General features: G+C 41.7%; 1 protein-coding gene across 1 annotated transcript; it reads right to left on the minus strand.

The window, feature by feature from the left end:
• Positions 1-5,681: 5,681 nt before the first annotated feature.
• LOC126425157 (1,5-anhydro-D-fructose reductase-like) lies at positions 5,682-87,964 on the minus strand. The gene is made up of 7 exons (XM_050088107.1): positions 87,859-87,964; positions 72,854-73,021; positions 67,897-68,085; positions 58,234-58,493; positions 46,292-46,451; positions 17,705-17,799; positions 5,682-5,856 (listed from the first exon to the last, which is right to left on the minus strand). The coding sequence occupies exons 1-7, from the start codon at positions 87,931-87,933 to the stop codon at positions 5,814-5,816; spliced, it is 990 nt and encodes a 329-aa protein (XP_049944064.1). The 5' UTR covers positions 87,934-87,964; the 3' UTR covers positions 5,682-5,813.
• Between the last annotated feature and the right edge of the window lie 56,215 nt (positions 87,965-144,179).

A 144,179-nucleotide genomic window follows, 5' to 3' on the forward strand; every position in this document is an offset into this window, starting at 1 on the left:
AGTTGTTCATCACTACGGACGCCAGTGACATCGAAGTGGGGGCAGTACTACAGCAACGCAAGGCAGACACGGTTTCCTCTCTTCATTTCTTCTCTAAAAACTCTCAACAGCTCAGAACAAATACTCCGCGTTCGATAGAGAGCTCCTTGCAGTCTATGAGGCCGTTAAACACTTCTGCCCCGATGTGGAGGGTTGCTCGTACTTCATCCTCACAAATCACAATCTACTCGCTGACACATTCTGCAACCTCCCCGAAGACCCACCCCCTCAGCGTTTCCATCACTTTGATCTGGTCTCCCAATTCACAACTGACGTTCACTACATCAAAGGCACGGACAACATCGCCGCAGATTTTTTTTCACAGATCAGTGCTATTTCATGCATCACTGACTGATCCAACCTGGCTGCCCTACAAGCCTACAACAAGGAATCTCAAGCTGTCCTCATGGACCCTCAAACATCCCTTGTGTTTACTAAAGCTAAATTCCCCAGCGTTGTGGATGAGGTGTGGTGTGACTCTTCTACCAGTACCTTACGCTAAAGTGCGCGTCATTTATGTTGGCGGCCGAGCTTAGGTTCGTTCTGCGCATCTGACGTCACAAAACACAGTCAGCCAATGAACAGAGAACGACGTTGCCACATCTCAACTGCAGTGCAGAGCATGGACGAGTCTCTTCAGTTTTAGAAACATTCAGTCATAAATAGAACAAAAGCAATGTCTTGATAGCAGACATTCTTTTATAGAAAGTTTGGAAAAAGCATTCTTTATACCAATTGCTTCATATTCTATTAATTAATTAAACCAAACAAGCAATAAGACTCCTAATTCAGACGATAGCAAGGAAAGGTGTTTGTATCACTCTCACAAACCGCTTTTTCGCAATAAAGAACAGCGGTAATTGTTTATTTCCTATTGTACTTCGATGAAGCGTGAGTAATTCATAGTCATACCAACAGTGTCTGTCAGTATTTTGCGTGACTTGTTATAGTGCTCATGGTGTTCCATAGTCAGATGAGGTGCCTTAACGTAACGGTTAAGGTGGTGGGCTGCAACATGAAAGGTTATGGGTTCAAACCTCATGCGGTGCTTAATATTTTCATTATTTAAAAACAATATCAAAGTGCCTTACTTCACGAATTATATTCGTTTGGATGCAATTTTTTGAAATTTCTAGTGCTTTGTCTCTTCATTAACCCTTTCGCTGCTGCAGACAGGTGCTCCCCGCATTCCGCGCTGTGCGTGATTTTGTCATCACTGCACTGCTCGCCTGTGCAGACACATGGTGTTCCCACTGCTTTGACACACTTATCATTCGATTTCACAAAAACTATTTGGCCCAAAAATTTGATTTTTACACGTCTTCTTGACTGATACCTTCCCCCCATAAATGACTTAATTTTGTTTCGATGTTCAATGCAGTTATTATGCAGCATTAAATGTAGTAAACCATTGCACGAAATTTTGAAGAGTTTGCAGATGTAGAAGTCCATAGCGTATACTTTCCGTATGGTCGATTTTAGTTGCCACAATGTTGAAATTGAAATGTGGACAAGAGACAAGATACCTAAATTTCATATAAAATTTACTGTATAACAATATCTCATTTAATTTAAGTACGACAAAGGTGTCGTATGTAATATTGAGAAATATTCCATCTTTCGCGACTGTAATAAAAGTATTATTTACACTGGACGCATTTGGCTTTATTTTAAAGCACTTCAATCAAGGAAAGGTATGGCACATACACAATGGTACTCATGTTCTCTTTCTTGTTTTTGTTCCACAGCCACAGTTTTACCAACGGTACTGAAATATATTCCTCTTCTGCAACTGTAATAAGAGACTTATTTAGACCAGACACGTTTCTCTCTTTTGAAGCATCTTCAGTGGACAGTATTTTCTCTCCTCCATTGCCAAGTCACCTTTCGCAGTTTTGTGCTGCGGTAACACAATATTCAACGTTTGTGTTGGCAGATCAGTGTTTTAGCAAATAAATGATGTTTGTGTGTGCCACACACAAAAATTATATTTGACATAGCTCAGAGCACTTCACTGATAGACGGTATATTCAAGTCCTAATGTTTTTGTAAGTCCACAGTTTTGTTTAATGTATTTTGTCTACTTCCTTTTGATTGATTGAAGTGCTTTAAAATAAAGCCAAATGTGCTCAGTGTAAATAAAACTTTTGTTACAGTCGCGAAAGATGGAATATTTCTCAATATTACATACGACACCTATGTGGTACTTAAATGAGCTATTGTTATACAGTAAATTTTATATGAAATTTAGGTATCTTGTCCACATTTCATTCTCAACATTGTGGCAACTAAAATCGACCATAAGCAAAGTATACTCTATGGACTTTTACCTCTGCAAACTCTTCAAAATTTCGTGCAATGCTTTACTATATTTAGTGCTGCATAATAACTGTGTTGAACATCGAAATAAAATTAAGTCATTTATGGGGGAAGGTATCAGTAAAGAAGATGTTTAAAAATCTAATTTTTGGGCCAAATAGTTTTTGTGGAATTGATTGATAAGAGTGTCAAAGCAGTCGGAACATGATGTGTCTGCACAGGCGAGCAGTGCAGTGACAAAATTGCGCACAGCGCGGAATGCAGGGAGCACGTCTTTGTAGCAGCAAAAGGGTTAATGCGGCCGTGGTGGCTTTACTTCATGAACTGTGCGCTCCCCCCTACACATAAGCTTGCGAACTATGCTATACTATGGCACTGCTTCTATTGGCGCGTGCGTCGTGTGCAACTGGCAACGCAGCAATCTCCCGCGTCTGGGCGGGCATGCGCGAGCCGCCAAGATAAAAGAATTGAACTATAGTTGCTCCCGGCAGGCCTTCAACGCACTGCATAACCTCGCTCACTCTGGCGTCTGCACCACTACATGGCTCATCGCCAAACGTTTCAATTGGAACAGTATAAAACGGGACTGCCAGACCTCGGCACGCAGCTGCATCCCCTGCCAATGCAACAAAATTGGCCGCCACACTACCCCACCACTGGGCAAGTTCGAAATCCCTCCAGGACAATTTTGTCATGTACATATCAACCTTATCGGTCCTCTTCCACCGTCGGAGGGCCACAGATACATTCTATCCACAACTGGCCGCACGTCCCACTGGGTAGAGACAGTCCCCTTACCTGCCGAGACCATGGCCAAGGGTTTCATCTCCTAATGGATTGCTAGGTTTGGTCGTCCAACCACCATCACCACCAACCAGGGTCAGCAGTTTAAGTCTTTCTTGTTCACCATTTTATGTAACGTCTGTGGCATAAAGAAAATTCACACCACAGCCTACCACCCACAAAGCAACAGGTTAGTGGAACAGTGGCACCACACTCTAAAAACGGCACTCAGGTGCCATCACTGCCTCTGGTCCGAAGCACTTCCACGGGTACTGCTCAGCCTGCATTCGACTTTCAAGCCCGACTTACAGAGATCTATCTCACAATTTGTTTTCAGGGAGAACCCCATCATACTAGGGGAACTCGTTCAGCCTCAAGCACCTGAAGACTCCCTCCCCCCCCCCCCCCTTCCCCACCCCCTCCCCAGATTTCATAAGTCACATGCGCACCCACTTCAAACATGCCTGACTGCACCCACCTATCAGGCACTCCCCACCAGACACTTACGTGCCAGCCACTCTCAACATTTGCTCCCATGTAACGCTGAGAGACGATTCGGTCCAACAATCTCTGCAACCAACTTATCTTGGCCCCTTTAAAGTCCTCTGGTGGGGCAATACAACTTTCAACATCATCGCCAAAGACAGTCTGCAAACTGTTTTGTTACACCGACTCAAACCAGCATTCATGGCCCCAATGTCCCTCTGCTGGCTCAGTCTGATTCTCCTAATGACTCTCCCACCAGTCTCTCTGCCGCCGTGGAGACCGACACTGTTTCTCCTCGGGCCACCACACTGTTTTGTTCACCCGACACTTCGCTGTCGCCTTTCACTGGTTTCTCAAACACCCCACCCTCCACCCCATGAGCTGGTTTCACCCTCTCCCATAGTCACCCTGCTCTGTAACGTGCCCCCACACCGCGTGGACGACTTTTCAATCGTCACTCTCGATGACCGAGTTCTCATTCTGTTCACATACACCACAGCCCCGCCACCCAATGACCAGTTAAACGCCAGTGTTGTGCATAGCCTCACCCTCCCTCGTGAGTGCGTCCTGCCAGATGACCGATTAGCATCCGGGCTTGCCACACCTACACCCCGCCATCCGCCATTCAACCCGCCTGCTCTCGGGCTGGCTGCCGCATTGTCTGTCCTCGCTGGCTCAACGTCTTCGAGATGGACATGCCTCCCATCGCTCCGCCTCCGCATCCCGCCCCGGTCGGGATGGAGGTCCCGGTCATGCATCTACCAGCTTGTATGACCACCAACAGTGTCGATGCCCGCATGGTCTTCCCTCAAGACTCGCATGCACTACTCTGTACTACAAGGGGGGGGGGGGGGGTGTCTGTGTTGCATCAATGGGTCATATCGACCATAGACAACATTAATCTTTGGGACTCAGGTCGCTCATCCAAGCTGCTGCATTAATTCAGTCTATTCGTATACCCTATATTGTGTGCACATGTATGATAATTGTCAAAATATATGTATGTGCAGATATTAGTGGGGACAGTTTATTCCGCATAGTGCTATTCATATCCTGTTTCCCATCGGTCTCTTACCTAACAGTGGCAGCTGCATCCATGTGACAAACAAGCAGGTGTCACCTATATTACTAAACAAATAAAGCGGTCACCCATTCACAGTTGCAGGTTGTCATGCGCAACAAGAGGTTGATTTTCAGTATTGTTATTGACTGAATGTAAAACTTTAAAATGCTGTCACAATCTACTCATTAACAGATACAGTCTTACACAGAACGTTTAACACAATATGTCAAATATGAGAGTTAGGAACTGTGTATATGTCTCGAGGTAGCATAACTCACAGACTGGAAATTACCCACACTATATTCATCCAGTATTTGAGAACAAGTGTAATTACCAACTTTCAACAAACTCTGCACATAGTTTCAAACTAATTTATTTCAGATATGTTTTTGTTTTCTAGTGACCTTGATGTCACATTATTTGTATTAGTCTTCTTTCACTGTAGTTTATCTATAACACAAATTGCAACAATTCCTAGAATTGAATGCATTGTCAAGATGTTTTATATGTGACTGTGATCATATCAGCAGTAATAGGGGAACTGGTGAGTTATTGTGGAGAGCAGTGGATGTAACAAGTTGCAGTTTGCCTACCGTGAATAAATGAAGAAAATTAAAAGGATATGCTTCCTGATCATTATATAAATGATCAAGAAGTAAAAATCTACCTCAACTTTGTAACTGGATTCACAGACAAAATACAGTCCTGTAAAATGAGATGCATATTTCTTAAACACTCTGTAATGTGATATTCTCAGTTGTAATTTTAGTACTTTGTCATAATTTTGCAGACTATCACTTGTTTTATGCTGAAAACTACAACTAATTGTGTAATATAGCAATTTTTTGTATGTACCTGCATTTTGATAGACGTGTTCCTAGATGAAACTGCTGCTTGAGGCTGAAGTTGACAAGGTGAGGTTCTGAGGAAATTCAGGAATAGGACTATTCACTACTGTTTCTTTATTGATACAAAAACAGTGTCAGTTCTTTTTCTTGTTACAACTACTGCAATTAGTTGTCCACAGCCATTTTCCTTCTTGCATGCTTCTCCTCAGGCAAGTCTAAAGTCTTCAGAAGAGAGATGTCCTTGCACGTGTGTCCGTCATCCTCTTCTCTCAGAACTAGTAGCGCTCACTGTACGGGTATTCTGGATGGTTTTCCATTCTGTAATTTGAAATCAAAGAACATAAAACACAACAAACTATATGAAATGTTTTTATTGATGAAGAGGAGGTAGGACATCCTGAGTAATCAGTGCACATCTCTACTCGGGAAGTGTCATCTTGTAAAGCTTGGGAAGGTTGTATAGTTCTCTGACCGTATCAACAGGAATGTTGTGCACTTCACTTTTGAGATGGCCACAGACAAAAAATAATCCAGAGGCCTGAGGACAGGTGGTGTTGGAGGGCAACCTTCAGGTCTCATTTCATAAGAGGATTGGATACAAAGCAGTGGTAAGATTGCTGCAATATCAAACCAGCAAGTCAGCGAGCTGAAATCTGTGTTGGCACAATAAGGGCCTGTGAAACAAGTTTGTACAGTGTGCAGAGACACTACACTGTCAATTTACTTAGTGTGTAGATCACTGAATGTCATAGCAATAGTGCAACTACCCTAACATCATGTTTACAAAGATAGAGCAACATTCTCAGTTCAAGACTGAACTGAACAAGGTCAGAGTACACAAGAATGTTTCCAGAGACCTCATGAAGTTGCAATGATGCAGCATTACCATACAGCACAATCGTACAATGGGTTAAAGTGTTCAGATTAGGCACAGATGCTGTGAAGGATCACATGCGCACAGAATGATCCCGCATGCAGGACAATACAGTTCAACTCCTCACTTCCTTGTTGGACACTGATCACCATTGGACTGTGCACGAGTTGACAGCAGAAGTCAGATATGCCAAAAACTGTGCTCCATGTTCTGCACAACATCCTGGGATACTACAAAATTTCAGCACATCCGATACCCCACAATATGTCCGAGGAGCTGTGAAGGTGATGTTCATTGTAGTATACGACACTGACAGGGTAATACTGCATCACGCTTTACCACCAAGGGTGACAGTAGATGCTGCTTACTACTGTACATTCCTGCAACACCACCTCAGTCCAATGCTCAGGGGAAAGAGACAGCATTTCGTGTAACGGCACCTCATCATTCAACATGACAATGCGGGATGCCACATCACTGCTGCCATCCAGGACCTCTTGTGCCACTGGTGATGGGAGAGACTGGAACATCCACAGCATTCACCCAGCGCGAGTCCCTGTGATTACAATTTCTTTGCCAAAGTGAAAGAACCACTGCGATGACATTATCTGTGCCACAGGGGGGGTCAATATGGGACATCAACAGAAACAGATGCACAGATGGTATATGATGCCTTCTGGACATAAATAATGGAGGTGATTATATTTAAGGTGTGCAACTATAAGTACTTCTTTCAGTAAAGTCATTTCAATGAAAAATAATGGTTCTCATTACTTTTTATCTAGCCCTTTTAAATGCATCTCAGATAATATTGGGGCTTCAGATGCAGTCTTACATGAGTAGCAACATGTGCAGTTGCCACATGAAGCATTTACCACATCCTTCAATAATGGGCAGTGGAGTGATGTGGTTTCTACTAACACAAACTTTCACACATGTTGGTTCTTGCTATTATGACACACTGTGTATATGGCAGGTTATTCCGACATGTATACGAGATGTGTGAGAAAAGTAATGAGACTGACAACAGTGTGAGTGATCTGGCAATGCTGTTGTTCAGTTGCGTAGACCACTGGGTTCATCCCTTTCAGATGTTCAGTCCAAGTTTCAGCACCATACAGTCACCAGGTGATTTTTGAGAGCACCATCAGTGAAGTTGTGTTTTTGTTGTGTGTTACGAAAATGTAGCAGTGGAATTTAGAACAGATATGCCATCAACTTTGCGTTAAACTTGGGAAATCCACAACTCAGACATTTGAAAAATTGAAACAGGCCTACGGGAAACATTCTTTATCATGATTAAAAGTTTTTCATGGCACAAACCATTTTTGTACGCTGAACTCACATTGACGATGAACCTCACTCACTCAGGGAGGCCTTCAGCTTAAAAACTCAACAAAAAGGTTGAACGTGTATGTGCTCATGTGAGACTGTGTCTCCAGGACAAACTGTCAACCAAGTGTTTTACAAAGATGTCATTGAAAGTCTCAGGAAAAGAGTGACTCACACAAGACCGAGCACTGCAGACAAGTGGATGCTGTATCATGATAATCCCCCATGTCATTCAGCCACTTCTATCACAGAATTTTTTTACCTCAAAAGGCATTCCTGTTTTTCCACAGACCCCCATTTCATCTGATCTGAATCCTCATGACTTTTTTCTTCTCTGGAAATTCAAAAATGTCATAAAAGGACATTATTTTGAGACTCTGGAGAACATTCGAAAAAATGTGACCAAAATGTGGCCCTGCTAGCTGATGCCTTTCAGTGCTGCTGACGAGACTGGGAATGAAAATTCCACCAGTGTACAGCTGCCGAAGGGAACTACTTTGAAGGGGACAATGTTGTTGTTAAAAGAAATTTAAAATATTGGTAGATAAAAAATCGGTCTCATTACTTTTCTCACACACCTCTTAGTCTACACTTAGGGGCATCTTCCTCTATACTCATAATCGGTACGATTTTTTTTCACATTCCCATGACCAGTCACACGTTGTACCATGAGTTTAATCTGTCCCCTGTTCAAATCCAGATTATACAAGCACGGCTTTGACATCATTAGCTGGCCACATTTTTGTTTTTGGATCATGGTCCAGTATGCTAAGTGATGTATCCTGATCCAGCCACATAGTTTTGATTTTACCATTCAAGTAGTGATGGTTAGACCAGGTTCCAGTCCAATAAATGGAGTACTGTGCCTGTCTGGTCATTATATCAGCTTGTTCATTGTCACTGATTCTTAAGTGACCATTTACTCACAGCAGGTTTACCCTGTTGCTTTTCTCTTGTCTCACAAGAGCTTCATAGCATTCTGTAATGATCTTTGATCTTCTTTTCAGTGGTTGACGGAGATTTCAGAGTTGCTTCACTGCCCAAATAATGTAGATGCTATGATTCTTGTAGCACCTACACAAATACTCCTCCATTCACATTCTGATGGTGAATATTTCTGCCTGGTATACTGTGGCCAGAAAGACTGCTCTCTCTGGTCTAGGATGTAGCCTGTATACTCCAGCCCCAAAACCTTTGTCTGTTTACAACCTATCAGTAAACCACACAGTCTTCTGTATGGTGTAATGGTTTCTTCTTCCACTGCTCCCTTCTTTCAATTGTTATACTGAAAGGTTTACTGAAGCAGCTGGAATTTATTGTATGGGCAACTGGAATTTCCCTGATCATTACTACAATTACCACACTCACTACACTGGAATTAGATTCTATACATTTCTAAGTGTCTCCAGTTATTGCCAGTTTTTAACCCGTATGCCCCTGCTGCCACCGTAATCCAAAGGTGTAATGGGAGCAAGTCCGGCACGGTGTCCATCCCAGCACTGGGTGCACTGCAGATTCTGCCTGTTACAGCTAAGCAGGCCAGTCTCTGCACTTGGCCAAATTCCCTATCAGCCACAACCTGTTCTAATTTATTCCATCGTACTGTAGCCCCATAAATTATCATTGGTCTTATTACAGTGGTGTATATCCAGTACATACTCCTGAGGTTTAGATCGCAGTGTTTACCACAGGCCCTTCTGGTGCTCTTAAGAGTACCTTTTACCTTGCAACATATTTCTTTATGTGAGGGGCAATTGACAGTTTAGCATCCAGGGTTATCCCCAGATAATCCACTACTCTGTCTACTGCTATGGTTTCATTGAGGATCTGAGATTCCTGTATGTATGTTTATGCTCTGTCATAAATGGTACTACAACAGTTTTCTTGGGACTGACATTTAGATCTTGTTTTGTGTACCAGTTGTCCACAATGTGTGCACAGCATGCCACTGTTCTAAGGGTACTAGCAAATCTTTATAGTGTTACTATGACTAAGACATTTGTGTATCCTTGCCAAAAGTAGCCTCTAGTATTTAACTCTTCGATTAGTTCATTCACCACTAGGTTCTATAGTAGGGGGGACAGAACCCCTTCTTGCAGATATTCCTTGGTGGTACGGCAGCCATTCTCTCATTCATCATTGTGGCTTCTACCTTTCTCCTCCTAAGAAAGATGTGTCAGGTTGCAGACAGGCAAAGTTAAAACGCACTTACATATGGCTTTCGGCCACAGCCTTCATCAGTAAAAGAGTGACATACACCATTCACACATATAAGAAGCGCACCTCGTGCATACACTCCAGCATCCTGGGCCATGATACTGGAAGTGGTGGTCTTGTGTGCATGAGAAGTGCTTACTTGTGTGTGGGAATGGTGTCTGTCTCTCTTGTACTGATGAAGGCTGTGGCTGAAAGCTATATGCAATGTCTTTTAATTGTGCCTGTCTGCAACTTGGCATGTCTCCTTTGTGGTAATTAGCAATCTGCCTTTTCCTACACTGTTGATATTCCTATCTGAGTTTACATTGTTTGTTTTCTCCTACTTAGCATGATCTTAATCCATTTGCCATGTTCATCTGTGATCTATCCATGGATTCAAAGCTTGTATCACTAAAAGACCCCTTGATATCCAGGAAGAAGCAGAGGGGCACTTCCTGAAAGTGTAGAGCTTTCTTCACATTCCATTCCCAACAAGCTGATGAAATGTTGTTTCATGTTGTTGCGTGGTCATTATGCATGGTTGGTTTACATGCAGAGGAACCTCAGTTAACCTCTTCATACCTAACCAGTTTTCCTAGTGTCTTTAGAAGAAAAGAAAACAGACTGGTTGGTCTCGTATCCTTATCCTTGGAATGAGCAGATCTCCCTGAATCTGGAAAGAGAACAACCTTCACTCTCGTCCAAGCATTAGGAATGGTTCCTGAAACTATGCTCACCCTAAACAGTCAACATAGGAATTCAATTAAACCCTCTCCTGCTTGTAGCAATGCAGCTGGAAGGATTCCACCTGGGAGTGGCAACTTGAATCATTTATAAGTTTCCAAGGCCCGCTGGATTTTTTTTTTAAAATGACACATTCTCTGGCAGATTCCCAGTTTTCCCTTTGATTATCTGAACACCAGTGTCTCTCAGAGACTAACTCCTGTTCTGAGAGATCTTCCAGAGTGCAAGAGGAAAGGTGGGTCTCGAGGATCACGTCCAGTGTCTCACTTGCCATCCTCGTGTGCTCACCATCCTCCTTCATTAGAGTAGCTCCTGGATTAGTCAGTGTTCCAGTGAGGATTTTAAGAAGCCTAGCACAAGCAGCTGTACCTTCTACTTCCTCAGAGAATAGTTGCCAGGAAGATAGCTTTTCTCGCTTGAAAGAAAGGTTTTATTTGGTGGGGGCCTTCCAATATTTTACCCATTGTCTTTTTTTCTTCCAAGGTTAAACAGTCTTCTTAACTACTCCCTTTACAATTCTCTATTGTTGTTCCACTACAATAAATTTCTGTTTCTGCACTTCATGGTAACTGAAGAGTTTTCTCAACATGAGACTGCAATGGCAGATTTCACTGCACATGCCGTTCCTCAGTCTCTGTCTGAGCAGGCCTCAGAAGGTCATATGGCATCGACTGACCACTGTGTCAACCTCAGTTGATAGGCATCACTATATGTGGCTATGGAAGGGCATGTGGTCAGCACACCACTCTCTTGGCCATTCTTGGATTCGTGGCAGCAATTTCCTCAATCTACTGGGTTTCTTATTGAAGTTTTGACTTTAGATAAGCATGAATTAAAGTTCTTCCTATATGAGTCACAGCCCATTTTCCTAGGATTCCAATAGACTGATCTGTTTAACAATCATTTCAACTTCGAACTTAATTTACATGTGGTCTAGGGATGCCACCTTTCAAGAAACCCTGGACTGGACAACTTCTCGATCATACAGAGTGAAGGAAATAATAATAGTTTACTACAAATATTTTAAGTAATATAATCAGTTTGTTGTACCTATAATTTCTAAAGGTATAACATTTAGTTTTAATATTGTGTTAACACAAAAAAAAGAAAGTGTTCTCTGTTTCACGCTTACTTGTAATGTATGGATTTGCCATTTAACATGAAATGAATTTTTAAATGAACATTTACAGGCAATACAATGAGTTTGATTCAAAGTTAAGATAAAAAAAGAGAGATACAAAATCTTGAAGAAAATGTCCAACCGTAACATGATCACTGTTTTGTGTTCATGAATGCATATTTTATGTTACTCTTTACTGCTTTCAGTAGACCTTCCTGTCCCTTCTCTCTTTCAGAAAATTCATGAGTCACCACAACTTTCATAAAAGTTCACTTTTATTTTAAGTTCCCTTTTCACTAAGGCCATGGGCATTTGATTTCTTTCTTCTGACCTCTGGTTCACTGTCTTACTGAAGATTCTTTCAGAAAATGAGTCACTGGTAGGAATTGTAAATATGAATGATGCAAGCCTAAGTAATTGCAAATGGCTGATGTCAACTGCGGTCTCTTGCTTACAGAAATGTGCCAAAATCTGGTATTCTGCTTTACTTTTATCAAGTCTAGCATATCTATACTGGAAATCACAGAACTCATTGTGTACTGATTTACATACACATTGAGATTCAAATTGTTGTAACCTTTAAAACTGCCATTGCAGAGGAAAATCTTCTTGTTATTTAAAAAAAAGCAACAACATCAACTTGCAAGCAGACTAAACACGATGTTCTCAGAAAAGTCGTAGTTTTAACATAAGTTTTCGATGTACTGTGACAAGCAAGATTGTGCACCACTATCAAAATTCAATCTCTGTTATTTTGGTATTTCCTCCACGATTTCATGAACTTTTTTTCTAAGAATTTATTCTGTTTCCTGCTCTCTAGCTTGCACTTAAGTTCCCTTATTATACCGTCCAACTCAATGAAAGTAACTGAGTTGTTTTACAGTTTTCTACCAGCAGTTTCAAACAAGGGTGAATTATGCTGCAGAAAACAAAGATGGAATTCAGAAATTGAATTTACAGTTTCTTCAGTGTCATATTCCCCATTTGATGTCACAAACTGCCAAATAAATCTCAAAGAATTCTTCTTGCCCTTTGAAATAAAATATGACTTGATGGTAGACTGGAAGCATACAAGTCTGTCAACTGCAGGAAGTAGTGACAGCAACCTCGTATGGACATTTTGTAATATTTCCTTAAACTCTATATCCACACAATCTCTGAAAATTCCCTTAGTGACTGAACATTTGATGCAGAGGAACCAAATTCACTGTAGATTTTGAGAACTAAACCCTGTACATCATAATGATATATGTTAAGGCCATGTTTTACAGTAGTATTTATGACATAGCAGTTGTAATTAGCTATCAAAATGGATGGATTTCTGTTTTTCAGTAAGACAAGAAGCAATTTTTTTTTTAAGTATTCATAAAAATTTAGCAATTTCTGACATATCTTGTGGTTAACATCAAAATAATGAATTGCACAAGGAAAGGTTTTGTATTTCCTTAGCCTGAAATATTTGAAGACACAGAAAAGTAGGCTTTATGAAAATCGCCTATGACTACATCTTGAATGTATGGGCCACATACATTTTCTGAGATAGCAATTCCCTTAGTTCTTCCACATGAAATTTTAGATGGAATATTACTGTTTGGAAACAAGGAATGATACAATTTAATTTGATATTCCAATGATACTTCTAGCTAAGATCATGCTTTACACTGTGGTAACCAGGTGCAACTTCAGAATGTGTTACACCATCTTCTTCACACATATGTTTCTTCCGAAGAAAGTTGTGACTGTTGTATTTTTATGATTCTTCTGTTGTGCCAGGATGAGTTTTGTGTTTTCTGATGACTATCTTATCTTCATTCAAATTTTATCTGAAACATGGAGCGGCAAATGAAACACTTTATTGTGAAGTCATCTGTTTTCATCAACCACATGGAAATATCTTTGTTTTCTAACCAGTCTTTGTTCAAAACCATATGTCTTTTAACTTTCTTCTGTAGAACACATGAAGCTGATGAACTGTTTGCATCCTTAGTGAAAGGATGAAATACCTTTTTCTAATGCCATTCCTTCCTAATTGTAATATTTTCAAATTGGATGTAAAATGTGGTGGCTACTTAACTACCAATAATCCCTGATTACACATTTAAGTGTGTGTTTTCAATCATGTATAGCGATTTTTTCTCTTCATCGGCATTATTCAGGTGTGTCATGAGTCCCTTTAACTGTGAACCTGGACAGTACTTTAAATTACAGGACAATGCTGCTGAACACTGGATGGGTAGCAATGCTACTGTGGTCAGATAAGGATGTCTCCATTTACATGTACCTTTGTTTGACGTAAGTACCCATCAGAATAGACCCAAAAGCTATGTCAATTGTTTCTTCCCTTCTTCTGTTTCTAAAGATTCTCAAATTATTCTCTAGTGGAAATTTGAGTAAGTGCTCATCTGTTGGTGTCACTGCTTTCCCACAAAAGGTTGCCGGTACTTGCATCACAACCAAACAACAGTCATTCATTCTGCTGTTAGCAGCTGTCTGCCGGTCTCCTCACTTCCAGGGAAGGAGGAGTATTGTCCTTGTAAGGAAGGAAAGCTGAGGACAATATGATTACACAAATGCTTTTTTCTTCACATTGTTTCATCCTGACAGTCACCAAATCCGTGGAGCAAAGTTTGCCATTGGTATGAATGAAATTCCATTTTTGACATAAACACATGTTCTAGGGTTACTTAAGATTTCTAGCATAAATCAACTTACCTCTAGTTTCTCTGGGACTTTAAATGTCACCTTTATATAGTAGGGTTCCTTGATTAGGGCCATGTCCGCCTCTTATCTTCCCAGAAGATGACTCTGGGTGACAGCTGCCCCTGTACTGTGTTGCTGACAGCAACCTGTGAGAGCCCTAAGTACAATTTCAGATCCTGTTCTCACATTGTCACCAGGGATTATTTGCTGACTTCCACCACAAGCGTTGGCCATCCAATATAACCTTTCAGATGATTACCCTGAGTCCTTGTCGAGATCTTATGATTCTATAGCAGTACTTTCTCAAACAGAGTGCTAGGAGGAGTATCCTTAAGAAGGTTTGCTACCCAAATTGATACCTTTGCGGTCCTGAAGAGCTCAGCTGCTGTCTTTACCAGAAACTCGTACCCTCTGCCACGGGGATGTCTTAGGCATGATCTTAGGCATGGCTGATCCATTGTTTCCATCCTCTCACCGTCCAAGAAAAGAGCACCTTTGTCCAAATAGACTGACCAGAATTTGGGTCCTGGACTTGTGTCGCCACCAACTGTCCCAGAGAGATCCATCTGTAAAAGCTCCATCTGCTGTGAGTTGCTGTGAGTTGATGCTGACAATCAAATGTCCCTGATGGATTACCACCCTCCTGAAAACGAGACTGCATTATTATAGGAGTGTTCCCTTGCTTTTTGCCTTGACTTTTTCTGGATCCATTTATCCTGAGAAATGAGAGTATCAGACTACTCCCTTGTTCACTTGTTCCCCATCTTATGATTACCTCCTTCACTCTGAGGAAGTCTTTTTTAGGAACTCCTAGTTTCAAGACCTTTTAATTCCCTCCATTTATGTTTAGGATGCCATTCTTTACCTTCCTTTCCTGTTTGTCCTTTGAGAAGTTTCCTCCATTGAGCCCCAAACAAGGATTTGAGTAGACCTGGTCCAAATTCTCAGTGACCGTTTCCTCTTCTTGGAATGGTCTGTTGCCCAATCCATTTGCGGACATTTGCAGAAACAGCTTCCATAGGTCTGGATGTATGAGGTCTCATCTTTAGTTAATTTTGTTTCATGTTATCCATTACCATCCTATGAGAATTGGGGATTTATTTATTCAACACCGCAGAATCCCACACAGTGCAAGGCTAATTACACAGAGTGGTCACCTGTTATCCTTGAGGTTCCATTAATGATACATCTTCCCATATGCCACACACTCTCAGTAAGGATTGCATCACATCTTGGGTTCGTTATCTAGGTAAAAGGGGAATGCTGTGGAAGCAGATATAGGAGTGACTGAAGGGAGGGGCATTGTGGGACTCTCTCATCTAGTTCATCTCCTGAGGCTCATGTACCATGGGAAACCATGGCAATAGTTGTGATAGCCAAGTATAAACCTCAGCTTCTTACAAACACACAAGCCTCTCTGCATCTACAGACAGTGCTTCTACTAGGTGATGTCTCCCAGAGAGGGAGTGATGGATAGTGTGAGTCATTTCTCCATCTAGTATTATATTTGAGAATGTCTTTGTTATGTTCTGCTTGTGATTGCCTGTTGAGAACAGACTTCACAGGGGAGTATATGTACTGTGATACTATTGCCAGTATGCTAAACTGTTTGTATACTTCAGGCAGAAGTAATAACCTGTTCAGAATTTAATTTAACTAATAACCAAAATTTTAAGTGTCATTTCATAGAACCAGGTATATTGCTGGTGGCCCACGTCTTCTCAGCACACTATTTTGATGTCATAACTCAGTGTCTTCATCATGTGTTTCCTGAGATTGATTGCTTTGCTGGCCAGGTCCCATATTTATAGCTGGGTGGTGCCTGAATTCACTATGCTGTCTATGCCCAATGTGACTGTTTCTTGTGGTTGTGTCCATCTCGAGGCGTTTCCCATTCTGTCTGCAATGTGAACACAGAATGTCTTAAATTGGTGAAAGCACCAGAATAGTGAACCTAAGATGGAAGGAACACCAAGGCCACTAAATCAGCAATAGGACAATGCCTGGAACTTTAACGCACCATGTCTGTACAAGATATTACATTACACAAAATATTGCATGACACAAATGTTTAAGTTTGTTTCTTTTTTGCCCCCCCCCCCTCCCCCCTTTAATTTATATCTAAAAATTCAGCCAATGAGTAGGAGTTGTCATCTAGAAATTCTTTTAATTTATTTTTAAATGTTAGTTGGCTATCTGTCAGGCTTTTGATGCTGTTTGGTAGGTGACCAAAGACTTCTGTGGCAGCATAATTTACCACTTTCTGTGCCAAAGTCAGATTTAACCCTGCATAGTGAAGATCATCGTTTCTCCTGGTGTTATAGCTATGCACACTGCTATTACTTTTGAACAGTGAATCTACTGAAATCAGGATGGTGGAGAACCTAATGAACTGGGAAGCTGGATATCAGCTCAGTATGGCACAGAATCCAGCTTTGGAACTACTACAGAAACACAGAAAAAGTTACCTGGTCCGGTAATGAACCTCGGATGACTGGGGGCTTAATTAACAGTATTAGATGTCATAAAGAGCACCAGGTGGAAACTATCTCCTTGAGGGACAGCCATAGCGGTCAAGGAAAAGATATGAAACAACTTCAATGACCTAAAACCTCATGCACTGCACAACTTGGGAGCACACATAATATGGAACACTTGACAGCAGCTACCACCACACAAAATTACTGTGGTGTGTTCAGACATAATATGCAACTCCAGCAGCAGCCTGACGATGCAGGAATCACATCTCGCAGGCGTGCCATGAGAGAAAGCTGCTGTGGTCACAAACAGCACAAGAAATGTCTACAGCTCCAGGTTAGTGCTAGAATGTGCCTGCTGGGTGCGGACCTAATACAGAACGCCACTGGATGGCTGCCACCATGGAGGACAACCACAACAGGTGCGGTCAGAATATGGAACATCTTGAGAAGGATACCACTGAAAGAAACAGGTGCAGCGAGTCTGGACGGCACGGTAAACACCAAGCACGGGCACAAATGGGACCCAGCCACCAAAACAATCAGTCTCAGGAAACGCTGATGATGACATCAAGGTATGACATCAAAATATCATGTTGGGAAGATGCAGGCCACCAGCAGTACACCTATATTATGACAATGAATCAGTGGGAAAGTTTAACAAATTAAAATTTTAAGTTTCTGAAAATAGTGTGATTTGTATAAACTGAACTTAGGACTTACCCAGGAATGTAGCCTCGGACTTGTCGCCCTGCCGGTCCCTTATCCAGGCGCTCCAGCATGTCCATGTCTTCTGGGGACAGCTCAAAGTCGAACACCTGCAAGTTACAGAACACGTTCATCCAACACGTTAAGTATGATTCAGCATAACAGCTATGCAGTTTTAAGGGAATACTGTACTCGGGTACTCTCAGAACCCAGAGCACCTACATGGATGACAGCTCAATTCTCATACACTGATGAGCCAAAACATTATGATCACCTATTTAAAAGCCCATGCTATCACTGTTCAGGAAGACATCAAGCACAAGGGATTACAACTGGTCCCTAATAATGTTCACACAGTCCACAGCTGTCACGATGCCTTCGATTACTAATGTGAGTCCCGCAGAAGCTCAGGTGAATGTCCCCGATAACACAGTAGTGCTCCCACGGGCCCGTGTCTGTGGCGCACGGCGCACTGCATGTTTCGAGCAGCTTTTCACATGGACATGACCATCGAACTGGTTTAACAATAAATGGGACTCATCTGACTGGGCAACATGATTTCATTAATCTGAGGGCCAATTTTGATGATCCCGTGCCCACTGAAATCATAAATGATGATGTTGGCTCAACATGGGGAACACGTAGGGGTTCTCTGCAGAACACCGTGTTCAACACTGTGCACTGAGCAGTGTGCTCAGAAACACTTGTCTGCACCAGCACTGTACTCTCTCATCAGATCTGCCACAGACTGCTGCCTGTCTTGATTTACAGTGGACAATCCTCTGAGCTCTATGTTCTTATCACCTACTCGTGGTTTCAGCATTGTCCAACCACTTCCCACAGATACTCATGACAGTAGTGTGCAGACAGCTGACTGTCTGGGCTGTTTCTGAGAGGTTTACTCTCAGGCACTGGGCCACAACAATCTGGCTTTCATCAAACACTTAATTTGGTGGATTTATGCATTTGCACCACTTACCCCCCATCCTTAGAATGATTCCCCATTTGGCTGTGCTCCAATTCTTATCTTACTGTATCACATACACTCAGCATGACCAGGTGGCAGTGGTCATAACGTTTTGGCTCATCAGTGTACGATGCATGACGACAACCTAGCATCTGAAGTGGGTGTCGCTGCTGCAGTCTTCAGTCTGGACACTGGTTTGATGCAGGTGTCTCTGCATTAACAACTGCAGCCTATACTGACTTGAGCATGCTTATTGTAATGATTCCTCAGTCTCCCTCTACAATTCTGACTTACCGCACTTCCCTCACAAAGTTGACGAGACTCAGGATGTGTCCTGTCAACTGATCACTTCTTTTAATCAAGTTGTGTCACAAATATCTTTCTGCTCATTTTCTTCAGAACGTCCTCATTAGATGTTCGATGCACACATCTAATCTTCAGCCTTCTACTGTAGTGTCACATTTCAAAAGCTTCTGTTCTCTTCTTGTTTCAACTGCTTATCATCCACATACCACTTCTGTATAAAGCTACTTGAGACAAATCTCTTTGCAAGAGACTTCCTCACCTTTAACCCTCGAGTGGGCGCACTGTTTTTCACAACATGGTGAGCACGCAGTGTACTTTGCACAAGTGTAAAGAATAGCAGTCTTTTATGTTACCTAGGTACCGTTGGTGGGGAGGCTTGCGTGCCTCAATGATACAGATAGCCGTACCGTAGGTGCAACCACAACGGAGGGGTATCTGTTGAGAGGCTAGAGAAATGTGTGGTTCCTGAAGAGGGCAGCAGCCTTTTCAGTAGTTGCAGGGGCAACAGTCTGGATGATTGACTGATCTGGCCTTGTAACACTAACCAAAATGGCCTTGCTGTTCTGGTACTGCGAACGGCTGAAAGCAAGGGGAAACTACAGCCATAATTTTTCCCGAGGGCATGCAGCTTTACTGTATGATTAAATGATGATGGCGTCCTCTTGGGTCAAATATTCTGGAGGTAAAATAGTCCCCCATTCTGATCTCCGGGCGGGGACTACTCAAGAGGACGCCGTTATCAGGAAAAAGAAAACTGGCGTTCTACGGATCGGAGCGTGGGATGTCAGATCCCTTAACCTGGCAGGTAGATTAGAAAATTTAAAAAGGGGAAATGGTTAGGTTAAATTTAGATATAGTGGGAATTAGTGAAATTCAGTGGCAGGAGGAACAAGACTTCTGCTCAGGTGAATACAGGGTTATAAATACAAAATCAAATAGGGGTAATGCAGGAGTAGGTTTAATAATGAATAAAAAAATAGGTGTACAGGTAAGCTACTACAAACAGCATAGTGAACGCATTATTGTGGCCAAGATAGACACGAAGCCCACACCTACTACAGTAGTACAAGTTTATATGCCAACTAGTTCTGCAGATGACGAAGAAATTGATGAAATGTATGATGAGATAAAAGAAATTATTCAGGTAGTGAAGGGAGACGAAGTATGAAATAGTGAAGGCAGCAGAGGATCAAATAGGTAAAAAGATGAGGGCTAGTAGAAACCCTTGGGTAACAGAAGTAATATTGAATTTAATTGATGAAAGGAGAAAATATAAAAACGCACTAAATGAAGCAGGCAAAAAGGAATCCAAACGTCTTAAAAATGAGATCGACAGGAAGTGCAAAATGGCTAAGCAGCGATGGCTAGAGGACAAATGTCAGGATGTAGAGGCTTATCTCACTAGGGGTAAGATAGATACTGCCTACAGGAAAATTAAAAAGACCTTTGGAGAAAAGAGAATCACTTGTATGAATATTAAGAGCTCAGATGGAAACCCAGTTCTAAGTAAAGAAGGGAAAGCAGAAAGGTGGAAGCAGTATATAGAGGGCCTATACAAGGGCAATGTACTTGAGGACAATATTGTGGAAATGGAAGAGGATGTAGAGGAAGATGAAATGGGAGATATGATACTGCGTGAAGAGTTTGACAGAGCACTGAAAGACCTGAGTCGAAACAAGGCCCTTGGAGTAGACCATTCCACTAGAACTACTGACAACCTCGAGAGAGCCAGTCCTGACAAAACTCTACCATCTGGTGAGCAAGATGCATGAGACAGGCGAAATACCCTTAGACTTCAAGAAGAATAAAATAATCCCAATCCCAAAGAAAGCAGGTGTTGAGAGATGTGAAAATTACCAAACTATCAGTTTAATAAGTCACAGCTGCAAAATACTAACACGAATTCTTTACAGATGAATGGAAAAACTGATAGAAGTCGACCTCGGGGAAGATCAGTTTGGATTCTGTAGGAATGTTGGAACACGTGAGGCAATACTGACCCTATGACTTATCTTAGAAGAAAGATTAAGGAAAGGCAAACCTATGTTTCTAGCATTTGTAGACTTAGAGAAAGCATTTGACAATGCTGATTGGAATACTCTCTTTCAAATTCTGAAGGTGGCAGGGATAAAATACAGAGAGCGAAAGGCTATTTACAATTTGTGCAGAAAGCAGATAGCAGTTACAAGAGTCGAGGGGTATGAAAGGGAAGCAGTGGTTGGGAAGGGAGTGAGACAGGGTTGTAGCCTATCCCCAATGTTATTCAATCTGTATATTGAGCAAGCAATAAAGGAAACAAAAGAAAAGTTCAGAGTAGGTATTAAAATCCATGGAGAAGAAATAAAAACTTTAAGGTTCACCGATGACATTGTAATTCTGTCAGAGACAGCAAAGGACTTGGAAGAGCAGTTGAACGGAATGGACAGTGTCTTGAAAGGAGGGTATAAGATGAACATCAACAAAAGCAAAACGAGGATAATGGAATGTAGTCAAATTAAGTCGGGTGATGCTGAGGGAATTAGATTAGGAAATGAGACACTTAAAGTAGTAAAGGAGTTTTGTTATTTGGGGAGCAAAATAACTGATGATGGTCGAAGTAGAGAGGATATAAAATGTAGACTGGCAATGGCAAGGAAAGCGTTTCTTAAGAGGAGAAATTTGTTAACATCAAGTACAGATTTAAGTGTCAGGATCTCGTTTCTGAAAGTATTTGTATGGAGTGTCGCCATGTATGTAAGTGAAACATGGACGATAAATGTGGTGCTACAGAAGAATGCTGAAGATTGGATGGGTAGATCACGTAACTAACGAGGAGGTATCGAATAGGATTGGGGAGAAGTTTGTGGCTCAACTTGACTAGAAGATGGGATCGGTTGGTATGACATGTTCTGAGGCATCAAGGGATCACAAATTTAGTATTGGAGGGCAGCGTGGAGGGTAAAAATCATAGAGGGAGGCCAAGAGATGAATAAACTAAACAGATTCAGAAGGATGTAGGTTGCAGTAGGTACTGGGAGATAAAGAAGCTTGCACAGGATAGAGTCGCATGGAGAGCTGCATCAAACCAGTCTCAGGACTGAAGACCACAACAACAACAATAGGTACAAATATGAGCAAAATAACAGTTTAATCTTTGTTTAACTAAACTATAATAAAATAAACTATCACTACTTTACTCTGTTGCCACATACAAGTGTCACCCCATAGTAATGACCCACTTGAAGAATTAAATTGCGCCGGCTGGTGTGGCCGTGCGGTTCTAGGCGCTTCAGTCTGGAACTGCGTGACTGCTCCAGTCACAGGTTCGAATCCTGCCTCAGGCATGGATGTGTGTGATGTCCTTAGGTTAGTTAGGTTTAAGTAGTTCGAAGTTCTAGGGTACTGATGACCACAGATGTTAAGTCCCATAGTGCTCAGAGCCATTTGAACCAATTAAATTGCACAGTTGCATCAGATCCCTGCCAACTGCTTATTTGATTACTAATTATCTCACAGATAACTGCCTCATTGTGGGACTACGCTGCTAGTTCAGAATCTGGGCCATTTTCTTGTACAGATCATAAATTATTTCTCACCAGGCTCACTGTTTATTTTATATAACTGCTGCTCACTTGGAAGTATGACAACAGAACTTATCACTACATTAGCTGAAGCAATGAAGAAGAAATAGGTTTGGACTCTCAATTATAGATCAATGGAATGACACAAGACAATGTTATTTGTTATTGGTGCACTTCATACATTGGCATGTTCGCTCCAGGGTTAAACTTATATTTTCTGTTAATAAATTCATCCTCATTTTCTTTTTATCATCAGTCCATATTTTATGCTCTCTCTTCTGTATCCACGTTAGTTATTTTTCTGCCCTAATAGCAAAACTCATCAACTGCTTTTACTATCTCATTTCCTAACCTAATTCCTTCAGCATTATACAATTATACTGTATTCTGTTACCCATGTTTTACTTTTGTTCATGTTTGTCTTGCAACCTGTTTCAACACACTATCTATTGTGTTCAACTGCTTTTCCTAGTCCTTTACTCTCTAACAAAATTTCAAAAAAACTTAAAGTTTTTATTTCTTCTCCCTGGAAAATGTGAAGGGGAAGGTAACACGCCAGATAAAACAAATGGATCCAGAACTTCCAGCAGTGAAAAGTTGGGTTTTTAAATTCCATAAAATTCGTGCCTGACCAGTTGAGATCAAATAAATTGATCAAACAATGAAAACTTCAGGTTTGGATATAAGATCGTTTGTCAGGGGTTTGATTGCTTACCATCGTTCCCTAAAATGAGAGATATTCTACACAAGATCCCACCTACCACTCCTTAAGTGGATTCTACTGCCCATCCAACCTCCACAGCATTCGACCAACAGTTTAATCTTCAGCATTCTTCTGAGACACCATATTTCAGTAGCATCTGTTCTCTTTTCATCTGAACTGTTTATCATCCATGGTTCAATTCTGTATGAGACTGCGCTCAAGACAAATACTTACAGAAAAGACTTCATAACACTTAGCACAAGTACGTATAAAATTCATCATTATTTTGATAATTGAGAAAAAAGAAGGTTCTTGCAATTTTGTTGCTTCCTGTTCCATAATGTTAGCGACATATTTCAGAAAAAAAAAAAAAAAAAACATGCTATATATCACTAAACACAAGTCTCCGAGTGTTGTCTTTCCAGATTAAGTTGGCAGATATCTAAAAGTCTTTTAGTTATTTCCACGGCAAGTTGACCGTAATTCAGTTCTTTCTCTCACCAATTAGGTGATGCCACTTTACATTTTCATTGTCTCTTTGTTTTTTGTTTTATGTTTTCTGGTTACTTATTGTTTGTTTTGCATGTTATTACTCTCATACATCATTCAGTGTTAGATCGTTGAAAATAAGCAAAGCAATTACTTGTTTGTTTGGGTGTTTGTTTGTGTGTGTGTGTGTGTGTGTGTGTGTGTGTGTGTGTGTGTGTGTGTGTGTGTGTTTGTCTAACATTGTTTATTTTTAAGTAACTAACAGGAAGATAATACATAGAACAAAAAATATTTTGTATTCGGCTCTTTATATATATCCTCATTCAGTTTCTATATGGTTCAATGCTTCTGGTTTAAGACACTAATTACATGCACAAACAAAGCAATCGAAATGAAGTAACACCCAATATGTATGCAACATACCTAACACACAAGTATGGTTTACATAAGTCAAACCTCCATGAAAGAACACTACACTGAACGTCAACGTTACACCCGCCTTTTGCAGCCAAGCGAGTCCGCTATTGCTGAACATTGTATTTCCACTGGACATTCAATGGAGAATGAGAAAACAACGATTTTGTCTACAGCAACACCTTTCTGGGACTCCATTATTAAAGAATCCATACAAATACACCTAGTGGAAAATCTGTTGAACCATGACAGCGACTACCAGCTGGACAGTGCACGGAATCCTATCATCTCCACAATTTGCTCAAATTGAAGAGGACAGAGTGTGCTGATGGCTGTTGCAAACAGCAACCCAGAGGGCGACTGCGTTCTGCTATTCCACCTGCGAGGGCGTTGCCAGCGGGCAGTGTGGTCCATCTGTCAAGTTTTTGACACACACACAGAATAGTTACAGCACGCTATATATTGCGGAATGGAGGACGTTTTCCTCAGTCTGTGACAGCTCACCTGAGGATGACTGGCAGGTGCCCAAACGAAATATCATACGAGGTATTGAATGACGACTTGCTGCAAGCCTGAAATTTGATTAAACTATTAAATATTACCAATTTCAACTGGAGACCAGAGAATTTACCATCTTTAATGACCATAAGACTGTCACATATAGCTTCTGACAAAATAACATGTATTGCTCACTTCAGTAACACAACCAATTAGTCTGCATTTCTCAGTTCAGCACAGATATAAAACACATTCCTGGAATAGACAGTGTAGTGGCCGACTGCCTCTCCCACATCGGCAGCATCACTTGTTCAACAGATTTCACAGAATTCATGGTGGCACAACTATCAGACCACAGACTGCACAACCTGCTCAAAGACTCCGAGTCATCACTTAGACTTCAGATAGTAAAGATTCCCAGCACCAACGGCAAGCTGTATTCCGACGTGTACAGTGGCAAACCTGCCTTTTCCTACCCAAGGCATTCAGGAGGTGTGCTTTCAATAATAGACATTACCTGTGCCATCCAGGAATTTGTGTGGAACACAATTAGTTGCCAGTCATATTGTGTGGACAGGAGTGTAGAAAGACTGCCAAGACTGGTCAAGGATATGTATTAAATGCCAACGTGCAAAGCCACCAGAAACGTGGGCAACTTTCCAAACACAACAGCTTGAATTGCATGCATTCATATCCATGTGGTCAGCCCTTTCGTCCATTGAATGGCCAATGGTATTTATTAACAATGATTGATGTGGCTTCCAGACAGTGGGTGAAGTGTCACCCATTAGCCGGAAGCCACATCAATAGACAACATCTCAGCAGAGACTTTAGCTTCTGCCTTTGTTTCTAGTTGGGAGTCATGCTTTGGTTGCCCTTCACATGTCACGACTGATCATGGATGCCACTTTGAGTCTGATCTATTTGCACAACTTACTAAATCCAGTGGCACTGTGCATCACAGAATAACGAGCTATCACCTCGCAAGCAATGAGATGATAGAATGCTGGCACAATTCACTGAAAGTAAACCTGATGTGGCACAACGCAAGCTGGACAATAGAGCTTCCAGTGGTTTTGCTCAGTCTGAGAAACATTTAAAAGCCAGATTTGAAACCTTGAGCTGCCAAACTGGTGTGCGGTCAGTCGTTGCACTTCCCAAGGAACCCACAATCCCAGCAGCTACCCAACTTGACAGACACCGATTTTTATTTGCCAGTTGAGAGAACGCAACTCCCCATCTGATCCCAGCAACTGTCCAGACATGGCAAGGGTCCTACATTGTTGTTGTGGTCTTCAGTCCTGAGACTGGTTTGATGCAGCTCTCCATGCTACTCTGTCCTGTGCAAGCTTCTTCATCTCCCAGTACCTACTGCAACCTACATCCTTCTGAATATGCTTAGTGTATTCATCTCTTGGTCTCCCTCTACGATTTTTATCATCCACGCTGCCCTCCAATACTAAACTTGTGATCCCTTGATGCCTCAGAACATGTCCTACCAACCGATCCTGTCTTCTAGTCAAGTTGTGCCACAAACTCCTCTGCTCCCCAATTCTGTTCAATACCTCCTCATTAGTTATCTGATGTACCCATCTAATCTTCAGCATTCTTCTGTAGCACCAAATTTCGAAAGCTTCTATTCTCTTCTTGTCCAAACTATTTATTGTCCATGTTTCACTTCCCTACATTGCTACACTCCATACAAATACTTTCATAAACGACTTCCTGACACTTAAATCTATACTCGATGTTAACAAATTTCTCTACTTCAGAAACACTTTCATTGCCATTGCCAGTCTACATTTTATATCCTCTCTACTTCAACCACCATACATTATTTTGCTCCCCAAATAGCAAAACTCCTTTACTACTTTAAGTGTCTCATTTCCTAATCTAATTCCCTCAGCATCACCCGACTTAATGCGATTACATTCCATTATCCTCGTTTTCCTTTTGTTGATGTTCATTTTATATCCTTCTTTCAAGACACTGTCCATTCTGTTCAACTGCTCTTCCAAGTCCTTTGCTGTCTCTGACATAATTACAATGTCATCAGCAAACCTCAAAGTTTTTATTTCTTCTCCATGGATTTTAATACCTATTCTGAATTTTTCTTTTGTTTCCTTTACTGCTTGTTCAATATACAGATTGAATAACATCGGGGAAAGGCTACAACCCTGTCTCACTCCCTTCCCAACCACTGCTTCCCTTTCATGCCCCTCAACTCTTATAGCTGCCATCTGGTTCCTGTACAAATTGTAAATAGCCATTTGTTCCCTGTATTTTACCCCTGCCACCTTCAGAATTTGAAAGAGAGTATCCCAATCAACATTGTCAAAAGCTTTCTCTAAGTCTACAAATGCTAGAAATGTAGGTTTGCCTTTCCTTAATCTATTTTCTAAGATAAGTTGTAGGGTCAGTTTTGCCTCACGTGTTCCAACATTTCAATGGAATCTAAGCTGATCTTCTCCGAGGTAGGCTTCTACCAGCTTTTCCATTTGTCTGTAAAGAATTCATGTTAGTATTTTGCAGCCATGGCTTATTAAACTGATAGTTCAGTAATGTTCACATCTGTCAACCACTGCTTTCTTTGGGATTGGAATTATATTCTTCTTGAAGTCTGCGGGTATTTCATCTATCTCATACATCTTGCTCACCAGGTGGTAGAGTTTTGTCAGGGCTGACTCTCTCAAGGCTATCAGTAGTTCTAATGGAATGTTGTCTACTCCAGGGGCCTTGTTTCAACTCAGGTCTTTCAGTGCTCTGTCAAACTCTTCATGCAGTATCATATCTCCCATTTCATTCTCATCTACATTCTCTTCCATTTCCATAATATTGTCCTCAAGAACAACTGTTGATAATATGTTCTTAAGCTTCCATAACACCTTCCTTTATTACTTTAATACAGCATTTGCTTTTGAAACAAAAACTTCAAGCAATCAAAATAGAAAGTCGTGGGTAACAAAAGGAATCAAAATTTCTAGTGAGAGAAACAGATTTCTCCAAGATTGTTCCAAAAAATACATAGTCACTGAAGAATTTTCTGACTATTGTAAAGCCTACAAAAAACTTATCTTAGAGTGATTAGACAGGCAAAACTTTTATGGAATGACAATTTCATAAGAAAGTCTTCAAACAAAATGAAAGCTATGTGGAAAGTTATTAAAAAAGAAACTTGTAGTTCAAACACCTAAAAAGGAAAACATTTCTCTAACTCTTAATGACTCTAAGGTCACAGATCCATACACAGTTGTAAACAAGTTCAATGAATATTTCACCTCACTAGCAGAAGATCTCATTCAGGCAAACTTCAAGGCATCGTTCTTCAATTCCACCAATACGTCAAACAGCACTAATGCTACAATGTTTGTTTATGAAACAAACCCTGATGAAATTATGAACATAATAAAATTGTTACGCAATAAAATCTCTAGTGGCTATGATGAAGTACCTGACCTCATATGAAAGGTGTGTGCTCCCCATATAGTAAAGCCATTATCAACCATCTACAACCAATCATTAAAAACTGGCATTTTTCCAGATGCTCTCAAAATAGCTAAAGTCTCACCATTACTAAAGAAAGTTTCCCCTGATTTAGTATCCAATTATAGACTATTATCCATATTAAGCATCTTTTCAAAAATCCTGGAAAAACTTTTTTATGACAGGCTTATAAATTTCATAAAAAACCACAACATGGTTTTAGTAAATCTTTATCCACCCACACAGCAATTTTTGAACTGTTGGACCACATACTGAAATCAATTGACCAACATAATATAGCTGCAGGTATCTTCTTAGATCTCTCTAAAGCCTTTGACATACTAGATCATAAAATACTGCTTGCTAAATTGGAAAGAAGAGGAATAAGAGGTGTGGCTCACAACTGGCTATGCTCTTACCTACAAAACCGCAGACAGAAGGTATCACTTCAATATGATATTAATGTACAGAATAAAATAAATAACACAGTTTTCCTCTCGGAGGAAAGAACAATAAGATATGGTGTTCCCCAGGGTTCTGTTCTAGGGCCATTACTTTTCCTCATTTACATAGATGATCTTGTTGAATGTATGAGCCCACAAAAAACTATCCTGTTTGCTGATGATACAAGCATAGTGTTGACTGGATCTAGCCCTGAATCCCTTCAGACAATATCTGATAACTCTATGAAAAAACTTTCTGAGTGGTTTAACAAAAATGGCCTAATTGTTAATAGTGGGAAAACTGTATGTATCAACTTCCATCTAATTCCCACATCCAGTCAAAAAACTATCTAAGTAAAGTTAAATAATGACAAAATTGAAAATATAAATGCAACAATATTTTTGGGTCTTTGGGTCCAACCAAATTTAAAATGGGACACACATATAAACAACTTATCAAAGAAACTCTCATCATTGTGCTATGGACTAAGAATACTAAAATCTACTACAAGTAAATCCACACTAATGCAAGCATACCATGCACAGTTCCACTCACTGCTCCGCTATGGAATCATCTTTTGGGGAAATTCAACTCACAGCACAAATATATTTAAACTACAAAAAAGAGCACTGAGGATAATCCATGGCGTAAAAAGGCTGGAATCCTGTAAACGTCAATTTATAAAACTTAATGTTCTAAGCATCCCATCCCTATTCATTCAAGAAACAATCCTATTCACCAGGGATTACCTCTCAAGAACAGGCAAATTAATCCAAAACAATGATATACACGCTCATTATACCAGAGGGCAATCTAATATCCATCAAATTTTTTCAAGGACATCATCATACCAAAAATATATAAGTCATCTGGGTGTCGTATTACACAATAAAATTCCAGAACAAATAAAAACTTCCCCAGATCCAATATTTAAAAATAAACTAAAGGCATTTCTGACAAAGCACTGTTTCTATTCAGTACAAGAATTCCTGGAAATGAAAAATTATAAATTTCCTTTGTAAAATACTGTGATTAGAGTAAAACATTCTGTAGGCAAAATAATAACCTAATTTCTACTATACACAACTATGTTTCAGTTTCACTTCCCAAAAATTTTTCAGCTCGCTTTTTGAATGTACAAGTACACATTCTATTACTATTAAAACTTAATTGTCTGTGAAATCTCAATGTTAATTTCATGTTTAATGTAGTTTTTAAATGACATTGTCCTTCTGTTGTGTTTCCAGTTGACATTTTCACTATTCTGTAATCTCAGTGATTATTTGTGTAAATTTAAAGTAGCACTACATTGCCTACATGTTTCTTAGTTCCCCATGTAAATTGTTTGTATTCTCTGTATGTGAAGTTACTATATTCATCAATGAACAATTTTGTGTACATTTTTTAAATGATATTTGTTAAGAAAAATGACTTGTCCTATATCATGTGTACTTTGTACAATATGTGATCCACAGGATAAATAAATAAATACAAATACAAATACAAATCACCCTTGTATAGACCCTCTATATACTCCTTCCACCTTTCTGCTTTCCTTTCTTTGCTTAGAACTGGGTTTCCATCTGAGCACTTGATATTCATACAAGTGGTTCTCTTTTCTCCAAAGGTCTCTTTAATTTTCCTGTAGGTAATATCTGTCTTACCCCTAGTGATATACGCCTCTACATCCTTATATTTGTCCTCCAGCCATCCCTGCTTAGCCATTTTGCACTTACTGTCGATCTAATTTTGAGACGTTTGTATTCCTTTTTGCCTGCTTCATTTACTGCATTTTTGAATTGTCTACTTTCATCAATTAAATTCAGTATCTCTTCTGTTACCCAAGGATTTCTATTAGCCCCCATCTTTTTACCTACTTGATCCTCTGCTGCCTTCACTTTTTCATCTCTCAAAGCTACCCATTCTTCTTTTACTGTATTTCTTTCCCCCATTCTTGTCAATCATTCCCTAATGCTCACCCTGAAACTCTGTACAACCTCTGGTTTAGTCAGTTGATCCAGGCCCCATCTCCTTAAATTCCCACCTTTTTGCAGTTTCTTCAGTTTTAATCTACAGTTCATAACCAATAGATTGTGGTCAGAGTCCACATCTGCCCCTGGAAATGTCTTACAATTTAAAACCTGGTTCCTAAATCTCTGTCTCAACATTATATAATCTATCTGATACCTTCTAGTATCTCCAGGATTCTTCCATGTATACAACCTTCTTTTATTATTCTTGAACCAAGTGTTAGCTATGATTAAGTTATGCTCTGTGCAAAATTCTACCAGGCGGCTTACTCTTTCATTTCTTAGCCCCATTCCATATTCATCTACTACATTTCCTTCTCTTCCTTTTCCTACTATCGATTTACAGTCACCCATGACAATTAAATTTTCATCTCCCTTCACTATCTGAATAATTTCTTTTATCTCATCATACATTTCATCAATCTCTTCGTCATCTGTGGAGCTAGTTGGCATATAAACTTGTACTACTGTAGTAGGTGTGGGCTTCATATCTATCTTGGTCACAATAATGCGTTCACTATGCTGTTTGTAGTAGTTTACCCACATACCTATTTTTTTTATTCATTATTAAACCTACTCCTCCATTACCCCTATTTGATTTTGTATTTATAACCCTGTATTCACCTGACCAAAAGTCTTGTTCCTTCTGCCATCAAACTTTGCTAATTCCCACTATATCTAACTTTAACCTTTCCATTTCCCTTTTTAAATTTTCTAACCTACCTGCCCAATTAAGGGATCTGACATTCCATGCTCCAACCTGTAGAATGCCAGTTTTCTTTCTCCTGATAACAACGTCCTCCTGAGTAGTCCCCAGCCAGAGATCCGAATGGGTTCCTACATATAGACACATAATGCTATGCTGTGACAGCATCAAATCCCTGTTACAACCACCTTACTCAGGATCACATAAAGTGGTGTGATGAGGAGACTGCATGCTCAATATTATCATTAATGGCAAAATCACTACTGTCACATTAGAATGTGTGAAACCTGCATATCTCTTTCAAAAAGAAATTCCACTGTGGACAACACAGCATAACCCTGACCCAGTTCCACCTGCTTCGTTACTGCCAGTTCTGACAACCGTTGATACCAAGAAGCCCTGCAGATGCAAAACACTACCAGTCTGATGACTCCAATTCCCTGTATGTTTATTGGGTGGCTCTCTGCTTTCCCAGTGGGGGCTTGTCTAGCAGACAGAAGTGACATTACAGTGCAGTGTAAATTGTGCGGTTTTTGTGCGAAATTTTTGTAACACTGTCAAAGTGCCTCTGCATCAGCCACCAGAGGTCCTGTATTCTATGACCTTTTTGCACTTACTCTTAGAATAGTTCTTATTCTGTTGTTCATTAGTTACAGAATTGTATTTGACTGTTACATGTTCTAGTTGTTGGATCGATTCTATTTCCTTAAAAAACACCTCAATCTAACTTTCAGCATTACCCTACTCTCTGTGCATTTGAAGAAACTATTACTGATTCTGACATGAAGAGCCTCTTTTGCTATGGCAGCAGCTAGTAGTAGGCATGCAGTAATTTGTTTGGATGGTGATAGGTACGAGGGTATTCTGACAAGTTATTGCTGTGTCTACTAATTAAGACCATGGGCGGTGCTGAGGATGGAGGTGTCAACTTTGCTTCATCCAGTTGCCAGCAGAGTACAATCCGCAAATAACCGGATGACAACGGACAGAAGCCTACCCATAAGATAGCACAGAGCTATTCCCCACTCGGTTATAGATCATCATCCTGGGCTGACCTAGACAGGGAACGTCATTTAGTGAACTCTTAAAAGTGAACAGACAGTTAATGTAAATTGCATTTACTATGTACTGTGAAGTTTACCTATGATTATATGCACTTAGCCATTGAAGGCCTTTTATTTGTGTTATATTACAAGCAGCGTTGCATACTTAATCATTCAACAAATTGCACAGATAAATAAACCTTTTTAACTCATTTGTGTGACTTTGTTACTAATTTGTTAGAGTGTTGTAGAACCTTCATTCTCCCATACTATTACCTGACCCTGGGGCATAGCTATGTAATAGTGGCAGGGAGAAATGTCTTTGTGGTGTATTGCACCAGATGTTGTTTCACAAACTCACAAACTTGGCTTACCATAACAGTGGCAACTCAGCCTCCACAGCAGGAGCAACAAGGCATTTACAAAAGTTCTTAGGCTTTCTTCCCATTCCATTCACGTATGGAGCACAGGAAGTGTTTATTTGAATGCCTCTGTGTGTGTGCAGCAATTATTCTCATCTCACATTCTCTATGTGAGCGATACATAGTGGGTTGTAGTATATTCCAAAAATCATCATTTAATTATGGTCTCAGGAACTTTGTTAGTAAATTTTCTCAGGACAATTCATGTCTCTCTTCGAGAGTATGCCAGTTAAGTTTCTTCAGTGTCTCTGTGCCACTCTCCCACAGATCAAACAAACCTGTGACCATCCGTGCTGCCCTTCTCTGTATACGTTCAGTATCCACTGTTAGACCTATCTAGTACAGGTCCCACATATTTGAGCAATATTCCAGAAACAGTTGCACAACTGAATTTTAAGCAATCTCCTTTGTAGATTAATTGCACATCCCTAAAAATGAAATGAGCGTACAGCATTGTGGTCCGGGAGTCCCCCAGTCAGGAAAGTTTGGCTGCTGAGAACGAGTGCTTATTGCATTCGACGTCACATTGGGCGATTTGCGCGCCAGAGATGGGGATGAAATGATGATGAGGACAACACAACATCCAGTCCCTGAGCAGAGAAAATCTCCTGCCCCAGCCGAGAATCAAACCCGGGTCCCTTGGCGTGGCATTCTATAGGCACAACAAAAAGACTCACAAATAATAGCCCCTCAGCTGCCTGCGACTGCAGATATGTGTGTGTGAGTTACGTTTGTGTGAGTGCATATGTGTGTGGTTCCCATCTAATTCTGATGGAGGCCTTACTGGCCGAAAGCTATTATCTGTGACAGTCTTTTTGTTGTGCCTATCTGCGACTCAGTATCTCCGCTATATGGTGAGTAGCAACTTTCCTTTTCACAATATTGTTACATTCCATCCTGGATTTTCCATTGTTTGAAATTTATCACCTGCTTCACCCACGAATGAGCCTATGTGATAATTCAGTTTCATATCCCTACAAAATGTTATGCCCAAGTATTTGTGAGAGTTGGCCGATTCCAACAGTGATTCATTGATTTTATAGCCACGGAATACTGTATTTTTCACTTTGTCAAGTGCACAATTTTACATTTTTGAACGTTTAAAGCAAGTTGCCAATTTGTGCACCACTTTGAAGTCTTATCAAGATCTGATTGAATATTTATGCAACTTCTTTCTGGCAGAACTTCATTATAGATAAATGCATCATCTGTGAAAAGCTTACTTTTACTATCAATATTGCCTGCAAGATCAGTTAAAAAAAAAAAACCGACATGAATGGCATGGTCCCAACACACTTCCCTGAGGCACTCCAGAAATTACTTTTACATCTGACAATGACTCTCCATCCATGATAACATACTGTGTCCTTCTAATCAAAAAGTCCTCAATCTAATCACAAATTTCATTTGTTACCCCATATGATCATACTTTTGACAATAGGTGTATGTGTGGTACTGAGTGAAATACTTTATGGAAATCAAGAAATACAGAATCTATCTGATACCCTTGTCCAAAGCTTTCAGTATGTAATGTGAGAAAAGTGCAAGTTGAGTTTCACATGTTCAATGTTTTCAATAACCATGCTGGATGGAATTGAGGAGGTCGTTGTGTTCAAGATACCTCATTATGTTTGAAATCAGAATATGTTCTAAGATCCCACAATAAATCAGTGTCAAGAATATTGGACAGTAGTTTTGTGGATCACTTGCATTACCATTACTGTAGATTGATGTAACCTATGCCTTTTTCCAAGAACCGGGCACGATACATTATACTGGTCTTTGACGGAAAAAATCGTTTAAAATTTTCTTAGTGATTCTTATGGTATTTTTTGTGCTGATTTCAGATAAAATAGTGAAAAAATTCCATCATCTTATTTTTATCCACAAATCACATATTTAATTTTTACTTTCAAGGTGTTTTTAACAAATGTAGACACTATAACCTTTTGGTTTGCTCTTGCTGTGTGCAAGGTTTTAATCTGAAAAATAAAAAGGAGATTCTGTATCTGAACATTCCTTCAGCTATGTACCCTGTTCCTCATGGGCTTCATTTACCTGTACCTTGTCCTCTAGCTAAATTTGAAAACATTTTGGACGATGCTGGCCAGTTGTCTCAAAGCAGTGATAACAATGGTGTTGATAGTAGTTATGAGCCCTGCAACAATGAGCCAAAACTCTTCACACAGTCAGAACTAAATGATCTGGTTAGAGACTTAGGCCTTCCAAAGGATTCAGCCAAGATTTCAGAGTCTGGGTTGAAAAAAAAAGGGTTGTTGGCTCCTGAATCATCCTTTTCTTGGTACAGGAGTAGAGAAAAAGAGTTTGTGCCTTTTTTCTGTTGAGTGGGTGACCTCGTTTTGAACTAATGCTCTTGGGTTGATAGAGACATTCAATACCAAATATGAACCCAATGAATGGAGACTTTTTATTGATTCCTCCAAAAGAAGCCTGAAAGCTGTTCTGCACAATGGCAACCAATACGCATTTGTACCAGTAGGATATTCAGTTCGTTTGAAATAATTTTATGAGAATCTTGACCTGGTCCTTAACAAGCTTAAGTACTCTGGTCATAAATGGACCATTTGTGGGGATGTGAAAATGACCTCTATGCTACTAGGCCAATAGAGTGGCTACACAAAGTTCCCCTGCTTTCTCTGTGAATGGGATAGCCATGACTGTAAACAAAATTTTGTTAAAACAGAACAGCCAGTAAGTAAAATTTTGGTTCCTTGAGTTAAGAAAATTGAGAAGGTGAATTTCATGGATCCTAAAAAGGTTTTACTTTTGCCACTCAAATCATGTTGGGACAGACAAAACAATTTGTCAAAGCATTGCCTAAAGAAGGAGAGTGTTTTAGATATCTTTGGGAGCAGCCCGATATAAGAAAACTTATGAAGAATGAAAACTTTGAGTTGAAAATGGAAAACTGAGAAAGGAAATCATGAAAGTTTTTTAAACAAATGGTAACCAGTTTTCTACAAAATAAAAAAGACCCAAACTATAAGAATATTGTAGCCAATCTGTTGACTAACTACAAACTGTTGGGCTGCAACATAAGCATTGAAGTTCATTTCCTTCATTTTCATCTCGACTATTTTCCAGCTGTCTGTGAAGAACAAGGAGAACATTCCATCAAGATACAAAAGAAATGGAACGAAGATATTAGGGACATTGGGATGTGAATATGGTGGGTGAATATTGTTGAATGTTAAAAAGAGAAAATCCTCAACTCCACTTCAGGAAAAGTATACAAAGAAATTTGGAAGGAAAAGGGAAACGTTACTACAAAGATTTGCAATAGTGACGTAATAAAGCCTTATCAACTTTTCTTACTCTATGTTTAATATTAACCTATGTTTAATAACATTACACATGAATAATACTGATATAAAAATGGCCTTTTTTAGGATTTTTCCTAAAAACATTACCTCTTTTTGTGGACAAACCTTACGTGATAGAAAAAAAACCAATGGCATTTCTGAAATCAGCACCAAAAACTACACAGAAATCAGTAACCAAAACTAAAACAATTTTCAAATTTTTATTATTATTATAATTTTTTGCAGACCTGTGTTATAGTTAGAAGAGAGACTAACTCAGCTGCAAATTCAGTATAGAATCAGACAGGGATTCCACAGGGCCCTGGAGTATTGTTTGATTTTACCAATTTCAGCTGATTCTCAACACCACTGACACTAATACTTATTCCGTTCATCTTTTCAATGGTACAAGGATTAAATTGGGCCAATTCTCCTGGGTTTTCCTTTGTAAAGGAGCATTTGAAAATGGGATCAAGCATTTCAGCTACTGCTTTGCTACCCTTAGTTTCAGTTCCTCTCTCATTCACTAGGGGCTGGACGCTAACTTCGGTGCCACTAACAGTTTTTACAAATGACCAGTGTTTCTTTGGGTTTTGTGAAAGATCACGTGACAATATTCTGCTACGGTAGTCATTGAAGGCATCACGCATTGCTTGCTTGACAGACAAATGGGTTTCATTTAGCAACTCTCTATCACAGCCCTACACTTTGTTTTACATCTGTTATGCTGTAATCTCTGCTTCTTTAGAAGTTTCTGTACAGTGACTATGAATTATTCTGTTGAGTACATCTCTCTCCAGTGCATGGTCAACTGTTCTCTTACCCTGAGCCAGAATTCCTCTGCATATTCCCGACCCGTGCTGAAAGTTTCAAGTTCCTCATTGCGATAAACTATTACTGATTTTTTATCTAGTTTACCAAACATTTATAACTTTCTGCTTGTTTTATTTGGCCTTCATGCTTTGGTATTCATTTTTGCCACAACCACGTCTTGGTCACTAATACCAGTTTCGATGTGGACATCCTCAAAGAGGTCAGGCTTTTTGTTGCCATTAGGTGCAATATATTTCCAATATGAGTGGGGTTCCTAACTATCTGTTCTAGGTAGTTTTCAGGGAAAACATCTAGTACAGTTTCACAGGGTGTCTTATCGCACCCGTGACTAACACAATTGTAATTTTCCCAATTAATTGTTGAGTAATTAAAGTCTCCATCAGTGATTACAGCATGATTGGTGAACTTATGTACAAGTGAACCAAGGTTTTCTCTAAAGTTTTTGGTTCCTTCAGAGATGAGTACAGGGGGCGATAAGAAGGATCCAATTATTATTATACAACCACCCCTGATACTGAGTCTTGTATAAACAATCTCACGTGCAGCTTCAGTTTCTACCTTGGTGGATTTCAGTTTCTTGTCTACTGTGACAAATACTCTCCCTCCATTCCCTATTTGCCCATCCTTTCAATATACAGTCATATTTTCCCCAAAAATATGACTTCTATCAATTTCAGGTTTCACCCAGCTTTCTGTACCTAGGATTATATGAGATTCACTGCTTTTCAGGAGTGCTTCAAACTCTGACACTCTTTTGCAAATGCTACAGCAGTTTACTGTTAGGATTTTAATACTCTCACCTGCAAGAGGCAGCTCTTTCGATCTTACACTGACACCTCAGGGTTTCCTACAGCTATCATCATCTGAACTTGATGGATAGTCACCTAATCTAATAAACCATTGTGTGCACCCCAAACAGTCAGCTACCTGAGTAGCAGCCTCTGATGTGCAGTGCACACCAGGTGCATATAGGGGAACCCTACAGTTCTCAATCTTACAGCGTAAGGTCACGAAATTGCAGCCTAGCTTGTCACAGAACTTTCAATATCTCTGGTTCAGTCCTTCTACTCGACTCAGAAACAAAGGGCCACGAACAGTTCTGGGGACAATGCTGCAAATTGTGAGCTCGGTTGAAGCTCCATATACGAGGCTGGTCTTCTCGACCTACTCTGCCTGTAGCTGGAATGCCCAAGAATGACATCATAGCCCTGATAACAGGCATCATTTGTTGCAATGTGCACCATAATGTGCAGTTGGTTGCACCCTGTTCACTCAATGGCTGCTGGAATAGCCTCTTCAAAATGTTGAATGAGGCCTTCAAGCATACACACTGAGTGCACCCGGTGTCCTTTCCTGTCCCTTGCTGCCATTTCCCTAAGAGGTACCGTCATTGGCCATACATTTGCTGATGATAAATAGACCACTACCCTTTTGTGCTTGCGCCCTCCTGACAACAGACAAAAGAGGTTTCCCCAAATGGGTGAAGTGAGTATCACTGGCCCAGTTTCAGTTTCTTGTAGGTTAGGGGGATTGGTACAACACCCTGAGTCTTCTCTGGTCCCCGTCCACACTGTACAGGACACCTAGATCTACCATTGACACGCCACTCACAGTCAAGTGACGAGTAACGACAGGTCCTGCACTTTTCCACTGGACAGGATAGTACTTGAGGTACAGTTATTGCAGGTACACGACTCTGAGAAGCTCTTCCAACACACCAATTCACAGCAGCTGCCAATCATTTGACAGTAGTGAAAGCAATTTCCAGCTGCTTACGAACATCAAGCAGCTCACCCCATGTTCGAGAACAACATTCACAGTAGGGCTCCATTTTGGCTGGTGCAATTTATTATAAAGCAGTGAACAAATAACTTTCAATTTAGCCCACTGATTATCTTATAATCACTTGAGCTAAGAAATTGCTAATTTCCTATAATAATTGAAGCAAATGCACAAAACAAGATTTCTGTTAATGCAACACAGAAACCTGTGGTAAAAACTACTAGTTTCCTAAAACATTTTGAGGTTAATTACAGTTGTTAGCAAACTTGAAAACAGCACTAAATGTGGATACTATATAGGGCTACCCTTTTTTAAGGGAAAACTAGATGTAACACAATATGTTAGCTAGAAAACTGCTACAGTAACTAAACCACAAACGCTGGTTTGCTACAAATCACTTGTAGATTCTGCAATGGACAATTGTAGCTTCTGAACATTTTCAAAAACACATGTTTATTTGCATTCATACACAGTGAAGTTGACAGTTGATGTGTTCTTTGGCATACTGTAACCACAAATGCTGATTTGCTACAAAATAAACTATGCATCCAAAACACTTGCACCAGTAACTTACGAAAATTTAATTTTGTGAGTGCTCAAAAATTCTGGAAATAACCTATTCCTCAAATAATTGTACAATGAAATTAGAAAACAATTGTTTTGAATGAGGATAGGCCTACTGTTCCCAAAAATTTTAGAAGATTAAGTTTAATCCTATAATTAATGATAACGGCACTCACAAATGTTCAAAATTTCACAATATATCACAATATAAATGGATATTTAAACAGTCAGAGGAAGATTAAGCAGAAATGACATGAAATATTTGAATCTAAAACTTTAAATTGGAACATGATCTTGTACATGACCTCTCACACAAAATTCCTATATCAGCTTTTATATATAAATATATGTGTGGATTTCAAGGATTTTTCACTTAGCTCATTCTGTGCACACTTCTACATTGGCGTGCTGAAGAAGAACACTGCAGTGTGAGTGTATTTCGATCAAATTTGCTAAAAATGTGCAGCACCAACAAAGCACACCTTCTGCCTGTTGCAGCTAATAATTCATTTTTGGAGACAATATTGTTTCTATCAGCATGAGATTGCATTCTTTCATAAAGCAGCATCTGTGGGGCAGTGGTATGTGGACTATAACATTCCTGAAATAGACTGGCATGCCTAGAGCCCCAACCTGAATCCAGAGGAACACTTATGCAATGAGTTAGAGCATTGACTTCACTTCAGACTCTGCGCCCAAGATCATTTACCTTTTCTGGTCTCAGTTCTTGAGGAGGAATGGCCTGCCATTTCTCCACAGACATTCAGAGACTCACTGAAAGTGTCCACAGTTCATAATGTTGAAGAGTGAACACATTCCACATTAATGTCCAGTAATAGGTATCCAGATACTTCGGATCAAATAGTTTTAGTTCCCATGGACATCAGCATACATTCTCTGCAAGCCACAGTGAGGTGCATGGAAATGGGTACTTTCTATTGTACCAGTCATCACGGCTTCTTCCCATTCCATTTATCTATGCAGCATGGATAGAATCACTGTTTAAGCATCTTGGTGCACATTGTAATTAGTATGGTATTGTCTTCGACATCCATATGGGAGCATTATGTAGAGAGTTGTAGCATGTATCAGGAATCATCATTTAAAGTTGGTTCTTGAAACTTTTTAAGTACATATTCTTGGGATGACTTTGTCTATTTTCAAGTGTTTTACAGGTTAGTTTTTTCTGCATTTTGACGCTGATATCAGAAGATTCAAACAAATATATGACTATTCGTGCTGCTTTGGTCTGTATCTGTTCAACACATGCAGCTAGTCCTATCTGGTATGGGTCCCTCACACTTGAGCAATATTCTAGAATGGGTCGCACGAGTGATTTGTAGACAGTCTCCTTAGCAGACCAATTTTCCTCAGTATTGCACCCATTTTGACGCTGATATCAGAAGATTCAAACAAATATGTGACTATTCGTGCTGCTTTGGTCTGTATCTGTTCAACACATGCAGCTAGTCCTATCTGGTATGGGTCCCTCACACTTGAGCAATATTCTAGAATGTGTCGCACGAGTGATTTGTAGACAGTCTCCTTAGCAGACCAATTTTCCTCAGTATTGCACCAATGAATCAAAGTCTGCCACCTGCTTTACCTACGACTGAACCTATGTGATCATTCCATTTCATATCCCTACATGTTACACCCAGATATTTGTATGTGTTGACAAATTACTGTTGTGACTCACTGAAATTGTAGGCATCTCTACATTTTGTGAAGTGGATGATTTTACATTTATGGGCATTAAAGCAAGAAGTCAGTCTTCGCACCACTTAGAAATCTTATAAAAAGATCTGATTGGACATTCATACAGCTTTTTTTCAGTTAGGGGAACAGCAGTTAGTACATGCTGGCAAGAAGTAGTGGCACTTGGTATTTCTTGGATTTGCCGTCAGACAGAGAATGTGTGCAGTGTTTGGAATAAAGCACAACACATCACTCTTCTATTTGGATGAACTTAAATGATGTAATTGTCGAGTCTGTGCCATAAATAAATTTTATTTGTTTTCCAGTGTTGAAGCTGGGGAATAGTGTAATTTTCAACACTGATTATTACTGGTGAAGGCAAAAAGTAATATTATCATTCTAGTATTAATAATTAATGAGTCTAATGAAGATTTATTGTAATAATGAAATCCTGTTCATTCAAGTTGATGTCTGCTTCTGCCATATCAAATTCAGGTGCTATGGGCCACAAAAGCAAATCTATTCTGTGTGTTTAGGGAATGATACCAAATTTGAAGAAGAAGATTGCAGTGTGGATGCAGGGGACTGGGGTGATACTGCAATGAAGCAAATAGTTTCGAGTGTTTTGGAAGACAAAATGACTGAAAGCTGCTGTTGATCAGATAGTTTTTAAGGTTCTTACAAGTATAATGCAAAGGAGATTAAAATCAATTGCAGGAAATCGGCAGGCATCTATGACGCCTCAGATGGAGCTTTGGCCAACATTGTTTTTCGACAATTTCACATTTAAAACAGTTATTTTAACTTTTAACATTGAAAATTAGACAATTACTGTTGAATTAGCTTCAACAGTGTGAAAGAACCAAAATATTATCGTCCACAGTAAAATCTTTGTTTCAGTTGTACATGTTTTTCTTTTTTGCTATAGTGTACTTTTCATATTTAAACAGATTACAATTCTTGGTTAGCCACAAAAAAACTTTTTTTAAAAAAATCTATAGAAATTTTCAGATAAAGGTTTTAGCAGTTACACCTAATTCCAAAATGACACCAATTTTAGCTTGAGTGGCCCATAATGGCTGTTGTTCACCTAATACTTCATTGTAAATAATTTTATCATCTTTAAAAGTCTAAGATTACTGTAAATATTGTCTGTCAGGTCATTAATATACAACATCATTAATATACAACATAAGCAACAATGGTCCCAACAGACTTCTAGTTGCACACCCGAAATTACTTCTACATCTGTCAATGATTCTCCATCTGAGATAACATGCTGCATCCTCTCTACCACAAAATTTTCAGTTCAGGTTGATCACTCACCTATTGTTTTGCACAAAGACTCACCTACAAAAGACATCATTCTGTAACAGTGGCACATTAACTCATATTGTAGCTTCTGTTATGGTACTGTACTCCCAGCAAATGATTTGGAGTCCAGATAACTCATTTTCCTCACTGTACGTGTTCTGCCAGAACTCAAATCAGTCACTAAAGTAATCATCAACTTTTATGAGCAGTGGTCCTCTTCCTGATTCTGACAAACAATGCCTTTTTACCACTTAAAAAGGTTGCCCACTAGTAAACACAAAGAAAATGCACTCATGACAAAAACATTAGAACTAGATGAGATCAAGTTCTCTTGATTGATCATAGGTACTGTCTATTGGAATAACCTTTAACTGACATCATGTCAACATCAACCAGCATGTAAATTGTCATTTCTGTTAACAAAAGGCGACAGAATTCTGTGGAGAGACATGTTAGCTGATGGATGCAGTACTTCTTGACTTCCAAAATGCATTTTACTCATTTAGTACTATATAATGAATGTGTATCAATGAAAATAAGACCACATAATGTATCAAACAAAGTTTGTCACAGGACTGGGAATTTCTTGAAAGGAAGGGTGCAATGTGTTACTATGACTAAAAAATCATTGGCATATACGGAAGTAATTTCACATGTGCCACAGAGAAGTGTGTTGGGACTCTTGCTGCTAAAATTATATATGAAAGACCAGGTATACAATATTAATAGTTTATCATTTATATAAAAAACAGCTACCAGCCACATGTATGGTTTAAAAAGGTTTATTATCTTCAGACCATGACTGGTTTCGGATTTTTTCATTACAAATCCATCTTCAGATGGCAGGTTACAAGCATTCTTAGTTGGACCTAGTTTTGTTTATGTTATTCGCTTGCTGCAGAGCTGTGTAGTTCTGCCTGATGAAATATTTGTGCGTTTATGTTTTCGAACACAAGCTTAATACACTTTTCAATATGCACTATGTGAGTGCTATTCCAGTCAATGGACGTAACTTTCAACCTCATCATCTTAGTTTCACACGCAGTACACACGAATAACATTTACAAAACGTGGCCCAGCTCCACATTACAAACGAAAACAATTAATAGTATTTTAAGATTTTCTGCCGAGAATGCAGTCATCTTTAATGAAATACTGTCTGAAAAAAAGCATCACAAATATCCACTCAGTCTCTGGTAAGATCTCAAACTGGTGTAAATATCACTGACTTGTTTAAAATGTACAGAAATGAAATTTAAAATTGTCTGCTCTACAAAATGTAAAGGTGTTGTATCCTATGACGACAACATCAGTAAATCACAACTGGAAACAGTCAATTCAAACAAATACCTGGGAGTAGGAGTTTGTAGGAATACAAAATGGAATGATCACATAGGCTGTCATAGGTAAAGCCAGTGCCAGACATCAGTTCACTGACAGGATGCTGGAAATATGCAGTCAGTGAACAAAGATGATTGCTTACAAAACACTCATGCCTCCCATCTTAGAATATTGCTTAACTGTGCAGAACACATATCAGAGAAGTCTAAAAGAGAATATCCAACATGTACAACAAAGGAAAGTACAAATTCCTACAGGTTTGTATGAGTCACAGAAATGCTGAAACACCTGTATTGGAAGACTGTCCAGGTTAGTCACCCACTACTGCACGAAACCTACTTATCAAGATATGAGAGACAGTTTTAAGTGAAAGATCTAGAGATATTCTTCAATGCCACCGTATCGCTACATTAGGGATTCTGAAGACAATGATACAGCACAAACAGATGTATTTACAGGTTCATTCTCACAGTGTTCTGTATGTGAAAGGGAAAGAAACCATAATATGCAGTAACATGCTAAGTATTCTCTTCCATGTACTTCACAGTGATTTGCAGAGTGAGAATGCAGATGCATTGAAGTCACTAAGAATGAGCAGGCAATGGATGTTTGTATCCATCATAACCACTTAAAGAACTAAATGATATATGACATCACAGTTGTTCATTCTACAGCAGTGGCATTATTTCCAGACACTCTGTAGAGATTCATTGAATATTGCATTCAAGAGTTTATTTTACTTGAAATATACATCATAATTTACTACAAATTTTCAGGAGGCATTCCATAATACCTGCTGTTTGAAAATTGCAGTTAAAATACAACAATTTAATCAAATTTAATTAAAAATCAAACAAAATACTCACACCTCAACAATTTCAGAGTGTTACAAATTATTTGGTACAACAGTTGTTGCAATTTGACCACAATCACATTGAGGTCAGGACTGTTGCTGGCCCAAGTCAGCACGCTAATGTGATGCTCAGTGAACCACGCAGTTTTGATTCTGGCTCTGTGACATGGCACACCGTATTGCTGGAAGATGCACTGATCGTTGTCACCACGAAACAATTCACTGAGAGAGGGCAAGCAAATTCAACACTAATACTTCTTCTCCGTTCTTTTTGGCATTAAGGTTGCCCCATAACACTTGCAGATGCCCAGTGTCAAGCCTTACCATGCTGCCCCCACCATTACACTGGTGCTATGCTTCACAGTCGCAGTGGTGGAATCAGGAAAAAAGTCTTCGTCTGCGTCTGGTCGAGGGCAAACAAACTCAGTTCCATCACTTCCAAGGATGCTGATCTCAGTCTTGTTACTCCAAATGAATCTAGCCCAAGTCTTCCTGCATCCATTATCCATGTGCTTGTATCAATTGCATGCATTTATGCTTCTGCATTTTCTTATGGTAAGGCTTCCTTCTTGGTGTTCTAACTGGCAAACACTGTTCACAAAGTTTTTGTCTAACTGTTCGATCAGAGTCTTCAACCTCTGAAGTCTTCAAGATGGCATTTATGTATGTCTTTGCAGAAAAAGATGGCAGATTCTATGACAGTCTCAATCAGTGAGTATTATTTTCAGCTACATCTTGGAGCAGTTTTGCTTGACCGAGATTCCCCATACTGCTCGCAGACTGTCCTCAGATCTGACTTGGTAGCACCTCCACCCAATCCTTGCACTGTTTCTTCGTAAGTATAACTTTCTTCATGGTGTGTTATTGCCCTAATTATTTTACTTGGCAAGCAATAAGCATGTTTCGGTAGAAGAGACATCGTTTCCAATAATGTCTTTTGTGTCAACTCAGCTCATTTTAAAGAAATATTGGTCTTCAATAATAATAATATATTGCTGAGTACTGTATAAAGGAATAATAATATCCATTCACTGGTTGATTTGTCAGAACAGAACAAATAACAAACTTCCAGACTGAGAGTTTCACTCTTCAACGGAGTGTGCACTGATATGAAACTTCCTGGCAGATTGAAACTCTGTGTGCAGACCAAGACTCTAACTCGGAGTTTGAGTCTCAGTCCGGCACAAAGTTTTAATCTGCCAGGAAGTTTCCTATCAGCGCACACCCCACTGCAGAGTGAAAATCTCATTCTGGAAACATTGCCCAGGCTGTGGCTAAGCCATGTCTTCACAATATCCTTTCTTCCAGGAGTGCTAGATCTGCAAGGTTCGCAGAAGAGCTTCTGTGAAGGTTGGAAGGTAGGAGACAAGGTACTGGTAGAACTGAAGCTGTGAGGACAGGTTGCGAGTCATGCTTGGGTAGTTCAGTCAGTAGAGCACTTGCCCATGGAAGGAAAAGGTCCCGAGTTCGAGTCTCGGTGCGGAACACAGTTTTAATCTGCCAGGAAGTTTAATAACAAACTTACTTGGCAGCTGTACAAACATGTAAAATAATGAAGTTTTTAAATCATTGTCACTTAAGCCTCTTCATTTATTATCAATAAAAATAACATATCATTTTCTAAATATGATGAATATGTAGTATGCATATGGTAAACAAAAAGCAGAAGCATAATCCATTGATTTAGTGCACTACAATTTACATAAATCTTGTAATGTTAAAATGAATGAACATTTCAATAGTGCCCAGAATTAATGTCACAATTATATGAGCAAGCTGCTGAAATTGTATCCAACAGCTCACACAAAGACGTTGTCAACATACTTACATCAAAGTTCTGATGGAGACGGTCCGGATTAGTGCTCTTAGGTATGGCCGCCACACCGAGTTGTATGATGTAGCGCAACAGCACCTGAGCATTTGTCTTCCCATACTTCTGTGCGATTTGTGAAACCACTGGGTTAGTTAGCTGGTCTCGCTTTGGCTGTCTGAAATTGAAAGAAAAAGTCTGATTGCATGTGGCAAAGAGATGTGAAGTCACAGGGTATTGTTACACAGAATACTAATCACCTGACCACACCCAAGTAGTTATTCAACAACAAGATACGTGCTCATCAAGCCACTGTGCAGAGCACAGCAGACCACAGTTTGATTTGATTTAGTTCAGAGTAGCTGTATTACACTGGTTTTCCCATAGATCTGCAGTGTAGAGATCCTATAGGGTATGGGCTATGTATGTAATACAATAATACTGTAATAAAATACATCCATACACACTATAATAATCTAGGTATGTATGAATGTGCCACATCTCCTCCTAAACCACTGAGCCGATTTCAACCAGACTTGATACACATATCGCTTACTGTCAGGCATCAATCGCTGTTGGGATAAGAACCACCTACCTATCATAGTTCAGGAAATATGAAGTCATAAATAATGAGATGTGTGAAATCTACTGCATCATGCATGATGTTCAAATTTATTATTTCTGTGAAATTAAAATCTTCTGGGTTATTAGGCCTCATCACATTTCTTCAGACAATCAATGTTGTAACTCCATTGCTGGTATCTTCTGTAGAATATTTGGGTGACCACAGTAGATTGGACATTGTCAGAGATCAGTGTTGCCATCTCTTATAAAGCATAGTTTTTCCACACTTGTGCTGGAGAAGTGGGGTATTGGTTAAAAATCTTTGGCTCCCAATGGAGGGCCATCATCCTTGGATAGTAAGAGAAGATTTCCTCGTTTCATTTTCTGAAGGTGCAGGTCAAAGAAGTAAGACACAATGTGTCAAGAATTCTCTGGAAATCTAAACCACTCAAAACCAACCTATCGGTGCAGAAAAGGAAAGCTCTTAATGAACTCTAAGAGTAACGAAAGCATTATTGTGATAAAATCAAATATGAGGAGACCTACAGTTGTTATGAAGGTGTGGAATACTGCAAGAAGATGGAACAGCTATTAGCTGATCCTACATACCACAAGTTGAAAAATGATGAGATGAACAGAACCATTTGGAAACTGAAAAATCTGATATCAGACCCCAGAATGTGTAGCTCTATTACAAAGAATCTCATGCCTTGAATACCTGTCTCACCCATAATATATGGATAACTCAAGTTACACAAAATTGGGTTGGGTTGTTTTGGGGGAGGAGACCAGACAGCGAGGTCATCAGTCTCATCAGATTAGGGAAGGAAGTTGGACGTGCCCTTTCAAAGGAACCATCCCAGCATTTGCCTGGAGCTATTTAGGGAAAGCACAGAAAACCTAAATCAGGATGGCCAGACATGGGATTGAACTATCATTCTCCCGAATGCGAGTCCAGTGTGCTAGCCACTGTGCCACCTCGCTTGGTTACACAAAGAATCATCTCCTTTGAGACCTATAATGAATTGGATTAATTCACCAACTTACTTTTTAGCAAATTATTTGTCTTGAAAACTGATACATCTAGTTGTAAAAACAAATATTTTCATCAAATATTTGAGACAAGTTTTAGAACTTACACCCAGGATAACAGCAAGTAGGTGACTGGAAATTGATAGTAAGAAAAGGAAGAGAAGGAAACATACAGGTGAATATGGACTGGGGTTAAGAAATGAAAGAGGAAGCCACCTGGTGGAATTTTGCGCAGAGCACACCTTAATCATAGCTAACACTTGGTTCAAGAATCATAAAAGATGGTTGTATACATGGAAGAAGCCTGGAGATACTGACAGGTTTCAGATAGATTATATAATGGTAAGACAGAGATTTAGGAACCAGGTTTTAAATCTTAAGACATTTCCAGGGGCAGATGTGGACTCTGACCACAATCTATTGGTTATGAACTGCAGATTAAAACTGAAGAAACTGCAAAAAGGTGGGAACTTAAGGAGATGGGACCTCAATAAATTGACTAAACCAGAGGTTGTACAGAGTTTCAGGGAGAGCATAAGGGAACAATTGACAAGAATGGGAGAAAGAAATACAGTAGAAGAAGAATGGGTAGCTTTGAGGGATGAAGTAGTGAAGGCAGCAGAGGATCAAGTAGGTAAAAAGATGAGGACTAGTAGAAATCCTTGGGTGACAGAAGCAATATTGAATTTAATTGATGAAAGGAGAAAATATAAAAATGCAGTAAATGAAGCAGGCAAAAAGGAATAAAAATGTCTCAAAAATGAGATCGACAGGAAGTGCAAAATGGCTAAGCAGGCATGGCTAGAGGACAAATGTAAGGATGTAGAGGCTTATCTCACTAGCGGTAAGATAGATACTGCCTACAGGAAAATTAAAGAGACCTTTGGAGATAAGAGAACGACTTGTATGAATATCAAGAGCTCAGATGGAAACCCAGTTCTAAGCAGAGAAGGTAAAGCAGAAAGGTGGGAGGAGTATATAGAGGGTCTATACAAGGGCGATGTACTTGAGGGCAATGTTATAGAAATGGAAGAGGATGTAGATGAAGATGAAATGGGAGACATCATACTGCGTGAAGATATTGATAGAGCACTGAAAGACCTAAGTCGAAACAAGGCCCCGGGAGTAGACAACATTCCATTAGAACTACTGACAGCCTTAGGAGAGCCAGTCCTGACAAAATTCTACCATCTGGTGAGCAAGATGTATGAGACAAGTGAAATACCCTCAGACTTCAAGAAGAATATAATAATTCCAATCCCAAAGAAAGCAGGCGTTGACGGATGTGAAAATTACCGAACTATCAGTTTAATGTCACGGCTGCAAATTACTAATGCGAATTCTTTACAGACGAATGGAAAAACTGGTAGAAGTCCACCTTGGGGAAGATCAGTTTGGATTCCATAGAAATATGGGAACACGTGAGGCAATACTGACCCCACGACTTATTTTAGAAGTTAGATTAAGAAAAGGCAAACCTACGCTTCTAGCATTTGAAGACTTAGAGAAAGCTTTTGACAATGTTGACTGGAATACTCTCTTTCAAATTCTGAAGGTGGCAGGTGTAAAATACAGGGAGCAAAAGGCTATTTACAGAATGAGATTTTCACTCTGCAGCGGAGTGTGGGCTGATATGAAACTTCCTGGCAGATTAAAACTGTGTGCCCGACCGAGACTCGAACTTGGGACCTTTGCCTTTTGCGGGCAAGTGCTCTACCAACTGAGCTACCGAAGCACGACTCACGCCCAGTACTCACAGCTTTACTTCTGCCAGTACCTTGTCTCCTACCTTCCAAACTTTACAGAAGCTCTCCTGCGAACCTTGCAGAACTAGCACTCCTGAAAGAAAGGATATTGCGGAGACATGGCTTAGCCACAGCCTGGGGGATGTTTCCAGAATGAGATTTTCAATCTGCAGCAGAGTGTGCGCTGTTATGAAACGTCCTGGCAGATTAAGACTGTGTGCCCGACCGAGACTCGAACTCGGGACCTTTGCCTTTCGCGGGCAAGTGCTCTACCAACTGAGCTACCGCAGCACGACTCACGCCCGGTACTCACAGCTTTACTTCTACCAGTACCTCGTCTCCTACCTTCCAAACTTTACAGAAGCTCTCCTGCGAACCTTGCAGAACTAGCACTCCTGAAAGAAAGGATATTGCGGAGACGTGGCTTAGCCACAGCCTGGGGGATGTTTCCAGAATGACATTTTCACTCTGCAGCGGAGTGTGCGCTGATATGAAACTTCCTGGCAGATTAAAACTGTGTGCCCGACCGAGACTCAAACTCGGGACCTTTGCCTTTTGCGGGCAAGTGCTCTACCAACTGAGCTACTGAAGCACGACTCACGCCCGGTACTCACAGCTTTACTTCTGCCAGTACTCGTCTCCTACCTTCCAAACTTTACAGAAGCTCTCTTTTCTTTCAGGAGTGCTAGTTCTGCAAGGTTCGCAGGAGAGCTTCCGTAAAGTTTGGAAGGTAGGAGATGAGGTACTGGCAGAAGTAAAGCTGTGAGTACCGGGCGTGAGTTGCGCTTTGGTAGCTCAGTTTGTAGAGCACTTGCCCGCGAAAGGCAAAGGTCCCGAGTTCGAGTCTCGGTCGGGCACACAGTTTTAATCTGCCAGGAAGTTTCAGGCTATTTACAGTTTGTACAGAAACCAGATGGCAGTTAAAAGAGTCAAGGGACATGAATGGGAAGCAGTGGTTGGGAAGGGAGTGAGACAGGGTTGTAGCCTCTCCCCGATGTTGTTCAATCCGTATATTGAGCAAGTAGTAAAAGAAAAATTCGGAGTTGGAATTAAAATCCATGGAGAAGAAATAAAAACTTTAAGGTTCACCAGTGACATTGTAATTCTGTCAGAGACAGCAAAGGACTTAGAAGAGCAGTTGAACGGAATGGACAGTGTCTTGAAAGGAGGATATAAGACGAACATCAACAAAAGCAAAACTAGGATAATGGAATGTAGTCGAATTAAGTCAGGTGATGCTGAGGGAATTAGATTGAGAAATGACACACTTAAAGTAGTAAAGGAGTTTTGCTATTAGGGGAGCAAAATAACTGATGATGGTAGAAGTAGAGAGGATATAAAATGTAGACTGGCAATGGCAAGGAAAGTGTTTCTGAAGAAGAGAAATTTGTTAACATCAAGTACAGATTTAAGTGTCAGGAATTCGTTTCTGAAAGTATTTGTATGGAGTATAGCCATGTATGGAAGTGAAACATGGCCGATAAGTAGTTTGGACAAGAAGAGAATAGAAGCTTTCAAAATGTGGGGCTACAGAAGAATGCTGAAGATTAGATGGGTAGATCACATAACTAATGAGGAGGTACTGAATACAATTGAGGAGAAGAGGAGTTTGTGGCACAACTTGACTACAAGAAGGGATCAGTTGGTAGGACATGTTCTGAGGCATCAAGGGATCACTAATTTAGTATTGGAGGGCAGAGTGGATGGTAAAAATCGTAGAGGGAGACCAAGAGATGAGTACACTAAGCAGATTCAGAAGGATGTAGGCTGCAGTACATACTGGGAGATGAAGAAGCTAGCACAGGATAGAGTAGCATGGAGAGCTGCATCAAACCAGTCTCAGGACTGAAGACCACAACAACAACATCAGCAAGTGACATTCTTGTTAGCTTTGATGTAACATTGTTATTTACTAACTTCCTAGTATCAGATTTGCTGTCTTGTGCTACCAGTGCATGTGAGTGGGAGTGCGCTGACTGTAGTGTTGCTGCGGGTGTGCACTTAGATTAACTGCCAACTGTATCAGTGCACGCTGGCCACTACAGGCCGCCTGTATGAAGCGTGCACACAGCACAGTCTCCATCCAACCGTCTACCGGCATCTCGCATTTACTTGTGCACAGAACAGTGCCAGCTCACTCCCATTGTGTTTTTTAGTTTGTACTGCTCACATCATTTGTTCTGTGAATCACTTATGTTGCACCTTCTGTATGACTTTTTTGTCTTGCCAAGCGGGGAGTCATGAGAGGCTTATTTCTGTTATTGTTCAGAGGTTCATGAATAAAGACATATCTCTGTTACTTAGATCACTTTCATGTATTAGCTGGTTACTACACAATGGGCAACATGTTTAGAACAATTTCCACATGTGCAACCTCTAAGTGCAGTTTTGTCAGGTTTAGTCATTATGGACGCCATGCTACCAGCTCTGATTGAACAGCTTACTTCAGCAGTGACTACTTTGCCAGCTTCCGTTAACAGACATGGTACCATTCCCCCAGTCTATCCACCAACTTTTCCTCCATATGATGATTCAGCCGAGGATTTGGTAGCTTACAAAAAAAGACTCAGACAGCATTTTTTGGCTTTCAATGTGACAGCCTCAAATTCGTGCATTCTGTTGTGGATTCCACCTAAGGTGTATCAATTACTGTGTCAGCTTGCTCCTTTACAAGAAACGGGATCTGTTTCTTTTGATCACATGTGCACTTTACTGTCCAACTACTATCGCAAATGAACGTGTCATAGCGACAATACTGCAAGAAATCAAAGCAGTCGTACAGGGCCCAGGCAGCTGAAATTCACGGCCTTAACTGTAAGTGTCAATTTGTTACTGATGCCCATAATGACTCTTACGCAGATTCTATGGAGCGTGATGCAATTATTTGTTTAGCTCCAGACAAGGAGGAGTGCCAAAAGGCTTGAAAAATTTGCACAGTTGCCACCTACAAGTCTTGCTTTCAACAAAGAACAGCCACCCCACACTTTTAAGAGAAGCAAGGAGAGGGTCACAATCCTAGCATGCTGTAATGCAACAGGTGACCACAAATTAAAACTTTGTCTCATTGGAAAATCATTTCAGCACATTAAAATGGATAAACTTTGAGTTTGGTACTGGAACCAGTCAAATAACTAGATTAATGGCACAATTTTCAAAGAATGGTTTCCTGAAGTATTTGTCCCATCGGTTGAGCAGTTTTTAACATTTAAAAACCTACCAAGGAAGGATATTCTGATTTTGGACAATGCATTTTCACACCCAGTCATCAAAGAGTTAAAAAATGGTGGCACACAAGCTCTGTTCTTACCACCCAATGTCGCAGTGTTACACCAGTCCACGGACTGAGGAGTTTTTGTTAGTCTCGAGAGAAGATGTGGGTGTAAGCTGTTATCCCCCTTCTTTCTACAAACAATGATAGTCAAGGTCTTATCCAGAAGTTAAAGAATATTGACCTATGGGATATTGTTGAATGGATGGTGGACTCCTGGAATGAGTTAAGAGTCACAAACACTAGTTCATTCCTGGATCACGAAGAGAATGAGTTCATAATCAACCTCATGAACAAAGTTCCTGGATGTGAAGAAGCCGATGAAAATGAAGTTGAAGAGTAGTTAAAGAATGGTATTGAGCAAGGCATTATGCTCGATTCAGAAATTATTGCTGCTGTCACAATTAACAAAGAAATCCACAAAAATCATGAAGACATTGATGTTCAAGACTCTGCCATACAACACACTGAAATATCACATAGTGAGGGACTAAAAGCTGTCAAAACTGTCCTTCAGTATTTTGAACAACAAGATGCGTTGGTAATAGAGTTACTGTTCCTTCATCATCTTCAAGATGAAGCATCAAGATGCAGAGTGCACTGCGGAAAACAAAAGGACATCATACAGTCCTTTAAAAAATTTTAGCCAGTTTTTTAAAAGAAGCTAGTTGTTTTTCAGTAGAGGAAGCTTTATGCCTTCATAAAGAAATTTTCTGAAGTCTGTCTTATCAGGAAAATTACTGTATTCCTTAATTTTTATTAGTAAAGGCTCTATGCCTTCATAAAGTAAGTTTCCTTCATTTAAGAATAAATTTAAATATTTGTAGGTTACATTTATATACAATTTATGTATTAGGTATTTTTTAAAGTTTATTTGGGCTATTTAAGTTTGATTTATAGTATTATTTGTGAACTGTTATATTATCAAGCAACAAATAAAAGTATTTTATGACAGAAAAATCATAATTATTCTTTTTCAATACCTTTCTTGATAACTTGGCCTACAATGAACATTTCCTCTATCTCAAAAGCATCGCCAAAGCCTCAAAGTGACACATTGCGGCACGTCCAAAGATACCGAGGCTTCAGTAAGTGTCTGGCACCTACCAGATGGCCAAGTATTCCACCCTACAAGACAGGGTCCCAGTGGCATTTCTGTGGTGTTACGTTCTCAGCTTCACTAAGAGACTATGCTATGGTCACTATGGATGGACAAACAAGACTGAGACATGAGTGTTCTTGTGAGCTGTTCATGTTCATCTTTCGATTATGCCACTACTCGCAGCACAGAGTATTGCTCTCCTATGCCAAACAAATGATCAGGGTTCACAGGTGAGTATTTACATTGACGTTGGGTGACTGCTCACTTTCTCTCCTTTCATTTTCATGTTTTCATGATTATACTTGATTTTGGGCACTAGTATACTTTATTTAGCACATCATGTGTCCACAATGCCAGCAGGCAGCATTCAGTCTCACAGTACATATTTACAATGTTTTGCCTAATTAGGTGCTCTACAAATACTAAGAAAAAGTTGCAGATGTGGCTAGGAAGAGATGTCTAGCCTAGTACAGACTTGTTCACAGCTGCATCCCAACAATTCTGCCAGAGTACGCACAACTACTGGTTGAACACGAGAACCGACTCCAAACACAATACGAATGTCGTGGTTGAAAATGGTCTACACACTTCTGACTTCTGGTCAGATGAGTATCGGGTAATATCAACAGCAGCACAAAATGGTATAATAGCTGTAGGATTCGTTATGAATAGGAAGGTAGGGCAGAGGGTGTGTTACTGTGAACAGTTCAGTGACTGGGTTGTTCTAATCAGAATCGACAGCAGACCAACACCGACAACGATAGTTAATAATAATAATAATAATAATAGTTCAGGTATACATGCCGACGTTGCAAACTGAAGATGAACAGATAGAGAAAGTGTATGAGGATATTGAAAGGGTAATGCAGTATGTAAAGGGGGACGAAAATCTAATAGTCATGGGCGACTGGAATGCAGTTGTAGGGGAAGGAGTAGAAGAAAAGGTTACAGGAGAATATGGGCTTGGGACTAGGAATGAAAGAGGAGAAAGACTAATTGAGTTCTGTAACAAGTTTCAGCTAGTAATAGCGAATACCCTGTTCAAGAATCACAAGAGGAGGAGGTATACTTGGAAAAGGCCGGGAGATACGGGAAGATTTCAATTAGATTACATCACGGTCAGACAGAGATTCCGAAATCAGATACTGGATTGTAAGGTGTACCCAGGAGCAGATATAGACTCAGATCACAATATAGTAGTGATGAAGAGTAGGCTGAAGTTCAAGACATTAGTCAGGAAGAATCAATACCCAAAGAACTGGGATACGGAAGTACTAAGGAATGACGAGATACGTTTGAAGTTCTCTAATGATATACGTACAGCAATAAGGAATAGCGCAGTAGGCAGTACAGTTGAAGAGGAATGGACATCTCTAAAAAGGGCCATCACACAAGTTGGGAAGGAAAACATAGGTACAAAGAAGGTAGCTGCGAAGAAACCATGGGTAACAGAAGAAATTCTTCAGTTGATTGATGAAAGGAGGAAGTACAAACATGTTCCGGGTAAATCAGGAATACAGAAATACAAGTCACTGAGGAATGAAATAAATAGGAAGTGCAGGGAAGCTAAGACGAAATGGCTGCAGGAAAAATGTGAAGACATCGAAAAAGATATCATTGTCGGAAGGACAGACTCAGCATACAGGAAAGTCAAAACAACCTTTGGTGACATTAAAAGCAATGGTGGTAACATTAAGAGTGCAACAGGAATTCCAATGTTAAATGCAGAGGAGTGAGCAGATAGGTGGAAAGAATACATTGAAAGCCTCTATGAGGGTGAAGATTTGTCTGATGTGACAGAAGAAGAAACAGGAGTCGATTTAGAAGAGATAGGGGATCCAGTATTAGAATCGGAATTTAAAAGAGCTTTGGAGGACTTACGGTCAAATAAGGCAGAAGGGATAGATAACATTCCATCAGAATTTCTAAAATCATTGGGGGAAGTGGCAACAAAACGACTATTCACGTAGGTGTGTAGAATATATGAGTCTGGCGACATACCATCTGACTTTCGGAAAAGCATCATCCACACAATTCCGAAGACGGAAAGAGCTGACAAGTGCGAGAATTATCACACAATCAGCTTAACAACTCATGCGTCAAAGCTGCTTACAAGAATAATATACAGAAGAATGGAAAAGAAAATTGAGAATGCGCTAGGTGACGATCAGTTTGGCTTTAGGAGAAGTAAAGGGACGAGAGAGGCAATTCTGACGTTACGGCTAATTATGGAAGCAAGGCTAAAGAAAAACAAGACACTTTCATAGGATTTGTCGACCTGGAAAAAGTGTTCGACAATATAAAATGGTGCAAGCTGTTCGAGATTCTGAAAAAAGTAGGGGTAAGCTATAGGGAGAGACGGGTCATATACATATGTACAACAACAAAGAGGGAATAATAAGAGTGGACGGTCGAGAACGAAGTGTTCGTATTAAGAAGGGTGTAAGACAAGGCTGTAGCCTTTTGCCCCTACTCTTCAATCTGTACATCGAGGAAGCAATTATGGAAATAAAAGAAAGGTTCAGGAGTGGAATTAAAATACAAGGTGAAAGGATATCAATGATACGATTCGCTGATGACATTGCTATCCTGAGTGAAAGTGAAGAAGAATTAAATGATCTGCTGAACGGAATGAACAGTCTAATGAGTACACAGTATGGTTGGAGAGTAAACCAGAGAAAGACGAAGGTAATGAGAAGTAGTAGAAATGAGAACAGCGAGAAACTTAACATCAGGATTGATGGTCACGAAGTCAATGAAGTTAAGGAATTCTGCTACCTAGGCAGTAAAATAACCAATGACAGACAGAGCAAGGAGGACATCAAAAGCAGACTCACTATGGCAAAAAAGGCATTTCTGGCCAAGAGAAGTCTACTAATATCAAATACCGGCCTTAATTTGAGGAAGAAATTTCTGAGGATGTACGTCTGGAGTACAGCATTGTATGGTAGTGAAACATGGACTGTGGGAAAACCGGAACAGAAGAGAATCGAAGCATTTGAGATGTGGTGCTATAGACGAATGTTGAAAATTAGGTGGACTGATAAGGTAAGGAATGAGGAGGTTCTACACAGAATCCGAGAGGAAAGGAATATGTGGAAAACACTGATAAGGAGAAGGGACAGGATGATAGGACATCTGCTAAGACATGAGGGAATGACTTCCATGGTAATAGATGGAGCTGTAGAGGGCAAAAACTGTAGAGGAGGACAGAGATTGGAATACGTCAAGCAAATAATTGTGGACGTAGGTTGCAAGTGCTACTCTGAGATGAAGAGGTTAGCACAGGAAAGGAATTCGTGGCAGGCCGCATCAAACCAGTCAGTAGACTGATGACCAAAAAACTTCAGCACATTACATGGCACAATTTACTGTACAACCATACACACTAAAGGAGGTTTTCCATGTGCTGTCCACAAATTACTTCATTCACAGAGTTTCTCTTTTCTGTATCACACACAAATTTGTGTTTTTCTTTTCAGTTTGATACATAAAAAGTTTGATCACATTTACCAATTTTGGCCACTTCCATGGCAAATTTCCTGAAATATACCAATTTACTAGTGAGTCTTCTTGACACTTAACATAGAACTTCTGCAGTAAAAAAGTGTCTAATGCTTAACACATCAAGATAAAATAAGTTGATAATTTTTGCATGTGTGTCCCAGATCTTCCAATGGAAAGTGAAATAATTTGTAAATTATAGAGTTTAAAAAGTGACATTATTAAACTACAGATACATAACAAAAATGTTATATTTTTATTATTTCTACTCAGTTTAATACACAGCACATTTGTATTTATGCTAGAAAGATACAATAGGTGAATTCCTTTCTGCTTTCACTACAAGCTTTTAAAAATCTCAGGAATTAGCTTAAATGGAAATTGTTTCTTCTTTTAATATTCAGTACTGGAAAAAGATTAAGAAACTTATATGCGTTAGAGAAGATTGTCTACGTAAAAGTTATTTTAAAAGAGAAAAGAACCCTTTTACACAATCACTAGACTTAGCTTAAAATCTTACCGAGAGCCCAAGGACAGGAACCTGATGCCTGAGGGACATGAGAGAGGACAGGAGAGCACCAAAATAATTTGTCACTTCGATGGGAAAATGTTCTCCAGATGGTTCTTTTTCTGCTCTTGTTACATACCCACAAATGACCACTGGCTTGTCAAAAACTGTTACGGCACTATGAAGTGCTTGTGTGATACTGTTGTACAAAATGTAAGACAACAAAGTGTTACATACTTGCTAGCATTCACAGTGTTCGCCGTGAGACCAGGAGGCCGCGCGCCTGGTGACCCCAGCGGGATGTAGGCACAGATGGTGACGTCAAGTGCCCGGCAGAAGGCACGCAGTTGGCTCTGCTGGAAGTAGACGTGAAGCTCTACCTGCAGGTTGGCGGGTTTGATGCGTGCCGACTGCCAGATGCGCTTCACCTGCCTCGAGTTGAAGTTGGACAGCCCGATAGACTGAGTGCGGCCTGCGTCCACCTGTGCCTCCATCGCCTGAGAACAATAAAGTGACACTGAATGTAAAGAAAATAAATGGGGAATTTCAGTTTTGAGAGTGAAAATGACCCAGTAAATTAAATGTAGATGGCACTTCTGCAGACAGTGTAACAAATGCAAATTTATAGGAATGAATATTGATTCTCAGCTGAATTGGTGTGGACACACAGACTTATTTGCAAACAGAATGTCAGCCACATGTTATGCCCACAGAGTCCTGTCATCAGTGTGTAAAAGCCAGTTTCTTTTATTTACATACTAATTATACATACAGTCAGCTCTTAACTATGGATTTCTTTACTGAGGAACAAACGCACAAAACATGAACACAGTTTTCAAACTACTGGTACATAAAAGAACAACAAGAATATTAACCAAAATTATTAGTTGAGCTCATCATAAAGATCTGTTCAAAACATTGATGATTTTAGCTATACCATGTGCCGACATTTATTAATCATTTGTACACATCTACATAAATCCTTATAAATAGTGTACAAACAACTCTGCCCATGACCATGGAAAAATATCTACATGAACTAATATTTCCCAAGAGAGAATAAAATAAAATTTGAAACAACATTTTCTACCAAGGAATGAAACTGTACAATAAATTGCCCTAGGAGATTCAAGAGATTAGTGAAACTTATTAACAGGCAGTTAAAAGTACCTTTTAAGGAATACATCCTATACAGTGAACATTTACTTGGCTAACACAGTGTAGGGGTTTGGCAAAATATTAATGGAAGTATGTAATAATAGTGACAATAAAATGTCTGTCGTGTCTCATAACATCTTGACACTATGTTTCTTCCTTCTTTTCTCTTTTTCTCCTGGAAACCCTTTTCTCCCAAAGTTATGCAGTGTACAATACTAACACCTTACCCTCTTTCTGAACTCAGCATTTTACTCATTAAAGAGGGATGCTGACAGTTTTTCAGGCCAGTAAATGGGACTTTACAGTACATAAAATGCAAACCGAACACTGCCGTTATGTTCCTGATGTCAGATGATAGAGCATGCAGTCTCACACTGTGAAAAAAATCTGTCTTCAATGTGTGATGCATGTGCAATGACTGGAAGAGAGAAATGAATGAATAGTGCAGCACTAGCCTTTTACATTATTACATAATTTCTTTACAAAAGTTCACAGAGGTGACAAATGGCACTGGGTAGTGATACGCACATACACTGATGGTAGTATTATTGCATACACGAGGTATGAAAGAGCAGTGCATTGGCAGAGCTGTTACTAGTACTCAGGGTGGTTCATGAGAAAAACTTTCTGAGTTGATCTATGGCAGCACAATGGGAATTAACAGACTTTGAACACAGAATGGTAGTTGGAGCTAGAAGCATGGGACATTCCACTTCAGAAATTGTTAGGGAATTCGATGTTCTGAGATCCCCAATGTCAAGAGTGTGCCAAGGATACCAACAATGAGGCATTACCTCTCACCACGGGCAACACAGTGTCCGATGTCCTTGACTTAGCGACCAGGAGCTGTCAGTGCTAACAGACAAACAACACTGTGTGAAATAACCACAGAAATGTGGGATGTACAATGAATATATCCGTTAGGGCAGTGTGGTAAAATTTGGCGTTAATGGGCTACGGCAGCAGACGAATGATGCAAGTGCACAACATCGCCTGCAGTGCCTCTCCTGTGCTCGTGACCATATTGATTGGGCCCTAGACGACTGGAAAATTGTGGCCTGGTCAGATGAATCCCAGTTTCAGTTGGTACCAGCTGATGACAGGGTTTAAGTGTGGTGCAGACCCAATGAAACCGGGGACCCAGCTTGCCAACAAGGCATTGTGCAAGATGGTGGTGGCTCCATGATGTTGGTAGCTGTGCTTACACGGAATGGACTGGCTCCTCTGGTCCAACTAAACTGATCATTGACTGGACATGATTATATTTGGCTACTTGTAGACCTTCCAGTTCTCAGGTTTTCAAATATCATCTGGTGCAGTCCTCATCAACCAGTCTTTCCTTCTCATCCCATCCAGTATGTCTCCCCTGACCCAGGGTTCTGGATGGCTTTTCCAAACTGTACTCCTTTTCCTAAACCTCTCTAGTCTTATTCCTTCAGTCCTGCTCCTTCCCCTTCAACTCTTATGCTGGAAGAAGGAGCCATTGGCTCCTAAATCGTGCAAAAGTCAACCCTTTTTGTGCATGCCTGCATATGTGTGTGTGTGTGTGTGTGTGTGTGTGTGTGTGTGTGTGTGTGTGTGTGTGTGTGTGTGTGCTCTGCTGCTGGTGCTTGGTGAGTAGATTTTTTATTTTTTTATCTAGCCATTTACATTATATTGTCAAATATGGATTATTTTCATTGTTTTAATGTTAAGATAAGATGAATATACTGAATTATGATTACAGAAATTTACTTATATGATGAAATATGATTATTGTCTAGGGGTTTTTGATATGTTCAGGTCATATTTTAAAAACTAAAGTATGAAACACAAACGTGCAGCACCTGTAACTTATGTTATCCAAAATTTTTGAGGTCATTTTCACATCAATTAATACAACATTTTGTTTCAACTTGAGTAACTATATGCACATTTTCTCAACAACTTCACTAGAAATACGCTCATAACTTTATCTAATTGTGGCCAAGTAACAACAGCTGCTGTAACTAATTTTCTTGGCCTTGCACCACTATATCAAAACAAAAAAATTCATTATATTAAAAATGTTAGTAGAATTCATACTCTTCAGAGATATAATGGGAAATTATATGATCACAAAATATTTATTTGGGCAGTAGGTTTTACAATAAAGAAGTAAACAGTTGACATTATTTGTTTCCTAACACAACTTCTCTTCTATACAAAATTTCATAAAGAATTAAATAATAACAATTTTTTTGAATTAGACAAATTTCTATTAAATTATGCAATTATTTTATTACTAACATTTCTGCATGTTTCAACTCTAAAATTAAATGTTTTGATACAACTTATTACTTTTTAAATTATGTTATACATTACTAACTATAAGTCAGTTTACCATTTCAATAGTTAGTCTTGATATTTTACACTGTAATTTCTAAACAATAATTTCAAACAAAAACTGTATTACAATATTGAACTACTATTCTTTTGAATTTGAAAATTTTGTTTCAGCAAAATGCAGATGCATAAATATGTTATTTCAATTCATTCAAATCTATACCTGAATAAACTGAGATAATGGATTCAGATATACATCTAATTAACTATGAAGAAAGTGATGGGGTAGAATGGAGACAGATAACAGAAAAATTTAAAAAGACAATAAATTAATCCAAAAGACAAACTTTCAACAATCTCACTGAAAACAGAAAAACTACAGAATGTCAGTGGCAATGTTCATAAATTCATTGGAAAACTTGAGAAGTTCTGTATTACATACAGATTATATACAGATCAAAATAAAGCAAAAGCAAATTATATTCTCAATTTAAAGATGTACCTAAATAGTTCAAAAAGAAAGAGAAAATCATGAAGCTTCTATACAGGAAAGCACATTGAGATATATCTAATAAATTATTAAGTGATGATTTTACTTTAGAGAACAGCTTGCAGAAGTGGTTTCAAGTTTAAAAGATAGGAAGAAAGGTGGATCAGACAACATCATGCCTGAGTTCTCAGAACATCTTGGACCAGTTGCAGTGGAAACATTATGAAATTAATTAACCAAACATGGAAATCACATATACATGCCTTATTGAAAGAGAGTATCATTATACTAAATTAAAATCAGGGAAACCAGCAGATAATTTGGACAATTACAGGCCCATATTTCCCTGCCTCGTGATGACTGGGTGTTGTGTGCTGTCCTTAGATGAGTTAGGTTTAAGCAGTTCTAAGTTCTAGGGGACTGATGACCATAGATGTTAAGTCCCATAGTGCGCAGAGCCATTTGAACCATTTGAACAGGCCCATATCTTTAACAATCAAAATAGCAGGAAACTATGGACAAGATTGTAAATTCTTGATTGAAGCGGAGAACTTCTTTCTATGAACTAACAAAGATTTAGAAAATTCCATTCAACCACTGATCAAATTTTAAACTTCTCATGAGAAATAAAAGATGCCTTGATTAACAAGAAATCTTCCCTGGTATTACTTGTTGATTTTAATGGAACCAATGTTAATACATGGAGGGCAACATTTTTAGAGAAACTGAAAGATGTAAACATTTGTGGGAAAATATTGCACTGGATATGTGACTTCACACAAGGAATGTTATACCAAACTAAGATAAACAATGCATTAACTAAATATGTATAACAAATCCAAGAAGGGAGTTCCTCAAAGTGCAGTGACCAGTGAAAATTATTCAATACTTTCATCAATGATCTCTCCTGATACATATTTACAACAGAAGAAGTAAAAATTACATTTATGCAGAAGACCTTTTTATTTGTATTTCATTACCAAATGACAAAAGGAAACAATTATCAAACAAAATGGACCTGAAAATGTATTCACAGCTGCGAATATAGGTGACACCCAACTGTAGAACGGAATGATGACATAAAAAATTTGTGCCAGACTGGGACACAAACATAGATTTCCTGCTTGTTGCTACTGGTCACCTTAACTATTTCAGGTGGTATCAGCAGATAAAACTGCAATGAAATATCATAAAATGAACCAAGTAACAAATTGCACCAAGGATTGGTCACATGAAAACCTTATGGAAATAAATATGTACTTGGAAAACCTCCTAGAAAATACTTTCTTTGTGTCACTCTCACCCAAAATTAACTCTAAAAATTGAAGGGCAGTATATACAGCAGAATGAACACCTAAATGGTTCAAATGGCTCTGAGCACTATGGAACTTAACATCTTAGGTCATCAGTCCCCTAGAACTTAGAACTACTTAAACCTAACTAAACTAAGGACATCATACACATCCATGCCCGAGGCAGGATTTGAACCTGTGACCGTAGCAGTCCCGCGGTTCCGGACTGAACACCCTAAATACTTGCCATGTGTAGGGATCAAAAATTAAACTGGCAGCCCCACATAAGTAAAACTGCTGAGAAAGCAAAAAAGCTGAGTCAGTGTACTGCAGACATTAGCCAGTAGTAAATGGGGATGTTCAAGAACACTGCTCAACAACACTTACACAACCTCCATAAGACCAATTCTAACACACAGTAGTGAAGCAATTGTTATGGCTACCACCAGAAATATCAGCACGTTAGAGATAGCCCAGAACCAAGCATTAAGAATTATAACTTGTGGAGAAAAATCATTACCTTTAGTATTCAAGAGAATTATAACTGGATTAGAACCTATTGAAAAAATATTCAAATGTTAAACATGAAAAACTAATTAATCTAGCTAATCATATTAAACCAACAAAAATAATCAAATTTTGGAAACATAATATAATTGGATAGATAAATCTACTCACCAATGCCAGCAGCAGCTGGAGTCAGTGGCTCCTTCTCCTGGCAGAAGGATTGAAGGGGAGGAAGAGAGGTGAGGGGTCAGTGGAAAAGACTGGTTAGGTTTAGAAAATGGGGAAAGTTACAGAAAAGTCACCCATAATGTGCCAGACAGGACAAGAAGGAAAGAAAGATGGTTGTGGATTGCACTGGATGAAATCTGAAAACATAAGAGCTTAAGGTGGAAGATAGGGTAAAATGCAAAATGAAGATTACTGACAAAAACATCAAACAAGAGTTAGTAAGAGTGGGAAGATAGATGCATTATATGTGGTAAATATGTGAGAAGGGAAGGGAGGGAGGGGGATAGAAAGATCAAACAACATACAATTATTGTTGTTGTGGTCTTCAGCCTGAAGACTTGTTTGAGGCAGCTCTCCATGTCCTGTGCAAGCCTCATTACCTAAGAGTGACAACTGCAACCTAAATCCTTCTGAATCTGCTTACTGTATTTATCTCTTGGCTGTCCTCTACAATTTTACCCTCACACTTACCTCCAGTACTAAATTAGTGATCTCTTGATGTCTCTGAATGTGTCTTATCAATCAATCCCTTCTTTTGGTTAAGTTGTGACACAAATTTATTTTCTCCCCAATGCTGTTCAGTACCTCTTCATTAGTTACATGATCTACCCACCCAATCTTTGGCATTCTTCTGTAGCAGCACATTTCAACTCTTCTTGTCTAAAGTGCTTATAGTCCATGTTTCACTTCCTAACATGGCTACCACTCCAGACAAATACCTTCAGAAAAGACTTCCTAATACTTAAATCTATATTGGATGTTAACAAATTCCTCTTCTGAAACATGTTTCTTGCCGTTGCCAGCCCATATTTTATATCCTCCCGGCTTCAGCCATCATCTTATTTTATTGCCCAAATAGAAAAGATCACCTACTACTTTCAGTTGTCTCATTTCCTAACCTAACTGCCTCAACATCACCTGATTTAATTCAGCTATGTTCCATTACCCTTGTTTTGCTTTTGTGATGTTCATCCTATATCCTTCTTTCAAGACAATGTACACTCTGTTCAATTGCTCTTCCAAGTCCTTTGCTATGACGGAAATACAATATCATCAGTAAACCACAAAAGTTTTTATTCCTTCTTCCTAGACTTTAACTCCTACTCCAAAGTTTCCTTTGCTTTCGTTTGGTGCTTGCTTAGTGCACAGACAGAATAACATTGGGGTAGATAACAGTCCTGTCTCACTACCTTCTCAGTCACTGCTTCCTTTTTATGTCCCTTGACTCTTCCATTCCCCCATTACAATTAAATTTTCATCTCCCTTGTTGTTGTTGTTGTTGTTGTTGTTGCTCCTGCTGCTGTGGTCTTCAGTCCAAAGACTGGTTTGATGTAGCACCCCATGCTACTCTATCTTGTGCAAGCCTCTTCATTTCTGAATAACCACTGCAACCTATATCTTTCTGAATCTGCTTACAGTTGTCATCTCTTGGTCTCCCTCTATGATTTTTATAACCCACACATTCCTCCAATACCAAATTGGTGATTCCTAGATGTCTCAGAATGTATCCTATCAACTGATCCTTTCTTTTGGTCAAGTTTTTCTGCAAAGTCCTTGTCTCCGAAATTCTATTCAGTACCTTCTCAATTGTTACATGACTGACCCATTTAACCTTCAGCACCCTTCTGTAGCACCACATTTCAAAAGCTTCTAGTCTCTTATTATCTAAAGTGTGTATCATCCAAGTTTCACTTCCATACATGGCTACACTCCAGACAAACATCTTCAGAAAAGACCTCATAACACTTAAATCTCTTTTCAATGGTAACAGATTTCTCTTCTTCAGAAATGCTTTTCTTGCCATTGCCAGTTTATGTTTTATATCCTCTCTACTTTGGAAAGCATCAGTTATTTTGCTGCCAAAACAGCAAAACTCATCTACTCCTCTGTAAGTCTCATTTTCTAATCTAATTCCCTTAGCATTTAATTCAGTGATATTCCATTATCCTTTTCATGCTTCTGTTGATGTTCATCTTATCCTCCTTTCAAGACACTGTGCATTTCACTCAACTACTCTTCCAAGTCCTTTGCTATCTCAGACAGAATTACAATGTCATTGGCAAACCTCGAAGTTTTTATTTCTTCTCCCTGGACTTTACTTCCTACTCCAATTTTTTTTTGTTTCCTGTACTGCTTGTTCAATGAACATATTTAATAACATCAGAGATAGGCGAGAACCCTGTCTCATTCCCTGCATGACCACTGCTTCCCTTTAATGCCCCTCAACTCCTATAATTGCCACCTGGTTTTTGTACAAATTGTAAGTAGCCTTTCTGTCCCTCTATTTGACCACTGCTACCTTCAGAATTTCTAAGAGATTATTCCACTCAACATTGTCAAAAGCTTTCTCTCTAAGTCCACAAATGCTATAAATGTAAGTTTGCCTTCACTTAAGCTATCTTACAAGGTAAGTTGTAGGATCAGAATTGCTTTGTGTGTTCCTACATTTCTCCAAAATTCAAGCTGATCTTCCCCGGGAACTGCTTCTACCAGTTTTTCCATTCGGCTGTAAAGAATTAGTGCTAGTATTTTGCAACTGTGACTTATTAAACTGATTGTTTGGTAATTTTCACATCTGTCAGAAACTGCTTTCTTCTTGAAGTCTGAGGATATTTTGCCAGTCTCATACATCTTGTGTACCAGATAGCTTACTCTCCCAAGGCTATTAGTAATTCAGACAGAACATCCCCTATTCCTGGGGCTTATTTTGACTTACATCTTTCAGTGCTCTGTCAAATTCTTCTCACAGTATCAAATCGTCCATCTCGTCTTCATCTACGTCCACTTCCCTTTCTATAATATTGCTTTCAAGTTCATATCCTTTGTATAGATCCTCCACACACTCCTTCCACCTTTCAACTTTCCCTTCTTTCTTTAGACTGGTTTACCATCTGAGCTCTTGATATTCATACAACTGCTTCTCTTTTTCCATAATGCCTCTTAAATTTTCCTGTAGGCAGTCTCTATTTTTCCCCTAGTGAAATTTGCTTCTAAATCCTTACATTTATCCTCTGGCCATTCCTATTTAGGCATTTTGCACTTCCTGTCAGCCTCATTTATTAGACATTTCTATTGCCTTTCACTTGCACCATTTGCTGCATTTTTGAATTTTCTTCTTTCATCAGTTAAATTCAACATCTCTTGGATTGTCCATGGATTCCTACCTGTCCTTATCTTTTTATCTATTTGATCCTGCGCTACCTTCACTGTTTCATCTCTTCCATTCACATATGGAGTGCAACAACAACAACTGCTTAAACAACTCTGTGTGTGCTGTCACTAGTGTAATGTTGTCTTCATTATCCCTATGGGTGCGATATGTAGGGGTTATTAATATACTGCTAGATTCCTCACTTAAAATTGGTTCTAGAAACACTCTAACTAGGCTTTCACAGGATAGTTTGCATCTATCTTCAATTATCTGCCACTTCAGTGCTTTTAGCATCTCTGTGACACAATGGAAGTTATATGGCAACATAATACTCCACATAATGTATTGAGAAGTGCACTAAAAGTGTGTATTGCAGACTCTGCAAGACTAAACCTAACGCTGTTACATTACTATACGACAGGGAGCGTGCAAATCATGAGCAGCTGCAGTAGCCACAAAAACAGGACACCATGTCTGTTATTCTTTAGGATTCCTAAGAACCCTAAGCAGTATGAAACATCACAGTACAGGCCTATTTAAGTACGATTCTCTTTTAACCTACAGATATTTTAAGCAACTCTCAAGCAACGTGTGATGCCTATTTCAGGAGCTAAATTTCCACCCATAAGACTATTCAACATCCATAGTTTTGCAATTATATGAGTGAGTATTTTAAAATCACATCATTGTAATTAAAATAAATCAAATGTTCCTGTAAATCGTCTTTCTACAGATTATCTACGAAAAAGTTTGACACCTTATATACAAACCTTCCACAGGCTGACATGGTCTGTGTTCATATCTGGCACCATTTTTTTCCCATTATCCTTTGGATCCACATCATAGAAACCGACCGGGTTATGTACAAGGTACAAATCGACATAGTCTAGCTGCAGGTCATGCAGTGACTGCTTGAGGTGCTTCTCCACACATTCTGCACGATTTCCTGTCAATGGCAGCTGAAATAGAGGAAAATTCTTTTTTAAGTAATACTGGAAAACAAAGCTAGTTTCAATGGTTGACAAAGTAGGCAGGCTCATGAAGACAACTTATTTTGCTTGTATGTATACCATTTGAAATTATTTTCCAATCAGATGTTCACAAAAATCTTCACTGCACAGATGAGAGAGATCAGAATAAGTTGAAAAGTAAGTCCCAGGACTTCCCATTCCAAATTGTTCAAGCAGCTGGGAATACTTGTCACCAGTTCTTTAGTACATATTTTCCTTTTATGTGTTTTATGAAGAAACCTGCTCTTCATGAAAGCAACTGAGCAGTCCATTGCATGACACCACACTAAAGGAGGTGTCTGGCTGCCCTTTCCTGTGGCTATGAGAGCAACATGCAACATTTAGATTAGATGTACTTTTTATTCTGTAGATCCACAGTGAGAAAACCCTCATCTAGGATAGGTTGTTAAACAAAGTGTGAAAGTGGTAGAAAAGTCTTACACATTTGTTGTTTAAGAGAAAACAGCAAATCCCTCACAAATATCTTAATGTACAACACAGAGAGGAATGTGTAATAAGGATAATGTGTGGTGTTCATTCCAGAAGCTCTTTAAATAGTTTGGTACACTGACAACAGTTTCACAGTACATTTACTGCTGTATGAAGTCTGTTGTCAGTAAGCAATCAGTCTGAAAAGAAATGTAACATTCTCAAACATAATACTAGAAGGTGGAATGATTTACTGTATACTAGCCCTCACTGTATCATCAGAGTGACACCAAAAGCAATGATGTGTATTCGGACATAGACATATGTGTTGAAAGAATTTAATGGGTAATAAAATTAACTTCAAACACAAACTGAAATTATACCTGCTTGGCAACTCCTATTCTACAGAAGAATTTCTCTACATGTAGCTGTGTGATGTGATTGTGGCTTTATCTTTTTTAAGGAGAGAGGGATTGATAGGTACTACACAAGATAAACAAATGATATACATGTTCTGAAAAGAAACACGAAAAAATATGTTCTGCACTATTTTACCCCCTCTACACACCCAAGTTTCATCAAGATCATTCACTGACACTTGGGAATGTTCTCCTGTTAATTGCTCTTGGTATCTGCCTGTCACAAGGGAGCCTATTTTACAAGGAGGTTGGTCTTCTATGGAATAAAAAATGCTTTTTCATAATATTTTTGGGCCATATAATGCTATCCATTACTTTATCTCTTAGCTAAGAGTCAACATTGCTTTGAAACTATTATTAAGCCCCTTAGTTTCAGGCTTCTCAGCAGTAAAGTTGTTATGCTTAGGAAAGATCTTTTGCCAGAAACTAATGACATCTTCTGGAGTTGTCCCACTTCTAACTCTGCTCTGATAAAACAAAGCCTTTCTTTCCACCACATATCATTCCTTGTCTTCTCTTGTACCAATTATTGTTTTAGTTATGCTTTTAGATTTGGCATTTCCAGATGCAACTGAATTTTGTGATTGTGAGCATGCACTCTGACACTCTGTAGTGTACTTTTGTACAAATGTTCTTCAGCCGCAGTCTCAACACTGACAAAGTGTACATTTCTTATATTTTCCTGCACACTTCTTGAAAATGTGCCTCTGTATTTCCAAGTAATAAGCAAAAGGCCAAAGTTTACATTTCAGTTACAATGTGTTTAGTGCAGATGACGCACATTTCAACGAAGAGTGGGTCACCTTTCAACACCTAAACAACTACAGCTCTTTTTATTTTTAAACCAACTAAACAACATTGTATTGGTGTAATAGACCTATAATATCCTATGGATACAAAGCAGAAAAATTACTTTACACAGTTCCACTGCTTATATGAGGACCATTTTCTTTTTTCAACCTCCGATTGCTTAGTATAGAAGCTACGCAAGCAGCAGAAAGTGGACATGCACTGTAGGCTACTGCCATTGCTGACCTCAAGGCATCAGTCTGCATTGCACTACAGCCATGTAAACATGGCTGCCGTCATTGTTGCTCACGCCAAGTGTGAATCACAAAGTGTAATTTGGTTTCTGCAAGCAGGAGGGAATAGTGCAACAAAAATTCATCGGACAAAGAGCCAAGTGTACGATGATAACTTCGTGACTGACAGTGTTGTGTGTGAATGGTGCTGAAAGCTTAAGACGGCTGCAATGACGTGCACAATGAAGAGGTCCAAGGACACAAGTCTGTTATTACAGCCGACCTTGTTGAACAAGTTGACAGAATGGTTAGAGAAACTTGTATGTTCATAATAGCTGCTTTGTCTATGGAAATTTCAGAAGTTTCAAGATCCATCGTACACTCTATTGTTACTGAAAATTTAGGCTACAAAAAACTTTGTGCTCGCTGGGTTCCAAAAATGATGACGGATGCCCACAAAAGTCACCGAATGGCGTCAGCTTCAAATTTCGTTGGCCTTTATCATGATGAAGGAGAGAACTTTTGAAATCAATAGTTACTGGAGATGAAACTTGGATCCAATACAACACACCGGAAACAAAATGGCAATCACAACAATGGACACACCCAAATTCACCAAACAAACAAAAAAAATTCAAACTAACATTCAACAAAATAAAGGATTTGGCTACCACATTTTGGGACCAAAAAGGCGTGTTGCTTGTAGAGTTTATGCAGACTGGAACCACTATCAAGGCAGATGCTTATTGTGAAACCTTATGATGTTTGTGGAGAGCCATGAAAAACAAACGAAGAGGAATGCTGACTTCAGGAATTGTGTTGATCCATGACAATGCTCGTCCACACACTGCTAGCACAACCCAACGGGTCCTTGAACAATTTCAATGGGACATTTTCAGTCATACACCGTACAGTCCTGACCTGGCACCCAGTGACTTTAACCTTTTCCCTGAACTGAAGACGTGGATAGGAGGGCAGCACTTTCAAACCAACGAAGATCTTCAAAACAACATCAATGCTCATTTGAAATCATTGGCGGCAACATTTTTTGAAGAGGATATTGCAAAGCTTGTCCACAGGTATGATAAATGTCTCAGTCTTTTCAGTGACTATGTTGAAAGGTAACCATAAGTGTACAAAACTTTTGGTAATAAAATAATTGTTTTCTATGAACTTGTCTTTTATTTATAGCCTATCGGAGGTTGAAAAGAAAAAAAAGGCCCTCATCATATTTTGTTGCTCTTTTCTATAAACTCCACAAATAAGAAAGAATTTGTTTGCCATCCTTAAATTGGCATAATTTCAAGTCCACATTTTCATAATGAGAGTTATCTTGTAAAAGAGCTTCACCATGTTCACTATCAGAAGATTTATCCAATATAAATTTTCATAAAGCCTTGCATTTAAAATTTTTTTCTAATATTCCATTTTCTTTCCTCCAATCTATCAGTTTTTTCTAATGTTATAAAAGTTTCCAGTTCAATAAAGTTATTTTAAGTTCAGTTAATATTGATAGTTTCACTTTTTTAATTCTTGCAGTTTCAGTTTCTGCTGCTGTGTTCAGAAATGCCAGATGTCCTCATCTTCAGGTCTCCGTAACTTATGCTTGTTTTCAGTTCATTGCTTTTTCTGATGTAAGCCTAGGACCACAGCTCAAAAATCTGGATAACTGTTTGTTTTTGCTGTGTTCATATTTGAGCAGTTCATTTCAGCACACAATCAACCAGCTACAATGTCCATGTTGTTTATTCACACTGTGGTGAAATCATCTGAATATATAGCATGGTCATAATAGTCAACAAATTATGTGAAATTAGCTTTACTAAAAGCTGTTGCTCTTGACAGGCTAGTGTTTTCAGGTTTCTGTGCAGTGTCATGTTCTTTGATATGATTGAACTTAGCTGTCATATCTTATTGGCAGGCAGTCCTTACATTATATTTTAACCTTTTAATGCTGTAATCATAAGGCTTACATTATTCATCTACAGTGAAAACTTCTTGAGTGATGATATTTTATTTATTTATTTATATACTTGTTCCATAGATCTGTACATGTGAGCAAGTCACTCAGATGTGGAACGTGTCAATGTACATAATAAAATACATAGAATAAAGACATTGTTATAGTATTAATAACAGTGCACAAAAGTCATACTTATTAGCTTAAAAACTAGTCAACATAAATGTGAAGATAGCAGTTTCATATTTAGGGCATTACTGCATCTATTTTAACCTTGAACAGTAATCAAAACTTCCCACTTTGGGTTTAAAAGTGACCCAAAAATGGAAATGAGAAAAACAGGAATTTTTACATTAGGGCATTATTACATTAGTTCAACAGTAAACAGTGTCAAAAAATTTAAAAACATCTTTCCAATCTGGGTTTTACTTATTTCTCTGAAAGAATTCCTCTAGTGAATAAAGTGAGGTCTCAAGTAAATAATTTTTCAAGCTACGTTTGAATACTGATGTACTACTCCTCATACTTTTGATGCTGTTGGGTAGGGAATTGAAAATTTTCATTCCAGCGTACTTTACCCCTTTCTGAATAAGTGTCAAGTTCTTTAACTCACAGTGGAAATCCTCTTTTCTTCTGGTAATCTGATGTTGATGTCCGATTACTACCATACAGCTTAATATCAGCTACATTACAGTTTCTTAACCTATAAAATAAGGCAGAACAAAACATCCCACATATATATCTGCAGCCTCTTTAAGAGACTTTTTATTTCTTCCACAGTCTCTGCATATATTTTCTTCACTCACTTCTAGTTTAATATGCTCCTTTTTGGAAGTTCACACTATGTTACCCGATAATATAAGATGACCAATTTGAGAACGTCTTACCTTTGTGACAATAAAAAGATCTTCTCTCTTGATTTTTCCAGAATCAAGCCATTTCTTCAATGCCCTCCCAATTTGGGCTTCATTGTTATACCTCTGGGCTGTATCTATGTGTCTGTACCCAATCTCCAGTGCTGCATCTATCACCTTCTCTACATCATCTCCCAGTGTCTGTAACATCAACGGTAGTGTGATAATTTGCATGTAGCAATTTACTTTTGAAGAAGTATATTAATGATTATTTTCAGGTTATGTACAACTGGCCTCTTTATCTGCTATCCTTATCTTAATATGTACAAGATCACACTCACACTTGTCAAATAATGGCAGTTATGCAAGTCAGTTAAGAAAAGAGACCTGTTTACAATTAACACTGCTACTTATCATTCAGCTAACAGATATCTTTATTACTGAATCTGGATAATCAGACAGCTATCAATCAGCACTGCAGTGATAAACATCAGGCATGTTTGTTCTAAATCAAAAAGAAATATGGCAAACAGTAGTGAGGTTGTTGTCATGGTTGTGAAATATTGGATCATATTTCTTCAAATTAAAAAGTAGATAATGTAAGAAAACTAATAATTAGGAACTCCAGAGCTGACACTGACACAGCCAAGGGATGCATTCCAAGACTCTCAGTTGCTCCTAGAATCTACTGAGAGCCAAAGATACAAAAGGAAAATTATCCTTTAAGGCCAATAGTGAATGGAATCAATTCACCTACATGTAATTCGTCAAAATGTCTAGCCTGTGAACTAAGACCTCTAGCTGGCAAAACAGACTCTCGTGTGAAGAACCTGATGCACTTCATAGAATGTGTAAAGAGATAAATAATTTTACCTACAGACATCACGGTCAGCATGAACATAAAGTCATTATTCACAAACTTGCCAGTAGATGAAACAGTCTGATCCTACAAGAGCATGTACCACCATATATATATGTGACCTCGATGAGCTACATTTGTCTTCAACATACTTAAAATGGCAAGGAAAATACTACAAGCAAACAGGTGGCTTAGCAACGGGTTTTTCCTGATCCCCGTTAGCAGCAGATGTATTCCCGGAGGCCTTCAAAGTGACATCACTTTGCTCAGCTGCCTTACACCCACAATGCTGGTTAAGATATGTGGATGATAAGTTCACTACATGGTCTCTTGCTGAAATGGATCTACACAGGTTTTGTGAATTTTTTAATAAAATGCAGAGGAAGATACAGTTCATGCTCGAGGTAGAGAAGAGTGGAGCACTTCCACTCCTGGGTGTGGAAGTATGCAGGACAATGGATGGCACACTACCGCAGAGACTATACCAGAAGCCTACACATATGCACAACTATTTGCATGCCAAATCCACCAACCTCCCCCCCCCCCCCCCCCCCCCCCCCCCCTGCTGTGGAGAAGAACTCAGTTGTCTGTTCTTTGACCACCTATGTACAGCACATAGTGGTGCTCAAAACCTAACACATGCTCCAAAAATACTGCATACAATATTCATGGCCAATGGTTAAAGCCATAAATCAATCCAATCAGCCACGGCAACAAACAAAAGGAATTGAGATAGGCAAGAAATCAACAAACTGCTGCCAGCAGTGTGCTTACCTTATGTGAAAATTGTCACTGACCAATAGACAACAGCACATCCCCACCCTGTCCACCATAGCAACCTATCACAATAAAGTTTCCACTCCTTCTGCATCAAGTGACCAATCACAACTAGGACCTTCCCAAATAATGATGTAATGTCAAGCTCAGTGAGTGGCAATGACAAAATATAAGTGACTCCTCAAAGGTAAAGCACATCAGTCCACCCAAAAAAGGCCACTCTGTCACCAAAACATTGTTTTTTCCAGTAAATCTTTTAATGTTATGACATGGTACAATACTCAGAAAACTTTCATGTCAGCTGACTCTGGCTGTGGAAGCCAAAGCAGTTATGAAACTAGCTCTACAATAAAAAATAAGGGAGGATGAAATTTTTTCTTGCTCAGTATATGTTCTTATAAAAAAAAATTAAATACGTCTAACAAAGGTAAAATAATCAAACTATTGAAAGTTCAGGTTGGAACATCTACAATGTAGGAAAAGACAGGTAGCTTCTTACCATAATTTGCAGACAGGCACAATTGCAATACATTTAAACATAAGCTTCCAGCCACAGCCTTCATAAGAAAAAGGAAGAGATCTACATAGGCCTACCATTCATTCACATAAGCAAGCACACCTCACACACCCAACCACCAACTCGAGTCATGTGTGCGTGAGGAGTGTTTGCTTGTGTGAATGAATGCTATGTGTTTCCCTTTCTTTCTCTGACAAAGGCCATGGCCAAAAGCTTGTGTGTAAGTGTCTTTTAATTGTGCCTGTCTGCAACTCGACGTGTCATCTTTACAGTATGTAGCAATCTATCTTTTCCTACATTGTTAAAAGTTAAATAATATCATATGCCGCAAAAACTGAACTGACATGCGCCCAAAGGTGGATGCAAAATATTGTGTGGAATTCTTCTGAAGTTTTAAGAACAAAATTTAAGTGGTGAATCTAGGACTATTTTACAACCCCTCTATAGCAACAGCATAGACAAGATTAGATCACTCACAGTGCATGCAGAGAGGTCTAAGCAATGATCCTTTGCACGTTCCATTTGTGGATGGAATGGTAAGAAGTCCTAATAACTGAGACACTGGGAAAGATGTACTGACAAATATGTAGATGAATACCAATATCAGCTGCCTACACACTGTCTGAAGAAGTAAAGACCTGTCAACATTTCTGGGCATTAAAATTTCAGTACCAAACAAAACAGCATGCCACACAAGTCAAATGGATATGCAGACTTTTAGCATTTAATGACAACTGGATGAAGTAGGCAGGATCAACATCATCTGCATTCTGTATACAGGGTGTTACAAAAAGGTACGGCCAAACTTTCAGGAAACATTCCTCACACACAAAGAAAGAAAATATGTTATGTGGACACATTTTCGGAAACGCTTACTTTCCATGTTAGAGGTCCTTTTATTACTTCTCTTCAAATCACATTAATCATGGAATGGAAACACACAGCAACAGAATGTACCAGCACGACTTCAAACACTTTGTTACAGGAAATGTTCAAAATGTCCTCCGTTAGCGAGGATACATGCATCCACCCTCCATCACATGGAATCCCTGATGCGCTGATGCAGCCCTGGAGAATGGCGTATTGTATCACAGCCATGATACAATAGCTTTCAAATGCCCTTCTTGACTTTCATTTATGCATAAATGAAAGTCAAGAGGGTTGGGGTCAGGAGGGCGTGGAGACCATGGAATTGGTCCGCCTCTACCAACCATCGGTCACCGAATCTGTTGTTGAGAAGGGTACGAACACTTCGACTGAAATGTGCAGGAGCTCCATTGTGCATGAACCACATGTTGTGTTGTACTTGTAAAGGCACATGTTCTAGCAGCACAGGGAGAGTACCCCGTATGAAATCATGATAACGTGCTCCATCGAGCGTAGGTGGAAGAACATGGGGCCCAATCAAGACATCACCAACAATGCTTGCCCAAACGTTCACAGAAAATCTGTGTTGATGATGTGATTGCACAATTGCGTGCGGATTCTCGTCAGCCCACACATGTTGATTGTGAAAATTTACAATTTGATCACGTTGGAATGAAGCCTCATCTGTAAAGATAACATTTGCACTGAAATGAGGATTGACACATTGTCGGATGAACCATTCGCAGAAGTGTACCCGTGGAGGCCAATCAGCTGCTGATAGTGCCTGCACACGCTGTACATGGTACGGAAACAACTGGTTCTCCCGTAGCACTCTCCATACAGTGACGTGGTCAACGTTACCTTGTACAGCAGCAACTTCTCTGATGCTGACATTAGGGTTATCGTCAACTGCACGAAGAATTGCCTCGTCCATTGCAGGTGTCCTCGTCGTTATAGGTCTTCCCCAGTCATGAGTCATAGGCTGGAATGTTCCGTGCTCCCTAAGACGCCGATCAATTGCTTCGAACGTCTTCCTGTCGGGACACCTTCGTTCTGGAAATCTGTCTCGATACAAACGTACCCCGCCACGGCTATTCCCCCGTGCTAATCCATACATCAAATGGGCATCTGCCAACTCCGCATTTGTAAACATTGCACTGACTGCAAAACCACGTTCGTGATGAACACTAACCTGTTGATGCTATGTACTGATGTGCTTGATGCTAGTACTGTAGAGCAATGAGTCGCATGTCAACACAAGCACCGAAGTCAACATTACCTTCCTTCAATTGGGCCAACTGGCGGTGAATCGAGGAAGTACAGTACATACTGACGAAACTAAAATGAGCTCTAACATGAAAATTAAGCGCTTCCCGGCACATGTCCACATAACATCTTTTCTTTATTTGTGCATGAGGAATGTTTCCTGAAACTTTGGCCGTACCTTTTTGTAACACCCTGTATAGGGTGAGGTCACACAACATGCTTCCCATTCAAACACTGCACTTGAATTTAGGTCATAAGTGAGAAGATCGTGTTGTGGCTTTGTAGTGTATGGAGGAGAAACACCTATCAGCAGTGTGGCAGGATGGCGACCTTCTGAGACTGCTTTACAGATATAACTGCTGTGAAGCCCCGTGTATTTCCTTCCTACAAAAAGGTCCAATAGGTACATCATTTTGGAAATAATGTAAAAAACCTTCAAATGCACGTGCAGTCGCAGCAAAGAAACGCAAATTCTGGATGTAAGAATTTGTCTTTTGATAAGGTTTTTAAACTCGCTGAGTTAGAGAGAGTTTTATTTTGACCTTCTGCCACATTCACGTTTTCGATCCAGCTTGTGCCACAGAAATGCAAAGGAAAATCTGAGGAGGCTGTATATTCTGTATATTGACTTCTTTGTGCAGGTGAATAATGAAACAAATAATATAAGGCTCTTAAAATTGTGCAATTTCTCAATTTGTTTGCGACATGCCAGTTTTGAAAGCTCCATGAACTACATGCAGGCTGCAACTACCTAACTGTAAGAGTTCCGTGTTTTCAGAAAATTCTTTTACCTCATTATTCAAGGCCTTCCAAACTTTAAAATTCACTTTTGGTCCAGCCATAGACAAGCGCAAAATTTTTGGAAGACCCTGTAAACCAAAAGATCCTTTCAAAGCATACAGAGTAAATATCAGGTTCAAACCTGGGACTTATTTCCATCCCAAAATCTAACTTCAATGTTTTTTGTGTTTTTCGAGAAACAGTGTTTAAAATATCGTCAAATCCAAGAACAGCATTGTCACATTTTTTAAACATGTCAAGAAGATCGTGTTGCGGCTCTGTAGTGTATGGAGGAGAAACACCTAGGTATCAGCAATGTGGTAGGATGGCAACCGACTGAGACTGCTTTACAGATATAACTTCAATGTCCTTTGTGCTTTTCGAGAAACAGTGTTTAAACTATCGTCAAATCCAAGAACAACATTGTCACATTTTTTAAACATGCCAATAAATTTGCCATGAACGTACATAGCAATACCATAACCAATACTGTATGCAATTTTTGTTCTTTGCAATTGCATTTTTGCTGCAATTTGACTATCTGGTAACATTTCCGGTAATGATTATATGCGATCAGTAGAATTCCAGCTTGGCAAATGATTATAAATTGTGCGTCAGCACCAGAAGCTTTCAGATTTTGTGCCACTTTCTGCACTGAAGTCTCCATAGATGGACAGTTTTTTTGAAGTTGAAGGTGTCACATCTGCCTCTATAGTACCTACCGGTTGCCTTGTTAGACACTGAAATTCCCATAAACTTTATGTAGTGTTTAAATTATACTGTTCCATAAGACCAAATACATGCAAGAATGTACAATTACAATTAGATTTTTTGCCAATTATTATGAAACTCCTGGATTGTTGTCACAACATCCTCGTCTGGTAATAATCTAATGCTTAATTCTTTGTTAACTTATGTTCTTTGGATCGCTGTGAGTCGATATAGGGAGGAAAAATCTCGAAAACAATTCTTCAAAATGGTTCAAATGGCTCTGAGCAGTATGGGACTTAACATCTGAAGTCATCAGTCCCCCAGAACTTAGAACTACTTAAACCCAACTAAGGTAAGGACATCACACACATCCATGCCCGAGGCAGGATTCGAACCTGTGACCTTAGCAGTCGCACGGTTCCGGACTGAAGCGCGTAGGACCGCTCGGTCACAGCAGCCGGCTAAGAATTCTTCCATTAAATATGTTATTCCAAAAATCTTAACTGCCCATCATAATGTCATATGCCGAGGCTATCTGATATACATTCCTGCCAATTACATTCTGTAAAACTGTAAAATACAACATAAATTGTCATGGTGGACTGAACGCAATGATTTCCAAAATCAACACAAATAATTCACAGATAAAAACAAAGAACGGATTCATTTAATTGAAAAAAGAGGACTCCAGATACAATTTGCATGGCTGCAAAAAGTGACGATCGAAATAGATCACTGCACTCTTAAGGAACATTTAGTGTTTCGTAACGGCTGATATTTAAGGAGGTTGACGCACTCGGGCATAAAAGTCAGAGTGTACCTTTTTTAACGCAAAGATAATTAAGGTAATTGTAATCAACGTCTTCCTCCCCCACATTGACCCAGAGTCTCAAGGAAAGCAGTTAAACAAAGTCACCTACATTTCCATAGTATATCTAAGACAATGACATCGTGGCAACGTCCATGTCTTACAAAAAATAATCTGACCTTGTTCATTGACTTGGGATTGAACTGTCACTGCGTCAGGTTCTTGGTGTTGCATAAATACATTCAACGGTAAATACTCCCATTTATTTGCAGAAAGTTTATGTTTTTGGTTATTTGCGTGAATGTCCAAAGCACTTTTCCCCATTGTTGAAATATTTATCGTTGCGTTGCAGCAAGAGCATAATGTATTCGTTAGTAATTTGGTTTCACGCATAACCTATGGATAAACTGACTGGTATGTACTCTCGTATCAAGTTATACTCTGTTTAGGCATGACTAAAAAACACTGCACGCTGAAAATGTTATAAACTTGTTCAATTGCGCGGGCGATTCACACAATATGTCTCCGATATTGACGGTTTCCGTTGTGTCCTTGCATGTCAGAACCATGTAAATGACACTGGGCACGGTCGAGTTGTAACATTCGGTTCGTTTAAGTAGCTGCCAAACAGCTACTTTCAAGCAGAAAAAAAAAAAAAAACCGGCGTTAGAGAGCATGCGCAACTACGATGATGCAGAAATCCGTGTTTTGGCTTTGCTCTGCTTGAACGTCTCCCGTCCAATTTCTGGTTAGGTTCCCGCACATAGTGGTGGATACACATCTGATATGCTTACCTTATTATTAAAAAAGACGTGTAAACATGAAATAGCCGAATGTGGGAACTGTGATAGCTTCGAAACGATTGAAAAACGCACCACAAACAAAGCACGAGTAACGTGAAGTGCTACTCCACTCTAACTCACGTAGCTAAGCGCCTGCGCGAATCTGGTAGCGCAAGAAAAATTTTTCTGGGTAGTTTTAATTTATTTATTTCTTACTCCATTGATCCAACTGTGATAAACTGACAAGGGTACAGAGTGTGTCAGTAAATAATCAGTACAAAGGTGGACTTAATTATTTATTGTTTATAACATCACTCTTAACCAACTTTTAATATGATCTGTATACATATATCCAAGGTGCATGGGAAAATTAAAATTGTTGCAGAATATCTGATATACGTTTCAAGGGTTTTTCCTAAGCGCTACTTTAATAACAAATTCTGAATAAATTATAACCACAGATATGATCCGATTGTTTACCATTGTTAAAGCAAGTTATACAAAAACGTGTAATATGTATACAAACTTTGTAGTAATAATAAAGAATAAGGCAGTCAGTAAATACATATCAAGAATCACACACTTTCTTCCTCCAGAGAAGCTCTACAATCATTACATGTGACAACATTGTGGCAATGTGCTTGCAAACGAATCTTTTGCAGCTATTGCAAGTGACAGTAATTTTTTTTTTTTACCACTACAAATCTGGCACCTCCCACACCTTCTTACAGTCTCATCGTGATTGGAGGGAATTGATTGATGAGGCGACAGAAATCCTCGAATATCTCGTGGTAGAGTAGAGAGCTGAGGCCTTTCTTTCAAATGGCAGTCCATCAGAGCCAAGGCCAGGGTTGTTAGGTAGGTTCTTCTTCTGAATCTTTTCTCTGGTTTGTTTGCAAAAAACAAGACCTGGGAATTTATCCCAGCAATATCCAGATAACGACAAAACAATGCTAAGGGCCATGTTCTTGTGGTCTTTTGTGTAGAGTAGGATGTACACATATCATCCACAATATCGACTCCACCTTTCGTTGCATTGTAGTCCAAATTTACAACAGACTTGCCTGTAGTGGTGTCGATTTCAGCAGTTTCATGCATTGACGACAGGGAAAGCACAGCCTTCTTCCTTTTTGTTTGGCACAAAACAAGACAGAAGTCATCTTGAAATCTGAAAAGACAATTTCCAATTTCTCGCTATCTAATGGGCAAAAATTCCGGAGGAATTTCCTTCTTGTTCTTTTTCAATGTTCCAATGAACATTTTCTAAAAGATGCTGGGATACGGGGTAACCACTGTAGTAGTTCTTCGTAGTTACATTCCTGTGAGTTCCCTTGATTGGCTCAACCAATCTCTTCACAATATCCATTGGCTGGTTAGATGCAACATATGGTCCAGGATTCTGTCTGCCGCAGTATACTTCAAAATTAAAAGTACAAAAATCTTGCAATCGCACAACGCATACAACTTAAATCCATACTTAGCGGGCTTATTGGGCATGTACTGAACAAAACCACAACGTCCACGTAATGGGACAAGCATTTCGTCTATGGTTGTAAGCTCCCCTGCCTGTAGTTATTTCTGCACTTGTTCAGAAATGCTGAGTGGGGATTGCGGATGGTAGCAAGTTTATCAGTTGCTAGTCGTTTTTTTCTTGTAGAAGTATCGTCAAACCTGAGTGACCAAAGCAAGAACAGAAAGCGCTTGTAGCTAAATGCTGCCCTTAGAATAATCATTCCTGTTCCATTTGATGCCCACAGTTCTAATACATTTGTGCGTCCTTAGTTTTGTACAGCAATGAGAAACAGGCTTCTAAAAGAGCCGTTATTTCAGAATCAGAAGCAGTTTTGCAATCTCTAGCCCTTGACTAATTCACAGATGATCTCTTGTTATTTATGTAGTTGTTTGTGTTTGCAACGACATAATCAATTGTCTCAGGGTAAAACAATTTGAGAAAACTTTCAATTTCAGTTTTAGCTTCTCTACCATTGCATTTCAGGCCAGTTAGGACTTACGTTTTGGTTTCCCTGGTAGTGCTAACGGATTATTTATCCACAAAGTTTCTTGGTCCTTACCAAAATAAAAATGGCAGTCATCATGTGGCATTCCTTTCACTTCATTCCCATCAAGACTGCTCAGATTCGCTGGAATGATCTGCAGTTTCAATTATTTCTGCTTCCTCATCGCTGCCAGAGATATCTGCGTAATCTTCTTCGTCAGATGATTGCAGAAGAAGACGCTCAATTTCTTTTGGTGTTAGTCCTTTCCTTTGTGCGGACCCGGGAGACAATAAAATAATTCAAATACCAAAGCAATGTTTTAACTAAATCATGATTCATCCACAGAGTTGTAAAACAAAGCTTCTAATCATCAAAACATTCGACAGTGGTACGGCTACATGTACTTACATTACCGGGCGCGTGCGGTACGCAGTGCCGTCTCGGTGCAGTCATCCACTTCACAGGTGAGTCACAGCTGTTATGGTGGGTATAATGACTGAACGAAAACAAAATTGGCGGCACTGTATGCCGCCACGCGCCCGCCACAGGGACAAATAAAGCCTTTCATTCAAGTTGCGACTTCGCACAATCGGACGCTCCGATAACATCGTGTCTCTTGAACAGAGGTCCACGCCGGGAAAGAAATTACGTCGAGTCGTATGCATGAAGACACTGAGATAAAGAAAAAACTAAACTAAATTCCCCTTGAACAAACCATGGAGGCCCAACTGTGGCGACGGCCGCCGTGTCATCGTCAGTGGGTGCGGGTATGGAGGAGAAGGTGGTCAGCACACTGCAAGACATTGAGGTAAACACGGAACTACTCACATGATATCGAAATACGTATGCTTCTTAAAACGACCATAAATTGATTTTAAAAATATTTCTGTATACAAAAATGAAGTGACGAATATTATTACAAAATCCAGGCTCCTCGCGGAAATTCAAGGCTTTTCCCCGATTTTCAAGGTTTGGTGGCCACCCTGCAATAGACTCACACAAAACTAAAAGTAAGACATTACCCAGCTTTCAGAATTAATAATACCTTCAGAAGGGAGGAAAGAGAGACTGGTTGGGGAACGTTAAACAGGAAGGACAGCCACGCCCCAGGATGAGAAGGAGCTACCTGTACTGAGGGCAGGGGCGGTCAAAGATGGATTGGGAGGCGTCAGGGAGAGTCCATATCTCACATTTCCTTCTTTACCTTTCCCTCTAAAAACAGAGATGGAAGGGGAAGTGTCGGAGAGAGTTGTTTCTCACGTTTCTTTCTTTAGCATTTCCTCTATAGATGAATAAATATCACTAGCCTTGGGCCCTTCAAAAGGGAGCACCACTCTTTCATTTCTGTATCCAAAACGACACAAATTTTCTTCACATCTATAAAATTTGAGGTGTATTTACAATAACTCTACAGTTATTAATAAAAATGACACAAGCTCTTCGTCTCCCTCAACTGTTCTGCTGAATTATCAGACCCCGGAGTCTCTACGTCTCAGTCCAGTATGTCACAGAACACGAGTTGTGGCTGATAAATGACCATCTTGTGGACAGCCCCCAATTCTAATACTCCGACACAAATTTATGCCTTTGTTCTTCCCCATTAATAAATGTTAACTCCTGAGGTAAACACAAAAAACTTAACTGGTGTAGAAAAAAAGTGGCACACATTAGATAAACTCATACTGTACCGAATGTATAAACGTGATGATAAGAAGTAAAAATTGTTATGAGGCTAAGATCATACAGCTTTTATGAGCACTATGTGAAAAGGTAGATAGAAGGAGATCCAAATAAGTGTTTGGCAGCGCAGGATATTATTATGCAGGATCAATAAGATAGGACAAATCTGCTTAATCCAGGAGAATTGAACTACTGTTTTGTCACACCAGTCAGAGAACTTGCAGACAGAATGAAGGCTACAGACACATGTGCAAGGAATGTGCTTAATCTCCAGCTGTCTGAAGGACTATCTTTCATTGGGTGATGATCATGCCCAATGAGGATTGCAAAATAGTTTCCAAATTTTCCACTTCCACATCTATGGACTGCCACTGGTAGTCTAATTATATTATTAAAATGATTGTTCACTTCATTAGTAGGCCACTCAGTTTTATTTTTAATAAATGTTGAGAGTATAGAGTTTACCCAGATTCACTGAAAATCTCTACATCTGCATCTACATCTACATTTATACTCCACAAGCCACCCAACGGTGTGTGGCGGAGGGCACTTTACGTGCCATTGTCATTACCTCCCTTTCCTGTTCCAGTCGCGTATGGTTCGCGGGAAGAACGACTGTCTGAAAGCCTCCGTGCGTGCTCTAATCTCTCTAATTTTACATTCGTGATCTTCTCGGGAGGTATAAGTAGGGGGAAGCAATATATTCGATACCTCATCCAGAATCGCACCCTCTCGAAACCTGGACAGCAAGCTACACCGCGATGCAGAGCACCTCTCTTGCAGAGTCTGCCACTTGAGTTTGTAAAACATCTCCGTAACGCTATCACGGTTACCAAATAACCCTGTGACGAAACGTGCCGCTCTTCTTTGGATCTTCTCCATCTCCTCCGTCAACCCGATCTGGTACGGATCCCACACTGATGAGCAATACTCAAGTATAGGTCGAACGAGTGTTTTGTAAGCCACCTCCTTTGTTGATGGACTACATTTTCTAAGGGCTCTCCCAATGAATCTCAACCTGGTACCCGCCTTACCAACAATTAATTTTATATGATAATTCCACTTCAAATCGTTCCGCAGGCATACTCCCAGATATTTTACAGAAGTAACTGCTACCAGTGTTTGTTCCGCTATCATATAATCATACAATAAAGGATCCTTCTTTCTATGTATTAGCAATACATTACATTTGTCTATGTTAAGGGTCAGTTGCCACTCCCTGCACCAAGTGCCTATCCACTGCAGATCTTCCTGAATTTCGCTACAATTTTCTAATGCTGCAACTTCTCTGTATACTACAGCATCATCCGCGAAAAGCTGCATGGAACTTCCAACACTATCTACTAGGTCATTTATATATATTGTGAAAAGCAATGGTCCCATAACACTCCCCTGTGGCACACCAGAGGTTACTTTAACGTCTGTAGACGTCTCTCCATTGATAACAATATGCTGTGTTCTGTTTGCTAAAAACTCTTCAACCAGCCACACAGCTGGTCTGATATTCCATAGGCTCTTACTTTGTTTATCAGGCGACAGTGCGGAACTGTATCGAACGCCTTCCGGAAGTCAAGAAAAATAGCATCTACCTGGGAGCCTGTATCTAATATTTTCTGGGTCTCATGAACAAATAAAGCGAGTTGGGTCTCACACGATCACTGTTTCCGGAATCCATGTTGATTCCTACATAGTAGATTCTGGGTTTCCAAAAATGACATGATACTCGAGCAAAAAACATGTTCTAAAATTCTACAACAGATCGACGTCAGAGATATAGATCTATAGTTTTGCGCATCTACTCGACGACCCTTCTTAAAGACTGGGACTACCTGTGCTCTGAAAATTTGTTCCCATATTCCAAAAGGATGATAATTCCTTCAGGGCTGCCAAACAGTCTCTGCTGTGCCAATACTCTCCAAAACATTATTAACTATTCTGAAAAAAGCATGACCTCTTTCACAACAGTCAATATGGATTTCAGCCAGGTAAACATATCACTGCTGCTGTTTTGGAAATTCTTCATCAGATATAAACAGCTTTCAAAAATAAGATAATCATGTCACTTGCATTATGTGATCTAAGTAAAACCATTTCACTGCATTCCATTTATCGTATTACTAAAACTGGAGTATTATGGTGTACACAAATTGACATTAGCAGTAATTTCTTATTACTTCAACAATGGAAAACATTCTGTCTCAGAAATAAACATTTTTTAGTAAAAATTGGTGTTCCAAAGTGCTCTGTCCTTGGTCCCTGTTTTTTATGATGGCTATCAATGAACTGCCCTATTGTGTATCACAATCTGTAATCTGCTGAACTTGTTATGCACACACACACACACAATAGAATACAATAAATAAATGTGTAAAACTTTTAGGAACATACATTGGTGCCAAGATCAGCTGGGAAGAACATATTACCCGAGTTTGCAAAAAGCTCTAACCTCTGTGAAAATTGAGAAATGTAGTTGATGGGGACATTCCTCTCATATCAGTAACATTTTAAAAATAAAATGGTCCATATAATATGCAAGGCTGATACTATGCAGCATTGTCCCCTTCTTTTTACTAAACTTACAAAGAGATGAAAGAGACAGGCATCAGAAAGTAGAAATGCTAGATGAGAGTAGCAACAAATGTCCATGGGGAAGATCATACATAGCATGCCACAGGAAAGTGTGCTAGGAACATTGTTTTACTCAGTCTACCTTCCTAATAACATCCAGAAGAAAGCCATCCTATTTGTTGATGGCACCAATATTTTAATTAAAGAAACAAGTCTGGAAACCGAGCGAGGTGGCGCAGTGATTAGCACACTGGACTCGCATTCAGGAGGACAACAGTTCAATCCCACGTCCGGCCATCTTGATTTAGGTTTTCTGTGATTTCCCTAAATGGCTCCAGGAAAATGCAGTGATGGTTCCTTTGAAAGGGCATGGCTGACTTCCTTCTCCATCCTTCCCTAATCCGATGAGACCGATGACCTCGCTGTCTGGTCTCCTCCCCCAAAACAACCCAACCCAAGTCTGGAAGAAGTTGTTCTAGCATCTGAAATAATATTGCTTAATATAGATATTTTTTTATAGTAATACTAACCAAAAAGTGTATACTCATGAACTTAAAGAACAACAGAAGTAAACAGTAAACGTTAACAACAACAACAAACATGAGCAAGTTGGGTACATAAAATTTTCCATTCTCCATGCAGATGATACATTAACACAGAGAGGGCACACCTCAAAACATTTTACCCTGCACATTTCCTCTCCAGGATGTGGTTCAAAACAGAACTATAAGGAAGTTCAGTAAATATGAAGAAGAAAATACTGATTATGTAGAAAAGTGGTAACTGTACAATAGTTAGTGAGAAACACTGAACAAGTTGCAGACCAAAATTCAAATCATCAAACTAGGAAAAGGATTTCTGAATATGAAAAGGATAGACTGCAACACACCATATAGAGGAGATGCTGAGAGGCAGACAGACACACTGAAAAAAAAAATGCTGGACTGCTATCAGACTAAATATTTCATCAGAGACAGGCTAATGATATTTACCAGTCTTTTTAAATGTGCCTATCCACCACTCAACATCTCATTTATGTGGTGGGTAGCAGTCTATTATTTTCATATTGTTGTTATTCCAAGCCGAATTTTCTGTTGTTTGGAAAGTATTATTCAGTTTTAGGAAAAAAAAGAAAAAAGTAAAGGAGAGTTATGCCAGACAGTACTGGAAACAGATAACAGTAAATGGATCTGTACAATCATAACAACAAGGCATTATGAAATCAGCAATAAGTTGTCAGTTATACAATATACCTCTATTGTAATACACCATATGACTGGTGAATAAATGAATACAAATCTTGTCTGCATTCCCACAAATCACAGATTGAGAGATTTCTGACTTTTCAGTAAATAATGAAGAGGATATGAAGAGAATGTGAGAATATGGGGATACTGCTGCAGACATGTAACAAAATCTGACATACCTGTGCTGTTCCAAGCCCTAGAATGGGCATTTTGTGTCCATTGAAGAAAGTTAAGTATTCCATCTTGCCAGTCATCTTGCTGTTCCAGGTTTAACAAGTAGTGAGTAATACTTGTGTACTGTCTGCAGACTGTGCTGTGGGACTCAGTCCTTCAGTACTTACAGCAGTTATCTGTATAATTACCTTATCTGTTGCTCGTTCTTTATGACACTACATAAACAGTGAGATAACTGCTATCAGAGAGCATCTGCTATTAAAATGAAGTGGCCATTCACCCATATCTTCACAGAATGGTACTATAGGTTGATAACTTATCACAACTCCGCTACTTAAGTAACAGTCATAGTCTCTTACCTAACAGTGGTAGATGTGCCCATGTGAAAAACTAGCGAGCATAGTCTATACTACTAATTAGATAAAATGGTCACAGTTGCAGGTTGTCAGGGGCAACAAGAGGTTGATATTCAGTATCATTATTGAGTGAATGTACAACTTTAAAATACTGTCGTAATCTACTCATTAAGAGTTACAATCTCACATTAAAAGTTTAACACAATAAATCAAGCGTGAAAGTAAGAAACAGTGTAACTCACAGGATGCATATTACCCAGACTGTATTCATCCAGTATTTCAGAATGAGTGTACTTACTCACAACAAACTTTGCACATAATTTCAAACCTTTACAGAAAACATTTTCTCCCACATTCCACACAAAATTATGAAACAAAGAAAGATTATCACTTACTACATTTTCACTGTCCATGCACTAAAACTGCTGCATCAGGTATGATGTTTTAATCTCTTAGTCCTTTACTATTAACTATATTTGCAACATATATTGCGGACAGCATCTCTATGTGCCACTGAATGCACCTGCCAAATTATATCATTGTACGACACATATTTTGGGAGAGATGATGTCATAAACATTGACATGAGTTAAAAACTAGCTTAAAAAAAAAAAAAAAAGAAAAACTGGGTGATTCAGTTACTTATAGAATCAGGGAGAGGGGGCAGAGGGGGGGAGTGGGAGGCATTATTAGTTCACACAGAAGTCCTAAAAAGAAAGAAATGTGCTCAACTGACAATAGAATCAGAACTGTTCCTTTAAGAATGACACTTTCATTTTACCTCCCCAAATCTGGCTTGTGCTCTGTCTTTAATGATCATGACATAGGTGTAATATTAAGCATTACTTTTCTTGCTTTTCCTAATATTAAGAACAACTGTTTTACTTTCTACACAGAAACAGTTCCTCCTACTATTTGATATGTCTATCTTCTTTACTTGTATGTGGAATATTCAAGAGATTAAGTATATTCTCAAGTATTTTATCTTTGCTTAAAGTTCTTGAACATGATGCTCATGTCATATGAGGTGGTGAGTCATTTTCACTAGTATTCTCATCCACAGTTCATCACTGAGTGGTTAGCGTCAGTGCCTCTAGATTGTGGGGTCACAGATTCCATTCGTGGCAGGGTTGGAGATTTTCTTCACTTGGGGGCTGCGCATTTTTGTCATCCCAATCATTTCATCTCATGTTCATTAATGCTCTACATTTTAACATTCTGTAATTTTTCAAACTTGTAAATAAAAAGTTTATATTCATTAAAAAAAGGTGGCATCAAATAGAAAGACTTGCACTAGCCAGCCAAAAAACCCCAGATGCGGTCTCCCAGCCAATAATGCCATACAGTGATTTCATTTGTTAGTTTTATTAATACAAACACTCTAATTTTCAGACACATTACATAATGATAAAGCACAAATATAAAAACAGACATTCAAATTGCAAAGAATTCCCCGGGGATTAGTCACTCAGTCATGTTCTCACTAGTAACATATTTATTATTTATAATTTCTGTATTTATTATCAAATGAATATAAAATTAATAAATATTGAATTACAACTTTTTAAGTAAAAATAAAATATCTTATTTTTAATTACTAATCACAGGCAAATGCAACTATTTAGAATAAATTAAAGTTTGGTACTAAAATTTCACATATTAAACACACACTTTCATATTTCTGTTGGTAGTAAGATTTCCTAACTGCCCACCAATTCTGCAATAATAGTGATTTACAATGTAGAGAAGTAACTCAATACAATTTATAAAGCAGAGTTATATCAAGTTAAAACATAAAATAACAGTTACTCACCAAATTCTTTATTACAAAGTTTTATGAAACCTAATAATTTTTTTTTTAAATCTCTACCACCAACTACCGTTGCTGAAAGTTGACTGCCAAGTAGTGGGCTGTAGTGGCCAGGCTGACTACCACTGTATTAAATAGAAAATAAAATACCATTTTACTTCTGAAGGTTGAACTGTGTTACTGCTATATGTCAATTTTTGAAGTAAAAATAATTTACATGTGTATATCCAATTTTAATTTATTTTCATGTGGTTAGCAGTTAAAAATTGCAGTATGCTACCTTTATTAAAAAACATGTTTTTCTATTGGTTAATTAACATCTCTATTTTATAACATGTATAGACCTTATATAAAAGTTACAGAATATATGTAAAAGTAAAAGAACTTGCTCCTGTATGTAACTGAAACAAGAACCTCAGGCAGAGAAGCCTTATACATTACAATTTGCCTACTAAGATACAAATGTTTAGTATTTAACAGCAGTTAGAAAGCTTCTAACATTGAAAGGCAAATTTTTGAAGTATTTTTGAAAACTGTGTCATACTGTCATACTGATTTAAGAAACTGACATTCAGGCACTGACCTTAAAATCTTATAAGTGTGGAGAGAATTGATGAGGGGGGGGGGGGGGGGGGGGTTGCTGAGCAGCCCATCAGGTCCCCTAGTGGGACACACGCACAGCCATCAAATTCTGCTGTTTTACTTGAATACCAAATGGTTTGTCCCTCGTGGCCCTTTCTGTAAAGTTGTTCCACAGTTGTTTGTTCTTCTTCTTCTGGGGTATCTAAGGCTGGCACCACTTCTCTGCTCTGAGTTTCCATGTTCTGCTTCTTAACTTCCTCAGTGTTCATATTTCTTGCTTCCATTGCTTCCTTCACATCATCTTGCCAGCTGTGCTGAGGACAACCCGTTTTTTTCTGCTGTGATGGTTAGTATCTTATTGGTTATCCTGTCTTTATTCATCCTACTCACATGACCAAATCACATCAACTGTTTTTGTTGGAAGTTGTAATCAATATTCATCCTTTGCAGATTATATAATTTTTTATCATATCTATCCTAGAAAGTCAAGGACAGTCTACTAGAAGAGGTCATTGAATATGTCTACCTTGGCCAGATTATAAATACGAAGGGAGACATAAGGCCAGAAATCTATCGATGCATCGAGCTTGGCTGGCAAGCATTTGGGAAGAACTCAAAAGTATTCATATAAAAAATGCCAGTAAATCTGAAGAAAGCAGTATTCGATCAATGCATTCTTCCTGTGATGACGTACGGCAGCGAGACACGGACACTGAACTCATTTAGAAAAGGGAAACTTAGGACAGCACAGAGAGCTATGGAGAGATCAATGCTGGGCTATACAAGAAAGGACAGGAAAAGGGCAGATGACACCCGGTCTGTGACGAAGGTTAATGACATCTTAGGGAGAGTAGATCCTCAAAATGGCAGTGGGCTGGCCACGCCGCAAGAAGAAAAGACAACAGGTGGACGAAGCTAGTGCTGGAGTGGAGTCCGAGAGAGCACCGGAGGCCTAGAGGAAGACCACCAGACAGATGGGACAAAGACATCGAGGAGATCGCTGGTGACACCTGGCAGAGAACTGCCCGAGACCGTCCCACTTGGAGAAAACTTCTGAAAGCCTACCTGAATCCACGACTCGAAGGGGCCACATCATCTAATGATTGAGTTGGTTGATGATGATGATGATGATGATGATGATGATCCTAGTATGGTTTGACAATATAATGGTTTGAGCTTTGTCTCAACTGACCCACCTCAGTGGCTTTTCTTTCTCCCCCTCTAACATCCTTGGTTTCTTCTCTATCCAAAATAACACTCTGAATTGTAGTCTTATACATTCTTTCTTATTGTTTGTATCTTCTTTTTCCAAAGAACAGTGTTCATTGCATTTGTAACAGCTCGTCCTTTGTTTCAACATTACTTGTCTCCTGTTTATTAACTAATATCGTAAGATATTTTGCCTTTTACAGGCCTCCATTTACTTCACTGTCTACTTCCAAATTCTTTAGTTTTCCTCTTTCAATGGCCAAGTACTCACTCTTGCTCACCTGCATCTTGAGGGCAGCTTTATTCTATTCCTCTTTCAACCTTCTTATCACATATTATCATATATTTCTGATCATCTTCATCTTCTGCTAGTGCAATATGGTCATCTGCAAAAGATTGCACAGAAGTTAATTGTTGCAGGAAAATAAAGTTATGTAGGAAATGACAAGTGATGTAGGAAACAACTGGAGCTCACATGCTTCCCCATAACACCTGCATGTTGACTGAATATCTAGCAGCACCTGTCTAAAGTATTTCAATGTCTTGTGTTGGCAGGAATTTCAAACTCTTGAGCAGTACTCGAGAATGGACTTCCAGAGCCGGTTTGAGAACATATTTGCACAAAGGCAACTAGTTGTTTGGTGTACCCCCCACCCCCTCGCTCTCCACCTTATACAGTTTCTTCCACATCATTTTTCACTACCAGTTGTGATATGCACACACTTGGCGCCCCTCCAGCTTGGCTGCTACTAACTGCAATACGTTCTGTGTGGGAATCTTGCAGCTGTGAAGCCCCTGCAGTCCCTCTTAGTTTGGCATCCCAAGCAGCAGCTTGTATCACTTGTGCCTTAAACTGGCCCTGTGGATTGCACTATTGTTCTGGACAATTTTTGCTTTCCTAAACTTCTAGCAATAACCCAAAGTCAACCATTTTCCTCCTCTAATACCAGTCTTACATGTTTGTTCCATTTCATGCCACTTTTCGTTCCACCTAGATATTCAATTGATGTTACTCTGTGTGGTGTGCGTACTGTAAGACCTTCGGTGCACACACCATCAGATTATTTGACTTGTTGCTTTAACGAAGTAGGCGAGTGTCAGCAATATGTCTCATGGTCTTATCGTGGCGTGTTTATCTTCTGCTGTTAGGTCAGATGATAGAAATGCCACTTGCATGCTTAGAGTACCAGATTGACGGTGACCAACATTGGCAATCTGAAGTTCCCTTGGTATTGGTACGTTAATCTTATTCTCACATATCTCTGATACTTGACAAAAGTGTCTATACATTTATCTTCATGGCTAAGTACAGGAATATGATAATCTTATTAGGTGGAGACTGAAACTTGACTATAGACTGGTACAGACTAATGCAGACTGGTACAGACTGGTGCAAACAAACGCAGACTGGTACAGACTGGTGCAGACAAATGCAGACTGACTAATCGGAGGTCTGTACACTCGTTATAATACCTCAAGTGTTCAGGTATCACTGCGCGATTGTGATCCGCAAGGAGAAAAGGTTCTACGTTAGCAGCAATCTCATTGGCTGCGTTACATATTAATACACGGATTGGCGGAAGCAGAATTAGGTCCATCTCTAAGGCAGCGCCATCTCGTAGTGCGGAGACGGACGAGCGCTGCGCCTGCGTTGTTGCGCTTAGCGGGATGCGCTGTAGTGGGAAAGTTGTGTATGCGCTGACTACACAGAACTATGTACACAACACTCTGACAGGCATCACACCTCTAATCTTATATTCAAACATTACATTATTCTTTTTTCCTACTAATGTAGATTAACTTACACTTTAGACTGACCTACCATACTTCACAACAAATGTCTAAGTCACCCATATCCCCTTATAATTACTCAACAACAATACTTCCCTGTACACTGCAGCATCATCAGCAGATAGTCGCAGCCCCATGGTTTGCAGAATATTATGGGAGAAAAGAGAAATTTAGTTTTGCATTAGTGATCCAGTCATACCTAGATATATCGAACCTCAATATATTGAAGGCCTATCTGTATCAAATTATTTCTTCATTCCCTTCCCTCAGAAGCCCAAAACCTTGATATTTTAAAGAAAACACACCATTATATTGAAGTTTTTGGAAGTTTTGAGAAAGGCAGATTTTTACCTCTATATATCGAAGTTCAGTGGAAAAAAATTCTTCATATCAAAGTCACCTTTATATACTGAAGTCTTTCATGCAGTACCTCCATATATTGAAGAGCACACAAAAAGGGCAATCCCAGTCCCTCCCATCCCTGCATCGATGCATCAGTGAGATCGGTGTCACATTGCAATTCCTATGCCCTCTGTGCAGGTGTGATTTGATGCAGTGTTTATTTTGCTTGAGTGTGAGCTGAAAGTGTTACCCATGGCCTCTAGACAGAAATATCTGACAGTCACTGAAAAGCTAAAGTTACATGATGAAGAAAAAGCAGGAATGAAGAAACAGGAAGACATACACTATGTGATCAAAAGTATCCAGACACCCCCAAAACCACACTTTTCATATTATGTGCATTTTGCTGCCACCTACTGCCCGGTACTCCATATCAGTGACCTCAGTAGCCATAGACACCATGAGAGAGCAGAATGGAGGTTCCACTTAACTCACGGACTTTGAATGTGGTCAGGTGATTGGATGTCATTTGTGTCATACATTCATACGCAAGATTTCCAACTCTCTTAACATCCCTAGGTCCACTGTTTCAAATGTGATAGTGAAGTGGAAATGTGAAGGGACATGTACAGCACAAAAACATACAAGCTGGCCTCGTCTGTTGACTGACAGAGACCACCGACAGTTGAAGAGGGTCGTAATGTGTAATATACAATACATCCAGATCATCACACATAAATTCCAAACTGCATCAGGATCCACAGTAAGTACTATGACAGTTAGGCAGCTGCTCATAAGCCACACATCATGCTGGTAAATGCCAAATGATGCCACACTTGGTGTAAGGAGCGTAAACATTGGATGATTGAACAGTGAGTGGAAAATCATTGTGTGGAGTGACAAATCACAGTACATAATTTGGCGATCTGATAGCAGGTTGTGGGTATGGTGAATGCCTGGTGAACATCATCTGCCAGTGCGTGTAGTGCCAACAGTAAAATTCAGAGGCAGTGGTGTTATGGTGTGGTTGTGTTTTTCATGGAGGGGGCTTACACCCCTTGTTTTGTGTGGCACTAACACAGCATAGGCCTACATTGATGTTTTAAGCACCTTCTTGCTTCCCTCTGTTGAAGAGCATCTTTCAACATGATTGAGCACCTGTTAATAATGCACAGCCTGTGACGGAGGGGTTACTCAACAATAACATCCCTGTAATGGACTGGCCTGCACAGAGTCCTGACCTGAATCTTATAGAACACCTTTGGGATGGTTTTGAACGCTGACTTTGTGCCAGGCCACACCGACTGACATCGATACCTCTCCTCAGTGCAGCACTCCATGAAGAATGGGCTGCCATTCCCCAAGAAACCTTCCCGCACCTGATTGAATGTATGCCTGCAAGAGTGGAAGCTGTGGTCAAGGCTAAGGGTGGGCCAACACCATATCGAATTTCAGCATAACCGATGGAGGGTGCCACGAACTCATAAGTCATTTTCAGCCAGGTGTGCAGATACTTTTGATAACATAGTGTAGCTGCAGAATTTGGGATTCCAGCACATTGTCAATAATAATGAAGAATGAATACTGCATGACTACCACAGATGAAGAGACAGATTAGGAACGACAAGGAAAGGCTAAGTTTTCAGGTTTGTAGGAGTGTTTTGTGTAGTGGTTCTGACAATGGAGGAACAACAATGTGAACATTAGTGGATTTATTTAGAAAGAAAAGGCAGATTATTTTGCAGCACCATTGGGATATGATACATTTCATGCAAGTAATAGATGTTAGAAAATTTCGGGAAAAGACACAGTATGGTTTTCCAAGAAGTAAATGGGGAAAGAGTCAGTGTACATAAAAAAATTTGTGATGAGGGGACGTTAGAATTGCAGAGATTTCAAGATTACAAACCAGATGATTTTTTTTTTTTTTTAATGCAGACGAAGTTGGATTTATTTTAAAAAATGTCTTACAGACAAAACTTCAACTTCCTCAGCAGAAAAATGTCAGGGGTGCAAGCTAAGCAAATATGGTGTTACCATTCTGTTAGTAGCAAACATGACTGGCACAGAAAATCTCAGTCGCTTGTGACAGGAAAACCTAAGAAACTCAGATGTTTTTCTGTGTGTAAGTCGTTTCCTGCGGAGTACACTGCAAACAAGAAAGCATGGATGACTTCAGAAGTGTTTCAAGTAGTTAAAGGATTCTGATAGGAAAATGACTCATAAAAACAGAAAAGTTGAGTTGTTTGTGGACAACTGCAGTGCACATAATGCCGTCCCCTCCATTAAAATCCATGATAGTACAACTTTTACCACCTAACACTACATCAAAACTGCTGGCCTCAGGTCAAGGAAAAATCAGGAATGCCAAAGGAAGCTACAGGTGTGGCACAAATTATCTTTCACAATATTGACATTGGCAATCCTACAACTATCAACATTTTAGTTGCTATGAGAATGCTGGATAAAGTGTGGAGAAACACAAAGGAACAAAAAAATGATCATCAGTTGTTTCTGAACATGGGGATTTCCTATGACAGATGAAAATGAGCAGTTGGTGGGTATAATACTTATGCATGTAATATCTTAGTCTGACTCTGACAATGGTTTTAATGAAATTTTGATTAACGTTTTTATTTTACACAGTACTTACATTTGTCAGTATTCTCCAATCTGAATGGATGGAAATGGTTACTTACTTTAGCTCCACTCACATTCATTCTGAAGATTTTGTGGACGAATAGGAGGGGGAAGAGGGGGGTGGAAGGTCGAAGAAGCAATATCAGTGACTGTCAGGCAGGCCAAAGCAACTTTGGACAGAATCGGTGTACATGGAGAAGTGTGAATAGGTAGAGGATAATGTATTCTTAGCTGTTGTAATCATAGACAACAAAACTGACTCACAGATGATCAAAAGTTTAAAGCAAGCCAAAATTATGGATTACTTTTAGAGCCAACGATTTCTGGAAATTTTTACACACATAGCTGTGTATTCTTTTATTGAATTTAATTTTTTATGATGAAAGTATTTTATTGTAAACTCATTATACCTCATTATATCAAACCCTCGATATATCAGATTAATTTCGCCTTCCCTGGAGATTTGATATATCGAGGTTTGACTGTACTTTCTAAATCCTTGTTGATTTGGAGATACAAGCTTTTCTCTCTCAAGAAAATTTAGTATATTCAGAATCAGAATACGCTGAAGAATTCTGCAGAAAATTGATATTTGTCTGTAGTTTTGTGGGCTGTTCTTTTGCCCTTCTTATAAATGGAATTCATCTGTACATTTGGGGTAGATGGTGACAGCCTCGACGTGGCCTACCCCCCCCCAGTATCGTGCCGCACAACGATCGCATTGCGAGAAGAAAATCGAAATGCTCAGAACGAGCTGCGACACGAGAAGCAAATGTCACCACCAAACGGCGGCCGGACGTAGTAATACCTCCCGGCCCTCACAGGCGAAGTTACGCAAGAGAGCGAGACAAATGCCTCAGTTTCCCCCCCGGAGCCAAGTGCGTGGACGAATACGTATATGCCAAGTTAACATAGAAGGATACACGAGGACAAAAGGAGACATCCTCACAAAGCTACTAACAGAAGAAAAAATTGATGTGCTGACCTTGCAGGAAACACATCTATCAGAAGAAAATATCTCGAGACTTCTAATACCAGGCTATGAAATTGTGGGCTATAAAGCCCATAATAAACACGGTATTGCAACACTGATCAAGAAAGAACTGGTTGATAATATTGAGGAAACTATGCACCACGAATTTGCCGTGGGAATCAAACTAAACGATATGACTGTGTATAACGTGTACAAGCCACCTTCAGAAAAATGGGAACAACCTGTTTTACCTAACCCACAACACCCTGCAGTCATAATTGGCGATTTTAACTCCCACCACCCCAGATGGGGCTATCAGTCTTGCGACAAAGAAGGACTCATGCTGGCAGACTGGGCAGATATAAATAATTATACATTAATATACGACGCAAAAGATACCCCCACCTTCTGTTCAGGAACGTGGGGCACAACATCAACGCCCGATCTTTGTTTTGTCTCATCTGGAGAAACTGGAATAGCACTTCCGTCCAAGAGAACTGTACTGAGCCGTATTCCTCGGAGCCAACACAGACCAGTTATTATAGACCTTGGGATCCAAATACCAGTAATAAAGAGCCCCCCTATAGCCCGCTGGAACCTCAGGAAGGCTAACTGGGTTAAGTTTAAAGATACCATTGAAAATAATGTAAACAGAATTCCCCCAATTCCAGAAAATTACAACAGATTTACGAAGTTAATTATTAAAGCGGCACATAACTCAATACCAAGAGGAGCGCGGAAAGAATACATCCCATGCTGGACAAAGGAGTGCGAACAACTACTCGATGAATATAACAAAACAGAGAATCCAGAACTAGGAGAACAGCTCATAAGAGCTATGGACGAGGAACGCAAACAGAGATGGCAAAAGCGGATGGAACAAATGGACTTTACGCACTCCTCACAGAAGAGCTGGAGTCTACTGAGGAAACTTGGCGGAGCACAATTCAAGGGACGGAACATCAATAATAAAATGGCCCCTAACAAGATATGCTCTTCTATACTACAAACATCCAGAATCCAAGCCTCCGCCTTGAAGAAAAAAGAACTGCACCAACTGATGAACGAAGAGCTAGATGCAAGTGAGGAGGAAGCAGGTTTAGCGAACTGGGTAACACAAGAAGAGATAAATATAGCACTAAAGAAAATGTCACCTGGTAAAGCAGCTGGCTGTGACGGCCTTCTTCCAGAATTCTTGAAGAACCTCGGGCCAAAGGGAAGAGTATGGCTGTCTTCTCTTTTCTCTAATATCATAGATACCAGCCGGTTACCAAAGCAATGGAAAAACGCACAAGTCATAGCCATCCAGAAACCAGGGAAAACAGGAGAGAATGCTAAAGATTATAGACCGATATCTTTATTGTGCACCACTTACAAGCTGTTTGAACGAGTCATCCTAGGCAGAATAGAAAGTAAAATAGAAGCTGCTCTTCCCCCAGAGCAAGGCGGTTTTCGAAAAGGAAGAGACTGTTGCGACCAAGTTCTCGCCCTAACCACTTTCATTGAAAGAGGTTACCAAAACAAAAAGAAAACGGGCATGGTATTATTAGATCTCACCTCAGCATACTACACCGTATGGACAAAAGGGATACTGTATAAACTGTCAAAAGTCGTGAAATGCAAGAAGATCATAGATCTAGTCAGAAATATGTTGATAAACAGGAGATTCAAGGTATCTCTGAATGGGAAAACAAGCAGCTACAGGACACTACAAAATGGTCTCCCCCAAGGGTCTGTGCTGGCCCCATGCCTTTTCAATTTATACATAGCGGACATCGCAAACCTGGAATCTCGTTCTTTTATGTATGCAGATGACATCGCTATCGCGGCTCACGCCAACACTTTCGAAGAACTGGAAGAAATTTTAAACAGGGATCTGGAACGACTACAACAATATTATGACAACTGGCATCTCAAAGTAAATCCGACTAAATCCGTGGCATCAATAATGCACTTGTGTAACAAAGATGCAAATCGTGAGCTAAAAGTGCAAATAAAAGGTAAATTGTTGAAAAACGATAGAACGCCAAAATATCTGGGTGTTAAGCTAGATCGCACTCTCACATATAAGAGCCACCTGTACGAAGTCGCCCAAAAAATGAAAACAAGAAATAACATCATAATGAAACTGGCAGGAACAACCTGGGGATGTTCCACTGAAACTCTACGCACATCAGCACTGGCACTTCTGTATAGTGTAGCGGAATATCGCGCACCCGTCTGGGCCCGCAGTAGGCATGTCAGATATATTGATGTGCAACTTAACGAGACAATGAGGCTCATAACAGGAACAGTAAGACCCACCCCGAAACCTTGGCTGCCCGTCCTTGCCAATATCGAACCACCCTCGATTAGACGTGAAAGAGCAATCCAGAGGTACAAAGAAAAGTTCAGGGACCTACCTCCTCCCCCTGACAGATTGATGTCAAGAAATCCCTTCTGGAAAGAACTCAAACAACAGATTGATATCGATAACCTGTGGAAACAGCAATGGCAGGAAAGCAAAGTGAATAACAGTTTCCTTATTGAGGACCCATCTCAACGAGTTCCAGGCTTCCAACTCCAACGTAGAGTGTGGGTAACTCTAAATCGTCTGCGGACAGGTGTTGGTCGGTGCGGATATTTGTTGAAAAAGTGGGGTTTCTCCCAGGACCCCAACTGTGAGTGCGGAGAGAGTCAAACCATGCAGCATATAGTTGAGTGCGACGTACACGGACTTAAGGGAGGAAATCTGATGGACATACATTTGATAAGTGACCAAGCACTTTTGTGGCTGGAAACCCTGAAAATTTTATTGTAAATCATTGTTAATGTTAATTTAAATTTTTATGTTGATGTTTGTAAGTGTATCACGCTTTGCCTGTAGCTGAACGAGAAATAAATCTGTACATTGTTTCATATACTCCGGACTTTCTGTTGGGTGACACTTTCATGATAAATACAAGCATCTGAAGTCCTTGTCTGTCAATCTCTCCTGATGCAGTAAAAGTTGACCAATTCCAAACAGAATCTCCTTAATTAAACGCTACAGTAACTCTAATGAAGGAGGAACTCAATGCAACTGACTTTCTTGTTTGACAAGTAGTTGGGTCATCGGTATTCTTTGGAGCAGTGTATGGCACAGAAGTCTCTTTGCTCCAGTTGCGAGTGACATCAGGTGCAATGTCACCAAATTCAGTGCCACATGAAGCCCAAAAGGAATACCTCAGACAAACAAACCAAATAAAACATAATCTAAAGAAAATATTATCCCAAGTAAGGATATCTTTAATTGTTGAGAAGATGATGTTATCTCTCTTCTCAAGAATGCTTAATTTGTCACGTTTGTTCATTCATATGCTACTACAATCCATTATTTGCCTCAGTCCAATACATCCATCAGAATTATTACTTATAAAATCATGGAAAATCTCATACTCATACACCTGCCATCGTTCATAAATGAACTGCCATCAAAAGTACTTCCCTAGTAAGATGAACTCAAACTACAGAGTGAATCAAAAAGGATTTTACAACTTTGGAATGATATAGGAATTTATTGAGATAACTTATAGAATCAAAAGATGTGTTGAACAACCTCAAGTCTGATTCACATAGTGCATCAGTACCCGATTCCACCACATGGAGTGCCAGCATACTGCACAGTTAAAATGGCTGCTTTCACTGGTACGGAGCATACCATCTCACTCCTGAGAATTGACACCACAGGATTTTTTTCTCTGGGATTCCATTAAAGACGGTGTGTGTGTTTCTGCCCTTCCAAACAATTTAGCTGACCTGAAAAATCGAATCTCCGCTGCAGTTGCACAAATTACACCCAATTTGTGCTTCTTGAAGTTTTCCTGCTGTACTGAATAATACACAAGGTTTTGGGAAACTGAATACATGCTGTAATATATATCCGCATATATCTGTGTGTATTCGATATTGAGAAACAAACACATAATTTTACACGTCGGGAGCCATGACACACTGGCAATTTACATTACTCAGTGGATTAATTGACTGATGTAATATTGTCTGTCAATTGGATGTGAGTGCACAGCAGACATTCCTTGACTATTGTGCTTTTCTGTGGAGAGCACCATTTTATATTGAAGAAGTACAACAATCCTATTACATATAATTTTCTCTAGTCGAATGTGAAGGATAAGAGATGCTCAAAGAGTTTGCCTTATGGAAGAATTAAGCTTATTATTGTGACAGCTTTTAGACTCTATCAAATTTAATTTGCTGTTTATGACACTAGTTATGTCTGATTCATAGTATTCTCTTTGCAATTGAGTGTAACAATTTTACGTCAAGAGATAAATAGCACTTTCATTAGTTTTAAAGTGACTTATATGAAATTGTGGACAATGATGACTGCTACAGAGCTCTTGAACAATGATTTTTGGATAATCCCTGGCAAATCTGCATATAGAGTCAAAATATTGAGAAGTTCATTAACTCTTTAATAATTTTCTGTGAATTTCCTACACCACCAGATGGACAGCAACATTTCCTTTGTGAACTGAATTGCACTCTGACAGACTCTCAGAGTTCTAAAGTGACAGTAAAGAATCATTTTAGTTTTTTCAGGCAACCAAACAATAATTAACAGTTTTGCAGCTGATCAACAAAATCTTTCAGACCAGGTTACATGAACCATAACACTGAATATATTACATCAATAAAGTTAATTTAAAATGATGTTCAGTGTTATAACCTTTAATCACCAATAATTGTGTGGATATTCAAACACATTCACTTAGAAACAGTAGCTCATTACATGATAACAACTCGGTATCTCTCATTCGACTGCCGTGCCATGACATGCGGCCGGCACCGTTCGTAGCTAGGTGGCGCTCCCGCGCTCAGCCGAGTTGCGGAGCGCCTCTATCGCCGTTTGCGCGTACTGTCGTGGCGGCACTGTTAAATGTTGTGGCACTGTCACAACACTTTTCCCCCCTTGAAGAAGAAAAAAACACTCACTTCCTTGGAGACACGGACATCCATGGCCTCTTGTGAGGCCCCGAGAAGATCCCGCGGAGAGACACGAGAGTATGGTCGAAAATGTCCAGGACGGAAGCTCGTGCGTGGAACGTGCATCCTGGACGAGATGATGGGTGAAAACTCCGGAGCAGCATCCATAGCTGTCGTGGACCTGGGGGTGTGCTCCAGCGAGATGGGTCCCGGAGAAGGCGGCGTCGCGACTGGGGCCGGTTCTGGCGTACTCGGAAGCGGTAGTGACGTCGGCTTCATCAACACGGACGGTAGATCGGCAGCAGCGACAGGACTGGCTTCTCGGGCTGGTGGAGGCGAAGGAAGGGGCGGTGGCACCGGCGTGGCCACCACTCGTGGACGCATCTGGTCGTAATGGCGAACAACCGTGCCATCGTCCGTACGTATTTCACAAAGCCGGCGGCCGCGAAGAGCCTTGACCACCCTTGGAATCCATTTAGGGCGAGATCCATACCCTCATGCCCACACGTCGGCGCCCACCGAGTATTTTCCCGCACTAGGGGACACAGTACTAGGCCTGACAGGGCGAAGCAGGTGCAGTAGAGTGCGCGGTTGGCGGCCATGCAAGAGTTCAGCAGGGCTGCGATCACCCAGAGGCGTGAAGCGATAAGAACTCAGAAATTGCAGCAGAGCCTCATCTGTGGAAAAATCACTAAGTAATTTTTTCATCTGGCTTTTGAAAGTGCGGACAAGGCGCTCGACCTCCCCATTCGATTGCGGATGGAAGGGCGGTGCTGTAACATGATGAATCCCTTGTCCAGCACAAAAATCACGGAAGGCCTGCGAAGAGAACTGAGAGCCATTGTCCGTGACGATCGTGGACGGAAGACCTTCTAGCGCAAAAATTTTGGAAAAAGCCAGCGTCTTCGCCAAAGTGGTGGGCGACAGACATCGAACAACAAACGGAAACTTCGGGAAGGCGTCAATCAACAGTAGCCAACAAGTACCGAGGAAGGGGCCGGCAAAGTCAGCGTGCACCCGTCCCCTTGGCTGCGCCGGATCAGGCCACGGAGAGGGCATTGTACGGGGTGCAGCCAGTTGTTGAGCACACGGACCACACGCAGCAACCATGTGTGCGATGTCCGAATCAATACCGGGCCAGGGACTTAGTCCGAGAAGTACCTCAATGGCCTTCATGCAACAGTTTGAGAACATCTTTGCGAAGAGAGGCTGGCACCACGACCCGTGGAGATGCGCCATCCGTGGCCAGAAGAGCAACACCATCACGAACAGACAGACGAAGGCGCAAGGCACGGTAGTTGCGAAGGGGATCCGATGCCCGGCCCTTGGTCCTGTCCGGCCAACACCGTTGGACAAAACCGACCACCTGACGCAGGACCGGGTCCCGCGCAGTAGCCGACGCGACCCTCGAACCTGTAAGTGGAAAACCCTCGACCGCACGACGTTCTTCCTCATCAATGTGGAAACAGAGTAGTTCATCACGATCGAAAACCGGGTCGGGGCCCATCGGCAATCGCAACAGTGCGTCAGCGTTGGCGTGCTGGGCCGTGGGGTGATAGTGAATCTCATAGTGACAACAAGACAAGAATAAGGCCCAACGTTGCAGGTGGTGAGCTGCCTTATCCGGAAGCGACGCCGATGGGCTAAACAGAGAGGCCAGCGGCTTATGGTCGGTCATGAGGTGAAACTTAGAACCATACAAAATAACGCTGAACTTTTTTAGAGCACAAATGATAGCGAGCGCCACCCTTTCGATCTGAGAGTAACGCCGTTGCGCATCGTTGAGGGTCTTGGAAGCATAGGCGATGGGTCGTTCCGACCCATACCTATGGGCAGTGTACAGGGAGTACAGCGAGGGGCCGAGAACCGACCCCTGCGGCACCCCTGCACGAATCTGCCGGTCTGTGGACCTACCGTCGTCAGCCCTCACGTGGAAGGTTCGTTCAGACAGGTACGACCGCAGTAGCGTCGTGTGGGACGTCGGTATCCCTTGTTCAAAAAGTTTGAACTCGAGACCGTCGTGCCACATCGAGTCAAACGCTCGGCAGACGTCGAGGAACACTGCCCCAAAGTATTCTCTTGTTTCCAGTGCCCTCATCGCCGGTTCTACCACCCGCAAGAGCTGGTGGGAAGTGGCATGTTCTTCTCGGAACCCGAACTGCTCGTCCTGGATGATGCCCGCCTGGGTGGCCTGCCGCATCAGTCTTCTCGCGTGCAGCCTCTCGAAAACTTTCAAGAGGGGCGGGAGCAGGCTGATGGGTCGGTAGCTGGATGCCAGACGTGGGTCCTTGTCGGATTTCAGAATGGCCACGACCTCCGCGTGTTTCCACGCAGAGGGGTAGACACCTGATCGGAGGATCTCGTTGAAAACATCAGCAAGTTGCCGGTGTAAGCCCGGCGGAAGATTCTTCAGCAGGAGGTTTGTGACACCATCGCTGCCTCCAGCCTTCTTGGGGTTCAGCGAGCGAAGCTACACAGCAACTTCCTCCTCCGTTATCGGTTCGATAACGTCGCCTTCCTCCCTTGTGGCGCGGAAGGTTGGTAGTTGCTCTTGGACCCACCGTACGTGGTCGTCGTCGATGACTTCGGCTACCGGTGTGAAGCCAGGACGCTGGCTTTCGCGTCCTGGTCGCTGGCGAAGTCGTTCCCGACCTGTAAACGCGGTATTCGCTGTCGCCGCCATGGGAAGGATTTTACCACCCTCCTTGCACTACCATCCTCAGGATTGAGGGTAGTCACCAGGTCTTCCCATTCCTGGTTCCTATGTTGCTCGACTGCTGCCTTAATTTCCCGTCTCATGCGGCTTAAGTGGCGCTTCGTGTCTGGTTGGCGAGTGAGCTGCCATTCACGAAACAGTCGGTTCTTACCGGTGATGGTGTCCAGGATAGGGCACGGTAGCTGTCACGAGAAGCCTCGTGGCCCTTAGCGACGTCTCGCCGTGGCTTCCTCCGCTGCTCGGAGTATTCTTCGGGTGAAGAATGCTAGGGCGGCGTCTACCCCTACCTGAGCAGGGTTTGGCGCATCCTCGAGCAGTTCGAGGGCTTTCGTCTGAAAGCGCTCGGCGTCGAGCCTGCGATAGCTCGGACGGCTGTCTGGAAGAGAAGCTCCGGCCACGTCGAGGCCAAAAATGACCGGTACGTGAACGGAGGAGAGGACGTCACGCGTCTCGGCGGTCGCGAAGTGCCCGATGCCCTTCAGAAGAGCAACATCGAGCACGTCCGGCTGTCCCCGTGCAGGGAAGATGGTGGGGTCAGACGGCCCCATGGCGATCGCGTCGTTGCGGTGAACAACGCGGGAGAGGCGGCGCCCGCTGCGGCTGACAGTTCGCGAGTTCCATTCGGTGTGTTTCGCATCGAAGTCCCCGGCAATGAAAGCTCGCCCGTCCAGCGACAGCAGGACGTTGAAGTCGGCTTCGTCTAGCGGTCTGCCAGGCTGCCGGTACACCAACACGAAAAGAATCTTTCCGGCTTGACGGCCACTCCTGTGGTCTCCAGCGCGTGGAGCGCCGGCAGTTGAACCCGGTGGTGGCGCAGTGACTACTTTACGTAGCTGTCAGTGCCGCCCCCATGGGTGGCTCTGTCATCTCGGTAGCAGCAAAAATTTGCTGCTCGCACGTCGACCCCCTGTTTGAGGAGGTCTCTGTACAAGGCAGATGTCGACCGCCTCGTCCCGTAGCAATTGGCGAAACTCGCCCTGCTGGGAGTGGAGACCCCAAACGTTGAACGTGCAAATGGTTAACCCGTAAATATGGTCGTTACCCATTTTAAGGCTGCCTACTCCCGGCGGTGGCCTGGACGCCCACCGTCACTGCTCCCACGACCACCGGTAGCTGAGTCATCAGCTGGTCGAGCGACCGCAGAAGCGCGGCCAGCTCGGTGGTGTCTTCCTTCGCCGTTTCGGGAAGGTTGACTCCTTCGCGAAGTTTCCCGTAGTCGGCAGCAGAGCGGCGTGCTGGGAACGCCGTGCGTGGGCGGCAACCCTCCTTACAGCCGCGGGCGCCGGCAAGCCGGCTCTCCCGGCTGCAGGCGGCGCCGCGGGCGAGGCAAGGGCAGCTGCGACGGCTGCGGTGCCGGTGCGGCATCCCCTGCGAGCGGCCGTGGCATCTCGGAGGGGGCGGTCGGCTTTCCATTAGCGACGTCCGCGAAGCTGCGGCTCGGGTTTACGCGGCTGGCGCGCTTCCCGCTCTCGAATGCGGCGCATCCCCGGTTACAGGCGACGTGGTCCCCGTTACAGTTGCAGCACGTCGGTCTTCCTTCTTCTCGGGGCAGTCCCGCGACGGCTGCTCCTCGGCGCACTTGCAGCAGCGCACAGGAATCCTGCGAAACTTTGCCACGTGGTCCGTGCGCTGGCAGTTGAAGCACTGGGCTCGTCTGCCTTTTGCGCGGAGTGGCTCGACTTTTACGTCGAAGTCGGCAATGTTTTCAACCCGAAAAATTTTCCGGTTGTCGACTTAAACAAGAAGGAACAAGGGCATGTCCCCGTGGGTCCTGGGCGACCTCATCAGGCCGACGTGGCGGGTCTGGAAGCCGAGTTCCCCCAGCTGCCGCTGTAGGAACGCCGGCTCCATCTTCAGCGGCAGGTGACGAAAAACGACCTTCAGCTGCTCCGTGCTCTGCGTGAAGCAGTTCCACATCTCGGTCTCACAGAGCTGCATGAGTTTCGCGTGGTCCTCTATGCACTCTGCTCTGGCCTTGTAAGTGTCGGTCCCCGCGATCATCTTCCGCGGTTTTGCGACGCAGTAGAGCTTCTCTCTGAGCTCCACTGGACGGTAATCAGCGGCGGGGCGGTTTCGTCGCCGTAGTCGGTGTTGTCCCGTCTCCGTCGGTCTCGGCTACTTCCGGCACATCTGCAAACCAGTTTGCAGCCTCGACCTGTTCCGGCGTCACCGGTCCGAACGACCTGGCTGTCGCTGTGTGGCGCCGGGAGGGCGCGACGAAGCCTTCTTCGTCGGGCTTCCTCGGCGATGCGGTAGTCGTCCTGCAACGTATCCCCCTCTTCTTCCGCCTGGCGCGACTGGAACTTGCCTGGGGGGAGTGAGTGTCCTCTACGGCCGCGGCTTGGCGCTTCCGTGAGGTTTTCTCGACCTCTGCAGGCTCGTCGGGTGTGGCCAGCCTGGACGTCGGCGAGGGCGCGGCGGCTTCTGTGACCGGCACGGCTGGTGCGACTGCCGGCGCGGCAGCTGTCGTGGCGACTGCGACAGGTAATTGCCTGTCGCGACCCACAGGTACCAGGGACCGGAGTCTCGTCAGTACCTAAACCCTGTCCGCATCGGTGCCCGTCGCCAAGCATTGAATGCAGATGCAACTCTCCTCGGGAGTCAGCATGGCGATGGCGGCAGCAGATTCCTCCTCTGTCAGGGGGATCGGCGGGGTGTGCGGGGTTTCGAGTCCCGGCGTCCGCCTCTGTGTGCTCCGTCCGCGGCCCTCGGTGCAACGGAACGTTCTTCTCTGACTTTCCTGATTGCAGGCTCCCAGGCTGTGCTGAGATGGTAGCCACTGTCGCGGTTTATTACGTTGTCGTGTAACCGTATTTCTGTGGACTCTTTGATTACTGAGTCCCAAAATCTTCGCCCGAAGATGGAGACATATTCCATCGAAACGTTGCTACGAGAAGACGATGCTACTCGGCTGACAACCCGTCAAGACTTCATATATGAAATTCGCCGAGAAAGCCTGCACTCACATATAACATACCTCTACGGGGATGATAAACATCGCAGGTACAAGACGCTGCAGAGGTTACGTAGCAAGAAGGGGAAGCTGCTCAGCAGGTTGGCCTTCTTACTCCAATGTCGGGATAAAGAAGTGATCCGTAAGTTCGCCAACTTGCGGCATCCTGTCAATACCAACAGGACGAGACACATCTTACGACGGGCGAGCGCGGCCCTAGTACGAGAACACATCAGGCTCACAAGACTGGAGCTCGACAAGAACGCTAGAAGCCTGCTTTCTCTACACCTCCGATTGGTTTCCTGTCTCCCGGAACAGACCTGGGACTGTATAGAAGGCAATACCTTTGCCAATGGCGAATGGTCCAAGAAGAAAGCCACCGAAAGGCAGTGCAAGAAATTCCTTCGACTTCCAGAAGTGCGACAACGGAAAGAAAAACCATCTCCCAACAAGGTGGTCATTAACTAACAAACGAGGACCTGGATGGGCCAACACAAGAGGTGCTGTCCAAGGGCCTAAACTTCGCCCCGGTTCCGAGGACCCTGCCGAAACGGGGTAGAGCAAGCCATAAGGAAACTACCTGAAGAAGCTGCAGAAGAAGTAGAGACGTCTGCAAAGTACTAGACGAAGCAAACCTGCCGAAGAATAGCATTTCGGCGGCAGAACACAAGGCGCTGCAGGCACTCAGGGAGGACCAGGCCACAGTTGTCTTGGCAGCGGACAAAGGGAACGCGACGGTGCTGCTTAAATCAGAAGACTATTGGCAAAAAAATCGACGCCCCGCTGCAGGATCCTGCCTACAAACGACTAGGGCAGGACTCCACCACAACAGTGACTCGCAAGACCGTTGAGATGCTCAACGCCTCGGGACTAGAGAAGGATATCATCAGGAAGCTGTACCTGAGGGCACTGGAACCACCGCATCTCCATGGCTTCCCAAAGGTCCACAAAGAAGGCGTCCCATTACGACCTATTCTGAACACTATTAACTCGCTACATATGGTATTGCTAACAATTTATCACAGATGCTTAAACCCTTGGTGGGTTACGGTCCACACCATGTGAAAGATTCGGCTGACTTTGTGAAGGTACTACAGGGCATGCGGCTGGAAAATGAAGTCCTACTACTCAGCTTCGATGTGACATCCTTATTCACACGAGTACCAATAGAAGACACTGGACTCGCATTCGGAAGGACGACGGTTCAATCCCGCGTCCGGCCATCCTGATTTAGGTTTTCCGTGATTTCCCTAAATCACTCCAGGCAAATGCCGGGATGGTTCCTCTGAAAGGGCACGGCCGACTTCCTTCCCCATCCTTCCCTATTCCGATGAGACCGATGACCACGCTGTCTGGTCTCCTTCCCCAAACCAACCAACCAACCAACCAACCAACCAACCAATAGAAGACTCCCTGGCTTTACTCGAAGAACACTTGGAGGAGGATATCATCAAGCTCTTTCGCCATGTGCTAACCGCCACCTATTTCAAATGTGGTGGGAAGTTCTACGAACAGATAGATGGTGTAGCCATGGGCTCCCCCCTAGCACCAGGCATAGCCGACCTATACATGGAGCACTACGAAAAGGTAGCACTGGACACTGCTAAACACAAGCCAAAAGCCTTCTACAGGTACGTTGACGGTACTTTTGTAGTTTGGCCACATGGCAGGGACAAACTGCTAGAGTTTCATCAGCAACTCAATGGTATACATGGAAATACCAAATTTACCGTGGAGGTAGAAGAGAATAGAAGCTTACCCCTTCTGGATATCGTGATCACAAGAAACATGGACGGCACGTTGGAACACGCAGTGTACGGAAAGAAAACACATACGGACCTCTATCTTAATGCCAACAGCTGCCACCACCCTCCGCAACGCAATTCTGTACTCAACACCTTAGTGCACAGGGCCAGCTCCATCTGCGATAAGGCAAGTTTGTCTGGAGAACTGCAACACCTCAAGGACACCTTCAAGAAAAATGGGTACAGTGAGACACAAATATGGAGAGCTCTGAAGACCGACTACAAGAAGAGAGAAGAGAGAGCGGATGAAGACGAAGCAATGGGCTGTGCGTTCTTGCCTTAGGCGGGTCCTCCAACGGCCAAGATCGCGAGAATTCTCAAGAAACGTAAGTTGAAGACCGTTTTCGACGCAGCGGGAAAAATCAAAGACCTTCTCGGTTCAACCAAGGATCCACTAGGTCTGACGGCACCGGGTGTGTACAAGATCGGATGCGAATGTGGAATGCAATATATAGAACAGACGCAGCATTGGATCTCACAGCGCCGCAGTGAACACATTAGGCTTGTACGCTTGGGTCAGACCAACCAATCTGCTGCGGCGGAACATAGTATTAACGAGACGCACACCTTCTGTTTCGAGGACCCAAAGAAAATGTGCAGTGCAAACGGATTTTGAGACTCAGTAATCAAAGAGTCCATAGAAATACGGTTACACGACAACCTAATCAACCGCAACAGTGGCTACCATCTCAGCACAGCCTGGGAGCCTGCAATCAGGAAAATCAGAAAACGTTCCGGTCCATCAAGGGCCACGGACGGAGCAGACAGAGACGGACGCCGGGACTCGAACCCCGCACACGTTTCCCCTACCCCCACCCCGCCCTCCCCACCGCCACCGACCCCTCAAGGCGCATCGGGCGATTCCGCGGGAGCGTGATTGGCCGGCGGCGGGAAGCGGAGAGTGGCCCAGCAGAGATACAGCCCGCGACCGACGATATCCCGACACTTCGCCTGAAGATGATGGAGACGCATTCCATCGAGACACTAGATAAGGTACACACAATAACCGGTGTGCCCATAGAGACGATACGTCACCTTAAAAGTCGGCGTTTACATACATGGCAAGGTGAGTGGGATGTAAGTGATAAGGGACGTAGGCTGCACGACTTCCTCCCTGACATAAGGGAGCGGTTGAGAATGAGACATATCGATCCCAGCCGCTGACATAAGGGAGCGGTTGAGAATGAGACATATCGATCCCAGCCGCGGTATGGTACATTTCTTAACCGGGCACGGACCTTATCGCACGCACTTAAACCGCGTGAGTCTGAGGCAGACACCTACATGCACGTGCGGGGAAGAAGGTTCCCCAGAACACACTGTCTTTTTCTGGGGGCAGTACACGAACAATAGACATACACTACACTTAGATTACACAGATACAGCCATAGATATATACACAGCAATAAGAGACGAAGAACGATGGGCACAATTAAACGCACTGACAAACAGTATTTCAAAAACAACACATGAAGAGTATATGCGGACACGACGTCACAGACATGCCTATGTGCAGCGTAACAGCAATCTCCAGAGGATGGACAGCGATACCCACAGTGACAGCGAAAATAGTGACAATGAGGAAGAACAGGAGGAGGAAGCTGAGATGTGACAGTAAATAAGCAAATTGCTGGCAATCTAGCCAAGAAAACACCAAATGCTGTACAAGGATGCCCACCTAATGTAGTTAATACATAGGATTAGTAACAAATAGGATAAGAAACATTATTTCTCTACTAACAACCATTTGTGTGTGTGTGTGTGACTGGCGGTCAACGGTTCGATGAAACCATTCCGAGGTATTCACCGTCAATCACACTCGGTGATGGTACTAACATATCTCTCATCTATCCTATCTTCTTTTTATATTCTTCTTACTAACAACAAAATTTTATTTATATTTCAACCTCAAATTATTGTTATTTTGAATCATTCTTTGTAAATGTTCTAGATAAAACAAAAGGAAAGAAAACTGTAAAAAGATGAAAAACGAAAATTGTAAGATGTACGACCTGTTTTAAACATCAGGTAACAGGTCTATAATTTGGCAATAAATAAAAAAAAATTCCATCGAAACGTTGCTACGAGACGACGACACTACTCGGCTGACAACACTTCATACAGTATGTACTACAAGGACGGTTTACGAAAATGCTTTTCTTGATCCGGTAGCCGGCCGCAGTGGCCGTGCGGTTAAAGGCACTGCAGTCTGGGACCGCAGGACCGCTACGGTCGCAGGTTCGAATCCTGCCTCGGGCATGGATGTTTTTGATGTCCTTAGGTTAGTTAGGTTTAACTAGTTCTAAGTTCTAGGGGACTAATGACCTCAGCAGTTGAGTCCCATAGTGCTCAGAGCCATTTGAACCATTTGATCCGGTTATCTAATTGTCGACACGGGGGAAACGTTTTGTTATGGAAGTCAAGGGGAGCACATTATGCAAACGAAAATCTTAACACGATATTAAATTTTCAGTTTTGTAACACGAGGTAATTGTGACAGAATAGCCTAGTCATGCGTTAAGTACTAAGTGGTCGTCCACATGCTTTCTTTCCAAGAAACTGACGAACTAATCGTCAGGTTTGTAATTAACCTGTTATCAAATTTCCTGATCCGCCTACCTGTTTCAAACATGATATCCACCTTTTGCACGGGCAACATTCAATTCTGTACCATAATCGTGTGGTGCCATGGAAGCAGTGAGAGCTTGGCAGGTCGCTGCAGACAGCTGGCACCCCATCTGCCTACTCAAGTCTCTAAATTCGCATTAATTCCAGGGAAGAGGCGATGACCTCTGATGCCACGTTCAATTACGTCCCAGATGTGTTCAGTCGGGCTCGGATGTGGCACATGGCGGGGGCATCACATCAGTTGGAGGTCTCCACTGTTCCTCGAACCACTCGACCACACTCTCGGCCACGTGACACATGGCGTTATCCTGTTAAACTTGCCACTGCCGTCGGGAAACATGACCGCCATGAAGAGATGTGGGTGGCCTGCGACCACTGGCCGTCGCGGTGCCTTGACCGGGCTCCACTGGACCCAGGGCGCCCTCGTGAATGTTCCCCAGGGCACAGTGGAGCCGCCGCCAGCTTCTCTCTGTACCACAGTACAGGTGTCAGGGAGCTGCCCCCCCTGGAAGAGTTTCCACTTATATTCCGTGGAATGTATTTATTGTCTCACTTTGGGTCCTAGTACTGCTCCACAATCAGTAACACCAAAATGCACGTTCTACGTAAACGCGTTTCCAGGCTACATCAATTTTTAACAATTCGTAGATGCAGCACTTCATGCTGATGTTCACACAATTTCAACACTATTTTGGAGTTGAAATCATTTTGTTGGTTGTCTATTGTAGCATTTTCATCTCATTTTGTATCGCGGTATTATCGAGAGATAGATCTAAAATTCTATTAATCGTTGAATTGAAATATTCATAGTTTTGCAAAAATTCGTGTGATAACAATTTTATTTATGATGCCAGTCGTAGTGGCTTTTATATGTATTTCGATTTTGTAGTTGCATTTGTTGCTTATTTTTGGTGTAAAAAATTTATGGATTTGTTTCTTCCATTCCTACAGTAAATTTTGTGTTAGGGTGCAAGTCGTTTGCTTGCTGATGGCTGTTTTGTATATCATCTCCCTGTACTGGTAATAGTGTATCAACATATCTGTGTAGTAGGTAATTTTGTTTAGAAATGGCCAGTTTGAATTGAAGAATTTCTCTTCCAAACTAATCATAAATACGACTGCTATGGTGCATGTGATACAGTTTGCCATAGCTACTCGATCTGACTGTGTATAAAATTTACTCACGAGTTCAGAATAGTTTAGAGATAATGTACGTTGCAATAGATTTATTAATTCGCAAGTCTCAGTAACATTTACGTTATGTACGTGGCTTCTTTTTATGACATCTATGAAAGACGGAGCCTATAAAATTTTAGACTTGAAAGTAAGACAATAGTCACCACCTATTTCAAATATATAGAAAAACTACGATGACCCACATTATCATAAATGAAAGTGTCACCCAAATTCGCATAAATACGCATATTTCAAATCAATGATTAATGGAATTTTAAATTTACGTCTTGTTAACAATGGGATACAAAATGAAATAGAAGCGCTACAATACATAGAGCAACGAAATGTCTTCAGCCCCAGAATAGTGTCAAAATCGTATGAATAGCATACAATACCAGAAACGGATTGCATATGTAAAGCAGTAAAATTAAAAAGATAAAATTACAAATAAACCTTTCTATGTCGCAACACTATACATACGCCAAATATATGGAAAGATCAACAACTTTTTTGTGAAATCAAAAATAAAATTAATAACTTGAAGGGCCAAAATACCGTGAGCAAAAAACAGTATCTCCACTTTTTCCGTCGCAATCGTCTGAAAACTTTATTGTGACGATTGCAATAAACTTTATATCGGATAACAGGCACGGATTTCGGAATTAGATTTAAAAAAAATAAAAAAATAAAATAAAAAAACACGACACTGCGAATTCAACCAATTCACAACTTAATTTCATGTAAAAAGCGAAGAACATTAACAGAAAAAAATTGAAAATGCCTTAAAAATTCTGCACAAAATAGCCAATGGACATACACCGAAGATTTTGTTGGAAAGTGAACTTTGCACTTCATGTTACGTTTGAGATATTTTGTTTGTAACTTTACGAATAACGAACTAACACTTTGCATGATCTTTACTTATTTGCTTTTTAGGAAGGAAGGAGGATTGGGTTTAACGTCTCGTCGACATTGAGATCATTAGAGACGGAGCACGATCTCTAATTGTGTCAAAGATACGGAAGGAAGTCGGCGGTGCCCTTTCAAAGGAACCATCCCTGCATTTTCCCGCAGCGATTTAGAGAAATCACAGAAAACCTAAATCTGGATGACCGGACACGGGTTTGGGCGGTCATCCTCCCGGATGCGAGTCCAGCGTGCTAACCACTGCGCCACCTCACTCGGTTGGTTTGGTTTTCATGGCCAAACAACAAAATAGGTCGGATGCGTCAGACCCTCATGCCCACTGCTGCTGCTGCAGCTGCCGCTGCCGCCTCCATGATAGGCAGCAGCAGTGCGGCGCCTGCCGGTCACAAAATTAGTAGAGCTGCAGCTGTTCTGTGCGTGCGTGTGCGTGTGCCATCGACACAATGCCAAGGCTCACAGCCACAGCTGAGCGACCTGCTTGTAACATCGTGACTTGTGACGTCATTGTGGTACCAACTGAGTTATACGTCAGAATTGCAGATCGTCTACTTCATGCACACCAAGCTTCAAATTATTTTAAGGAATGCTAATGACCAATTGTACGGGTATTTGTGTGCATCCAAATAATAACTGGTGACCCTACCAAGTTCTTAGTAATGTTCCGATGCACATCATCCTTATACTAGCGAACCCAGAAGTACATCGCAATTGCTAAAAATTTATGGGAATTGGGTGTCAATCCTGATCTCCTGTTCCCCTCTGTTTGTCTATCTCCTCCGCTCCTCACCTCCTCTTTGCCGATCTCCTCTTTCCAGTAGTTGTTTATTGTTACAGCAAACGAAACCTTTGTTGAGCATTGAAGTCTCTTAAAATCAGTGGACGAATCGGTAGGGATCATTATATTTTCTGTTAAAACCACTCGTGAACAAGATAATGAAACCACACCTTTCCACAGCACAGTACTTTCTTTCACGTGGTCGATTTTAACAGAAAACCTGAACGTAGTTATTTAAAAAGCAGATAGTGTATCCGATCTCAATGTTTATTACACTGTGTAAGTAGGCTGTTTAGGTTTTTATATTGGTAACGTCATGTAGCGCTCTATATGAAAATCAGTGACTGTACTGTGTGCAGTCTGTGGCTGGTTGGCATTGTTGTAATATTCGCTATTGTAGTGTTGGGCTGTAGGCTGTTAACAGCGCGTAGCGTTGCGCAGTTGGAGGTGAGCCGCCAGCACCACGGTGGATGTGGAGAAGTGAGATGGCGGATTTTTGAGAGTAGGTGATCTGGACGTGTGTCCATCAGAAACAGTACATTTGTAAGGATGGATGTCATGAACTGCTATGTAATTATGATTACACTATTAAGGTAAATATATTGTTTGTTCTCTATTAAAATCTTTAATTTGCTAACTATGCCTATCAGTAGTTAGTGCCTTCAGTAGTTTGAATCTTATTTAGCTGGCAGTAGTGGCGCTCGCTGTATTGCAGTAGTTCGAGTAACTAAGATTTTTGTGAGGTAAGTGCTTTGTGAAACGTATAGGTAAATGTTAGTCAGGGCCATTCTTTTGCAGGAATTTTTGAAAGTCAGATTGCGTTGCGCTAAAAATATTGTGTCAGTTTAGTGTTGATCAGAATACGTAAAGAGCGAAATGTCTGAGTACGTTCAGTTCTGCTCAGCTGTGTGAAAATCAGCGTAAGGGATTTACCAGCACAGTAATTCAATAATTTTTCTAAGGGGACGTTTCAACTGTCGTCAAAAAATTCGAAGTAAATCGGTGTAGACATTTTCGAGATTTTTGCCAAGAATGTTTGTCCTTTATATGTTTTATGTATTAAAATATTTACATCTTCTGTCTGTCCGAATATATAGCATCGAGTAAAAATTTTAAGGAAATGTACCCAGAAATTTTCGAGAGTCTTGGTAACTTTCCCCTTTACATATTACTGGAGAGAGGTCCCAGCGTACAGCTGGTACCTGATGACACAAGCTTAAGACCGTCGCTGCAGACGCAGCCAGGAGAGAGCCGCCTAGAGGACACGCCCTCACGAGGTTCCACACACCGCCGCTGCTCCAAGATCATTACATCAGAGCGCAGCGACTGAGACAGCAGCCCAGATCTGGCAGAGCTTGTGTTGCTAGTGAGAACTGGTGTAACAAAGTTTTATAACGTTAAACGTCCTCTGACGCGTGGCTGCGCTTCAGTACTAGTCAGCTATAAGCTGTAGTCTTTTACTCGGCGACAGTGGCAAATATCTATTCTAGGTCAAGTGGAAACGGGCGGCTTTTGTGTGGAGTGTTTTCTGTTAAAGAGTTGCAGTCGAATGGTGTATGTGTGTACCCTACTGCATCCTCCTGAAAGTATATCTAGGCTTGCTAAAATACACAGAATTTCTATATCTTAAGTATTCAACATATGTAGCCTATGTTTATCCGAAAGTTTCTTACAATATTGTCTAAAAATCTGAATTAGCTACATCAGTCAAGAAGTTTACAATTTGTTAGTACCAACGTTAATCAATAACTTTCTGTAATAGTAATTATTTCTCAAATAAGGTCTGTTTATTAGACGTCACTACTTCCACTTCACTGCTATAATTGTCTGCAAACGAACACTATACTTTATGCAAGGGTACGTAGTAATGACGATGATAGATCAATCATCACTTCGTGGTACGACACTCTTATAAGCTTTGGAATGTAGGAACTACACATGACGCGATGTCACCTGCAAAGTTTTTGAGCAAAAATGACAAGTTACGAAGTAGGTTTCACCAACACAACACACGTCGCACATACAACAGAAATGAATATATTTTCCTCGTTTGCTGAAAACCATAGCAGTTAAGCGATAAACTAATGCTATTCTATGTTCAGTAGCGCGAAGTTCCTGTATCACAGATCTTATAGACCTAATGCTGTTCCCAATCTGGGTGCTACGACGGTGAGGTAACACGATTTTCACCTGAAGTTGAAGCTGAAAAGTTAATTTGAATTTGATTGCAAGCTACAGCCAAATCATTTCGCACTCTGTATGAAACACCGCCATCGTCTACTTGACAGTTCCGCAGTTGACAGTGCAGTACTTGGAAGGCGGTCCATCGAAGTATTTTTGACTGCTCCACTCTAAAATAGCACGTGAACGGTTAACATCTAAATGTTTTCTTGCGTGCCCTTACTGCTCTTACTTCATCACTATGGTCTGGCAGTGCATGGGATGTGACGGTAAGGTTTTTCCTGAGTGGGCCAGCAAGTTTATGCTCCGAATGCTATTCCCACAACATGGGCAAAACATTCGGGACTTTACCCCAGTGGCACACTCAGACAAAACCTTATCGTCACTGAGCCGTGTGTCGACTCGTGCTACACCTTGTGTTTAGATTGCATTGGCTTTCCTTTTCTTCCCCTGACATGTTTGTTTGATGTGTTGTCTGTCATTAAGTGGCTGCTTGGTTGTCTTTTCCCTCTGCTATCGATATCTGCGTTTTTGCTTCCGGGAAACTGCTATGGAGGAAGGGATCTTTGACCGGTTGTAACCTCAGGTGGTGGAGCGGAAGTAGGGGCGTTGCGCACAGAGAGAGTGTGGTGGACAAGGGAGGGCAGTGTGGCTGTCCAGCGCGAAGCAGGCGTGGTCGGCTGTACCGAGTCGCCACGTGATGTATGTCGGTTGTGTGTAACTTGTGGGTCGAGTGGGCGGAAGAGTTCCCCGCTTGTTGGTTGTATACAGAATCGCCCCACGAGTAGTTGCTGTTCATTTCGCCTTGGTGGGACGTTAACAAGCTTCTTTAAATCCTCTGTCTCAACACTGGTGTTTAAAAGGAGACACCTAACATGAAGGAGCGGTCACTACCCGTTAACGTTGCAGAGAAGACGTGGACTCCGGTGGCAGAGCGTGTTGTCGCGTGACCGTGGCGTGTTGGGTACGCTGGCGACGCGTGCGCGGTCGGATGTGTGGATCCTTGCCATCGGAGGTCGTTTACTGCCTGTTCGAGCGTAATTGCAAGTTAAGTTCGTGGAAGGTCTAATCATTAAGTAATAATTTTGTGTAACCAACGTCTCTTCTGCCTTGTGGCCTCGGGCGACCGTGTTTCCTGTCCCTGGCACCGTTGTAATTGAAGAGTGATCTTTCCTCCTCCTCTTGTTACTGTCCGATGGGAGGTGTAGTTTTGGCAGTTTAATTGTTTCGCTATTCTGTCGTGGGTTATGAGTAAATTCATGCTTCGTGTTGGCGGATCATGTGGTCGCTCATTCATGACTGTGGTGTAATGTTTCCTTGCACGAGGTTAGCTCTAATTCTGTCAGCAATTTAAGCCATCTTATAACAAGTTTTCGCTGGCTAAAAGTCTGTGCAGTGACCAGCCCGAGAGTGGCAATTGTGTTTACGGGCGTATTTAAATTGGTCAGTATTCTGTCTAGCCTGAGCATCCCTGAGTGGGTGATTTGTGTCCGCTTTACACGGGTCCGTCATATCTTAAGTTCTAATGATATTCCAGGACACTCGTTTAAAATTTTTTTAAATTCCTCCAAGTTTGTAAATTCCTTTTATTGCCATTAATCGTGTGTTTCCTGAGACCTGTTTAATCTTTCTAATGGCGGTGTTGGTAGCTTCACTACCTCACCGTACTTTATGAAAGTTCTGTATTTAGTAGCCTGTTTACTAATGTTCTTTAAATTTTTTAAATTATTGTATTGCTATAAATTACTTTGATTGGCGTTAGCACCGTATTGCTAGTTTCTGTAAGATATGAATAAAACATTTGTGAAAATCTCTACTCGACAGAAAACTACTAGAAATTTGGCCCCGTTCCCCAACTTGTGGTGTGGCTTGTAGTAACCGTAACCACTGTGTGTGTCAGTCACATCACAGGCATTGGCAATTAGTAACTGATGCATAAAAACATTTTATGAACTCTTTACACAATCAATTTTATTAGTTTCAGAAAGTGGTTTACAAATTTGACTATCCAAATGTGTGTCGTTTATTGCGTAAGTTCGTAATGTATTTCTTTAAGTTTAACAAACACAAAAGATACATATAATGGAGATTTTAGTTATCAATAATACAATCTCCTTCACTATTTACAACAGTCTTCCAACGATGGGATAACGTTTAGATTTTCCGAGTGTAGAAATCACGTGTTTTGAGGCGAGAAACTCTTCGGGCCATGGCTGGAGACCATTTTCAACCGGAAACGAAGTTCCTTGATTATTGATTGACAGAGGGGGGAAAAGGTCAAAATCAGAGTACAAGGTCAAGTGAACAACATGGGTGCGGAATGACCTGTGTGCGGTGCGGTGTTACTCAGAATGCGTGCAGCCGTTACCGTGGAGTGACGTCACACCTTGAAGCATGTCTCTTAGTACAACACACCGCCGCTGTCCCGCCAGATGCGTGACATTATCTTCTGTGGACGCCAGCTGGTCTTCATGCAGGCAGTTGCTGCTTCTTTTGGGCTCAGCCGTTCCTTTCTTTTCCTTATCCTAGCATAAAGACACCGTTTCTCAGCACCAGTAACCATGCAAGATAGGAATGGCAGGTGTTGATCACGAGCGCATTCATCGCAAGCGAGCAGAGATCCACATACGGTCATCCACTGATTACTTTGATTTTGGCTTAGAGCATTCATTCAGTAGCCGCACAGCCTATTTTGGAGCCTTCCCCATTCCGTGCAAAAGTTGCACTATGGTGGAACGATCACAGTTCATCACATTTGTCAGGTCTCGTGTACACTGTCGTGGATCGTTGTGGATTAATGCGCTTAAACGACCTTAAACCCCGAAGTCTTCCTGAACTTGGAGATTTACTAATGTCAAAACGATCCTCCTTTGAACGAGAAAAGCATTTTCTTGTCGTGCATCTTGTAGGAAAAGCTGACACATTTTGCTGGCTTAGACTCCTGAAAAGGAATTTGTAATTAGTAAAACTCAGAACACAAATAGATCCCCAACGTGATAGTCACTGCATTTGAGTAATATGTAAATATACTCGACGATAGAAAATCTGTAGTCTAAGCGAGCCATTTGCTGTTAACTGTTTCACAATTGCTCAGAAAAAATTATGAGTTGAGTGCCTGTGAATGGGTACTAGGAGGAGACTAATTACGGAAGAAAATATGCGGTTAATCGACGGACAAAAAAACGTGTAAGTTGTCTGATTACTAATGGGAATGATCCATTAGGGAACAAGTTTATCATCCCGCTTTATGTAAATTCAGCCTTGTATTCCAGTATCTTAAACAAGATAGAAGGGGGAACGCAACAATAATGCCAGGCATATTATAGTAACAAATCTTACACAAGGCTGCTGGATCACGACACTACATTGAAACAACAAGTAGGGATACGATGTTACAAAACTGAGCAGAACCAAATTGGGGTACACATCCGTCTGTATCCGCATTGTACTCGGCAGCCACCGTACAGTGTGTGGTGGAGAGTCCTTTTGCCCCCTCCTCCCTGTTTCACATACGAAAGCAGCTTCAGAAGCACGACTGTCGGGTAAAGCGCCTTGTCACCTCTGATTCCGGCTGATTCCTACGACGTCCTCCTCACGGTTCCTTCGCGAAGCGTCAGTGACGAGGAGGAATACATTGTCGGACTCCCTTGGAAGATGCACGCTGAGCGCCGACAGCAAACCCTCCCGTTATTCACGCCGCCTCTCGCGCAGCGTCTGCCACGGGAGTTTGTCGACCACCTCCCCCCACCGAGGCAACGGCCCCGTCACGAAACGTGCAGCTCTTCCTTGGATCTAGTCTCTCTTATTAATGTTATCTGGTAATGTTCCGGGCTGATGAATAATACTCCGCAATCGGGCTATTAAGTATTTTGAAGTAAGTTTTTTGGTGGGTGAATTACATTTCCCCCAGAATCTCCCCACGAATCTCAGTCTGGCGACTGATTTTCCTGTAGTTTCTTTTGTTGGTCGTTCCACTTCAAACGTCTCCGAGTAGTTACTCATACAGTAGTTGGAAACATCCCGAGAAATGCATTCTGGAACACAACCGCCGAGCCTGCAGGACGCTCTGTGCAGCCTGACCAGGGGCAGCACCTGTTTAATTCACTGAAATACAATGGTGAGTTTACGTGAAGCGGGATGATGGACTTGTTACCTAATGGATCATTCCCATTAGTCAACTGTGGACGCAACAGCGTTCTGTGCACTTGTGAGTGCATCGTGTTGTGTTGGAAGTAAATATACTCCAGGCTGGGCAAACTGTTTGTGGTCGTGTGGTATGTGCTTTGGTAACCACAGTAGCCGAAGTACTAGATGTTTCAAGAGGCATCACATCGAAGCTTTGCGCGGTATTTGGAGATACGGGAAAAATCATCCGAAAAGTCCAACGCAGACGAACCTGTGTGTTCAAGTGTGACGAGGGCCTCCCGTCGGGCAGGCCTCTCCGCCTGGTGCAAGTCTTTTGAGGTGACGCCACTTCGGCGACTTGCGCGTCGGTGAGGATGAAGTGAGGATGATGACACGAACACCCAGTCCCTGAGCAGAGAAAATCTCCAACACAGCCGGGAATCTAACCCGGCCGCCCGCCATGACACGCCGGTGCGCTCTCCACTCAGCTACGGTGGAGCCTTTGTGACAATCACTGAAGGGGAATATGACGAACAACAGAGAAGGAAAGCCTCAAAAGTTTGCAGAAACAGACAATGTCCAAAGGGATACGGTAATTACTGTTTATTCAATGTTACTTATGATCCGTCTTGACTGCAAAAATATTTATTCACATGACCGGTTTCGGTTGCTCTCGAACCATCTTCCAATCTGCAATTTCGGTTGCCCCGAAATTGCAGATCTGAAGATGCTTCTAGAGGAACCGAAACCGGTCATGTGAATAAATATTTTTGCAATCAAGACGGATCATAAGTAACATCGTAGCCTCAAAAGTAACTGGAGAACTGGATGTAGCACACGCAAGCCCTGTCAGCACCAGAACACCGAGGGTGCTGCATATGCCGGCAAAAGAAGTGTGAGCTCTAATTCCAAAGCCACTTATCGGTGATGCAGATGCCCGAACAGAACTGGTGCCGAACCCATAAATCCCGGTCAGTGGAGGAAAGCTGGGAAGTCATGTGATGAGATGAGAGATTTTTCACACTAAAAATGGTTCCAATGGCTCTGAGCACTATGGGACTTAATATCTGAGGTTATCAGTCCCCTAGAACTTAGAACTACTTAAACCTAACTAACCGAGGGACATCTCACACATATCCATGCCCGAGGCAGGATTCGAACCTGCGACGGTAACGGTCTCTGAACTGTGCTCAGATAGATTTAAAGATGTTAATGTAAAAGTGAACATATGTCAAGCAGAGGTAGAAGCAATTAAGACATACTGCTCACGTTCTGTAAAGAGTAGGTAATGTAGAAATGGAAGTAGAAACTATTACCACTAACATTGCTAAAATTGAGAGTCAAGTAGTTTCAGTAGCCTCTGGTAATGGTAGTGTACAACAAGTTGCAGCTGCAAACGGCGCTTTTATCGGGTGTCGGCAGTTCTTACAGTTCGATCCAGACAAAAATATCCATCCGCTAGATTTATGGAACGATTTTGATGTGTTCCCATCAGTTTGGTCTGAACGCGAGAAAATTTCCTTTATTAGAAGTCATATGGCAGGTGATGCAATGCGTTACTCAGCTGATGACATGCTGAAGTGTAGCACATTAGCGGAACTTAAGACTGCTTTCAGTAATGAATACTGGTCTAGTCATAAGCAGAATGAGGAATTGAGAGAATTTTGGAGTGGGAAACGGTTCAATGCAGGCAGGGAATCTATCAAAGGGTTTGCCAGATCTTGAATTTCACGTCTCTCACATTTGACGGAAAAGCTGAAACCTGAAATCATAATACTAGGTCTTGAAGCTAAAATGCCATGGTATTGGCAAACTAGAATCCTATCCGCCCCTAGAGACAATCTTGACCGTTTCATTGAATGTTTGGAACGTGTAGAGCATGTTGCTGCCAATGAGGAGTAGGTACGTAATAATAGTAATAGCACTAGTAGTAATTTTTGGGATGAGCAGAATGGCAATGTAAACATCCGAACAGTAGGTGTTTGCCATCCTAGGAAAGGTAGGAAATGGAGAAATGATAACCATAACCAACAATGGCAACCTGATGATAGTAATTTTGTTCGTAACGAAAATGTACAGGTAAACAACAGTGTTGAAAGCAATGCTGCTCCCATTAACAATAATGGCAATAGGGAAAACTATAGTTGGCAGAGAGCGGATAACGTTCCCCTCTATGAGGACACTGGCGCTCACCAGGCGGTTACTTTTCCTAAGCCAGTAATTACAGCGATTGGTAAGACAGATCAAAATACTCAAACCGAGCATTCGGATGAGTCGATAGCCTCCAATAATACAGTATTTAGTTGATACCGTGTTAGAGACGCTTTCTAAGTGGGAAGAGCAGGAGAAGGCGCAGCAACGTCATGTTAGGGAAGAGCTACGAAGTACTGAATTGTCAGGCGAAGAAGCAGAAAAAATCCATGCTTATATTTACGGTGAGGATTTTGTGCTCTTATCTAAAGTGCCTGTGCAGGATGTTGATACTGTACTAATATATTTAGGACAGGAGGTAAGTGAGAATGTAGAGGGTAGCCTGTTGTGGGTCGATGAACCCAGTGGCTGTGACCAGTTGTCACTTGAAAAGGAACCCGACGATGATAATGAAAGTGGTTTAGCTGTAACTAGTGTTATGCCCGGTTTGGAGGCGCAGAGTCGCTCCGACAACTATAATTTGGGTGAAGTTCAGCAAACTAAATGTAATGAAGTCGTGCGGTGTTTTGATTTGAAATTAGTAGACCGACTGGAAAAGGCAGCTGAAAATGTGGTTCAGGAAACCCCTACACACCTTGACCTGAATGTAGTGAAGACAGATGTCAATCACTTTAGCTGGAGACAAATCCAAAAGGAACTGTTGGATGAATTTGAGGAACCACCTGTACAACCTAGAATAAGCCACCCTATATTTCTAGTAAATATATTAGGTGTCAATGTACGTTGTCTCTTAGACAGTGGCAGTGAGCTGAGTGCGTTGTCTCAGTCCTTTGATGCATTACCTAGTGAAGATAAGCTTACAGTAATGAGGGTATCAGGTCCGGGAATAATTGGTCTACTGGCAAGGTGTCAGAAACGGTAAAGCAAGAAGCTTTGCTGCCCTTTAATAATATTAATGGTAATGTAATTGGTCATCCATGCTTAATATTAAACAATCTCAGTATCGAGGTTCTAATTGGCATAGATTTCTTGTCAAAGTATCAAGGTGGTGTTGACTTTCAAAGAAGCCAGTTAAAAATGGTCTTGCCAATAACCGGAGTAGTCGTGGTACCATTTATTGACAAACACATAGTAACTAATGAGACTTGGGAGCTGCCTATACGTGTTCTGAAAAATTGAAAGTATTGGGACGAAGATGTTGACCTTAGTAAAGGTAGGTTGAACACAGCAGAAGCAGAAACAAAAACAAAAAAAAAAATCATGTTCGTATACCAAGGACCTTTCAGGATTATAGGAAAACCACATGCAAATGCGTATAGGCTGGAGTACCCGAAGAGTAAGAAAGTATTAGGTCTCAGAAACGTAATCGACCTAAAGAAATTCGTAATAAGCCAATGAATTCTGTAGGGAGGAGGTTGTTCTGTAACCTCTACACAGTGTGGCAGCTGTGCAGTCCCAGCTGTGTGAGATGATCTTTCCCCATTTCAGGTCTCACTCATTCTTCATCTTTCCTATCCACCAAGTTTCGACCCCTTCTATCCAATACTAAAATTTTCCGATATGGCTATCAAGACAGTAATAAACGACGAGTTCTATAACCATCCACCGATTAGTGAAGAAACTACTGGATATGACAAACCTAACAGTGACAAGTAAACAATAGGTGTGAAGTAATGAAGACTTGAATGTATCTGAGTAACAAGTATATATACGTTTTAGGAAGAACCTTGGTAATATTATAAGTACAGAGTGTTGTTTTGGTGGAAATGGTTCCACAGTAAATTAAAAAGGATATGCAAAATTCGTTTGTAAGCAGAAGCTGAAGTGGCGATGAGACCTATTGTCTGCATTAGAGCTAATTGTAAATAACATAAAAGATTGGTTAGTGTTATGGAATATATGCAGATACGTTGTAATGGTTAACTCACCTTGTATAGCAGAGAATGGCAATAGTAATGGAATTGAATAGTGTTTGTGGTTGAGACGTGACGGACACTTCCTTCAAGTATTTATGAGGTTGGAGCTGGCCATTATTTTGGTGTACTGTGTGCTAGGACACGTCTACACGTATTAAGGTTGTGAGTTGGAGGCGTAAATGCGACCATAGGTACCCTTATGTTAGATGAGACAAAGCAGCTCATGGTGTCCTATAGGTTTAAGGAATTTAGCATAACGCATATCCACGATTGCTTATTGCACTTAAAGGTAGTCGAGAGAGATTGCCTGTGGTTTCAGCATCCGATCGAGTGGAAATGGACTGCCACGTGAGCAAACTGATCAGCTGCAATACACCGTAGAAATAAAATCAATGTGCTATCCTGTGCTTTAAATTATTAATACACTGAGTATTACATAAGTACATACACTAGCAACCTAATTGAATAACAAATGCAGACGTGAATCATTATTGATAACTCAGCATAATTAAACTTCAATGAAATGTGGAACTGACACAGCAGCGAAAGACCAATAAGTTAATTTAGTAATCGGCTAATCGTAGCGTGCTTTGAACACTCAGCAATTGTACTCCTATCACCACAAGTTACTCAAACGTTCAGAGAAGCTAAGGATGACAACTAATAATTAAGTATACTCATACCATCTCTAAGAATGAGATAGTTGATGATGAGTTAGACTGTAAACAAATACAGATGTATCAGTAATGTACTAAGCATTGGTTCAGTGTTCCGGCCCAGGAATAATAATTTTAGATTTAAAGATTTCATGATGGTATGCCTCGGGCATAAAATCATCTTTAATACGTGATTAATGCCGTACTGAGCCATTTGTTTACCGATTTAATTACAGTAAAGTAACCGTGAGTTTGAAATAGAAAACCGTTCTGTTAACTTTGTTTCAGTAACGAGTTGAGAGGTAAAATGTGTATATATATATCTCCATTTCATTGTGATTCTCCCATAGCTATTAAGTGAACGGAGACTGAGGCACTCTTTTTGTTTGTTCTACAGGACAAACCAGATAATGGCAGCTTAGTAGCTGCGTGAAAGCGTGGAGTGACTTGGACACAAGTCACAGGGACAGTGACGCCTCCCCTTTCCCGGTTATAGTATAGAGTGGACGTGAAGGACGCACATCATAGCAACTTCCCCCCTCTACCCTTATGAATCAAAATGTAGACCGCCAGCCAAAGCGGATACAACAACGTATGTAAAAATGGAAGTGTTATGATTTGTGAAATTCTCTTTCAGCTGTAGAAAGGACTTAAGATTTCATTACTTATTTATGTAACAAGAATAACCATGACATTTTCGTTGTACTTATGTATGTAAAAATATCTACAGACAATTTAATAGGTTTAAGATTTTCACCTAATTAAGTAAAACTTGAGCCAGACAATTTCATAATTTTACATGTTTGTGTTTTTATGTATTTGAGGCAATATATATGCCAAATTGTTTTGTTGTTTTTCGAAACTATTTAAAATTGAGTGATTTTCTAGGCAGTATCATGCCATCCGTTTTATACTTGTTTAATGAGTAATTTAATATGCATGGCGTTAGTGCCATGAATTTTGCAGACTTTCAGTTTACGTATGCTATAGATGTTCTTATCAGTTTTGCTTAATAGGCAGTGAACATGCCAGCAATCTAGATAATTGAAGTAGATAAGTTTTCTTTTAATATTTCTAAATGTTTAAATTTCAATTTTTCCATTTTCATATGGAGTTAAGCTATACTCTTGCTTCCCTTTTGTAATTAATTTTTTTCATTTACATTCAAAAAAATTAAGTAGAGGGTGATGTAGGGAAACAGCCTACTCACCCCATATAACATTCATACGCTTTTCATTGTGTGCCAGCCTAGTCCGCTGTAACTAGCTATGACGTCACGAATGTTTGCGGAACACCTTAGACATAAAGTAAATAATCGGAAAAGTTGAGAGCATGTCAGGAGTGATGCTAAAACAATGTGTTAAGTTTCAGTTTGGTAACTTAGTCTTCGAAATTTGGACGTTTTACGTAAAAATCATCGGCGCAACAGGAAGGAGCTAGAAACTTCAAAATTTATATTCGGATTCCTTTTTCATTGTTGTTTAATGGAAACAGCATGCTGGATCTCACAAAGTAATATTTTGGTTGAAATTGATGATTTTCTGTTTTTGTGTCCTAAGAGTGTAGCAGCAAGATAGATTAAGTAAGTGATCAGATGAAGCTAGGATGTTTTGATTTAGGTACAATGGAGATACGCTATAGTGACAAACATGTGAGAAGTTTCAAGAAGGTAGCTATAAAACTATAGCTGTAGCATCTCTCCAAAGGGCAAGTTCAGAGCTCATCTATGCGTGTAGCACAACTAAAATAATTCTCTCGCGAACATTGTGTAACCTAGCCACATCAGAATTTTATTATAGATACGTACCTGTGCGCTAATTACACAATTTAATCGAGAGCTTCATTGGCCTTCAGCGAATGAAGCAATTAATTATTTAGTAAACTGAAGTGGTGTTTTGCTAGCCCAGCGGCTAGTCAGGAAGGCAAATGTCGGCTGCGCCTTCGGCGGTCCTCACCGCAGCTATATAAACAAGAGCGTGGGAGCTAGAGTCAGGCTCCAGTTCCCTTCTAGATTCGTACCAACCCGCACACTCCGTGTCTGAATCCGCGTCGCGTTTGCGCAGTTGCCAGGAACAGCCTGGGATGGCGTAGTATGTAACTCGGTATGAACGTAACAATGAGTTCGCATTGGGGTAAAGAGTTAATAACGGAACGAATCCAGTTAATTTATTCTCAGTTTGCGTATGTCGTATTTTCACGTGTCGCCGTAGAACAGACTTTCTACCATTACTAGCGTGGCGTTTGATGAGTATTAACATCAAATTCTGGCGAGCATTCAATTTCAACATTGACATCGATAACGATTATTGAACAGTTTCGTTATCTAGAGATAATAGGATCCGCGCAATAGACTATGAACAGCTCTGATAGTACAATAGCTGATATGGGTAATCATTTGTTTCGAATTTTACGCTTTATCGTAATATAGCGAAAATTGTTATAGTAAACTGCATTTTCTATGAATCCCAGACATTCTAAATCCTGAGAGTAATGAACTTCAATTTTTATTTCTCCATCAGAGTGGGCACTGAACTTTAATTGCAGGCTTCACATTTTTGCTAATCACTTTGTGGTTGCCAGCATTGTAGTTAGAAAGCCTGTGTTGAGAACGGCATACGAACAATAGAAATAATAACTATTTTCCACCCGCCGCCCCACAAATGTAATGTTTTGTATCTGCATCTACGTGATTACTCTGCTGTTCACAAACTGCCTGGCAGACGGTTCAGTGAACCACCTTCAAGCTGTCTCTCTACCGTTCCACTCTCGAACGGCGAGCGGGAAAAACGAGCACTTAAATTTTTCTGTGCGACGACTGATTTCTCTTATTTTATCGTGATGATCATTTCTCCCTATGTATGTGGGTACCAACAGAATATTTTCGCAATCTGAGGAGGAAACTAATGATTCAAATTTCATGAGAAGACCCCGTCGCAACGAAAAACGCCTTTGTTTTAATGATTGCCAATCCAATTCACGAATGTCTGTGGCACTATCTCCCCAATTTTGCGATAGTACAAAATGAGCTGCCCTTCTTTGTACTTTTTCGATGTCATCCGTCAGTCCCACCTGATGCCGATCCCACACCGCACAGCAGTACTCCAGAATAGGACGGACAAGTGCGGACAAGTAAGCAGTCTCTTTAGTAGACCTGTAGCACCTTCTAAGTGTTCTGCCAATGAATCGCAGTCTTTGGTTTGCTCTACCCAGAGCATTATCTCTGTGATCGTTCCAATTTAGGTTATTTGTAATTGTAATGCGTAAGTATTTAGTTGAATTTACAGCCTTCAGATTTGTGTGACTTATCGCGTAATAGAAATTTAGTGGATTTATTTTAGTACTCATGTGAATAACTTCACACCTTTCTTTATTCAGGGTCAATTGCGACTTTTCGCACCATACAGATATCTTATCTAAATCATTTTGCAATTCGTTTTGGTCTTCTGATGACTTTACAAGACGGTAAATGACAGCAGAATCTGCAAACAATCTAAGAGGGCTACTAACATTGTTTCCTATATCGTTAATACAGATCAGGAACAATAAAGGGCCTGTAACACTTCTTTTGGGAACACGGATATTACTTGTGTCTTGCTCGATGACTTTCCGTCTATTACTACAATCTGTGACCTTTCTGATAGGAAATCACGAATCCAGTCGCACAACTGAGACGATATCCCAGTTGGTTAGAAGACGCTTGTCAGGAACGATGTCGAAAGCCTTTTGGAAATCTAAAAGCATGGGATCAATTTGACATTCCCTAGCGATAGCACTCATTACTTCATGACTAAAGAGCTAGTTGTGTTTCGCAAGAATGATATTTTCTGAATCCGTGCTGACCATGTGTCAATAAGTCTTTTTCTTACAGGTACTTCATAATGTTCGAAAACAGTATATGTTCCAAAACCCTACTGCAAATCGACGTTAGTGATTTGGGCCTGTAATTCAGCGGACTATTAATACTTCCCTTTTTGGGTATTGGTGTGACTTGAGGGAGCGGTTGTATATAATTGCTAAATGTGGAGCTATTGTATCAATTACTCAGAGCAACCTGAATGGTATACAATCTGGACCGGAAGCCTTGTCTTTGTTAAGTGATTTAAGCTGCTTTGCGACACCGAGGATATCTACTTCGATGTTTATCACCTTGGAAGTAGTAGTTGATTGGAATTCAGGAATATTTACTTCGTCTTCTTTGGTGAAGGAGTTTCGGAAAACCGTGTTAAATAACTCTGCTGCAGTGGCACTCATCAGTGATTTCACAGTTGGTATCGCGCAGTGAAGGTATTGATTGCGTCTTGCCACTCGTGTGCTGTATGTATGACCAGAATCTCTTTGGGTTTTCTACCACATTTTGAGACAGTTTCATTATGGAAATTGGTATATCATTTCGCATTGAAGTACGCGCTATGTTTCGAACTTCTGTACAACTTTGCCAATCTTGGGAACTTCGCGTTCTTTTAAATTTGGCATGCTTTTTTCGCTGCTTGTGCAACGATAATCTGACCCGTTTTGTGTTCCATGGGGGATCAGTACCATCACTTGTTTATTTATTTTGTATGTTTCTCTCAATTACTGTCGGTACTATCTCTTCGAAATCATTCAATATCCCTTCTACGCTTACGTGATCAGATCAGGAGTGGAGATTGTCTCTTAAAAAGGCATTAAGAGCATTTTTATCAGAATTTTTAAATAGATATACTTTGCGTTTCTTTTTGATGGTTGAAAGTGTTACGGCATTCAGCCTAGCAGCAACCGCCTTGTGGTCGCTAATCCCTGTATTCATCACGATACTCACTATTTCTCCAGGATTATTTGTTGGTAAGAGGTCAAATATGCTTTCGCAACCACTTACACTTCGAGTGGGCTCATGAACTGATTGTTCAAAATAATTTTCTGAGAAATCATACAGTACAATTTCGGATGACGTGTTATGCCTGCCGCCGGCTTTAAACGTATAATTTTTCTAGCATATCGAGGGCAGACTGAGGTCACCACCGACTGTAACTGTACGAGTGGGGTACCTATTCTATTTGAAATGAGACTGTTCAGTAACTATGTCTTCTGATTCGGGGGCGGTAAAACGATCCAATTAATAGCTTAGTTCGATTGTCAGATTGTCAAGTATAACCTCTACCCATATAGGCTTGCTTTGTTTTGGTTAGTGTAGCTCAGTGTCGTTTAGACCGTTAGTGACACAGCACTTCGAATTCCTGCTGCCAATAAGCCAAGTACACCGTTCGTTTGTTACATATTTTGAGGAGCTTCAAACAGGAGCGACTGCAGTAATGGATAGGAACTGTGATTCCTGTGTACAGATGCGACCTAAGTCGGCGACCCATTTCGCAGTAACTACCTACTTTAATTTCATTACAAGGCAAAGTACGTCTGACAGCAATAAATACTCCACCACCAACTGTATTTAATCTATCCTTTCTGAACACTGTTACAGCGTTCGAAAAAATTTCGGCTGAACTTACTTCCAGCTCTAGCCAGCTTTCTGTACCTACAACTATTTGATCTTCAGTGCTTTCTACTAGGGTTTGGAACTGGTTCTTTCCCAACACAGCTACGACATTTTACAACTACAAACAACACTGATCGTTTCTACTACTAACTTACAGTTAGTTACCTGCCACCTTTTACACAGACGCCCTTCCTGTGATCCCCCGAGACCCTCTAACCTGAAAAGCCGCCCAGTCCCTTCCACACAGCCCCCGCTACCCATGTAGCTGCTTCTTGTGTGTAGTGGACTTCTATTAAGCGGAACCCGAAAACACACCACCCAATGGCTTAAGTCAAGGCATCTGCAGCCTACACGGTCACAGATCCACCTGAGCCTCTGATTCAGACCCTCCACTCGACTCTGCACCAAAGGAGCACAGTCGGTTCTATCGACGATGCAGCAGATGGTGAGCTCCGCCTTAATCTCGCAAACAAGACTGACAGTCTTTACCATTTCCGCTAGACGCCCGAAACCAGAGAATCTCCTCCGACCCAAAGCGACACACGTCATTCTACATCTACATGGATACTCTGCAAATCACATTCAAGTGCGTGGCAGAGGGTTCATCGAACAAGAGCCACCACCCGCAGTTGGCTGCACCCTCTACTCTTCATGGCATCCGGAAGCACCCTTTCCATATCCGGAATAACTCCCCCCCCCCCCCCCCCCTCAGTATGCACACGGAGTGCACACTGGCTTCCTTCCCCTCCTTGGCAGCCATGTTCCTAAGGGGCCCCATTACGCACCTAACATTGGAGCTCCCAACTACCAGCAAACGCACCCTCTGTGAATGCCCAGACGTTGTGGGCCGAGAAGTTTCTCTGAACACGGTGGATGACTTCATCTGGTTTCGAAACATCGTCAGCCACAGTTAATGCCCGAAACCTGTTCATCAAATGAACCGGGTAGGACCTAAAAATAGCATCTCAGAAATTTTTTTGCTGCCTACCAGACTTTGGAATGATCTCCAACTTGACCACAGGTGAGGGGTCAACCTCAGCGCAGGCAGTGCCCAGGACAGAAGCAGTAGTGGACCTGCTGGAGGACAAGTGGGACGTGCTTTATGCCCCTCGCATCCTCGTGTCCAATCCCCCCCACCCCCCAGTGATGCCCCTTGGCAGCAGCCTCAAGCTCTGTGATGGAAGCCAACACTGGCTGGAGCTGTGAGTGAAGGGTCGCCAACTCAGCTCGCATCTGTACACAGCAATATCAGTTCCTATCCATTACTGCAGTCCCTCCTGTTTGAAGCTCGTCAAAATATGTAACAAACGAACGATGTACTCAGCTTATTAGCACCAGGAATTCGAAGTGCTCTGTCACGAATGGTCTAAACGACACTGACCTACACTAACCAAAACAAAAGAAAGCCTATATGATATGAGGGTCGATAACGGCTGTACTGTAAGCTATGCGGTTTCTCTGTATTGCCGTTTCTGATAATTGGTCATCGTTATTGAAAAGTAACTGCAGTGCATCTCTTCACATGTTTACAAGTAACACATCCCACTTTTTACATTTAGGGTCAAATGGCAGTCCACACACCCGTCTTGTATCCTCTGCAGGTCGTCCTGCATTTCGCTATGGCCTTCTGACGTTTTCATCTCCCTATAGACAGAACGGACCTTGCCGTTGGTGTGGAGGCTTGCGTGCCTCAACGATACAGATAGCCGCAACCACAATGGAGGGGTATCTGTTGAGAGGCCAGACAAACGTGTGGTTCCTGAAGAGGGGCAGCAGCCTTTTCAGTAGTTGCAGGGGCAACAGTCTGGATGATTGACTGATCTGGCCTTGTAACACTAATCAAAACGGCCTTGCTGTGATGGTAGTGCAAACAGCTGAAAGCAAGGGGAAACTACAGCCGTAATTTTTCCCGAGGGCGTGCAGCTTTAACCATACAGTAAATGATGATGGCGTACTCTTGGGTAAAATATTCCGGAGGTAAAATAGTCCCCCATTCGGATCTCCAGGCGGGGACCACTCAAGAGGACTTCGTTATCAGGAGAAAAAACTGGCATTCTACAGATCGGCGCATGGAATGTCAGGTAGGCTAGAAAATTTAAAAAGGGAAATGGATAAACAGATTGAGAAGGATGTAGGTTGCAGTAGGTACTGGGAGATGGAGCTTGCACAGGATAGAGTAGCATGGAGAGCAGCATTAAGCCAGTCCCAGGACCGAAGACCACCACAACAGCAACAACAAACAAAAGCATCGTCCGTAGTGAAAGTCACGGAACCTCCAACGTTATCCACCAGGACGTTGACGTAAACTGAATACAGTTGTGGCCCTACAACACTCCACTGGAATGATCTCTGATATTAGTTTACTTTGTATTAAGGATGTCGTGTTGAGTTCTACCAGTAAGGAAGATCGAGTCACATATCTGGTCAGATAGTCATAAAGCTCGTACTTTGTATGCAAAACAGTGGTATGGGACTATCTAATACCATCCTAAAGTTTAGGAACCTGGGACCGACCTAAGCCCTTTGTGTCACAGACAGCGCCCTGTTGGAGCACAGCTGAGTGGCTCTGTGCCCTTGGACAGAATTCATCGTGTACATGTCCATTTGTAATGGGTAGTGTAAGACGTAGTTAACCAGGAATGCTCAAATGGTTTGGCGAGGATGGCACTTGTCCAGAGAGAAGTGTACAGCGCACAGTGCAAAAGGTACTCCCTCGCGTGTGCACCAAAGTTGGTCAACAAGTCAGCAAAGCGTGCATTTCCACCTCCCAGTTGGTTGGGTAAAGAGAGGACCAAACTACGCCGTCTTCAGTCCCTCCAACCTTGGATTAATTAAAACCAATAAAATCCCACATTGGAAGAGGGAACTACAAAGTCCATAAAATAATAAACTATTGACAGGGAAGGAAGAAATGGGTAGAAGAATAGGTGAGCGAAGGAAAGTGACTAGTGACAGGGTCATGAAGGAAGAAGCACAGGAGACAAGAGAGACGCTCAAGACATAACAGAGCCCATAAGGAAAGAGTGGGAAGGCAGAGGGTTGGGGTGGACCACCAAACCCAGTTGAAACCAATCCAGTCGGGACGAAGTGGGGAGAAAGTGTGCCCGCCAGTCCCTTCACTCACCGATAAGGTGGAAGGTCCCATAAAGCAATAAAATTTCCCATTAAGAATAAAATGTAAAACGAGTTCTGCTGCTGAGGCATTGTCAGACAACACCAGGAGTAGCGTCTCTGGAATGCTGTAAGCCCGTTGCAGGGTGGCTAAGATGGGGCAGTCCAGTAAGATTTGAGCCACATTCAACATCGATCCACAACGACAGAGAGGGAGGGTCCTCACGACGGAGGAAGTAACTGAGTCAGCCAAGTATGGCTGATGCGGAGCCAGCATAGGAGGACAGAAGCCTTACTAGAGGCCCAGGAGGAGGACTGCCACATAGTTGTAGAATCCTTAGTCGCCCTGAGCTTGTTCGGCAAAGAGTGCGCCATTCTGCGTCACAAAGGCCCAAAACCTGACAACAGAATGCCAAGCGAAGGTCTATTTCTGGAATTCCAATAGCAAGAGATGGCCCAGTAGTAGCTAATTTAGCCTGTCAATAAGCAAGTTCATTGCCAGGAATTCCAACATGGCCTGGGGTCCAAATGAAAACCACCAAGCATCCAAGTTGAGTAAGGAGAGAAAGGGAGTCCTGGATAGCGATGACAAACATGTGATGAGGGAAGAACTGGCCGATAGCATGCAAACTGCTCAATGTATCACTACATATAGTGAAGGATAGTCCTAAGCAGGAGTGGATATAGTCCAGTGCATGCAAGATGCCTACCAATTCTGCAGTAAAGACGCTACAGCCATCTGGCAAGGAACGAAGTTCTGTGGTTGTGCATAGGTGTAAGCAAAACCAGTGTGACCAGCAACCATGGAGCCATCAGTATCGATCACTTCTGAACCCTGAAAAGAACTGAGGAGACAATAGAACTGGTGGCTAAGAGGCAGTGGAGGGACAGAATCCTTTAAATCGATTGAGAGATCAAGACAGGGCTGTGGCCGAGAGATGCACCACGGAGGGGTACGTGCGTGAGCAGAGAAAAGAGGTGGTACAGAGAACTGCTGGAGCTCAGAAAAGAATGAATGCGGACAGCCATGGTAAGCTCATATCGTGGCTGCTGCTGCGGCAGGATGATCTCCGTGTCTGGATAAAGGAGACCTTAACTAGGATGCTTCATGGTGCAACGAATGTGAAGTACATAAAATACCAGCTGTTGTTGGCGCAAAACTTGCAGTGGTGGAATCCCTGCCTCTGCGAGAAGGCTAAGTACGGGGCTAGTCCAGAAGGCCAGAAGGCACCAGTCGCAATTTGGACCCCACAATGGTGGATGGGGGTCTAGCATCTGCACCGTTGAAGATGACGCAGAACCATAGACAGGACTTAAATAGTCTAAACGAGACTGGACCAACGCTTGATACAGTCGTAGGAGAACAGAGCAGTTGGCACCCCAGGTGGTATTGTACAGACACCTAAGAACATTGAGATGGGAGAAGCACATCCTCTTCAGCTGGCGAAGTTGAGGGAGCCATGTCAACCAGGGATCGAAGACCAGACCACAGAAGCGATGGGTGTCCACCAGCTGATGCTTGAGCAAAGTGTTGAGCCAAATTTTCTGCCACAAAGTCCAGCCTGTTAAGGACACCACCACGCTCAGAAATTCCTGTAACCCCAGTGGGAGGACGGTGGCCAAAAATTCGCCTGAGTTGCGCCCAGACTTGTGAAAAAGGGGGGGGGGATGTGGTCCTATAGCAGCTTCATATCGTTCCGAGCAAATCCGTTTCTGAAATTTGATTAGGTGGTGGGCTCGGGCACGGAGACGTTTAAAGACCAGAAGAAGAGCAGTAGAAGGGTACCATTTGAAGTGTTGAAGAGCACGGTGGCTGTCTTTTATGGGTGCAGCAATTTACAGAGTCCACCAAGGGACCATCTTCCGGTGGGGGGCAACCTGAGGAAGAAAGGATTGCTGAAACAGTTGCTGAAGGGATGGTGGCTGTCAAAGTCTGTGTAGATTCATCAACACTTGTGTGGTAATACAGGGGGGATGGGAGCAGAGAAGAAGGCATCCGAATCAGAACCAAATAACTTCTTAACGGACCTAAGAAGGCTTTTTGATAAATATTGCATATTTTTCAGTGTTTAAATTGGCTGTAAACAAGTGCAAATACGTAAATCTGCAACCGACAAAATGAAACATTCAGCACTGACGCTTTATTCACTGTGGAAAAGAGCATGGATTACAGATTCGAGACCACTACCAGGGATGTCGCTGGTGGTTGGTTTATGGGATGAAAGGGACCAGACTGCTACGGTCATCGGTCCCTTTTTCCAAACCTTAAAAATATCCACTGAGGAATAAAAATGGACAACGGAAAAACACAGGACAAGAAAGACTTAGAGACCAGACAAAACGAATGAAAATCACAAAACGAATGAAAATGGCCGACCATAGAGATAAAAAGGAAAAGACCACCGAAGGACACATTAAAAACTAAATCTAAAATCGTAGGCGAAAGGCCAGACTTACCACAAAAAAAGGACAAACACTTAGATTAAGTGATAAAAGCCCTCTGCCCGAATAAAACGCAAAGTAAGCCTGTCATGGCAGTGTCATCTGTTAAAAGGGCAGGGAGCGTATCAGGCAGCGCAGATGTCTGCCTGACCACAGCTGAAAGTGGGCAGGCCAACAAAATGTGGACCACCGTCAAGGCCGCCCCACAGCGACAAAGAGGCGGATCGTCACGATGGAGTAAATAACTATGCGTTAGCAGGGTGTGGCCAATGCGGAGCCGACAAAGGACGACTGAGTCTCAGAGTGGCTCGCATGGATGACCGCCACACAGTCATCGTCTCCTTGATAGCATGGAGTTTATTAGGTGTGGACAGATCGCGCCATTCAGCGTCCCAAAGTTCGAAAACTTTGCGGCCTAAGACCGCTCGCAAATCAGTCTCCAGGAGGCTAATGTCCAGACTTGGTTCACTGCTGGCTTTTTTTTGTTTTGGTTTTTTAGGGCGCAAAACTTCTATGGTCATTAGCGGCCGGTCCGTGACTTAGGAAACAGTACAAAACCGAAATTGAAAACCAGCAGCAATGGCAACGAAAGTCATAAAATTGGAGAAACTAAAAGCAGAAGGAAGGCTTAAAAATCCACTACAGAAAGGGGTTGGTTGTCCCCAAAGAAAGCTTCAAATGACTGACGTCATTTCACTGGCACTAATAAACCTGAGAACGCGGTCGGCTGAGCGCGTGTCATCTGCTAAAATAGACGATATATCAGGCGACAGCTGTAGACGGGAGCGTAACGGATTAAAATAGGGGCACTCAATTAAAAGGTGTCTTACCATCCACAGCTGAGAGCAGTGGGGACAGAGTGGGCGAGGATTGCCGCTTAAAAGATGTCGATGGCTAAAAAGACAGTGCCCTATCCGGAGTCTAGTTAAAATTACCTCCTCCCGACGACGCGTTCGGGAGGAAGAGGACCAAGCACAAGAGCTTTCACGTCCCGCAATTTATTATGGGGAAGTGTCGACCAATGTGCGTGCCATAAAAGAACAACACGACGACATAAAATGCTCCGTAGATGGGCGAAGGGAATCGATTGAATAGCTGGCCGAAGAGAGACTGCAGCCTTGGCTGCAATATCGGCCGCCTCATTTCCACAGATACCAACGTGTCCTGGGAGCCAGAGGAACGCCACCGAGACGCCCCCCACGTGGAGCAAGCGCAGACAGTTCTGAATCCGGTGGACCAGAGGGTGCACAGGATAAAGAGCTTGGAGACTGAGGGGAGAGCTGAGAGAATCTGAGCAGATAACGTACTGTATCCGCTGATGGCGGCGGATGTAGTGGACAGCCTGGAGAACAGCGTAAAGCTCCGCTGTATAAACCGAACACTGGTCGGGAAGCCGAAAGTGATTTGGGGTGTCGCCATCAATATAGGCACTCCCTACACCTAACGATGTTTTCGAGCCGTCGGTGTAAATAAATGTGACGTACGACATTTGTGCACATAGAGCAGCAAATGCCCGACGATAAACAAGTGAAGGGGTACCACCCTTGGGAAATCGACAAAGCTCACGGAGCAGGCAGATCCGGGGATGGAGCCAAGGCGGTGCTGTACCCCAAGTTGTCAAGAAGGTTTTAGGAAAGCGGAAGGAAAGAGAATGGAGCAGTTGACGGAAGCGGACTCCCGGTGGTAGTAGCGAGGAGGGGCGGCCAGCATACCCTACAACAAAGGAGGCGTCGAAAAAAAGGTCATGGGCTGGATTAGCAGGCATGGAAGACAGATGGCTAGCATAACGACTCAGAAGGACTGCTCGCCGATTGGACAGCGGAGGTTCAGCAGTCTCAGCATAAAGGCTTTCCACAGGGCTGGTGTAAAAAGCTCCAGACACTAAACGTAATCCACGGTGGTGGATAGAGTCGAGACGCCGAAGAATAGACGGCCGAGCAGAGGAGTAGACTATGCTTCCATAGTCCAATTTCGAGCGCACTAAGGCGCGATAGAGGCGGAGAAGGACCACTCGGTCTGCTCCCCAGGAGGTACCATTCAGGACACGGAGTGTGTTAAGGGATCGCAGACAGCGAGCCGAAAGATAGGAAACGTGGGAGGACCAGCACAGTTTTCTGTCATACGTAAAACCCAAGAGTTAGTTCACCATACGTTCCAAAACCTTACAGACACTACTCGTGAGAGAAATGGGGCGATAGCTAGAGGGGAGATGTTTGTCCTTTCCAGGTTTCGGAACCGGAACGACCATAGCTTCCCGCCATCGTCTGGGAAAAGTACTGTCGGTCAAACTCGATTATAAAGGCGAAGGAGGTAACGCAGACTATGGGTTGATATATGCAGCAACATTTGGACGTGGATACCATCCGGTCCTGGGGCGGAGGAGCGAGAAGAAGAGAGTGCATGTTGGAGTTCCCGCATGGAGAAAACAGTATTGTAGCTTTCGCGATTTTGAGAGGAGAAAGCAAGAGGTCGCACTTTCGCTGACCGTTTTTCGGGAGAAAAGCTGGCGGGTAATTTGAAGAGCTCGAAATCTCAGCAAGGTGCTGACCCAACGAGTTAGAAATTGCGACGGGGTCCACTAATGTGTCATGCGTGACAGTGAGCCCAGAGACCGGGGAGAAACTAGGCGCGCCTGAGAACCGTCGAAGCCGACTCCAAACTTCCGACGAGGGAGGGAAGGTGTTAAATGAGCTAATAAAGAATTTCCAGCTTGCCTTCTTGCTATCGCGGATGACACGACGGCATCGCGCTCGGAACTGCTTATAGCGGATACAGTTGGCCAAAGTAAGATGGTGGCGGAAAACGCGGAGAGAACGTCGCCGCTCACGTATTGCATCACGGCATGCCTCGTTCCACCAAGGAACTGTGGGGCGCCGGGGCAATTCGGAGGTGCGTGGTATTGAATGTTCCGCAGCTGTAAGAATAACGTCGGTAATATGTGTGACCTCATCGTCGACGCTGGGAAAGTGACGGTCACCGAATGTCGCTAGAGACGAAAAAAGTGTCCAATCACTTGAGCAAACTTCCAGTGTTGCGGGCGCATGTAGGGCAGTTGAGGCTGCAGTCTAAGGACACACGGAAAGTGGTCACTCGAGTGTGTGTGTGTCATCAAGGGCGAACCATTCGAAGCCCCGAGCTAGCGGAACAGTACCGACCGCAAGGTCCAAATGAGATAAACTTGTCGTGGAGGCAGACAAAAATGTGGGGACCCCAGTGTTGAGGCAAACTAGATCTGCTTGGTGGAAGACGTCTAGCAATAGTGAGCCACGTGGGCAAGGATGTGGAGATCCCCAAAGCGGGTGGTCGGCATTGAAGTCCCCAACCAGCAAATATGGGGGTGGAAGCTGACCAAGAAGTTGAAGGAGATCAGCTCGAGTCATTGGTGTGGACGATGGAATGTATACAGTACAAGGAGAGAACGTGTATCCAAAAAGGGAAAGACGGACAGCGACAGCTTGGAAGGAAGTGTTTAAATGGAATGGGTGATAATGGAGTTTCATGGAGAAGAATTATGAGTCCTCCAAGTGCTGGAGTGCCTTCAACAGAGGGGAGATCATATCGGACGGACTGAAAATGAGGGAGAAAAAAGCGGTCATGGGGACGCAGCTTTTTTTCCTGAAGACAGAAGATGACCTGCGTGTAGGATCGTAAGAGGATCGACAATTCATCCCGATTGGCTCGAATACCGCGGATATTCCAGTGGATAATGGACATAGGGTGAACAGAAAATGGAGGAATGTGACCAAGGTCGCTGTCAACTCAACGACTGCTCGGCGACACAGAAGACGGCCGAGGGCGACTTCCGCCAGGTGGTGCTGTAGATGGGACACGCCTTGGCGGAGAAGGGGAGGAACTGGGTTTCTTATTAGCCTTCTTGAAAGTATGATGTTTAGATGAAGGAGGAACCGATGGTTGGGAAGTTGCGGTACGTAAAAACTCTTCACGAGTATGCTCTTTTTTCGAAGTCTTGGTGTCTGACTTTTGGGCTCGAGACTTAGCAGAACTCGACGAAAGGGTGAGCCAGAGAGTGGGCAGGCGAAAGTGGTGAGGTTGAACGGGCGATCTTTGCGTTGGCCGATCTGACGACCGTGGCACTAAAGGTGAGGCCGCAAGTCTGCATGGCCGCCTCCTTTGTTAGCCGAGGAGAAGCAAGGACAGTGCTGTATTTTCCTGCCTGAGGCATGGTGGGCCGTCGACTGGCGAATAATTTTCGAGCAGCAAAGGTCGACACCTTTTCCTTTACTCTAATTTCTTGGATGACCTTTTCGTCCATAAAAACGGGACAATCGCGAGAGAAAGCAGCGTGGTCACCCATACAGTTGATGCAGCGAGGGGATGGAGGTGGACAAGCACCCTCATGGGCATCCTTGCCACACAACACATTTGGCCGGATTGGAGCAGGACTGGCTGGTGTGATTGAACCGCTGACACCGATAGCAACGCGTAGGGTTTGGGACGTAAGGGCGAACGGAAATTATCTCATAGCCTTCTTTGATTATCTATGGGGGTTGAACTTTGTCAAATGTCAAGAATACAGTGCGGTTTGGAATGATGTGCGTGTCAACCCTTTTCATAACCCTATGAACAGCCATTACGCCCTGATCAGACAGACAGTGCTGAATTTCTTCTTCAGACAATCCATCGAGGGAGCGTGTGTATACGACTCCACGCGAGGAATTTAAAGTACGGTGCGGTTCCACCCGGACAGGGAAGGTTTGTAGTAGTGAGGTACGCAGCAATTTTTGTGCCTGGAGGGCACTGACTGTTTCTAACAACAGGGTGCCATTCCGTAATCTGGAACAAGACCTTACAGGTCCTGCAATTGCGTCGACACCTTTGACGGTGGAGAAGTCGTGACCTTCGTCAGACCGAGAAACAACAAGGAACTGTGGCAACGATGGAAGAACTGTCTGTGGCTGAGACTCAGTGAACTTACGCTTGTGAGCAGACATAGTGGAAGGTGAGGAGATCATTGCGGAAGAATCCCCCATGATTACCGGCGTCTCCGATGGCGTGCTCCTCCCTTGTGGGGGACCTCTCTGAGGGCACTCCCTGAGGGCACTCCCGCCTTCGGTGATTGTTCATACCTCAGGTCACACCTCCCGACAAACGGATGGAGGGACCAATCGGCACTTTCGGAAGGTATCAGCTTGGGTAATCACCCCTCCCTGGGCGTGGCCGTTACCAGGGGGTACGTATGTGTCCTACCTGTCTACCCGGGGCGGGGAATTACGCGTTACCCCGTCACCGGCTACACATGGAAGTGTGTGGGTCGGCCTTCAGACACGCACAGGGAGGAAAAAAGAGAAAGGGAAAGGAAAGAAGAGGGGTCTCAAATGCCGCAGCGGAGAAAAGGGCAAAGAGAAGAGGGAAGGAAAAGAGAAGGACAGAGGAAGGACGAAGACTTGCAAGTGTAGAAAGCAAGGAATTTGTAACAGTTTCGAGCGTCCGTCTCCAGACGTAGGCACAAACCATACTCCCAGAGGGTGAGAAAGGGAAGGAAACAGCCAGGGGTGAGGGGGGGCGGGGCAAAGATGTGGGATGGGGAAGGATGCGGAAAGGGAGGTTATGCAGCCCAGAAAGGAAGGAGGGCCACATTAGCTCGGGGTCCCGTGCTCGCTACGCATGTATCCACAAAAAAGTTGTGGACCCCCTGGGGGGCACTGCTGGCCTGTTTGGCCAGGCGGTCTACATGTTCATTGCCCGGGATGCTGACATGACCAGGGGTCCACACAAAGACCATAGAGTGGCCACAACGGGCAAGAGCATGGAGGGACGCCTGGACAGCCATCACCATACGAGAGCGAGGGAAACAATGGTCGATAGCTCAAACTGCTCAGGGAGTCGCTAATGATAACGAAGGACTCACCTGAGCAGGAGCGGATATACTCTAGGGCACGAAAGATAGCGACCAACTCAGCAGTGGAAACGCTGCAGCCAGCCGGCACGGATCGTTGTTTGTAATAGTTCCCTAGAGTTAGAGCGTTACCGAAACGACCAACAACCATCGAACCGTCAGTGTAAAACACGCCAGAGCCCTGATACTTGGCTAGTATGGAATAAAAGCGGCGGCAGAAGGCCTTCAGAGGGACTAGGTCCTTCGGGCCCTGTGCCAATTCGAGCCTAAGGCAAGGGCAGGGCGCACACCACTGGGGTGTACGCAGAGGGGCCCGGAAAGGAGGTAGAAGAGGGAAAACCCCAAGCCTGGAGAGAAGCTCTCTGATGCCGACCGCGATCGTACAACCCGACCGGGGCCGACGTTCTGGGAGATGGACTACCGACTGCAGGAACAAGAGACGATAATTAGGATGCCTGGGCAAGCTACAAACGTGCGTAGCATAAGTGGCCAGTAAATGTTGGCGCCGTAACCGCAGTGGAGGGACACCTGCCTCCAGAAGTATGCTTTCCACAAGGCTGGTCTGGAAAGCACCAGTGGCAAGTCGGATCCCACTTTGAAGAATTGGGTCCAGCACCTGCAGCGCAGATGGGGATGCTGAACCGTAAGCCAGGCTCCCATAACCCAGATGGGACTGGATTAATGCCTGGTAGAGCCATAACAGGGTAGAGCGGTCGGCGCCTCCACCTGGTGTGGCTCAAGCACCACAGAGGATTAAGATGCCGCCAACAAA

This window comes from Schistocerca serialis, chromosome 10 (assembly GCF_023864345.2).
Source record: "Schistocerca serialis cubense isolate TAMUIC-IGC-003099 chromosome 10, iqSchSeri2.2, whole genome shotgun sequence".
In the NCBI taxonomy this organism is placed as follows: Eukaryota; Metazoa; Arthropoda; class Insecta; order Orthoptera; family Acrididae; genus Schistocerca; species Schistocerca serialis.

Coding starts and splice junctions, on each gene's coding strand:
- LOC126425157 (XM_050088107.1), bottom strand. CDS start 87,933: ATGACTGGCAAGATGGAATACTTAACTTTCTTCAATGGACACAAAATG. Junction 68,086..72,853: donor ATCTTTTTATTGTCACAAAG/GTAAGACGTTCT, acceptor CCTCTATTTCAG/CTGCCATTGACAGGAAATCG. Junction 5,857..17,704: donor GTCCGAGGCTACATTCCTGG/GTAAGTCCTAAG, acceptor TTCAAATTACAG/AATGGAAAACCATCCAGAAT.